General features: G+C 40.7%; 1 protein-coding gene across 6 annotated transcripts; it reads left to right on the forward strand.

The window, feature by feature from the left end:
• Positions 1 to 13,248: 13,248 nt before the first annotated feature.
• Atp6v1h (ATPase H+ transporting V1 subunit H) lies at positions 13,249 to 88,085 on the forward strand. Of its 6 annotated transcripts, none has more exons than XM_087897088.1 (14): positions 13,250 to 13,403; positions 14,443 to 14,586; positions 18,527 to 18,629; positions 19,430 to 19,519; positions 23,244 to 23,357; positions 25,737 to 25,841; positions 29,164 to 29,217; positions 36,139 to 36,236; positions 43,659 to 43,851; positions 48,604 to 48,782; positions 51,331 to 51,456; positions 59,344 to 59,445; positions 67,002 to 67,115; positions 87,741 to 88,085. In XM_087897088.1, exons 2-14 carry the CDS (start codon positions 14,474 to 14,476, stop codon positions 87,799 to 87,801), a joined length of 1,452 nt encoding a protein of 483 aa, XP_087753214.1. In that variant the 5' UTR covers positions 13,250 to 13,403; positions 14,443 to 14,473; the 3' UTR covers positions 87,802 to 88,085. The 6 variants fall into 6 exon arrangements, with proteins under 6 accessions (XP_087753219.1, XP_087753216.1, XP_087753214.1 ...); XM_087897091.1 differs by having other exon boundaries at positions 14,443 to 14,548; XM_087897089.1 differs by lacking the exon at positions 13,250 to 13,403 and adding an exon at positions 13,638 to 13,685.
• Positions 88,086 to 144,179: the final 56,094 nt, after the last annotated feature.

Here is a 144,179-nt window from a genome sequence, read left to right on the forward strand (position 1 = left end):
TCTGTCTGAGTGTATGCCTGCAGGCCAGAAGAGGGCACCAGATCTCATTACAGATGGTTGTGAGCCACCATGTGGTTGCTGGGAATTGAACTCAGGACCTTTGGAAGAGCAGGCAGTGCTCTTAACCTCTGAGCCACCTCTCCAGCCCCTGCCCTTTAGTTTTTTATCGATAGTGAAATGTGCACAAACAGTTAGCTTGGTGGCAATCATACACTTTCTTCTCCCTGTTCACTCTAATCTGAGTAGGTGGCATCATTTTCTTTTTATTAATGGATTTTATATAGACAATATGCCATCAGTGAAATGTGTAACACAGACAACAAAAATTTCCTTTTCTGAAACAGGAGCACCTTGGGATCTGTAACCTCTGAGAACTGACAGAAGAACATGATTTGCGCTCTTTGGTTTCAACCTCTGTCTGCAGATGTGGAGGAGTCGCGCCACTGTGCTCTGTAGTGGAGGGCTCCTCAGCCAGTCCTGGGCAGCAGAAACATCTGGAGCCCCTGACCTGAGGTACACAGAAGACCTATGGCTCTCCAGAGCCATGCCATTCGCTTGCCTTTTGTTAATGTGTGCTCACTTGAAGCAGTGCTACAGCCCAGTGTTCTAGAATGTGTTCCAAAGAGAGTTCTGTGGCGTAGAGGCCACTTCCTGTCCCATCTCTCCTTCTTGGCCCATTTCCTTCCCTTCTGCTGCACAAGTTATATCTTGCCTTATGGCATGAGACATGTAGACAAATCCTCAACTAGTATTTAAGTCTCAGTAGCAACATGAAAGTATAGAGAAGCATTGATGGTTGGGATTAGGAATCAACTAGACCAGAATTGCTGCCTGAGGATATATATTCTTGGAGAACAGCAAGCACAGAACTGACTGTATTCTGTCTGTGTCCAAAGAATTTGTGAGGCTGAATTATTTGGTCCAGGACCCCAGGCCTTGGTACAGTACCACCCACATCTAGGGTGAGTCTTTCTATCTCAATCAACCCATTTTAGAAACTCCCTCTCATACATCCCAAGATATTCTTCTTCTTTTAAAAAAGCATTTATTTTTATTTTATGTGCATTGATATTTTGCCACAGGTCCCTTGGAACTGGAGTTACAGACAGTTGTGAGTTGCCGTGTGGGTGCTGGACATTGAACCTGGATTCTCTGGAGGAGCTGTCAGTGCCCTTAACCACCGAGTCATCTCTTCAGGCACCGAGGTTCATCTTCTGTTCTAGATTGTGTCAAACTGACAATATTCACCATCAGACGGCTGCTTTTGAACTTCTCTTGCCTGCTACTCAGAAGACACTGGAGCTCTTTTCCTCACCAGACTGCCTCTTTCTCACATCCTTCGCTCTCCTTGCTACTTCTTCTCACCATAAACTTAGATAAGCTCAGTGAACAGTAATTCAGTGTTTGCTCAAATATACAATATTATATATAAAATGCTTTTATGTGATAGTCGTATAATAGGCTAAGGCCCGGATTCCAACTGGCTTATGAAAGAAATCCCATGTGGGTGGTAGAGAGGAACGTTTGGAGAGACAGACATCTCCTCTAATCTTGTTCTATTTCGGCCTCACCCACAGTCAACCCACAGGCCCTAGTGCTAAGTTATTAAAGGAAGCTGGAGGAAGGAAGGAGTTTCACATTTGGCTTCTCAGGTGCTTGCTTCAAATCTCCACCCTCTCTTCTCAGGTCATCTTGGCATCTGATAGTTTTATTAGGATGCACACATTTTGGGCCTCTTCATCTGTTCTTTGTTGTCCAGGCGCCCACTATGACATGGACTCCAACAGTAGAAGTAGCCAGAGTGTTAGAATCTCAGTTTTCTTGTTAAGTGTGGGGTACAAATGATGCTCGAAAATGCGGGACACCAATTAAGGGCGGAAGGGTGATGTTCAGAGAACGAAGATAGGGAATATATCTAGATGAAAAAAATCTAACTTTTCAGTTGTTTCTTTGACTGGAAATAAAACTGTCAGGTTGAGAGCGTAGGCCCCGCCCCTCACATCTATCCCAGCCCCCAGGCCTGGTCTGGACTCCAAATCCCCAGCAGGCCAGGTCCTGACCTCTCTCTGGGAGTGGGGTCTGGACCACTTCCCCAGGGTGTTTAAGTGATCCCCGCCCCAAAAGAGGAACACGTAGTCTCCCTTTTTTCCTGGGGTGGGGGGGTGTTTCGCATTTCTGTGGGTTCCCGGTTCCCTTTCCGGGCCACCTGAGAGTGCAGAACTTCCATTAAACCTGGATATTTCTTAATTTGGTTTGTTTTGATTTGGCTTGATTGGGAATTTTGCATCGGCAGGGAGCTAATAGTAAGAAATATTCCTAACAAAAACAAAACACACATTTTTTTTTTCTGGCCTCATTTATTTATTTGGTTTTTTTCTCATGCCCTGGGTGGCCTTGAATTTACTATATAGCCTAGGCTCACTTTGGACTCTGGCTTCTCCTGCCTCCACCTCCAGAGCACTGAGATTATAAACATGTATCCCTACAACAGGCTTCTTTTCTTGACTCTTTATAAAGTTAACTCTGTTTTATTTTTTTTTCTGGTGGGAGGGGAGATTCATTACTAGTACACAATCACTTTCTGCTTCTCTTACACAAAACCTTTTCTCTTAGTTTTTTTTTTGTCAAAAAGAATACACAGATTTCTACTGCTAGTCAAGATGAAATGATAGTGGCCCAATTTACTCTTCCCACAGAAACAAACAAAAGACTTAATGATACCTATAAAAACAAACAAACAAACAAACACCAATGGTACCCGGATATTGGGCATCAGTACTGAGGGGTGGAGATTCCCAGATGACAGAAAAAATACACTGAGGTCCATTTGTCCTGTCGCTTCATGCTGGGAGGAAGGGTTTAGGCTTGGGTTCAGGGAAGGGACTTGCTGCGGCAGGTGAAGAGCTGAGCAGGGGTTCTGGATGATGCTTGGGCATCAGGAGCTCCGAAGGCTGAGAGCTACACAGAGTAGAGAATGGAAACCTTCTGAGGTTTCTGAGGGGCTCAGTGGACCACTATTGTAGTGTGAGGAGACGAGCTGAGGTCAGGGATGGAACCATCCAGAAACAGAGGAAGCCATTCCGAGAGCTCAGGAAGGTCGGGGAATATCGTGCAGCACTTCTCAAAGGCCTTATACTCCATATCTCACTGGGTACGCAGAACTCAGATGAGTTTTGTCTCATTATTGGGGAAATCAAACATAGAATACATACCACCCTGGCCTCCCCTAACAAAGCTTACAGTGAGATGCAAAAGATCATACCCTTGGTAATGGAAGTATGTCCTGGACCAAAGCTCAATATTATGTAGAGCGATAACAGTCATTTCAACACCCAAGGAAACAACATTCAACAGATATGGTGTCTAATAAGTTCCAGGTCTGCCAGGAAGCAGTACCATATATGACCCATAATCAGAGATGAGCCACTCAGCTGAAATTCATGCCCAATGTACAGATAATAGAAATCAGTAGACGGGTAATGAAAACAGTGTTTTACAATGTATTCCACAAGCTCAAAAAGCTAAAGGGGGAAAAAGAATGCATGAAGCAGTGACAAGAGAGATACAAATGTGATTCAAATTAAAATTCTGGGGCTAAAAAATTCACTTGATGAGAATGCAGGATTAACAGTGAATTTGGAGACTATCCAAGGCAAAATACTGAAATAAAAAGAAATGGAAAAATCAACAGAGGGTTAGTGAACTATGGGATACTTTCAAACCATCTAATATATTGCATTCAGTGGAGAGGAGTGTAGGGCCTATAGATCTACCCCTCCTCCTGGGGTTCATATATCGCTTGCAGTTTCTGGCCAAACATTCTGTTTGTTCCTGTGCTCCCTCTGCCCCCACTGGTGGTTGGTTAGCTTAGGGGTTTTGTTTACTCTTGAGCCTGGTAGTTTCCCACCTGCCTGGGGGGATTTCCACTGTGCAGCAGCTAGGTGTATAAGGTCTTTCCTAAGCTTGAATAAATGAAGACCCACGCCTCTTGAGTTCAACCTCCAGGCCCTTGCCTTGGGGCTCACTGGTCAAGCTAGTATAGCAGAATCAGGGAGCCCCAGGTCATAGTGAACAAAAAGGAACATCCAAGGTGGATGTCTCTTGAGGAATTACACCCAAGGTTTATGTGTACACACACCCAAGCACATGTGTGCATGTACTGGTGTGTAAACACACACACATACCACGTACACTAGTAAAGTAATGGCATGGATGTTGTACAGGGAACCATGTTTTGACTGAATTTGAGGCTCATCCCATCACAGGGAATTTATAGCTGACTGGGCAAAAGCCGATGATCACGGAGGTCATATGTGTTTGTTAAATGGACATGCTGTCAAACTGTTTTCCAAATGTTTATGTTTATACACATAGATTCATGATACTCTCAACCTTGGTCGGAGAAGCTTTGGTGGGAGTGGGCAGTGGTTACTGCACAGACTCATAACAGGCCAAAGTACTGAGAGTAAGTGACGGCTGAGTGCTCAGTGCTAAATGGGACGTAAGTCAACAGTCCCTTCTCATCCAAGGCTTAGAGGATATTATGGAAGAGGGAGGTCAAAAAGAAAATAAGACCCAGAGGATAGATGGAGTGTTGTGAAATGCTAGTTTCTGTATAGGACATGGCTGTTGGATTCATGAAATCATAGCGGCTGTGCTTTCCTGTAAAGACCTACATGAGATGAATTCTTTTGTTCTTAAAAAATATAATGCTAGGGTGACCGCAGCTGCTAGTCCAGGCAGAGATGGATAGAGCGGTGCAGGTTCCCCGGGGCAGAGCGGCCCAGACAGGCTGATACCAGCCATGTGGCCGGGAGAGTCAGGCGGGCGGGTGAGCAGATGGTGGAGTAAATAAACATAAGGCTGAACATAAAGCTAAACATTTATTACTTAAAGAAGAGGCAGAGAGACACAGAGACATAGAGACAGAGGAGACACATGCGCACACACCGAGAGAGGGGACAGAAGGAAGGGGACAGAAGGAAGGGGTTAAGATGACCACGAGGGGGTCAGAAGTGGCTGGGAGTGGGCGTGGCTTGCCCTTAAAGGGACCAGAGCAAAAGAATAACAAGTTCTTTCAACATTCCAGGATGGATGGGGATGGACACAGGAGGCCCTCCACTTCTAGCTGGGAAACTCTCGGCAGTTATTGGCTGCCGGGGATCTTGGCTGCTGGGGATATGTAATTACAATATTGCTGCTGATAAGTTGCTTATGATTCACTAAATAACCCCATACGCATATACATGTCCATGCAAACAACCCTAATTAAACTCTGGATTTTGTGGCTAGTGAGGTCACGGCTCTTAGTGAAGAGCCCACTACTGCCATTTTCCTAAACCAGTATAAATTCTTAGCTGTGCCATAAGCGCTTCTCCTCACACCCACAGGTAAGTGCTGCTTTCATCAAAGGAGCATCTTTTTGCAGCACACAGAGACCATTACAGAAAGCCATAATTGGTCACAATGGAGAGAAAGCCGGTCTGGGGCGCCCAGCTCCAGCTGATACATTTACAACCTGGCTTCCGAACCCAAGGCTCAGAGAACATCTTGGTAGAAAGTTTGTAAAAGCCCGAGGACCAGAAAGTTTGCTGCGAGATTGTGCCTGCTAGATGTGGTTGGGAAGGTAGACCTATGAACTCTGAACAAAATGACTGCTAAAGCAAGACCTGAACAATAACAGCAACAGTTGACATGCCAATGTGAAGAGCAGCAATTAAAAACCACAGAAAGGGGAGGATTCACCAGGGATGAGCTCCCGAGTTGATAATTCAATACCAAGTGGTCAGCCATAAAACATAGACATACAAACTATACTATGTGAATCCAACAGGTTGTATTTATATTATTATCACATATATGAATTTGTTAACATAAATATATATAACTTATAACTAAAGAAAAAGAGGACAGAAATTTAAGAAGAAGATGAGGTACATGGAAAGGAAGGGGCGAGATGATGCAGTCATAGTTTAATTAAAAATACACAAAATTTAAGAAAGAATAAAAATTCACTGTGTTATAAAAAGTAAGAAAACATGAAAGTAGGATGGACATGTAGGGGAAAACCTTCCTGAGGTTGTGAAAGGGGTATAGAAGGGGGAATAGGGGATGGGTACGATCAGAATAATATACATCAAAGAAAAAATAAAGACCACAGAAAACGAGAGTAATCCTTGCTTATGAAAATGCATGAAATTACATAAAGTATTTAAGGTAAAAAGTGAGAATTAATAGATTACATATTAGTACCCCGAGTTAATTCACATGAAGAAACACTCCGAAAGGCTAGAGATGAAGCTCAATGGTGGCTCTACTTTTCAGAGTATAGTACTGTAAAAAGAAGTAAAAATTTCAATGGATATTATTCTGTATTTTATAGTAGTGTGCACACATAAATACCCATATTAAGCATTGTGATTATATACCTAGTGCACGAGCCTGCTTGGCTCATTTACCGCAGCCCTTCTGTGTGCGGCTTCAGCATTAATTTAAGTTGGCTTTGAGTACCTGCTGTTGGTTGTCAGTGTGTGCCACTGTGCTACTTTCTCTCTTCCTCAAGCCCCGTGTTGAATCCCCATCCCCTAATGTGAGTGCTTTTAGGCCCTTGTGCATGTCATTAAGCTTAAAGGATTTTTTTTTAAAAAGGTGAAGACTCGATCCAGAAGAATAACAAGTTCTCATCATAAAAGACAAGAGGGAGCTGCTCTCTCCTCACCTTGTAGGGCACAGAGAGAAGTCAGAGCTGGGAACTTAATATAATTTTGAATTTACAGTTTCTAGATCTTTGAGAAATTAACATACTTCCTCCCCCTTCCTTAAAAAAAAAACAAACAAAATAAAGCAAAAGTACAAACCCAGCTTGACTCTCCCTGTGTGGTTCAGGGTAGTCTGGGATTGGAGAGCCCCCTGCCTCAGTTTCCCAATCAATGGAAATATACATTAGCAATATACAGTGTTTATATAGCCTAGCAATATACATGCTAGGCTAGCTTGAGAAACATATTTTTGCTTGTTGATTACTCTGCCTAGTTCAGTACTTTGTCATGACAACTAAAGGTTACTGTTGCAGTTTGTCTTCTATTTTTGCTTTGCTGTTATAAAAAAAAAAACAATAATATAGTGAAAACGGCCAACCTACTGAAAGAAATCTTCAGATTCAATGCAATTCCCATCAAAATTCTAACAGAAATTGAAAGGACAATTTTTAACTTCATATGGAAATGCAAAAACCCAGGACAGTTTAAAAAGATTCTGGGTAATAAAAGAGCTGCAGGAGGTATCACCATCCCCAATCTCGAATTGTAGTGCAGAATTATAATAAACAACAGCATTGCCATAAAACAGATAGAATTGAATTGAACTGAAGACCCAGAAATTAATCCAAAGACTTATGAATACCTAATTTTTGATAAAGAAGCCAGAAATAAACACTGAAAAAATAGTCAGCATCTTCAGCAAATGGTGCTGGTCAGACAGTATGCCTGGATGTAGAATACAAATAGATCCATACTTACCACCTTGCACAAAACTTAAGCTCCAAATAAGTCAAAGATCTCAACATAAAGCCTGGAATACTGAACCTGATAGAAGAGAAAGCGAGAAATAGCCTTGAACTCATTGGCCCAGGAGAAGATTTCCTGAACAGAATACCAACAGTGCAGGCACTAAAATCAACAGTTAATAAAAGGGACCTCATGAAACTGAAAAACTTCTGTAAGGCAAAGGACACCAGACAAAGTAGCAGGCTACAGAATGGGAAAAAATTTTCAACAACTACATGTCCGAAAGAGAACTAATATCTCAAACTTACAAAGAACTAAAAATAAAACGAAACCAACAAAAGCTAGACATTAAGAAAACACATAACCCAATTAAAAATATAGTACAGTGGGTTGCCTTGCCCAGCCTTGATACTAGCCAAGGTGCTTAGTCTTATGACAACTTGATATGTCATGCTTTGTTGATACACATGGAAGGCCTGTCTTTTTCTGAATAGAAACAGAAGAGGAGTGGATGGGATGGGGGAGGCAGAAAGAAGGTAGGGGAAGGGACTGGAAAAGAGGAGGAAATGGGAAACTGTGCTAGGGATGTTAAATAAATAAATGCATAAGTTAAAAAATGTGATACAGATCTAAACAGAATTCTCAAGAGGGGAAAGTTAAATGACTGAGAAATACTTTAAAAATGTTCAACATTTTTTCATCAACAGGGAACTGCAAATCAAAACTATTTTAAAATTTCATCTTACATTCATCAGAATGGCCAATACCAAGAAAACAAATGACAGTTCACGTTGACAACGATGTGGGCTAGGGAGCACTCGTCTACTACTGGCAGAAGTGCAGAACAGTCACTATGGAAATCAGAGTGTTCCTCAAGAAGCTGGGATAGATCTACATCAAGATCCAGTTATACCAGTCTTGCACATATAAACAAAGGACTCTATATCCTACTACAGAGAAACTTGCTCAACCATGTTACTGCTGCTCTATTCATAATAGACAGAAATTGTAAACAACCTAGGTGCCCCTCAACAGATGAAAGGTTAAAGAAAATGCACTCAGCTATTAAAAAAAGTTTTCAAGAAGTTTTCAAGAAAATGGATGGCGCCAGAAAAAAAATTGTCCAGTATGAGGTAACCCACACCCAAAAGATAAATATGGTATGCATGCACTTATATGTGGATGTTAACTTTAAAGTTTTCAATAAGCAGGCTGCAATCCATATAACCAAAGAGGTTAAGTTTACTGTAAGGGACTAGAGGGAAGGAAAGGTTCTCCCTAGGAAGGTGAAATAAAATATATAGTTATGGCTGGGGGTGGGGGAGACTTGAATTGAAGGATCAAATGTCAAATGGGGTTGGGGGAAGGGAGAGATAAGAGAGTGTGGTGGTTGGATAGGAATGGCCCCCACAGATTCCTGTGTGTGAATGCTTGGCCCATAGGGAGTGATACTACTAGGAGGTGTGGCTTTGTGGAGTAGGTGTGACCTTGGAGGAAATGTGTCACGGTGGAGGAGGCAGGCTTTGAGGTTTTATGTGCTCAATCTAGGTCTGGTGCGGCAGTTTTCTTCTGCTGCCTGTGGTTCAAGATGTAGAACTCTCAGCTCCTCTCCAGCATTGTGTCTGCCTGGATGCTGCCGTACTTCTCTCCGTGAAGACAGTGGTCTAAACCTTTGAAAAGAAACTGTAAGTCAACCCCAATTAAATTAGTTTCCTTTATAAGATTTGGAGGTCATAGTGCCTCTTCTTAGCAATAGAAACCTTAACTAAGACAGGGAGGGAATACAGAGAGGGACAGCTAACTCTAAGGGCCATTTGAGAGGTAGTATGGAAACCTACTACAGTAGAAGCTTCTTAAAAATACATACAAATAAAAAATAAATCTAAATGGAATCACAAAATAATTGGAGAGCAAAAGTCACAACTAGACACCTTTCATCCCTAAATGACACCTCAAGTGCTAAGGTTACATCTAATTGACTTGTTGGTCAAAGGGCTCCATAAGCCCCCAAGAACCCAGGCTATTGCCAGCTATTGGCTGCTCTACAAATTGATGATAAGGCCCTATTGCTGAAGACAGCACCTACATACCTCATTGAATACAGAGAAATTGAGCTGGTTGCTACCTAGAGCCTTCACCCGTACTGACTAATGTTCATGGTGCTGGAAGATGCTCTGCACACTACCAGAGGAGAAAGGTAAACATCAACACAGCTACAAACCCTTAGATCTATAATGATGTCCTATTAGTTAGTGTGTAACAGTTTCCTCTGAGATTGAAATATTACATACTGTAGGAAAAGCTCCTTAAACGTGAAGGTAAACTCAAGATAGCTTCAGGAAGCCCCTGAAACTGACCAGATTCACTAGGCCCCTCCCTGCCAAAGTAAGAAATAAAAGCCGAGAGTCTCCCTTGGAGGAACAGAGCTAAAAAGGACTCAGAGAAGAAGCCAAGCTGCAAAGAAGACTGAGACCACCCCAGCTACCTCTAACAGATTTAGACCAGAATCACTTGAAAAGGATACTCTCTTAACTGCTGAGCTACCTCCAGGCTGTGCAGTGTGCTCCCAATCCCCAAATTTTGTGATCTGTCATCTATATTGGGGTGGGCTTGGTGATACAGGTGTTTGTGAGTCATTTCTGCTCTTATAAGTAACCCCTCACCCACATTCCTTAAGTAACCCTGGTAAAACCCATTGGTTCATGAAGTTGGACTTTGGTGCTATTCATGCTTTGGTCTGTCATGGGCTCCATATCTGAGATGAGCAGACATGTGTGTAGTGTCTCTCTCCTCCCAAAGTTTTGTAACACAACAGCTGTATGCTAGATACGCTGCTACAATAGTGGCATACAGGCTGTAGAAGTAATCAGCCAGTCTCTGATTGGATTCAAGGCCCACTCCATGAGGTGGAACCCATAGCTGACACTATCTGAGTGTCCTAGACTCAAAGAAACCCGAGACTTGATAGGCCATGGACCTAGGGGAAAATCACTTACTATTTTTCTGCTAAAGTAACCTAACAAGAAATTTACCCCTAATGACATTCATCTATACTCATAGATCAGTGTCTGGCTCAGTGATCATCAGAGAAGTTTCAAAGACTATACTGACTGGTTTTGCATCAACTTGGCACAAGCTAGAGTCATCAGAGAGAAAGGCACATCAATTGAAAAAAATGCCTCGGTAAGATCCAACTGTAAAGCATTTGTTTTCTCAGTGCCTCAATGGTGGAGGTCCCAGACCATTGTGGTGCTATCCCTGGGCTGGTGTTCCTGGGTTCTATAAGAAAGCCCATTGAGCAAGCCAGGGGGAGCAAGTCAGTAAGCAGCAGTCCTTCATGGCCTTTGCATCAGCTCCTGCCTCCAGGATCCTGCCCTATTTGAGTTCCTGTCCTGATTTCTTTCATAATGAATAGCAATGTGGAAGTGTAAGCTGAATAAACCCTTTCCTCCTCAACTTGTTTTGGTCATAGGGTTTTTACCAAAGCAATAGAAACCCCAAGACAGAGACCCACAACTGGGCAAAGTGCAGAGCGTGAAAGACCTTGAAACATTCAGTCCTACATCAAATCCCTCCCCTCGGGGCTCAGTGAACTCTGCAGAAAAGGAGGCAGAAATATTGCAAGACCCAGTGTGAATGTAAGACACCACAGAAAAAAAGGCCAACTAGACTCAACAGGGCTGATGCACATTTGAACTCACAGAGACTGTGGCAGTGTGCACAGGTCTGAGCCAGATGGGCTTCCAGTGATAAGAGAGGAAGTGGACAGAAGACCCCATCTCTAACCCAGAAACTATCTCCAGTTCATAACCACCCACAAAGGAAAACTTAATTTTCTTCAGTAGAGTCCCACTGGGTCCACAAACCACACTCCAGGGCAGGCCCCATATCCAGCAGCTGATGGCCAACACAGAAAGAACTCAATGCTAGTTTTGGACTCTATTTCCCTCATAATGCTTCATAATGCTTTATCTGCATATTTTCCCCTACAGGTCTTTTGCTTACATATTATGGTCTCCAGTTTTTCTTTTTTAAATCCTTATTGGATTTCTTTTTTTCTTGTGCTTTTCCTTTGGCTCCTTTCTTTTTTTTTCTCTGTTGATTTGTTTTGTCTTATCAGGTTGGTTTTTATTTTGTTGTATTTTATTATTAATAGATTGTTATTATTACTACTGTATTCCTTTAGTTTCCTAATGAGATAGAGCAAGAAAGGATGTAGATTTGTATGAGTGGGGAGGATCTGGGAGAGGGGAAGCAATCAGAACATATTTAATGAAAAAAAAACCCCTATATTCACTAAAACAAAATAAAACAAAAAATTGTACTGAAATGTCTATACATTCATCTTCACACACTGATGCTAATGGTTCCGTAGAAGGGAATCCTGAAGGTCTGACTGTTGGGTTACAAAGTGCATACACTAAAAATTTGGGTAGATACTTTTGGAAGTGCTAGGCTTCACTTCATAACGATGCTCTTTTGTAATAGCTAGGCCGTGTCTCCTGTACAGCTTGGAAGCTGCTTTCCTATTTGTCATAACAGATACAGAGAGTTCCTTGACAGGCTTACTGCTGACATCTGAGGCCAGGAATCATCTTCTGTGTGGAGGTGGTGTGCTGTTGACATGCTTTCTGCACGTCATCTCAGTGACTCCTGGGTATCAACAAAAATCAGCAGCACTCTCTCACTACTGCGGTAGGGACACCGAAGTCCCAGTTTCCACCTTGAGGATTGGTTTCCCCACTCCTAGGACCTCTAAAACATGCATTGCATTTCCAAGACAGTTTATGCAAACTGCTTTGAAACCTGTAGGTTTGCTACCAGTGAGTTATTTTACTCAGTGGTTATTGGGTCAATTCTAGTGTTTTCTTGGTAAGCAAATCTTCAACAAAGGCTATAGATTTTGTAGCTCCTTTGGGCTGGGGTAGCAGAGCAGGCTTTTCCAAGGCTGTAGCATACATTCATTCCAGCCTGAAGCTGTTCATCTGGGAGAGCACTATTCTAGACTTTTGACCCACACATTAGAAGATAATGACTTTATGCTTGATTTAAGCCACCAAAATGGTGATAATTTGTTGCAGTATTGATAGAAAATCAATAATAATCTACACAATGTATGTATCTTTATAGCAATGTATGAATTTGGTTTTTGATGGTTTTTTATAAACTTGACCTGATTTTTTTTCTTAGTAGAAATATACTGGTTATTTCTATACATTCCCTTGTATGCTTTTACGCCCCTCCAAACGCTATTATATAGACTTCCGTGTAACCCGAAGACAAGGGCAGCTGAGACCTTCCTAGGAGAAAATCTGGATTTAGGATAGGTTGGGAGATGAAACAACACAAGCCGAGAGAAACTGAAGTTAGATACAAAATGAATAATGTTTTTCTGAAACATACATTATCGGTTAAGTCTGGAACCTTGGGTCTATGACTCATTTCACAGCCTCAGTTTTTCACCTCAATTCTGAGAATGAGTGCCAGGTTCACTGAGATGGTCAACTCAACAAACCCACAACGCTCAAAGCTCGTAAAGCAAACTTCTCCGAAGACTGATGTTAGGAGTTTTGGTTTCTTTGGCACTGATGGCTTGTGGGGTCGCGAACTCCGGGAGACCCAAACACCCAGGGAGGTGACTTGCGCAAGGCAGCCTCAGGCGCGCGCTCACACTAGTCTTGGGCCCTCTCGGCTTCCGCCCTCCGCAGCGGTCACGTGCCCGCGCTCACGTGCCTGACGCCGCTGTCACTGTGCAGTTGTTCCGGCTTCCTGCGTCTGAGCGCCTAACGTCTGCCGCCTAGTCGCCTCCGCTCTGCTCCGGCTCTGCTGTGGCCGCAGAGCCTCGGAGCTCGACCGCAGCCCGCCCGCCCACTCCTTCGCGTCCCCGCCGCTGTCCAGGTGAGGCCGCCCGGGGCCACTGCTTTCCTTGGGGCCCCGTAGGTTTGCTGGACCGCAAGGCCTTCCCGGCAGGACAGACTGGAGAGCTCGAGGGGGGCGGGCAGGCGGGGGCGTTGGGAAGGCCGCTCTGTGCACCCGGGTTCCAGCCACGCCCGGAGCGAGCCGGTTCTGCCTGGGTCTGGCGGTCTGCGCCGACCTCGCTTGTTTAGGCTGCAAGTTCCCACCTAGAGAAATGCAGTTCCGCACTGACTAAGCACAGTGCGAACGCGGAATAGAATCGGGGTATGCTTGTTTGCTTTCTTCTGGTCGTGGGCAAGAACATAACGTTTTGGGAATGGGAAGCCAGGATTTTGTGTCGTGATAAAATGAGGTGTAAGCTTTTATCTGCAAATTGTACATTTTTCTTGTTAGACTAAACTCCCGTTGTTGGGTGGACCCAATTTGTTCGAGAAATTATCCTCAGTATTTATTTTGAAAATGTTGCCAATCTTTATTGGAAAGGAAGGCACTGGTTTCTGAAAATCTACCATGCCGCTTGGTATATTTCGAACCAGTAATTTTAAAGGAAGGAATTAACATGGCTTTTCAAAATGAAGTATAATAGATGCCAATGAAATACATAATTGACCTTTTCCTGTATTTAATAGTATTTTCTGTACAGGAGATTGGAATGTGATTTAATAGATTTAAAGTAGTGCATTTTTGCGTTGTTGATAGCATGTTCAAAGTACTGGGTATGATTGCACCAGAGGTGGTCTTATTTGATATTCTATTTAATTCCAGTTTTGCTATCAGTCTCTTAAATGATCATTTAAAAAGTCTGTATATTAAGGCTAATAGTTAAAAGCTCTTCCCTGAAAAAGAAACCTAGAAAGTTCTTTTATAGGGGGCCGTGGACAAGATTTGAAATATGTCAATGCTGTTTATTTTTAGGATGTTTGATATTTAAGTTAAATGAAATTAATATGGCTACATTATGCTAGTAGTTTAGAAAATATAATGCCTGCTATTCTGTTTTTGTCTTGACCCTACATTGAAGATCTGTGTAGAAGCATACACTATCATATTAGATGACCAAAATGGACATCCGAGGTGCTGTGGATGCTGCCGTCCCAACTAACATCATCGCGGCCAAGGCTGCCGAGGTCCGTGCCAACAAAGTGAACTGGCAGTCTTATCTTCAGTAAGTCCGCTTTGCTGTGAATCATGGCCGTCATGTGCTTTTGCATCCGGCTTTTTCATGGTCATGCTTCTGTGAGAGAAATACTGGAAAAATACTAACTGTGGAAGATCCTCTCCTGGCTGTCTTAGGGAGCCTCCTGCTGTGGTAGGAACAGCTTGGGGAAGTAGAGCAGTACATGGTGATTATTTTATTTTATTTTGTGTGCATGACTGTTTTGCCTGCATGTTCGTATGTGTACCACATACATGCTGGTGCCTTCAGATCGCAGAAGAAGGTCTCAGATACCCTGGAACAGATGGCTGTAAAACAACATGTGTGTGCCGACCTTTGCAGGTCAGAGGATAGCTGTGGGAGAGCTGGTCCTCTCCTGCCCTTTGGTGCTGGGATCAAACTCAGGTTGCCGGACTTGAGTGGCAGGTGCCTTCTCACTGGCCCTCATGCTTTCTTGATTATTATTCATCACTGCCTTTTATTTTGTGTAGGTTTTATTTCGACATATTTATAACTGAATTTCTGAGGGTCAGATTTGGATATGCACATTGAAAAACCAATTGAGTAATCTTGCTAATTTATTTTCCTTGCCTACACAAAGGTTATATAGTATAGTGTCTCAAGAAGGAACTCAGAGTATTAGAACAGACCTTTACTTGATTGTTAGCTGTGATGATAGGAAACTATCTGTATACAGAAAAAAAAAAGGATAGCTAATTCTACCATCAGAAGTCTCCTGAAGCAATGAGCCTTCAGTTTAGTCTTCAAGGATGAATGCATGGCAGAAAAGAGGACCTGTCGAGATACAACCAGCGATTGTACTGGAAGTTATTTATTGTTTGAAGGCAAGCAGAGGTGAGAGCAAGCTCACAGCAAGGCTGGGGTGCATAGGTGCCCTTGGGAGGAGTTGGCCTGTCCCTGCCACTTGGTGCTCTTCAAGATGATTCCTAAGTCATGAAACCCACAATATATTTGAAGTCTAAGAAGGTCAATTTGTACAACTCATGAAAGTGATAGGTGATTGTAGGTGGCAGTTTGTGTCCCAGAGTTACCTTTTTCAGAACAGTCACTGTCCTCGTGGGGATACAAGGAACAGAGTTTACCATTTACTCTTGAAGCTGGAGGAGCTCAGATGTAGAGGGCTTGTACAGTGAGTGTGAGTGTGGGCTGCACTGTCCTGTCACAAGAATCCACGTGCCCCTTCTCCTGAAAGTCACTGCTGAGGCTGCTGAGGTTCTTGGTGGGGAAGTAGCTTAGACATAGGGAGAATCTGTCGGGGTAGTGGTAAGGTTGTTAGAGTGGTCAGAATTGCACGGTTAGTGCTCAGTTTAATGTGCATGGGCAAAAGCTGTCTAAGATGACGTCTAGATTCCTATTTTAAGGACCTGGGTTATCATGGGAGCCAGTCGCCCAAGGATTCATGGAGGAAAGACTTGATCAATGTGTAATTGTTTAAATCCTCTGAGCTCTTGACTTCTTCTGTTCAGAAAGTTTTCAGATTAGAGGACAAGGAGTTGCATGTTTGTAGAGCCTGACTCTGTTTGTAATGCAAACAAAGGACTGTTGATCAGAAAGCACTAGCAGAACGTTCTCTGACTTGGTTTTGCAGTGTTTTTAGTTACATGGAGGTTTTTCAGTTGTGTACTTTTCCAGTCCTGAGGCCTTAGTGCTACATACATCCTATTTTCCTTTTTCCTAGTTTGGGCCTTTATTTTGTTGTCTGTGTTATAGATTCCTTTTTTAAGTCCCCTCTGCTCTCTATGTTCATGTGCAAATGTTCATCTTACATAACCAGATGTCTGTTCTTGAGCCTTCTGATGTGGAACACTAGTGGGAATAAAATGTCTTTCCTGAAAGAACAGTTACAGGCTGCACGTGACATACATAATCAGTGGATCTGACCAGTGGGTTAGACTTCTACTGATGACATAGAAACCTATGGGAGCATTTCCTTGTAACAGAAGTTCAATCAATATGCATTTGTCCTCATGCGTTAACATGCTATGAAAATACAATATTCAAAATGTATTTGTATTTGATTAAGCTTTTACTTAAGTAGGCAGTACAAAAAGCAAGTGGGAATGAGTTTGTGCTAGTCAAAAAGGAATCTACCAAAAGTATATGTTGAGGATACAAGAATCACAATACTCTAACCTTACTTTTGAACTTCTAATGAAGAAACAGACTCTAATGAAGAAACAGACCTTTGATGAATTAAATAATAAATTGTGATAACTATTAAATGAAGAAATGTTTCACATATATGCACACATACATAGACATAAAGCAAAAGAAGGTTAACAAAGAAGAAACAGCTGTCCGGAAACATTGGGGAAGTCTTCACAGAGCACATGAAGAATCTCACAGTCATTAACTAAGTGGGAGGAAGGGGACTGCAGTGCAGGGAGCCCTGCTTGGAGAGCTCAGCCTTGAATATGTGGTGCTTGGAGGCTTCAAGTAGCTTGTGGTTCTGTTTCTTTTAGGAGTTGTATGTGTCCTGAAGTGAGTCATATGGAGACTTGAAGGGCAGTTCTGCTGTCATGTCTTACCAAGGGGGGTCTGGATTTAGACTTTAGGGTTTGAGGGTGGTGGCGGTTATTGTGCCTTAACCGAGTCCTTGTTGATGGAGCAGCTGGAAGGGTAAGCCAGATGGAATTGACAGGTTCAGTGGTGATGTTGCTGAATCTGTTTCTGCTTGGAAATAAGAGATGGCCATAGATGATTTGCTGGAGAGAGGAAGATTGGATTCTCTTGTAAATCCCTGGAAGAAAAGAGTTGTGAAGGAACTCCCCTGGGAGGAAAATAGGAAGTGGGATGACTTTGGGGAGGATAGAGGTCAGAGTGGAGAGGTTATCTTTCTTTCCTCTCTTCCTCCCTCCCTTGTTTTCCTTTCCTTTCCTTTCCTTTCCTTTCCTTTCCTTTCCTTTTTTTTTTTTTTTTTTTTTTTTTTGTCTCTTGGTTATTTTTCAAGGTAGGGTCTCACTGTGGAGTTCTGGCTGCCCTGAAACTGATTATATTGACTAGCCTGCCTCTGCCTCCCAGTGCTGGGATTAAAGGCATATGCCACTATGCCTGGCTAAGGAGAGGTTACTTTTCAGAGAGGGAGCATGACTGTATTCTTAGTTGGAAGACAAAAGTGTCAGGAAATGACTATAGAGTGAAACTGTACAGTGGCTTTGTGTATAATGGATTTGAAGGCCAAGTAAATATGTTGGGCTTGTGGTACGAGGAATTAAGGAGACTTTGAATAAAAGTAAGAGGTGACACTATTGAATCCTTACACTGGGTAAGGTGCTGTATTAACTGTGCCTTAGATTATGTAGTTCGTCCTCTGTACAAGGTCTTTGAAAGTCGTGTGGTTCTTGTTCCTATTTTGCATAGGTAAGATAGTGGTAGTGCTAAACTTTTAATGATGACAAGGCCCTTAGCACTACTGTTTATAATTATCAAAGGATAATTTCAACAAATTAAAAAATATTAGTTCCCTTTGTGTTTCTACAGTCAGGCAATCCTATCCCACAAAATGGAGAGTTTTCTGTTAGGCTGACCAGAGGAGGCTAGTTTAATAGAAAGGCAAGGAAAGCAGAAACTAAGGTCAGACAGTTCAGCCCTCATTGTGGGCTCTTGTCCTAAGACGGGGATGGAGAGCAAAATAGCTATGGTTAGGTTGGCCAGGTGTGACTTTTTGGTTAGAATTTCAGCACAGGATGCTCCTTATTATGCCCATTGAATCTATGCTGTTGGGGGAAATTCGTCTGCTGTCTTTTCTGGTTATGTTAGACTCTTTAGTTAGTTCTTCAGGGCCCATGTGCAGGAACCTAATACAAAATAGTGGCTTGTAATTTTCTTGAACTTACTAAGGAGAAAGGAAAAGCATTAAGAATCTCTGTGTCACTCACAGTGGCTGCTCAGTACTTACTGAACAGAAGAATTTGTCCTTGCTTTCTAGGGGGCAGATGATTTCTGCTGAAGACTGTGAATTTATTCAAAGATTTGAAATGAAAAGAAGTTCTGAGGAGAAACAAGAGATGCTTCAGACTGAAGGCAGCCAGGTGATCCTTCCATTTGTTTTATAATGAGCACTTATTCCCTGTCATTACAGAGTCTGGGATGGACTGGGGTGTAGCTCACTGGTAGAGTACCTAGTTAGCGTGCATAAGGAGGACCATGGAGTCAACCTCTAGCCTCAAACTGCAACGTAGAAAACCTTTAATGACTATGTCGTATACTGTACATATGTTATTCACATTAATATTAGTAATAACAATGCTTTTTGCCATGGTAGGGGTAAGGTCCATGGGTTTTTGCTTGCTAGGCAAGTGCTCCACCAGTGAGTTCTATCCAAGTTAGTCTAAACAATAATGAATAAAATAATATTTAAAAGTCATTTTTAGTTTTTAATTGTCCACGAGGTGTTACGCTGTCCTTAGATCAAGAGTAACAATTGCTAGGTGTGTGTATTTTAAAATAGTAACTATTTAAAGTTTATCACTAGATATAGTCAGAAATCTGATAGAAGTCATGGCAAAGTTCTTAGATCTCATCATGATGATGTTTATGAAAAGTATACCTTTACTTTGTTATCTACTAATATTTCTATCTTGTTCTATGAAAGAGAAATAATATCTTATAGAAGTTCCATTAAAATTATGAACAAATGGGAATAATGTGCTGGTGTGGTGGTATATGCCTCTAATCCCAGTACTTGGGAGGCAGAGGCAGGGGATTCTCCATGAGCTCGTGGCAGTCTGTCCTACACAGTGATTACCAGGACAGCGAGGGCTACATGGTGAAACTCTTTCAAAATTTTAAAAAAAGAAGAGAGCAATAAAATTAATTTTGTGTTTTGCAGTGTGCTAAAACATTTATAAATCTGATGACACACATCTCCAAAGAACAGACAGTGCAGTACATACTAACCATGGTTGATGATATGCTGCAGGTAGGTATAGTCCTCGTACCTTGGGGGACTTTGCAGTTTTATATACAGTATAATCGCTTAGTGATTCTCTTCTAGAGCTTGATACATTTTCTTCCTTTACTAGTAATACTAACAGTACTTACATGAAGCTGATTTCCATTTTTGCAATACCAAGTAATTATGCTTGATTTTCCTGAAATTGGCTCAAAGTTGTTTTTTCTTTCTTTTTGCTTGGACTGGGGATTGAACCTAGGGCCTCATGCATGCGAGGCAAGTCCTCCCCTTATTTACATATAGCCCAGGCCTTCCTCCTAATTTAATATCATCACAACCTATGAAACCTCCAGACTCCTCTGTCTCATAACCAGCTTTTGATGCTGTTTGTTCTAGGCCAGGAACAGATAGAGTACTTTAGCTCTTTTGATGCAGTTTGATGTATAATGTGAACTTTCAGTTGCCTAAAATTCTGCTTACTCCTTTAATTGCCTGTGAATTCAGAGAGGCCTAGTAATAATTTTGTATTTTAAACTACAGTATAATCTTGGCTTAATTTATAGAGCAGGATTTATGAGATGGGTCCTTCAGCTGTTTAAACTAGTGCCTGTCTGTTTCTCAAGAGCCATGAAGAGGCTGGGGGATTTAGCCCACTTGTAAAGGCTTCTTTAGCCTGTGAAAGGACCTAGGTTCAGCTCTCTGTGCCCAGTACTGGGGGAGGAGAAGAGACACTGGGAGAAAAGTGCTAGTTTGGGTCCTTAAAGAGTACTCTTGTGTAAGTTTATAAGGAAAAAACCCCAACATATTCATGGCCTAGTTCCTGACATGTATAGTGGCCATTATTAGGGATATATAAATGAGGAAGAATGACTCAGTTGTTGGGGCCCCTCAGGTTTTTAGGGAGATAATTATAGTCACAATCCTTGGTTGATTAAGGCTTGTCTGATAATGGTCTCATCTTTCCACACACTTAGTCTTTTAAAACAGGAAGGTTAAGGAAAGCAGGAATGCTGTGATCTGCCTTGGTTATCATGTGGGTCTGGATATGTGAGTTATGATAAGCATGTGAGTTAGTGTGGAGACTGTAGTGTTAGGTACATGTATTGTATGTAGGAAACACATGTGTCTTTAGTTCTTAGACAAATACCAGTATGAACTCACAGTTTGTCATTTATAGATGCCTCTTATTTTCACCTCAACACTAGACTTTTGGTCCTTTATTGCTATGGTTGGAGGGGTGAAGCACGATTAATAAAAACTCAGAGAGAGAAGGAAACATCATGCCTCTTGTACTAAGATATATGTAATTATCATATTTTGAAAGTATGCTTCTCTCTGAAACTTACTAATGCTTTCTATGTTAGTGTTCCATAGTTGTTTGTGTATAAAGTTTGATATACCTACAATATACTTTCATGATGCTTTTGCAATGATTAGTTTTAATAGTCAATCTGATACAATCTCTAATTACCTGGAAGGGAGTCTTAATGAGGGGTTATCTTAATCAGGTTTGCCTGTGGCATGTCTGTAGGGAATTATCCTGATTATGTTAACTGAGACAGGCAGGGAATCCTGAGCTCTCTGAGTGAAGTAAGCCGAGCGAGGAGTGGCGCTCACACTGTAACCCTTTCTCTCAGCCCTTGATTCTGGATGTGTGACCAGTGGCTTCAAGTTTTTGCCTCTGACTTTCCTGCCACGATGAACTGTAATCTGGAACTGTAAATAAGCCCTTTCTCGTTTTAGTTGCCTTTGCCAGAGTATTTTCTCACAGCAGCAGAAGGGAGCCTGAGTTTCTAAGATACAGGTGTTCTATATGCTAATTTTATGTGTTCTATTCCTTCAACATGTGCTGAGAATGAAATTTAAAATCTCCTTTCAGCCGGGCGGTGGTAGCACACGCCTTTAATCCCAGCACTCAGGGAGGCAGAGGCAGGTGGATCTCTGAGTTTGAGGCTAGCCTGGTCTACAAGAGCTAGTTCAAGACAGGCTCCAAAGCTACAGAGAAACCCTGTCTCGAAAAACCAAAAAAAAAAAAAAAAAAAAAACTTCATGAGTGTTTTTCTGACTTTTCTGTTGTTGCTTCTTCTGACATAGATTATAAAGGTGAATAAAACATTATTTGACTTATATATTCATTTCTGTTACATTTTTTTTACTGTTTTGGGACATTTAATAGTAGAAAGTTCTTGCCATAAAATGAATTGAAGCCAAATGCATTAATATTGGGATAGCAAATTGTGGTAATGGTGTGGAACCACACCCCCTCCTCCTTTTTCCTGTCCCTTCTCTTTTGTGTACACCCCCTTTCCTTTCTCTCTTTCAACTCAAGATTTGCCTCTGTAGTCCAGGCTGACCTCAAACTGAAAATCTTCTTACCTGAGGCTCCCTGGTGCAGGGATAATATTGTTGTGTCACCATTCCCAAACCTGTGGTTTCTTTATGTGTGCATGAGGTTTTTTTTTTTTTTTTTTACCTGCTTGTACCACTTTCTGTGTACCACTTTTCATGCCTATTGCCCACAGAGCTTGCGAACTGAGGGAGCATTGTATATCCTAGAACTGGAGATATGATTGTGACCATGTTGGTGCTGAGAATTGAACCTAGGTCCTCTGCGAACCATCTCTAGTCACCCCTTCCTGCCCTGCATGCTGTGGTTTATTGTTTGTTTCTACTTGCCTGTCACTGCTTCAGGTGAATGATTTTATTTTAGGTTCATCTCTTATTTCCATTATGGACTTGGGTGTTGCTTTGTAAATTGAACATGTTTTTCTTTTCCCTTCTTCAGATCTCATACATGTTAAGTAACTACTCTACCCTTGAACTATTGAGCTATGTATACTCAGTTTATATCTATTTCTTTTAGAAGGTGTATTAAGCAATCTTCATTTATAACTGTTACTAATAAGTTTCATCTAGACTCTGATAAGCACCCTATAACTTGTTTTTATTTTTTATGTGGCGGGAGCTTGAACCCAGCACTTCATGCATGCTAAGCAAGGTCTCTGCAGTGGATCTGTGCTCTCAGTCCTTTTTTCCTTTTCTTTACCTCCTCTTCTCCCTTCTTCTTCCCCTTTCTCATTTTCTTTTTTCCTTCCTTCTCTCCCACTCTACCTCTTTTTCTTTCTTTCTTCTTTCTTCCCTTCCATCGGGACTTTGCTATTGGAGGCCAAAGTGGCCTCCAACCTAATCTCCCCAGGGGGTTATAGGTGTCTACCATCAGGTGTGGCTTCTGTTTTTAGATAGCATCTTAGACTGTTTTGCCCAAGCTGGTCTTGAATTTCTGAGTCTGTCCTTAAATTAAATTTGGCTGTTTTATTCTCTTTCCACTTCCTATTTCTTTTAACAGCTTTACTGTTCATGCTTTGATGGAGGTAGAAATGTCAACACAGTGTTGAGAGCTGAGAAAAAAATATAAATTACAGTCCTTGTGATCCTGTTAATCCTATTGAGTGAGAGTATGACCATTACCCAAATTCTTTGATCAAATTATACAAGCTTTATTTTCTGTTAGATAGCTATCTCCCTAAAGTGGGGTTTGAGAAAATAGCACGGAACATAAAAGACAGTGGTGTTTATATAGCCCACCCCACCCCCCACAAATATTTGCAAGACTAGGGGATTTTCAAAGGTGGGGGGATTTCCGGAGGAATTTTGGTTATGTAGGAATTTGGGTGACCGTGTATCCTAATGGGATATGCAATAAGCAGGTGAGAAACAGTATATGATTATTTTGCTCTTGTTTTTCTTTTAGGAAAATCACCAGCGTGTCAGCATTTTCTTTGACTATGCAAAACGAAGCAAGAGCACTGCCTGGCCATATTTTCTGCCAATGTTGAATCGCCAGGATCCCTTTACTGTTCATATGGTAAATTTTGGGTTGATCACATTGCTTTAAGTATATTTTATTCTTTTCTTGTTACTGTGATACAACTGACAAGAAGCAGCGTCAACTCGGAGTTCTGAGGAATTGTAATCCATCAGAGTGGTCAAGGCAAGTGACTTGCCTTGAAAGTAGGAAGAGGAAGCAGGGTCAGGTTGTGAAACTTGAAGCCCACCATCAATGACTTACTCCCCCTCCCAGTGGGACGCCTAAAGGATTTAGAATTTCCCCAATGCTACAACCAGCTGGGACTAGGTGCTCAACACACGAGCCTGTCAGGCACATTTCATATTTAATCCACAATACACATGCACCGTGTAAGAAGGGAGTTTATTTTTTTACATTGGCATACAGAAGAAGCAAGCCTGGGTTGGTTGTGACATGATAACTTACTTGATGGTGCTGAGTAAAGAGGCTGCTGGAGTGAAGAAGCTATGATGGCCTGCTGTAGTTATAAATTTATAGATGAATGTGTTTATTAGCTTCAGTATACATGGTGAGTGTACATGTGCAGCAGCTCAAGATTGCCTATAGCAGGAAAATCACATTGTACTATGTAGAAATTAAATTTGGTTTTGAAATAACTGTTTTATTTTAATTGTTTATTTTTAATATCTTGAAACTCTTGCTTAAAACTTAGCCCAAAGAGCTATAGTTGGAACCCCAACACTGAAAAATTTTTCATGGTGTCAGTGAAAAAATGAGGAAGAGAATGGGTTTCTGCACAAGCAAGCCTCTTGTCTCCAGCAGAGTGGGCTGCTGGAGCCTTAGTAAACGCCTTCTGTCCTAAAGTCAAACATTTCTGTGCAAGTGTGCTCCTTCCCCACCCGCCTCTTCCCCACGCAGCTAGGTTTAAGTGTTTCTCTACTCATACTTTATAAGTTATAGACATCTGTAAGAAAGTTCCAAAAAGCAGAGTCACAAGAAAGCTACAATTTTTAGGAATGTTGTTTAAAATACCAAATTAATATAGTTTCCTCCTTCCAGTTGTAGAGGTTTGTTTCCTTTGCTTTGTTACTGAGTTTAAATATCCTCATAGTGTTGTAAGTTGATGTAGATCTAGTTAGAGCATCACTATTAGTAATAAAGACATAACCAGATCAACATTTTTGATGTTGGATTTCTGGGGCCTGGCACATATTAGGCAAGTGCTCTACAACTGAACTTTGTTCCCAGACTCCAGACCCCAGATAATGGTTTTTTGTTTTTTGTATTTTTTTAAGACTTGTATCTGGGGGCTGGAGAGTTGGCTCGGAGGTTGAGAGCATTGCCTGCTCTTCCAAAGGTCCTGAGTTCAATTCCCAGCAACCACATGGTGGCTCACAGCCATCTGGAATGGGGTCTGATGCCCTCTTCTGGCCTGCGGGCATACACACAGACAGAGTGTTGTATACATAAAAAAAAAAAAAAAAGATTTGTATCTCCTGTAGCCCAGGTTGGTCTCTAAGTATCTAAATAGCTGCAAATGATCTTGCTTGAACAGCGAATCCTCCTGGCCTCATCTCCCGGAGTAGGAGTCTGCTCCTACACCCATTCATGATGCCGGACACCGGCAAGTTCTCAACTGAACTGAACTGTATTCCTGGAGTCCCTAAATTATGTTCTTAATTTAAATTGCTTTTGATTAAGTTTTCAAACAGAGGGTCTGACTGTTGTTGGATTATTCACTGTTTGTTGGATTATTCACAGTTTATGCTGGGATATAAATGTCAGGTGTGATATATTTTCAGCCCCTGGGTTCCAAATAGGAATATTCTAAGTCAGTTGACTTTGATTTTATTTATTTATTGTATGGCTCATGTGCCACAGTACAAAGGAAAGTCTGAGGATAACTTCTGGCAGTTGGTTCTTTCTTGGCACATGAATTCTGGGGATTGGCTTCAGATTGTAAGGATTGTTAGTAAGCACCATTACCTTCTAAGCTATCTTGCCAGCCTTCAGCTGTGTTTTATGAAAGTTGTGCTGTATCTAAATGAATCCCCACTCTTATTATTATTTTTTCTTTTAAATGACAGGTTCTTAACTATGTAACCCATGCTGGTCTCAGACTTTGCAGTACTAAAGTGCTAGATTATAAATGCATGTTACCTCCTTGGCTCCAACTCTTAATTTGAAATGTAAAATAATTTAGGGAATGCTATGTAGCATCTTAAAGCATAGTTAATTTTTGTTCATTTTAAAGAAAATATTTTAAAATACAGTTTGAATGTTTTTGTCTTAAAATAAGTTTTAAGAAATGAATCCCCCCTCTCCCGGAATTGAATATTAGGAAAACAACTCAGCAAAGTCATGGGGTGGAGGGCGGGCGGTTCTTTAGGTAAAGGATGCAAGTGGCATTCAGATATATTTCTTATTCATTTTCAGGCAGCAAGAATTATTGCCAAGTTAGCAGCTTGGGGGAAAGAATTGATGGAAGGCAGTGACTTAAATTACTATTTCAATTGGATAAAAACTCAACTGAGTTCACAGGTAACACATTTCTTTTAGTATCCAAAAGAAGTGTAATATTAGTATCCATGTTCTCCTATGTTATTTATGGTAAATATGTTAAATTATAAAAGATGTTTTGTGAAAGGAACTCCGCTCTGTGCTTGTTAAGTAATCTTAACTACTGCTGATGTGATGGCATGCTTCTCTGTTTGTTCTTCAACTGCTGCAACTCAAACCTCTGTCTTCTCTGCCGCTTGTGGTTTCCTTGCCCTTGCTTTTGAGCAGTCAGGGACTTTGCTTCCTTCTAGGCAACTACCAGGATTACACAGTTTGGAGAACTGGAAGACCTGCAGGAAGCAGTTCAGTGAGTGATGACAGAAAGCTTCCATGTAGGAAATAAGTGCTACACTGGAGACACCATCTGAACAGGCTCTGGGGTCAGAGACTTGCAGGCATAGCTTCTGCCTTGGCCTGTATATTTGAATCACCAACAATTGTATGAGAAATATTGGTTTGGGGGAAGAGATCTCTGAAGATTTTCTAGTGAGGTTTCTTTTGCCTTTATGGTTACATAACTAGGCTAGCTTGTTTAACTGATTATTAATAAACAAATGGTCTTGGGTGCTACCTGGGAAATTTCAAACTGCAAGCAATGTATTATAGACCATTAGTCAATCTGATTGTCTTTTTCTCAGTCAAGAGTTTGTACCAAGCTTCCAGCTGTCCTTGGACAAGTTGGGGGCTGCCCAATCCAACTGTCTTACAGTTTGGTCTTATACAGTGGCTCATTCCCACATCATATGAAACCATGGGATTAAGCATTGGGTTTAAATTGAGACGTCCTGCTTACTGGTCATCTGGATTGCTTTCAGGTTTCTCTAGCTCTGTGTCTCCATGGAGAAGAGAGCTTGCTGATGCAATGTCTTGGAAAATGACCATTATTTCCATGCATCTTTAGTTGGGGGCAAAAATAGAATATTTAGGATGGCTCTTTGAAATGTTTCATTCAGACTTCCAGTGACTGTTAGACGGTCAGTTGGAAGTTTGGTATGACTGATGCTCAAAAGAATGAAAGAGAGGTTGACTGGGGAAGAGTGTTCTGAAGAAGAAAAGGCAGAGCTTAGTCTAAGGGTGGGCAACATGCAGGGACTAAACCAGGCAAATAATATTGATAGTCACTGTATTGTCAACTTTCAGTTACAAATAAATGTTAATTTAACAGATTTTAGCTTAAGGTATGAGAGATGCCTGAAATTCTGCTTAGATTGATGTTTTTGTCTTACTGCCTGCCTTTGGGGACTGATTGCCTTTTCTAGTTCTACAGAGAATGTTTTAAATGAAATTATTCTTTATGTCAACATTATCTGTAGGGTTTGCTGAGTTTGTAAGATACTTAAAAAGTATTTAAAACATGAGAATGGGTGTATGGGGACGAAATTTTAGGGTCCTAAATGTAGATCTTCTGAAATCAGAACACTTCATTTTTTAGATAGGAAACACTTCCTCTCCCATTTTTTTTTTTACAGTTTAAAACCATGTATCCTTTTAAATGAACCTCATTCTGCTTTAATTCTACCTTTTTCCCCCTACTAACTCTTCTCTCATATACTATTATATTCTGTCCGCAGTTTTCCCTGCGTCCACTCCTCCCAGTCCCTCTCCTCTACCTCCTTGTCCCTCCCCACTTCTCTCCTCCAGATCCACGCCTCCTGTTTTTTCTCAGAAGAGAACAGGCCTCTCATAAATATCACCCAAATATGGCATAACAACTTACAATAAGACTAGGTACATCCCCTCATATCAAGGCTAGATGAGGCCACCCAGTAGGTGGAAAAGGGCTCCAAAAGCAGGCAGAATTAAGAGAGTCCTTCCTTCCACTGTTAGGAGTCCCACAAGAACACCAAGCTACATGACCATAATGTATATGTAGAGAATCTAGGTCAGACCCATACAGGCTCCCTGATCATCGGTTCCATCTCTGTGAGCCCCTATGAGCTCTGGTTACTTGATTCTGTGGGCTGTGTTCTTGTGGTGTCCTTGACCCCTCTGGTTCCTACAGTTCTTCCTCCTCCTCTTCCACAGGATTCCCAAGCTCCATCTGATGTTTTGCTGTGGGTCTCTTTCTTGTAAAGCCCAGCTTTCTTCCAAGGTGCAGTTGTAGCTGAAAAAGTAGAAACTGATATGAAAGAACTGCACACTGCTGTAGTTTCCTAACCCTTGGGCAGTTTGTTCACCGCAGTGCATTTATATTGCGCCTGCGATGAATTGCCACTACTAAAATGATTGACACTGTTGTAACCATGCCTACAGCTGGGGAAGACAGTCTGAAGAACTTCAGAGACCAGAACAGTTTTCACTGGAGTTGTTCTTTTTACTGTTGAGTGGATGTTCTTCAAGATCTTTCTGTCTCTTTCCAGTGTGCTGTCGCTGCCATCATCTTTGGCTTTCTGATGTGGCTTGAGACCTATCCTCTGCTAGTCCTTCTTTAGGGAGCCTACTGAAGGTCGCAAGCACAGCCTGGCTTTGCTTCTCAGAGTCTGGACATTGCCTCTGCTTGGTTCTGATCACTCTTGGCTTTCTTGCTACAGGCAGAAAATTCTTCCATAGCCTTTTATCAGAATTAAATTGTAAATTTCTTGTTTAAAGAAAGGTAGGATTATTTTTATTTGATATTTTATTTGTTATCTTGCTCAAATGTCTTTAATAGTACTGTATGTGCAAAGTCTTTTCCCCACTGAAAGGATTTTCTCCTTCATAAAAGATTCATAGTTTCATGCTTCTAGTGAAAATAAACTTTCAAATGCCCAAGTCAGTTGCTAGGTTGCGTATTTGTTTTTTTTTTTAACTTTACAATGGCAATTTTTGCCTCATACTTAATAGGTATGAATAAAAAATTAGACCCCCATCTCGAAATTTGTTACCAGTTTTCTCTTGACTTGTTACATTATATTTTCTTCATTTCTATGTAACATTTGTGATATTGAATATTAAGATCATTTGATGGCATTGCTATCTTCCTATTATTAGGCACCCATTTTAAAAAGTGTTGCCAAAAATATTGGAAATGCAGGTTGTCATCTGATTGGAAACAGCATTCTGTTAGTAAATGCTGAATCAGAAACTTTTGCTAGCTTTACCTGTGAAGCTTATCTTGTCCTTATAGGACTTCTCTTCAGCCCTTGTTGGTAGTCAGTCGGTCCAGCTGGAGGAGAATAATAGCTTCTGTATCGTCTTCATGTTCTTTGTAAGGTAGGATTAGGGAAAATGGTGATAAAATTCATCCAATTCCTTTTGTAAGATGATTAAATCAGGATAAAATTAGAAAACAAAACTAAGTAATAAGTCATTTATTTTGTAATAGAAACTTCGTGGTAGCGGTGTTGCTGTTGAAACAGGAACAATCTCTTCAAGTGATGTAAGTATGTTCCTTCTTAATTGACTGGCTTCTTAACACCCTGAAAATCAATTGTTTTGACTCCTAGGCATTTTAAAAATGTGAAGATGTTTACTAGTTCTCCAAATGTAAATCCTTGGATCTGATGTGGCACCACCCAAAGTGAGGCTAATTCTATTGCCTTTTTTATGGGAGACACAAATTCTGCCCTTCTTTGTTGCTGTCTTGCAGGACATGCTTCTTGAGATCTCCAAATCAATGTAAGAGTTGGAATCACAGTACACAGCACAAGAGACTAAACATGTTGTTTGTGTCAAAGTTCAGTAGTTTGTGAGCTGTCTGATATCTGTCTAAACTAGGTGTAAATAATGTATCAGTTGACTCATGGCACAAAAATATTGTTGTGCTGCTCAAGCCTCCAAGGACTGTGTGGTGGCTCAGCATGGATCTTCTCACCACTTCTTCAGTCTTTTCCCACTTATAAGTGGTTAAAAGTCAGTACTAACTATGGACTGTAGGTTCTTAGCTAACATCATCTTTCCCTTTTGGGAATGGTTTAACTTTGCTGGATTTGAGTAGCTCAGGGACTGGCCATACATTTGGGGGAAAAAAAAGGATGGATGTGGTTGGAGCCATGGAACAGAAGCATCAGGGCAAAGGAGAGAAGTGGGAGGGGTATGCATCCTTATGTGATGGAAGTGCCTATGGGTGCTAGAAGGATGACAAAGATAGATGCACGTGAAGCTCTGTCTGAACCATGGAACAGCTGTAGTGATCATTGTAACTGCCATAATCTGAATGGAATGTGCCCATATGCTTGTCTAAGAATCTACATGAAAGTTAGCAGGCATGGATTAAAAAATGTGATGGATATTGTGTGAAGCTACAAAAGGAACTCGGAAGTGTAATCAGAACAAGGTATAGAGTTAAATGAGCACTGTTTGGGCCAGAGTGAAGAAAGAAAGCAGTGATCAGGTAGAAGGTTTAGTTGTTAAGTTGAACAAATATGTAAATTGGCATCTTTATTTCTCCTTAAAATTTAATTTTATTTCATTATGTGTATGGCAGTTTTGCCAGCATGTGTGACCCTATACCCTGTCTATGCAGGTGAGGTCAGCATGTGTGACCCTATACCCTGTCTATGCAGGTGAGGTCAGCATGTGTGACCCTATACCCTGTCTATGCAGGTGAGGTCAGCATGTGTGACCCTATACCCTGTCTATGCAGGTGAAGCCAAAAGAAGGCATCAAATTCTCTAGGATTGGGGTTACAAACTCTTGTTAGCCACTATGTGGATACTGGGAATTGAACCCCAGTATTCTGGAAGAGTAGCCAGTGCTCTTAACTGCTGAGCCATTTACCACCAGCACCCTCATATGACATCTTTCTTTCTTGTGGGGTTTCTACTAGTATGAAGTTTGGAAGAGTTCATTGTGTTATAGTTTAGGTATTTTTAGAATAATTTGTCTTGTAAACTTATTTTAGTGATTGTAATTCTTTAAACCCTGTATAAGGAGAGGTAAGTTGAGCTGTGTGAGATTCAAGTTTGATCATTTTTGTCCATTGATTAGAAAGACAGAATTGGTTGAGCTGGTATTGGTTAGTGTAAATTGCTTATCTGGTAGATCCATATACACATACCCTAAGTAGTAATTGTAAGATCTCACACCATGTTTTTAGTGTTCCTCAGGGCTGGGCATACTCTCATGACTTTTCTTGAGGACTTTTCTTTTCTGATAGATACTGATTTGAAAACAGACCTCAAGTGGAGAACATCGCCGTCCTTTGATTCTATTTTTAATGGGCAAATCTCAGCTAGTATTTATTGAGCACTTGCTGTGTAACTGCCACTGTTACTCGTTTTACTTTACATTGCCGTGTTGTGTGTGTGTATACATATATGTATTTGATGTAAATTATAAATTAGTCATTTATTATGCAAAAGTAATTGAGGCTGAACAGGAAAGCACACAATCTTGCTAAAGGTCATATAGCTGATGAGTGTCAGAAACATTAATGCAATAAATTGTTTATTGAGGGATTTTTTCTAGGGACACTTTTTCCTGAGCTGAAATTGAATATTTATATTTTGCTTCAACCTGTTCTATACGGTGACTTTTGTTATGTCTGTATTATGCCTTTGAATAAATAGCTTTTAAATTAGTAGGAAAAAGCTGTTGTAAGCTGCAGTATGTAATGTTGCCACTTGAGGGCAGTATAAAGCAGCAGCTGAGCTCCATGATGATGGTCTTTTAGAGGCTTCACAGAATCATTACCGTATGTTAGGAGTTTATTGTTATGTATATTTTCACTTTGCAATGCATAAGAGAAGTTCACTTAAAATGTGCGGCATTGTTTTCACACAGTCATGAAGTAACCTGAAACATCTGATTATATTTCTTTACCTGCTTTGTTAAATTCTTTGCTGGTTTTTAATGTAATAATAGATCCTTGGAAATGGACTTCTGGGCTGAAGTCCTGACCAAGGAGTGTTGTGATCTTTCCAAGCTTTGAAGACTGAGAAAGACAGGAAATTTCTGTTTTTTTGTTTTTTGTTTTTTTTCTTCCTCTTTTTCCTTGCCCTTTCACTGATACCTGAGTGTAGAAGACGATTCCTTACATCTGTGTTTGTTTTGGACCCAATCTACCATTAGTTCCAAGATGCACGTTGTTTCTTGGGTAGAGGTGCTAGATTTTCTTTCCTGCTTGTTCTGACTTGTTTCTCCATGTTCTGGAGCAGTTCTGTCTAACAGGACTAATTGTAATGTGAGCCTTTTGTGTATCTGTCTGCCCATGGAGGTGACCACTAACCACGTGACTAGTGTGACTAAGGAAACCTTCCTGAGATAGACTCTTTGTACTGTAAAAATCATGCATTTGCAGTTCAGTGGTTTACATTTATGGATTGTGCAGCCATTACTACAATCTAAGTTTCTAGTGTTTCAGCACTCCAGAAACCAAGAACTACCCTGTACCCATGGTTTTCTCCGTACCCACTCTCTTCTTTGAACCTCTGGCAGCCACTAATCTAGTTTCTGGTTCTGCAGTCACCTCTTCTGGATTGTGATGGGAATAAAACTCTGTGACTTGTTTTATGTATGTCAGACCCCCTTCATCTAGCATAATATGTTTAAGGTTCATTCATGTTTGAGGCTGCATCATTTTAGAATGAGAAACAGGAAACCCATAAAGTTGTGTTTCCTTGTTATTCAGTGGCAGTTCTGATATCCTTGCTCCTGGCCAATTTTGCTGCTTTGGCTTTGTTTTTGATTGAATGCTGTGGTCCCTGTAGTCTTGCAGAGAGGTGGAGTGCTTTGATTGTAGTACTTTATCAGAAGTTCTGCTCATGCACAGATGAGTGAGCTGCCTCAGTCGTTCACACAGCACAGGCTTGCTCTTAATTGTAGGCTGCCCTTGCTGGTGGCCTGTTGGAACCCAGAGCAACTTACAGCCAACAGTCATTGGAGATGACTGTAGTCTAAACATATTAAATGGAAAATTCAGAAAATAAACAACTCTTAAGTTTTAAATAACTTCTATTCTGTTGTCATAATTGTTCTGTTGCATTTGTGTTAACTGCTTTCTATGCCTGAATTACAAATGAAATTATCACAGGTATCTATAGAAGAAGAAATAAAACTGTGTGCTCTGTCAGGGGTCTGGGAGCGTGGTAGAATAGGGACTATTATACTTGCCTGACAGTGTAGGCAGAAAGAACATTGTTCTTACCCAGGGCAATTATGAATGACTTTTCATTCCTTTTAAGTTCTTATCACCAAGTTAACACTTTGACGCATTAGGATTATTAAAATTGTGTGTGTGTATGTATGTTTGGTGTGTGTGTATGTGTATTGAATACAGACATAGTGTTTCAGTTTTATTTTTCTGATCAGGTTTTTGGAAGGGTTGCCTTCCAAAACAATGTGGCAGTATAAAAGAAAATGAAATAATGTATTTGAGTAGTATAAGACTTCCTCTCCTGTGCCTTTGAAAGTGTAGCACCAGTAACAATAGTAAAGTAACCTATTACTATATGTTAAATATGCTTTTGGAATTGTATGTAAAACATTAATTTATAAAGCAAATCTTGCTTTCTTAGTTGCAGCACCAGTATTTTTTCTTGTACTAGAGATCCCCAGTATTTATATAAGTACATTGTATGATTAAGTATATTATATTGTAAGCATTTTATGAAAACCTTAAATAGTGAATAATAGTGAAATTATTCCCGAGTGCTGGATTAAAGGTGTGTGCCACCGTTTCCCACTGTACAGAGCATTTTTATGATGAATTTGTGGAGTACAGATTTGTTTTCTGTAGAGGTTACAACAAAATGTAGATGAATGTCATCAGCTTTGACTCCTTTAGAAGTGTAGCATGCACATAAGTCATAGCGTTATCAAAGTGAGAATTCAACATTAGTGTTTATCCCATTAATAAATTTATCTTTATACTTGTATATTTGTTCCTTAATTCTTGAATTACTTTGAAACTCTTCAGAAAGTGAAAGTATAAAGAAGAAGAGGGTAAGACTGTAGCAAAGGATTCTGAATGGTGGAGCATAATGGGGCAAAAAGGTGTGTGCGTGCGTGTGTATGTGTGTGTGTGTGTGTGTGTGTGTGTGTGTGACAAATCTTGCTGAAGGTGTGAGCTGTTCTCTTAGGTAAAGGACAGGAAGAAGGGCTATAACTATGGATCAGCTTAGGGACTGAGGTATTTGTAGTGAAACCATTCCTAAGGCATAGTCTTATAAGTCATTGTTCTTTGATCTGCTGAGAGGAAGAGAAGGACAGGAGGAGCGCTCCTGTGGAGAACGGCAGAGAGAAGAGACTTGATTGCTTATGCTTTTTCATGGTTGTGTGATTTTTCTCTAGTAGTATTTATTGAATTGCTTTTCTGTAGGATTAAAGGTAAAAGTGAATGAGTTGATTTAACTAAGGCTAATTATTTTCTTTTAAGCAATCATTACATTGTTTATACCAGACACTACTAGTCAGCAGTTAAGGGAAATAAAGAAACAGATGCTATCCATTTCAGTTGAAGGCAAGTGTGTAAATGGATGTAGTGCTGTACACTCAGAGACCAGACTAGTCTACAGAGCCAGTCCTGGGGTGGCCAGGGCTACAGAGAGAGGCACTATATCAAAACAAAACACAGCAAAACAAACAGAAAATAGTTTAGTCATTTGCTATACTGTCTGTCAGCACTGGCATGGGTTGGATCCTGTGATAGCAATCAGTAGGAAAGAGTCCTGTGAGCTGTAGGACCAGTTGTAACTGACAGCGCGGAGCCCATTCTTGCTTTGTACTGTGTGTGCTAGCTATTTAGCATCTCATGATTCAGCAAAGGTGCTTTTGTTGCTCTTTTACTATTTGTATCTAGAAATCTCTCCCAGGTTTTCTGTAAACAAGAAAGGTGGGGTTTATATTCTCCTTTATTTATATTAGAAACTTCTAACTTCTGAAATAATTGGAAAAAAAAATAAACGTATTTTTTTCCATTGCAGAAAAGTTTGAGATGAAATGATTTTGTCATTGTAAGTTCTGCTAATATAATTTTGCTTGTGTTTGGCTTTTGTGACAAGGACTCATTCTGTAGCCCAGGTTGACCTGGAATGAAATATATAGTCCAGGCTAGTTTAGACTTGTAGAAATCCTCTTGCTTCAGCCTTCCAAGTGCTGGGCTTATGGGCATGAGCCGTCATGTTCAGCTTGTTAATGTGGGATGTTAAACTTTATCTGTGCATATTATATGTCACCACTATCTAGGTAGAAATAAAGTCCTTTTTCTTTATAATATTTGGCTGTTTCTTTCAAACTACTCACTTCATTGTAATTTTGTATTTGAATGCTATAAATTTCTTTGTAGTACTCCAGCTCATGTATTATTTAAATTAAAACACTAAGCTTAATAATATCAAATTTTAGGTTTTATGAATTTTTATGACATCTGTTGACATCTATGATTCTTTTTACATTTTTTAATTTGTTCATTATGAAGGCTAGAGCTTAAATTTTCTTTTTGTTCCTCAACTTTTTAAAGACATATCTCTTATGGAAATATTTAGACAAGAGCTTAGAACAGAGGTTTTTATTAGCTGTGGAAAAATGGGTTTATGATTTCTAAGAGTTGATTTTCATTTATTTCAAGTTACAGATTTAAACACAGTTTCTATGACATGCAGCTATTGAACTAAGTTTTAAAACTCTGTGTTATCTTTAACAAATGTTGACTACATTTTTTTTCAAGATAGGATTTTTCTGTGTAGCCCTGGCTGTCCTGCATCTTGCTCTGTAGATCAGGCTAGCTTCTACATTCTGAGTGCAGGGATTAAAGGCAGGCACCACCTTGACCAGTTCTCATTAGATATTTTATAAGACAACCAAAGGCTGAGTTCCTGTATGGTTGTAGTTGTGTGCTGAGTGGATCACTGCCTTCAACCATGGCAGTACACTTGCGGGTGTTCTCTTGGTGGTATTCTCACCAGGAGTGAAGAAACCAAGAATTAAGGTAAAGGTTTACATTGTGTTGGAATTGCACCAGTATAAGCATATCTTCCTTTGTTTTTTAATTTTTTCATATTTGTATAATTATGTAGAGCTTCATTTTCTGTTTGTAGAGCCTTTGTCCAAGATACAGAAATGGCAAGGTGAACTATTTATGTATCAAACTGTATCAAAGGTATAGTTACTTTGTTAATTAATTTCTCTAAATGTGTTATGTCATCCTGAATTGTGTAGATTTAATTTGGTAGACAATAATCACCTTAATTTCTAAAAGGCAAAGTTAACAACAGACACAAGGATAGGCTGTCAGGAGACTCTGGGTGCTCCAAAGCTAACAAACGTAGTAAAAAGATAGACTTTTCCTATAGGAGTGTATGTGCTTGGTCTCATGACTTAGAGTGCCTTTCAGTCTAACCCTGTGCACTTTTCCTGTTAGAGTTCTCAGTATGTGCAGTGTGTTGCTGGCTGTCTGCAGCTGATGCTCCGGGTCAATGAGTACCGTTTTGCCTGGGTGGAAGCAGATGGGGTGAACTGGTGAGTGAGTGTCCTTTACTTTTATTGTAGAATGACATTTAAAAACATTTCTCCTTGACATTTTAAAATAAATTAATATTTATTAAATATTAAAGTAAATTTATTTATTAAATGATTAAACTAGAAGTTTAATCATTTACAAGAAGCATTTTATTATTTTCATGTTTCCTTAAGAGTGGATATATTAACCTTCTTAGAAATCAATATCTATAAAACTAAACTTCTCTTGCTTGGCCCATGTTTTTTTTTTTTTTGTTTGTTTGTTTATAAAAATTTCCACTTCCTCCCCTCCTCCCCATACCCTCCTATTTCTCCCACTCCCTCTCCTTCCCCCCCCCACCCCTCTCTCTCCTCCTCCCTCTCCAGTCCAAAGAGCAGTCAGGGTTTCCTGCCCTGTGGGAAGTTCAAGTTCCTCCCCCCTCCTTCCAGGCCTAGGAAGGTGAGCATCCAAACAGACTAGGATCCCAAACAGCCAGTACATGCAGACGAAACAAGACCCAGTGCCATTGTCAATGGCTTCTCAGTCAGTCCCCATGTCAGCCACATTCAGAGAATCCGGTTTGATCACATGCTCGTTCAGTCCCAGTTCAGCTGGCCTTGGTGAGGTCTCATTCGATCAGTCCCCTTGTATCAGTGGGTGAACGCACCCCTCACAGTCCTGATTTCCTTTTTCATGTTCTTCCTCCTTCTGCTCCTCATCTGGACCTTGGGGGGCTCAGTCCGGTGCTCCAATGTGGGTCTCCGTCTCTATCTCCATCCATCGTCGGATGAAGGTTCCCTCTGGTCCTGCCTATCTTGCTCACGTTTTCCCTCTTTCTGCTTTTCATTTGGATCTAGGGAGTTAAGTCCAGTGTTCCAATATGTGTCTCTGTCTTTATCTCCATCCATCGCCAGATGAAGGTTCTATGGTGATATGCAAAATATTCATCAGTATGGTTATGGGCTTGGCCCATGTTTTATGAGCCTCTTAAGAACCTAATGCTGGTCTTCTTGTCAGAAAGGGAGCAGAGTCTGTCTCTGACTCTTGCTGACTTTTGGGACCCTACTTCTCATACTTGGTTGCCTTGTCCAGCAAGGCAAGGTGCTTAGTCTTATTACAGCTCGATATGCCATGCTTTGTTGATATCCATGGGAGACTTGTCCTTTCCTGAACAGAAATGGAGGAGTGGATTGGGGGATGGAGACAAAGGGGCGTGGGGGGGAAGGGACTGGGAAGAGAGGAGGAAGGGGAAACTGCGACCAGTATGTAAAATAACAACAAAACTAAAAACCCTAATGCTGGACACAACAAACTCTGGCACTGAGAGTATAAGATAATTATAAAAGTATTTTGTGGCAAATGCAGGTAGAAATCAATAAGGTAAATAAAATCTCCAAAGAATGGAGATTCTTTGTCACCATCAGAAAGCCTGTTAATTTCATACTAAATGAGGGTCTAAGTGCATTTAAGACAGTTACTCCTCAACTAGGAGAAGAGCAATGTTTCTCCTGTAAAGTTTACGTGGGATGCTCAGCACCCACAGTCGAGTTTGGTAAGTGAGGATTTAAAGGGAGAGCTGACTGAACGGTGCGCTATCAGACTCTTACTCTGAGCCTCAGCAGACGGCACGCAGTTTCTTAGAGCGCTACTTCCACAAATTACTGGGTCTCCATTGATTAGCTGAATAAACTAGAACACTTATTCCTGTACTGATTCACAAAATTTTAATCTATTGAGCTGGCATGGTGCCATACACTGATTTCAACACTCAGTAGGCAGAGGCAGGCAGATCTCTGAATTCAAGGCCAGTCACAGATACAGGAAGACCCTGTTTCAGTTTATTTTCTTCCTATTTATTTTTGTTTAGTCCCTTTTCTTCTGGGAAGACCAGAGGTGGTGAAGAACTTCAAGGAAATAGTGTTTTCTAGACCCAGTAGGGTAGTTGTACTATTAGCTCACAGCAATTGTGACAGTGTGGACAAAGACCTGTTTCAGCTCGAGACAAATATAATCTCAGCATGGAGTGGGGAGGTGGGTGTGAAGTCTCATCACTAACTGAGGCACTATTGGTATTTGATAGCTAGTGGGAGAGGTAGAGTCAGTTTTTTTCAATGGTGTGCCCCCTGGTAGATTGACCACTTTTGAGGGCAGTCCCTACTCCCAAGAATTGTTGGGCAAAGCCAAGCAAATTGGACTTGATTTTTTTTTTTTGTTTTTATGGAAACTTAAATTTAGGTGGCTAGGGAGCTGAGAGTGAATCTGGATATGATCAACGTCTCATTGTTTGTGTTTCTCAAGGAATTAATAAAATATTATTTGCAATTTTATCACATTTAAACTTTATTGTGTGTGTGTATGTTCATGTTCATCACAGAACATGTACAAAGATCAGAGGATAACTTATGGAAGTTGGTTCTTTCCTTCGGGGTTTGAACTCAGGGGGACTTGGGCACCAGTGTTTTATGTGATGAGCCCCATCTTCCTGGCCCTAGATTCTTGCTGAATTATATTACCTAGAAATCTTTCATGGTGACAGTCGACTGAGTGAGGATACTGTGTTTCCTTTTTTTTCTTAGATAAATTTTACTTGTTTAGTTTATCAGAGTGGGGGGAGGGAGAATGTTTCTCTTTAGGGCGTAACATTCTGTAACCTCTTATTACCTTTATTTTGGCCAATTGAAGGTCTCTGTGTTAATTACTATATATTGCAAATAGACGCTTCTCAGATGAGGGTTGAGATGCATTAATCTGTGGATTTAACAATAAACCATTAGGAGCGCTTTAATAATATAATACTGTGTCCATTTTGCAGAATAATAGTAGGTTTTCTCCTAGGACCTATGTCCTGTCTAGTCTCATGTTGGTGCTAAGTATGGATTTCATTTTGTGGAGTGGGATTTAAATAAGTCCAATTGTTCACTTTCATAATATTCATACCACCATGGCACCAGTGGGCGTATCTTGCAAGGTCAGTAATCGTAGTTCACAGCTGGGTATGGTTGATGATTCTCTGGTAGCCTGCATAGCACATTTCAGTACTATGAAAACTAGCCAATGTGGATAAAGCTTCCAGGTTTATACCAGCTTGATGTTACTATGTTGTATGATTAGGTATGTGGTATCTTCATTAATAGGATCTTACTATCAAGTTTTGGAGAATCCCACCAAGACTATCAATAATATCCTATAATGTTTGAGAGTTCATGGGACCTCACTGGCTTACAACTCCAAACAAAGAAACCCATTCTTACACTGGGTTTTTATTTGTTAGCTGTTTGTGTGTGCTAGGGACATTGTTGCCCTGTTATAGGGTAACTCCATTTAAACTCTTTATGTTTTTGAGTTTGGGAAAATTAATTTATGATGAAAACACCTATATTCTCATAGTTTTTAGAGTGTGCTTATTAGTCAGTTCCGTCATTATTAGAGAATAAGATAGTCTTACTCTCTTTGCTTTCTTCTGTTCACTGATTGAAATGCCTTTCCTGTTAGTTGCTATTGTGAATGGAAAGGTTAAAAGAGTGAGTTCTCAGGTAAGGCCACACTGTGTTGGGGGATTCGTTAGAGTGATATTGGTACTCATAGCTAAGATTTATTACAGGGATTGCTAAAGATACGCAACTGGATCATGAAGCACAAGGATATGGCTGAGTTTTGAGGAATCCATGTGTATCTTTCTCATGTCTTCCCTCTTCCATGAGATCACTTAGATTGCATCTTCCTCAGCAGTGAACATTGTGTTTCTGTTCGGGAAGACTATTACAGACTAGTTCCTAAGTGTTTCTCTAGAAGTTAGCTATAGGCACTCTGTGCTGATAACACAGAGTTATCTTAGTTACTTCTATTGCTGTGATAAAACTCTTCTATGATCAAAGAAAGGGCTTTGTTAGAAGGAGGGGCTGCTTGTTCATCCCAGCCACCCAGAACCAAAATAACCACACAGAAACTATATTAATTAAAACATTGCTTGGCCCATTAGCTCTAACTTCTTATTGGATAACTCTTATATTAATTTAACCCATTTCTATTAATCTGTATATTGCCACATGGAAGTGGCTTACCGGCAGAGATTTGGCATGTCTGACTCTGGTAGCTTCATGGCTTCTCACTCCACCTTCTCCGACATTCAGTCCAGTTTTCTCTGCCTACTTAAGTTCTGCCCTATCAACAGGCCAAGGTAGTTTTTTTACTCATTAATGGTAATCATAGCACACAGAGGGGATTCCCATTTCACCAGGTTTATTTGGGGCTTACAATTCTAGAGGGATGAGTTCATCACTGTTAAGGTAGGAAACATAACAGCAGACATGGCTCTGTAGCAACGATTGAAAACATACATCTGGAACAGCAAGCAGGAAGCAGAGAGAATACACTTGACAATGGATGTCAAGAGACTTCTAAAATCTTAAAACTGCCCCAAGTAGACCTTCTGCAAGAGGGCCACACCACTTAATCCTTTGCAAGCAGCCACTAACTGAGAACCAAGTTCTACTGAGGAGGGTTCCTTCAAAGGATAGCAGCACAGGAAGCATTCCAGACTTCTAACAGCAAAGTCTTTACCTAAACCAAAATGCTGAGGGTTGAGTGACTTATAAACAATGGAAATTTGTTTTTCACAGTTCTGGGGACTGAGAAGTCCAAGACTGGGAGATTGGATGTATGTATGGTGAGCTGTAACCTCGGAAAACAGAAGGGCAGAAGGTCTCTCTTAGTCTCTTTTATTTGGTACTTATGAAGTCTTTCCCTGTGTGACCTAATTTCCCCAAAGCTCCATGTCACCACACTGTCAATTTGGGGCTTATTATTTTAACTTACGAATTTTGGAGGGAACACAGACTTTCAAACCATAGTTGTGGTTGCCTAGCATAAACGATATAACCCAGTTTGGTAGGTACTGTGAGCTGTCTTTATCTAAGACTAGCAGTTTCATGGGTCTGATGTTTTCTGTGCAGAAACCCAAAGGTAGATGTCATTCCATCTTTTACTCTCCTAAAAAATGCTTCAGTATTTGGAGTAGTATAATTAGAAAAGGTAATGACTTCATTTTATTTTCCTAAGGAATTTCATATGACCGCAGCTTGTTGTGTAATGGCAAATTAATTAATAAAATCATTAATTAAAATTTTATTGTTAATAATTAATAAAATAGCAAATATAATTAGTGAAATAATATTTAATAAGGTGAAATAGCACAGGATCACTCTAATCCCATAGTATGTTATAGGTATATAACAGGTGTAGTTAGCTCATATGGTTATTGAAAGATACAATAAATTTTATTTTACTAAGCCAAAAGCAGATACCTTTTACCCCAAATCAGGGAACCTGTAAGTATGAATTAACATTACAAAATAGCAATCTGTCTACAGATGATATATATGTATATTCCAAAAATTTAATTATTTAAATTAAATTATGGAATTAATTTAATTAAATTAATTAAATTTAATTCCAAAAAATAAAATACTCGTTGTTTTAGATCCTCTTGGTATATATAGGTAGATCAAATCTTGATACTGTCATTACTACTATTAAACAACTTTGAAGGACAATTGACAGTGTTAAGTATCTCAGAAAGGAAACAAACTTTTTAATTTTAATTTTTCTATTGCAATCAAATTTTCTGTTTCTTTTTGATGCTTTTCAAATCATAACTAGGAAGGATGTGAGGAAAAAGAATTTCAAGTGTTCCCTATTTGAAGAACTGGCCACTGATTGCTAAAAACTACTCTACATTTTAATCAGCTTATTGAGCTATTTGGTTAAAGACCTATTATCTATATGATACAGTATTTTCCAGGTATTCATATTGGAGAACTACCTTTTTCATTGCGTTGTATATTGTATTGACTGTACTCACTGTCAACTTTAAGCTCTTGCCAGCTTCTCTGAAGGAGCCATCATTGTTGATGCCTGCCATCTTGGAAACTTGTACTTTGGTTTCAGCAGCTGTGTTCTTTCCCTATGCTCCCCACAACTTCTGTGGCGTCAAAAAATTTTTAGAGGCTAATTGGTTGAAGAATTAACTAGATACATATTTGCTAACTTTTTTTCCCCCTGAAACTAAAGCAAATGATGATACCATCTCTAGATCTGGGGTTAGGATCATAGAAATTCACATGCTTGGAGGACTGAGTAAAGCTGAAATTTAGACCTCTGAGGAGGAGGTTGTCTTCTGATGTTGGTGTCTGATTTCTGAGAAAGAACTTTATGTCGGGCCTCTTGGGTGGGGGCACCGATGACTAGTGATGATGTCTCTGAGGCGTATTCTGTTAGACCCAGAATAACTGTATTTGAGTTGGCTATTGCCATAGGAAAGTTGTATTACCCTGTGAGAAAGGATTTGACTGGGTGAAGCTCACAGCAAGTACCTTTTGTCTGCCCTTATAGTCAGCCTCTAGCTTCCCATACTGGGACCTAATCTAACCCAGCTGGTGTCTAGGGCATCAGCAAAGCAAAGTATAGAAAGCTTGCCTTAGTTACTGGAAGAGAGCAAAGGAATCAAGCGTTAGGATGTTGATACTATAAAAACACATAATTTCGTAGCAGTTGGGATACTGATAGCATTGAATAAAAGCAAGTTTTTTTTTCTAACAGCCTAGTCTGAAAAGAAACATGCACAGAACATTAGGCATCGTGTGGTAAACACAAAGAATGTAGAGCTGAGACAGATGTCTACCTGAACAACTTTTAGATTAACAGAAAGTTCAAAGTACAGATGTCTTCCGCTTCTTACCATTTTTCCATGTTAATATCTTGGGTTAGTATGATACACTTTTCAAACTGATGAACAGTATTGGTGTTTGCCAAAAGCTGTAGCTTATATTCTAGGACAGTTTGGTGGGCGTTCCGTGGATTTTGTGCCTCCTTAGTTCCGCTGTCCTTTTTAGTTGTCTTATTTGGTGGTTCTGCCAGTTGTTGGATGTAGACAGTCCCCAGGGATACACATTCTCTCCTTCAGTACAATGAGAATACTGCCTTCACTTCAAGGGAATATTCTCAGTTTCCTAGTTTTCTAGAAGCTTCTGACATTTTTCTGATTCCCAAATTCTGAGACGTATTTATTTCACAGGCTATATTTCTTTCCACAAAGTCACCGCGTCATTTTTCTGGGTTTCTTACCTATTTAAAAAGTCTTTTCTTGGTTGTGTAAACTAAAAAAATGACCTGAAAGGTGGACATTCACTTTGTCAGCACGCCCTGTTGGTTTTGTCTGTATCCCTCTCTCTTCAGACCCTGGCTCCCTTTCTCACTGTTTCCTTGCAGAGGTGCTCCTTGGTCCTAGTGAGTTATAGTCTGGCTGTGAGTTAGCTGAGTGCTGTGACTGCTAGAGAGGAAGCTGAAGACAGTTCAAAGACTTGCTCCTTCAGTGTAAGCATATTTCATTTTTTTGATGTGCTGGTATGAAATATTTTTTTCCCTCCCCCTCTGTTCTTTTTCAGCATAATGGGCGTTTTGAGTAACAAGTGTGGCTTTCAACTCCAATATCAAATGATTTTTTCAATATGGCTCCTGGCATTCAGTCCTCAGATGTGTGAACACCTTCGCCGGTACAATATCATTCCTGTTCTATCAGACATCCTTCAGGAATCTGTCAAAGAGAAAGTGACAAGAATCATTCTTGCAGCATTCCGTGTAAGTCCTCAGAGGGAGATTGGTATTGTTGTTGGCGTGTGTATGTGTGCAGCTTTTTTTTTTTTTTTTACTGTGATCATCTTTGAAAGGTGAGAAGTAAGGTATGTAACTGAATGGAATGTATGACCTGGAGAAGAAGTGTACTTTGGTTATATTCAGATGGAGGAAGTCCCTTTCTGTTGCAGTGCCTGCTGCAGGACTATTACAGGAGTTTTTTCTCAGGTCCTGTATTTTAGTCTGGAAGTGTGTTTCAGATCCTGGGTCTCCTGACTAGGAACATGCTTCTGAGTCATCTGTAAAGACTTCCAATATATAAACATTGCAATTACGTTGTCAGGATATTAGAATTTTTGTCAGTTATAAAAATGAGCTTATAGATGAGGAAGCTTGAGGAAAGAGAGTCACTTTGTTATATCACAAAGTAATGTTAAGTGTTTCCTTAAAGCCATTGTCAACATCCTGTCAATCCATTGTCTGGTCATTTTGTTGGTTGCCTTAGGATTCAGATGAGTTTCTGGGAGATGTCTACCCAAGTGATAGTACTGAACATGTTTCATGTGCTGCTTATTACTCCGTGACAGGTATCCTTCTCAGGGATTCCATTTGTTAACTGGTGGTCTCCAGAGCCCTATTATAAGTGTCTGTTGTTACTGTTAATATATGAGGGCCTTGGTATTTGAATTGGTCTTTGCTTTGAAATGAAATGTTGAAGACAGACATTCCCAGGAAGCTTCTGATTTGCAAATCCAGTTTGCTTCAGAATTTGCTTTGAACCATTTCCTTTTGTGTTTACTTAAAATAAACAACAAGAAGTCATGAACAAAACAAAGTATACAGTTGTGTTTTGAAATTTTAAGTAGTGTTATCAGATTTGTCAAAAAGAATAGTCACTAATATCTTTTAGACATTTCTAGACATGTAGATATAATATGTAAATAGGTATATGATTTTGATTTAAACTTACAGATATAGATGACATATTATAGGGTTCTACAACTTTATTATTTTTTTAACTTTGTTCTTTTAAAAATAAAAAGATTAAGTATAATTATGCGCATATGTGAGAAGGGTTGAACGTGTCTGGGTACCCTGAGAGACCAGAAGTGGGCATTGGATTCCCTGGAGCTAGGGTTACAGGCTGTCAGCTGTCGAGTGTTAATTATCAGAACTGAACTTCGGTCTTCTAGAAGAGCAGCAAGTATTCTTAACCTCTGAGCCATCTCTGCAGCCCCTACGATTTTAATCCTAACAATATGGATTATGTGTGCTTTAATTTCTTTCTATGTAGATCTTCAGTATTCCTTTAGTTATGTTATAGTACACTGGGTTACTCTAAGTATTAACCATTGCTCTATCAGTGGGGGCATGAGATATCTGCAGTTTATTTTATATGCCCTTGAATAATAATTGCTGAACCAAAGGTATACACTTTCTTTTTAAAACATTCTTATAGTTAATGCCAAATAATCCTTCAAAAATGTGCCAGCTGACATTTTCATCTGCTGTGTACTGAGTCTGTTATTCTTTGTCTTCTCACACTTACCATCTTCACTCTTACACTTACCATCACCACTCTTACTCACACTCACCATCTTCACTCTTACACTTACTATCTCCACTCTTTCTCTCACTTACCATCTTCACTCTTTCTCACACTTACCATCATCACTCTTGGTTTCTATGGAGTCTGTTGTAAAGAGTAAGTCCAGTGCTTTAAATAATAAAGTGAAACATCTTTTTTGTTTATTTTCTTGTTGGTTCTTTGAGAATTACGTACAAGTGTTTTGATCATATTCACCTCCATTCAACTCTTCCCTTCCCAACTAATTTTGTGTCCTTTTGGGGGGTTTCTTTCCAATTTGTGTTAACCAAATAGTATTAGATGTTTGGCTTTCCACTGGAGCATGGTCAACTTATCAGGAGCTACACTGTTGAGGAAATTGGTCCCTTCTCTCCCCAGCCTTGTATTAACATCAGTAAGAATAGAGTGGTGTTGTGATTTGTAAGAAGTGACACAACTATTTTACTAATATCTTTTAAAATGTAAACATGCTATTTAAGCTGGGTGATTTTGGCTCACATGTATAAGCACAGAATGTCAGAAGCAGAGGCAGGAGCAGCAGAAGTTTGAGGTCAATTTGATTCTAGTGAATTTGTGGCTAACCTAGTGTGATAGCTATTCCTAGTTGTCAATTTGACTACATCTGGAATTAATTAAAACCCTTGGCTGGGTATGCCTGTGGAAGTTTTATGATTAAATCATTTGGAGTGGGAAGATCTACCTTTAATAATCTGGGCTACACCTTCTTGTGGCAGCCTATCATCTATAGGACAACGAAGAAGGAAGCTTTTGTTCTTTACCTGTTTGCCCTTGTTCTTACTGGCATGTTCATTCCTTCACTGGCATTAGTGCGTACTTTAGGATTCTTGCATATATTGAAGACCAGCTAAGACTTCCAGACCCATGGACTGAACAAGTACTGGACTCTTGGCCTTTCTGTTGATAGACAGCCACTGGTCTCCTTTGTATATTCATTCTGTTCCTCTAGAAAGCTCTGATTAATATGCCTGGGTTGCATGAGACCCTACCTCAAAACAACAACACAACCACCTACCTCCAAATCTTATTTGAACATTGAAGCCATGTTTGTGATCCCAGCACTTAGTAGGCAGAGATAGGAGAATTCTGAGATACATTCCAAGTTCCTGCTTCAAACAAAACAATGCATGTAATTTATTATAATTTTGGATGTTTATTATTTTTGCATATCAGATTATTTAAAATAAACCCATACCATTGAAAGAAATACTATTTTTTGACTTTCTCTGCTAAATGTGGGTTAATGCAATAATTTCTGTGAATTTCTGTGAAACTGAGGGCCAAACTTCAAAGAATGTTTTTAGACATCCATGTTCTCAGGTCTGACTCTGGTGGATCCATACATGAGGATATGGTAAAGCCATCTGATTTATATCATCAAATAGTTGAAAAATGTAAACTCATCCTCAAATTACCTTCAGAACTTTTAACTGAAGAGTAGTCTGTTCATGATCCAGTCATGTTTACTCCCATGTCTTTAAACTCAGAAGGACTCGTTTGTGCTGATTGCCCAGGGAAGCTTACCAAACTGTTATGGACTAAACAAGTGTACCTTTTTTTTTCTGTTTAATTGAATGAATTTTAGTTTTGAAAATGGCAGTTCCAGTTATTCATAGTAGGTGCTGAACTTATAATTGCATTTTTAATTTTCAGTTCCTCAGGTTAATTAGCATGTTTGAAGACAGTGACTAAAGCAGATGCTGTCAGCTTTGCTGTCTAAGGTTTTCTTCTCTTGTTTTATCCCACTTTGGATTCACTTAGTCAAGAGCCTGCATTTTATGTTAGATTATAAAGCAAATTATATATTTTTTACAATTTTTATCAGGAAAGCATAACAAAAATTACCAAATTTTTAGATAAAAATTCTCAGGTCTATTTCCATCCCCCCCCCCCCCAAACTCTCCCAGTGTTTCTCTCATGAAATTTTTGGCTTGCTTATTAGAGTACCGGGTGTGAAAGAGGTCAAGGAAAGACCATTTTCATTTTGGGATGAGTCCTTTGATTGGTGCTTCTGAAAGTGGTCTGCCTCCATGCCAGCAGTGGATGTTTATAGAAAGCAAAATGAGCGTGGAGAGCATCAGGAACTTGACAGATAGTCTGTCTATTGAATTTTATAATACATATTATTGATAGTTTTAGAGTGGTCTGTGCATGTGGACCTCTTTTGTTAGTTCTAAATGCGGGAGAATTGTCTGTATTCTGTCAATCATGTTTTAAATAAACGCTGATTGGCCAGGCAGGAGGTATAGGCGGGAAAACCAGACAGGAAGTGGAAATGATGTAAGGAGAGCAGGAGAATTCTGGGGAGGAGGAAGTTGATTCCTCCCCCTCCTGCCCAGACCACCGAAGCAGCAGGATGTGAGTTAAATATTTGGGGTTAAATAGCTGGGGAAACTGGGCAGGACAAAAACCCAACAAGCCGGCCCCCCTCATGTTACATCTAAATCTCTTATGTACAGAGCAGGTTGGGACAGAAGGAGATTCTGGTGGATTGTGTCTAGGGGTTAGACATGGATTGGGTGGATGAAGTTAGGTGACACGAGGATACGGGGCTGGTGTATGGCATGTGCTTCCTGCCTAGAGCTCCTTTGCTATGCAGGCAAGGGAGGAGGAATGAGAAATCTGACGACTGAGTGTGATGGTTGGAGGTGATGCAGAAGGGATCTGTGGGTGGGTACAAGTAGGGTGCAACATGGTGGAAGCCTACTGGTTGGCTGTGGTAAAGGCTGGGGACATGAGACTAGCCTGGTACACAGGTTGTTAGATTTGGGTAGATCTAGCTGGTTGAAGAAAAGGCGTGTTTGGGGAGGTCAAGGGGGACTGACTAGAGTGGACCTGGAAGAGGACATGGGAACTCGGGGGTAGTGGATACAGTGACTTCTTGCATTTCTTGAAAGTTCCACTATGTCACAAAAGCGCTGTAGGCTAGCAGCTAAACTTCTATAGTACTGACCTGTGGAAGACGTTTCAAATTTAAACTAGAGGTATTTCATACTCAGAAATTGGCTTCTGATTAGAATTGAGGAAAGAAGGAATCTAGATAGAGTCACCTCTAAAAAGTATTGATTAAATGGGGAACAGAAGGAAGATGTAAAGAGGTGTGGATGTCTGTAGACGTCATATACTTTATCAATGTCTCTGTCCCAACCCAGAATTTCTTAGAAAAATCAACTGAAAGAGAAACTCGCCAAGAATATGCTCTGGCTATGATTCAGTGCAAAGTTCTGAAACAGTTGGAGAATTTGGAACAGCAGAAGTATGATGATGAAGATATCAGTGAAGACATCAAATTTCTTTTGGAAAAACTTGGTGAGAGTGTCCAGGACCTTAGGTGTGTTATCATCATTATTATCATCATCATTTGAGATAGGGTCCAGGCTGTCCTGGAACTCACTGTGTATTCCAGACTGGCCTCAAACTCAACAGATCTTCCCACCTCTGCTGGGATTAAAGGTGTGTACCACCATGCCTGTCGTCACTATTCTTTTAGAAATTGAATCTGTTGAGATGCGTTTGACCTTGGAAAGAAGGGGTCCTGCCTTAGTCTCCTGAAAGCTGCCTTTATAGATGTGCACAGTGGGTCATATAACTTTTGAAGGAAATTTAAATTGATTGTAAAGTATTAAAATCACATTTTTCTACAATATGCTGTGTTTTCTACTGAAACATTCTACATCGTTAACCATAGGTTAGAACATTTGGTTGTCCTTATTTGGAGAGATTCCCACCATTTTCTTTACATAACACTAGCTGGGTGGTGAATATAGTTGGCTTATATCCATTTTTATTATTATGTTTAGGATGAATATGAAAAATGCTAGTTTACGTATACTCACTTGTCTGTATTAAGTATTCAAACAGGCATTCTCGCCAACTTACCTGCTGTATTCTGATAATGTCAACATTAATGGTTATATCTTTTAAAGCTGTATTTGAAAGTAAGTTCAAGCATGTATTGATACTGTCTGTTTAGTGGTTCTATTAGTTATTTTTCACATTCTGTTAATCACTGAATTAAAGTGTTAATCCGACCAAATGAGATTAAAGACCATTACCCCAAATTCTTTGGTCAAATGAAGCAGGCTTTGTTTTCTGTCAGACACAGTTATTTCCCTAAAGCAGAATTTGAAAAAATAGCTCTGAACATAGGAAAAAGTGTGGCCTATATAACACAACAACAACTAAACAGAACAAGCAAGCAAACCAACCAACCAAGAAGGCTAGGGGGTTTTCAAGGGCTGGGGGATTTTGGTTACATAGGAACTTGTCTGGATATTTCAGAATTATCTGGCAGAAAATCTTATCAAGGTGCGTTCAAGGTGTGAATCAAACTCCGTAGGGTGGGGAACATGTCAACTTCTAGAAAGAGTAAAGTATGGTCAGCTTGAATCTTGGAGCAAACAGAAAGGAACTTCTTCTGACCTTTCTGTTAAGATGCAGTCAGGCTGGTCCATCAGCGCCTGTGATAAAGAAATAAAGTTCCCTGACAGGTAACTTAGGGGAGAAAGGCTTAAGTTTATGTTCCAGAGTATATGCATTCTATTCTGGGATGGGGGCATGGTGGCAGGAGTTTTGACAGCTGTCACACTGCACCTGCAGTCAGGAAATAGGGAGGGATGAGTGCTTGTGCCCAGGTTACTTTCTTACACAATCCAGGATCCCAGCCTAGAGATTAGAGACATCGAAAACAGGCAAGTCTTTGTGCCTTGTCGTCATTGCTTCTTGTTACTGTGATAAAGTAATAAAATACCCTGATTGTAGCAACTTAAGGGAGAAAGTATGTTAGCATCCAGCTCTCAAGGAATGTAGTCTATAATGAGGAAGGCATGGTAACAGATAGAGGAGGTGTGGTGGCAGCAGCAGGAATCTGGCTGGTCACATTGCATCTGCCCTCAGAAAGCAGAGACGGAACAAGAAACTGAATGTGAAAAGCCACAGGACCCACTTCCAACAAGACATACCACTTCCTAAACATTCCACAATCATCTCAGACAGCACCATCATTTAGGGACCAAGTTTTAAAAGATGAACCTCCCTGGGCTATTTCACGTTCAAACCACAAACTTCCTTTAACCCAATTAAGATAAGCCCCACAGTTGTGCCCAGAGATGTGTCTCAGTTTATTCTAGATCTCAAGTTGACAGATCAATTCACAGTACCTAAAATCACATTTAAAACAACCAGACTACTGTACATATACTACTGATTTTTGAGTTCTAATATATTGAGTTTGTTAAAGAGATTATTTCAACAGATCATGTTTATATTATTAGTAGTCATCCTTAAAATTTATACGGATACACATGATTTTTGTTTTTGTGATATAGTAGGTTATGTTATTTTATTTTAATAGTTTCTGCTTTTTACATATGTTCACAATAATATATCTACTGACCTGGCAAATTACACCCCTTTGACTATCATAGTAGAGATTATCATTTTTTCCCATGAATACATAGTCATATATTTATTGGAAGTAAAGATTTTGGGAACAAATAATGATTTTAATATTTCACACTATTCAGTTTTGGCACTGTAGGATCTTAGTTCTTATGATTTGTTAGAGATTAAACTGTTTAAACTTACAGTAGTGGTTAATCATAGAGGGCAGTAACTCTTTGTAGTTGTTATTTTAGTTCCTTTATTTTTTGAGACAGAGTCTCACTATGTAGTCTTTGTTGTCCTAGAACTGGATATGTAGATCAGGTTGGCCTTGAACTAAAAGAAATCTGTCTCCTACTTTCCAAGTATTGGGATTAGAGGTGTGTGTCTAATCAAGACTGGCTTCGGTCTTTGAAATTAAGTCATATTTTAATTTGCTTAATTTTGGGGTGCTTCTCAGATTCTTGTAACTGGAATTTATTCTTATGATTTTATAGCTCATTTGATGAATACAGTTCAGAGCTTAAATCTGGAAGGTTGGAATGGAGTCCTGTGCACAAGTCTGAGAAGTTCTGGAGAGAGAATGCTGTGAGGCTGAACGAGAAGAACTATGAACTCTTGAAGTAAGTTGGGATCACATGCTGTACTCGTTAGTTATTCAGATCCTCCCTCATCAGCATGTGGCTGTGGTGTTCCCCTGTGGTTTTAGTTTATGTTTTCTTGCTGAATTATGTGTTGAATGCCTTTAGGCTTTTGATCAGCTAGATACCATCTTCTCTTGGAGAAATACATGCTCAATTTGATGATTTTTTAAAATTTTATAGGAATTTGATATTTTGAACATGATTGTTTGCCATGTATACATTTAGAATATTCTCATTTTGTTTCATTACATTTTATTCTTTATCTGTGTCCTTGATAAACACAAGCTTTTAACTTTAAGAGACTCAGTCTACTAATATTTCTATATATGGCTAGTGCTTTTCTATGTGTTGGTTAAGATTTTGCCTATCAAGGTCACAGAATATCCTTGTATTTTTTATTTTGACCTTTTTCTGTGGAACTGAGATTGAACCTTAGTCTAGACTTACTGGGCAAGTGCCGTACTCACTGTATTCCATCTTTTCCCTTAAGATTTTCTCTTTCTTTTCTTCATTTTCTTTCATCTCCCCCCCCCCCCCACCCCGCTTTTCTTTTTGATGTGGAGACTCACTTTGTAGCCCAGGCTTGACCTGGAACTCCTGGCACTCCTCCAGACTCAGCCCACCCCCCTCATGCTGGTATTACAGGTGTGTGTTATTGATCTTTGCCTGCCTGCCCTTCTTTTCTGTTTTGGAAGAGCCTTACTAAATAGTGTTTCCAAGTCAGTTGTGGCAATTAATAAATCTCAAGTATGTAACAGTTTCAACATTGAAATAATCTATTAATGCTATCTACACTATGAAGCTATCTTATTCTGTTTATAGAGACTTTGTTGTTTAACCTTATATTTAGATCTCTAGTCTTATCAGGAGTTGAATTGTGGTTGTGAAGCAGGAGTCAAAATTCACTCTTCCGCCCTTGTATGACATCTGATTGAAAACAGTACTTCCTAGGTTGGGGATGTGGCTCATTGGTGAGAGTGATGCTTGCCGCACAGTCATTAGGGTCCCTGGCTGTTGTAGGAGGTCGCTTTCTTCGCTCCTGGCTTCTCAGCCCCTAGATAATCACTCAGAAACTATCTTATTTAAATCACTGTTTGACCAATCACTTAAGCATATTGCTAGCTAGCTCTTACATCTAGAATTAACCCATTTCCATTATTTTCTATTTTACCATGAGGCTTGTGGCCTATCCACAAGCTTTCGGCTGGTGCTCACGTCTTTTTCCTTTGGTGGCTTCATGGTGTCTCTTTGACTTCGCCTTCTTTGTCCCAGTATTCAGTTTAGTTTTCCCTGCCTAGCTCTACCCTGCCCTATCACAGGCCAAGGTAGATTCTTTATTCATTAACCAATAAAAGCAACACATATACAAAAGGACCTCCCATACCACCTAGCACTTACTGGGTGTGATGTCATGGACCTGTAACTTCAGTGTGGTATGATTAGGGTGGGAGGGTGGACAGAGATAGGAGGCTCCCCAGGACTTCCTCCAGCTAACCTAACCAGAGAAACTGGCAAATTTCACCTTCATTGAAAGACTGAGTGATAAAGACACCCATGTTCTTCTCTGGCCTCTGTGCATGTTTGCACACAAAATTAAAAAAAAAAACAAAAATAGTATTTCCCTTTGGTTCTGCAGCTCTGTCCTTGTCATGATAAGATGACTAAATGTGTACACCTTTCTTTTATAGTGAGATATTTATATACCACATACTTAATCTATTTAAAACATATACTTCAGTGATTTTTAGTGTATTTATAGTTGTGTACAACTGTACAGTACTGTTAATTTTGGAACATTTCATCACTTCAAAAAAGAAATTCTGCCAGGTGGTCATGGCACATGCCTTTAATCCTAGCAGTTGGGAGGCAGAGGCTGGCAGATCTCTGTGAGATTGAGGTCATCCTAGTTTACAAGAGCTAGTTCTAGGACAGGCTCCAAAGCTACAAAGAAACCCTGCCTTGAAAAACCCCAAAATAAATAAATAAATAAATAAATAAATAAATAAATAAATAAATAAATAAATCCCAATGCTTCTTAGCTGTTACCTCTTTATACAACTCATTTGTTTGACCTTCAACAACCTTTCATCTGCTTTATGTTTCTATGAATTTGCCTGTTACAAAATTTTATAAATAAATGTAATTATCTATTTGTCTTAAAAATGTTTTATTAGTAGGGTGGTAGTTACGCACACCTTTAATCCCAGCACCTGGGCGGCAGAGGCAGGTGGATCTCTGTCTCTGTGTGTTCGAGACCAGCCTAGTCTGTGAAGGAAGTTCCAGGATATCCAGGGCTACACAGAGAACCCTCTATTGAAAATAAAGCAGTTTTTTTTATTAATTTATGACAAATTTTGTACGTATATAGTGCATTGTGATTGTTGTCACCCTCACCCTTTCTTTTCTTCCTCCACCTCCTTTATATATTCTCTGTCCCTCATTCACATTGCTTTTGTCCTTTTGACACTGGGGTCTCTCCCTTACCGTGTATTCAGAGCTCATCCATATTGCAGTGTTTACCAGTATTTTATTCATTTCTCCATATGGATCAACAGTACTCCAGTGTACACATAAACCCACGTGCTGTTATAACTCACTAGTTCATGGACAGTTGAATTCTTTCTCCCTTTGACTTTGAGCAGTGATCCCACCAGTAATGTTTTCTGTACAAGTTGATGTTCAAGCCTTTTCTCTTCCTGCCTGTCCTTCCTTTTGCCTGAGGCAACTTAACTAGTCACACTGCCTCTGCAGTCAAGGAGTCGGGGGAGGGACTGGGAACTTGGAGATGGCTCAGTGGTTCAGAGCGCTAGCTGCTCTTCCAGAGGACCCAGATTTGATTCCCAGCACCCATATAGCAGCATCATCAGTAACTCCAGTTCAGGAGGATTATGTGCTCTCTTCTGACTTCTGCAGGCACCTGGAATTCATATAGACAAAACAGGCAAAGAAGCAGAGAGGCATGAGTTCTGGGTTCACACCACTTTCTCCTTTTATGTAATCTGTATTCCGGCCTAGTATTAGGATGCTGAGTAATATGGTAAATAGGCTTAACTCTTTGTGGGAACTGCCAGACTGGTTTTCAAAGTGGCTGTGCAGATTGTATGATTCTCATTTCTGTGCCTGTCAACCAAGATTGATGATTGAACCAGGGCTTCATCCATACTAGGCAAGCTCTGTACTACTGTACACTAGCCTAAGACTTATAATTATTTGGATTTCGCCTTTTGACTTTGTCTTAAAGTATGTAATGATATTCCACTGACATCCCCCTCCCCCGGGTTTTGTTGTTGTTGTATTTCGTGATGGTTAATTATCTCAAGTAGCCTGCCTGCCTTCCTTCCTTTTTTCTTTTTTTGGTTTTTCAAGACAGGGTTTCTTTGTAGTTTTGAAGTCTGTCCTGGAACTGGCTCTTGTAGACCAGGCTGACCTTGAACACACAAGAGATCTGCCTGCCTCTGCCTCCTGGGATTAAAGGTGTGTACCACCACTACCTGGCTTTAAGTATCTTTTCTTATTCTTACTGATCTTTTGTCTGTCTTTTAAGGAAAAGCATTTATTTAGATCTTGTTTTTTTTTCTTTTGTTGTTTGTGTTGCTTTTTGATATTTAGTTGTAAGAGTTCTTTATACAGGTTCTCTGTTACTTTTATTGGGGTTACATATTGACAAATACATTGTATGCTGAAAATTCATTTAATACACTTAACCCACCCAGAATCATAGCTTAGTGTACTATTGACTGTTGGTTGTTTACCCTTCCTCATCTGAAAGCTGTGCCCCTGTCCGCTCACTGGAGAAACTGTAGTGCAAGCTGATAGCCTGACAAAGACTGTAATTAAAAGTTCAAATGATAAATTAACCCTTGTTGGAGCATCTGTAGTCTGTGAATGCAAATATGCATCATATTGGACTAATTGTCTAATTTTATATGCTGCCTTCTTATAATCTTGATAGTGTCCTTTTAAAGTTTTAAAGTCAAGTCCACTTTTAACTTTTCTTTGATTTCCTCTACTTTTGGTATCTTAACAAAACAATTTATTGTCAAACTCAGGTTATGAAGATGTACCAAAGAGTTTCCCTTTCCTTCTACTTCTCCCTTTCCCTTCTCTCTTTCTCTCTCTGTAGGATACACACACACACACACACACACACACACACACACACACACTCACGTGTATATAGTTCTGAGTAGTCTTGAACTTGAGAGCCTCTTTTAGCCTCACAAATGCTAGGATACAGGTATATGCCATCTTATCCAGCTAATTTCCTATTTTACATTAATGTGGTATGTTCATTATGGTCAGTGAACCTTTGTCTCAGGGAAGGGTGAGTAGTTACAATGCTTATTTTCTCTGCTTTCACAGTACACATATGAAAGCTGTCGTTTGTTCCCGTGTCCCATAGTCTCACTACCTAGACTCAGGTTCTGTCCATTCTTGCTTCACAGACTTTGCCAAATTAAGCACTTCAGGCAAAGCTCTTCTGTATCATGGTTTCCTGCACAGGGCCATTGTTCAGATTTTCACCAGCACACAGAATCCTGGATTTCCCCTCTTCCCTGTAAAGGTTATACCTGAAGACCCTCCTTTGCACTTCTACTTGTTTCCTTCCCTTCTCTATTCGCTTCTTCCAATGGGATCCTAGCCTGGGAGTTCTTCACCACAGATCTAATGGGTACCCTTTCCTTTTTGGTCCCCCCAGTATTCTTCAGTTATAGGAAATGGTAAGCTAGTACCTCTGTTTCTTCCTCCTTTTGATCCAGTTTACCCACCAAGTCAGAGACTGACGTGAGGATGATAGCATATGTCTTTTCTCGTTTTTAATTCCTTCCTTACTCAAGTGAGTTTCTGCTGGGTAGCCATGCCAGCCTCAGTTGCATGTTTTATTAGGCATAGCAGCAGCTGTGCATCTGCCATAGTTAACTGCTTGTTGGGAGTTTTGTCCCATGTGTGCTATTTTCAATGAATGTAAGGTGTGCTCTAGACCTAGAACAGCTGTTAGGATGTCCCCTCCTCATAGGACAGACTCTACTCATCAAGCAGGCACACTACTCCATATTATGTAAAAGATAGCATCTCGGACTCCCACAGTAGACACTCTAACTTCAGATGGCTCAGTTATATATGTCTTGCTTCCCATAGCAAGGCCCATGTAATTCTACTGTAACAAGAATATACCACATACTACACGGGGAGATACTACTACCCAAACTGAGACTACTCTCATGGATGATCTACCCTCAGATTGCTGTCCAAAACAAGGGCCATGCAATTGCTCCTCCCAAACTCACCTTTAGTTTTTTATTACACCCTGTGTTGAGTGCAGAGTTGTTGTGCTGACTTTTCCTGGTGAGACACAAACAAACATCTATTCACCTCCATCAAGGCTCCAGTTACAGAGCACAGTACAGTCTACCGAAGTCTAGCTTAGTGAACTGAGGAGTGTGGGTGACTCTGAAACAGCTACATTGTTGTGAGTTCTCACCGTGGAAACAGTGTCACGGAGTCTTTTAGTCAGCAGCTACCAACTGTCCAGGTCCAGGGCTTCTGAGGTCCTCTTAGAGCCTCCACAGCACTGTATGCACAAGGTACTGAATACATGGAGGCAAAACACATAAAATGAAAATAAAATAATTTAAAAAATAACACGGACAATTTGGAGTACTCAAAATATAAATATTTGGAAAACAGTGTATATTTTGTTATTTTCTAGATTTTTCATTTGCTTACATTGAAGGAGTTTTTGTCAAGGTCTCTTCTGTGTAATATATGGAGACAGACAGCAGATACTTATTTGATTAATTTTAAACATGTATTATGAAGCAGTTACTTCTGAGTCTCATTTAATCATAAATGGGCTGTGAAGAATGTGTTTATATCAGTATGAAAATGAGTATTTGTAATAGATTCTCATTCTTTTTTTTCTTGGTGATTTTGGAATCTCAATTTCAGTTAATCCAGAAGATAGAAGGTGTGAATTACAACTTAATGATCCTCTGATTGACAGTGTCCTCATTTTTGCTTCCTGTCATTTAGAGATTTCAGGGAGATGACAGGTTGAGATGGTGGCAGAAGAAGAGCTGTGGTGAGACTTGCAGTTTCAATATTAGGAAATTTCAGACAAATTCCATCTAGAAATGAAACAGTGTTTATAGGTTTGGACATGTTTGGGCTATTTGTTTTTAAATAGGCTGCCTTACAGTTCTTGAATTCCTAATCTTGGCCTCCTCCTCCAAGTGCTAGGATTATAGGGTTGGCACCACACCTAGTGTAGAGTCATACAAAATTTTAGCAAACTTAAGAGTTTTATTACAAGTAAGCATTTATTTTAGTGTATATAACATAAGCAAAGATAGTGTAATCACAATTTCCTAGTAAACATTTTTAGAAGGCTTATATTTTGTGAACAAGTGGTTTATATGTGATCAAAAAACTAAATGATTTTAATTGGTTTCTATTAAATATTTTATTTTTTAAAATGTTTATTCATTTTATTTGTATGTTTATGTGCATGATTGTATGCTTGTGTAACCATGTGCATGCAGGAAGCTGTGGAGGTTAGGTGTCAGATGAAACTAGAGTTACTTGTGAGCCACTGTGTGTGTGGGTGCTGGGAACCAAGCCCCAGTCCTCTGCAAAAACAGTAAGTGCTATTAACCCCTGATTCATCTCTTTTTTTAAAAAAGTTATTTTATTTATTTTTTTGAGATTGTGATATGAATACATCCCTCTACTCCCTCCTCCAAATCCTCCAATATACTCATTCAAATTCATGGCTTCTTTTAAACCAATTGTTATGCATGCATGTAAGTATATAGATATATATTCCTAAGTATAACCTGTTCATTCTTTATAATGTTACTTGCAGGTTTGTTTTCAGGGCTGACTGTTTGGCACTGAACAATCAATTGGTGTGCTCTTCCCTGGGGAGAATCATCTCTCCCATCAAATCATTTCTTGAGCCCTCCTTTAAATGACACTTGAGCATCTTTAAAAAAAAAATGAGAAGACTTTAAAAATCTCTCTGTCTCTGTCTGTCTGTCTGTCTGTCTCTGTCTCTCTTTCTCTCTCTCTCTCTCTCTCTGTGTGTGTGTGTGTGTGTGTGTGTGTATGTCTTAGGTTCTATTACTGTGATAAAGACCTTGACCTAGAACTTGTTGGGGAGAACACTGATTTTCCCTTTTCCAGGAGATAACAGTTGCAGATAGCTTCTTGGTTAGGGGTAGAACTCCTTGTCTGCACTCACCTCTCATTGCTGGTACCTTATCTGGCTTGTACCTGTGCAGGTCTTAAGTAACTATAATCTTTCAGTCCTGCTGTGTCTGGAGGACACTGTTTTCCTTGTAGTTATATCACCTGTTTCTTTTCATCTTTCCATCTCCTCTTCCTCATAGATTCCTGAGTCTTGAGGGGAGGGGTTTGTTAAAGAGATCCCACTTAGGACTGAATCCTCCAAAATCTCTCAATCTCTGCACACTGTCCAGTTGTGGGTCTCTGTATTAATTTCTGTCTACCGCTACAAGAAACTTCTCTGATGTGAGTTGAGCAAGGCACTGATTTATGAGTATAGCAGTATGTTATTAGGAATGATTTTATTACCATGCTCTCTTAGCAAAGTTAATAGTAGTAGGTTTCCCCTAGGCCTGTGACCTATCTGGTCTCATGTTATGTTTGGTGGCTTGTAAATGGTATTGCTTATAAGCTGTGGGTAGCCTGCATACATATACAAAGGTTTGAAAATAGCTAATATAGACATTATGGTGAAATCCTAGAATCTGCTTTGAGTGAAGTATCAGTAGTATACCTGTGTTATATTGTACTCTGTAGAAAAATACACAGCTTGATATTTCTGGATTAAATTTATTTCAGAATCTTGACAAAGCTTTTGGAGGTATCAGATGATCCACAAGTCTTAGCTGTTGCTGCTCATGATGTTGGAGAATATGTTCGGCATTATCCTCGGGGCAAACGGTAAAGAAGAAAGACAAACCTATGTTTCCTTTTGGTTTGTTGAAGCAATCCAAAGTTCTTTTCTAAGTTAGAGTAGATCAGTAGAGAAACTAATGACGTAAACGAACTCAGTTAAAACTGAGCTCTATAAAAATATAAATACACTTGCAGTAATACTTCTGTGTGATTGTCAGTGAAGAGTATTAGAAATTTCTCATTAAAAGTTTCCTTTGTTTGCAAATGTTAATTCTATAGCCATTTTATGAACATTGTTTTTCCCTACTACTCATAATTATGGAAATGAATTAGAGGTTGTTACTGACTAGTTCTAAAACATAAAAGTAAAATACAGAGTCTGTAAGGAAAAGTTATAAATGTATAATAATATAATTTGAATTTCAAAATGTTGAGATGTGGTTATACAATTAAATGTACTTAGACACACTGACAGCAAAACAATGGATATGCTGATTTGACAAAGTAGTCTGAAAGCTTTCAGTACCTTGTTAGGCACATAGTCGACCAGCATGCTCCCTGAACAGAACAGAGCAGAAGCATGGGATGCCCCTGGTACAGAATGTCAGCAGGAAGTTCTCCAGCTTTCTATTTGCATTCAGCAATACAGAGCAATCACTTCCTTATGTCAGATGCAGCTTCTGTATCTTTTCTCTCTTGTCCTCACTGTTTTCCTAGCAAATAATCTAAGATGTTTCATATTCTGTCCATTTCACTGCAATCTTAGAAAATTGCTTTGCTATCTCACATTTGATTATAACATTTGGATGATAGACTTAATTTATTAAGGTAATCACAACTGCTAAGATAAGGCATCTCATAAAATGACAGGAGTCATTACCAAAGATAATGCTTTCTCATGTATTTGATACTCATAAAAGGCAAGCAGTGGGCATTTTCTGCTGGCTCAGTGAAAAAAATCCCAGAAAAGATCTTGAATTTTTGAGAGTCCCAATTCAGAAATAAACAAAAGGAAGGAGAGAGGGAGGGAATCATTCTAATGTCCCAAACCTTCAAACAGCCTTCCCTGTTTCAGGTGCCAACATGGAGTGTGCTATTTACTCCTGTTTTATAGTTGATATTTTCTTTCTTTAAGATTTTTCCATTTTATTGAAAATTGATTATTTTTTCGCAAAATACACCTGATAACAGTTTCCTGTGCCTGCATTTCTTCCAGTCCTTCCTCGCTTTTCCTCCCATCTGGATCCACTCCTTTTCTCTCATTAGGAAGCTAACAGACTTCTAAAGGATAATAATAAACTATAATAAAATAAAATAAGATAAAGCAGAAACTAACTTGTTGGAATTGGACAGCACAAGCAAACAGAAAGAAGAAAGCCCAAGAGAAGGTACAGGAATGAGACTCACTCATTGGCACACTCAGGAATCCCATAAAAACACTAAACTGAAGCCATCATATGTACACAAAGGACCTCGTGCAGACCCATGCAGGCCCTGTGCTTGCTTCCTTGGTCTTGTGAGTTCATATGAGCTTTGATCATGTTGATTTAGAGGTCCTTGTTTTCTTGGTAGCCTCGGTATGTTGTATGTTTGTTATTTTCAGAGCTGCTTTTGTGGTTAAAGATACACTTTTAAATCAGTAGCCTGTTTTGTGAATTTATATAGAAAGCATAGCAGACAGTTGTTGCTCCTAAACTGCAAATTTAATAAATCGTCATTGGACTGTGGGGTTTACTGGCAGAGCATGTGCCTAGCAGAGCCCTGGTTTCTGTCTCTAGCTCCAAACCTACAAAATTACATCAAGAAATTAAAATAGTAGATTGATTATGTTTATGCTTCTGACAGTTTCAGTACTAGGAACCCTTGATCCACACAGCAGTGACTGCTGCATGCAACTAGTCCTCCGCTCATAGTGACCCAGGGAGTATTGTACAAGGGTAGTGTAAGCCAGGCAGAGGTGGCACACATCTTTAATCCCAGCACTTGGGACGCAGAGGTAGGCAGAGCTCTGAGTTCGAGGCCATCCTGGTCTATAAAGTGAGTTCCAGGACAGCCTGAAACCCTATCTCAGAAAACAAACAAATGCAACAAAAATAAGTAGTTAGTGTAACTTCAAAACCTAAATGCCAACAAGAGGCTTTTAATTTTATTTTTCTTAAAGCAATCCATTATCAAAAATCACCTTCTTAAAGTTGAAGCAATCACCTAAGAGAGTATATGTTCTGTCTCCGTACTGTAGTTGTTCAAAATGGTAGCAACTCCCTTTCCAGAATTCTTTTTTTCTAACATAATATTTTTATTGATTGAGAATTTCAAACACAATGCACCCCAAACACACTCTCTTCCCCTTCTACGAGGTTCACCATTTCACTCTTGTACCCCTCCCCAAAAAAAGAAAATTAAGAAAAAAATACCAAGTACAATTTGTTTTTCCCATATACTCCAGAGCATGGCCAGACTCCTAGTGGCATGCTCCTTAAAGATAATTGAGTCTTTCTTGTCCCCTTGTTAGGGGCCATCAGCTGTGCAGAGCTTCACTTCAGCTTTTGTATCACAATTTTTTTTTCAGGGTTGTCTTCTAGACTGTTTTGGGGGTAGAGGGGGATGTTGTTGCAGAAGCTGTCAGTACCACTGCAGCAGATGCTTCCTTGTCCATGACAGCAGGTGGCAGCACAGACCATAGTACCATGGCCTCCAGTGTGCCCATGGATCGTGTCTGTCCCCATGGCCGCAGCGTGGAAGATGGACCCTAGCATAGGTTCCTGTGGCATCATGGACAACAGACTCATCAAGGCCTCCAGTTGCAGCATAGACCTCAGACATCAGCATGGATCATAGACATCAGTATGGCCTCTGGCGGCTGCACAGACCGTGGATATCCACGTGGCCTCCAGCAAGAACAAAACCACAGACATTAGCATAGTCCCCGGACAAGGGACACCAATTTGACTTCAGATATTAACATGGCCTCCTGCAGGAGCACAAACCACAGGCATCATCCTGGACCCTGGTGATAGCACAGTCCGCAGATAATGACATGGCCTCTGGTGGGACCATGAACCCTGAATATTAACATGACTCCTGGCAGGAAAATGGAGACCATGGACATCACCATGGCCTTCATTAGCAGCATGGATTATGAACTCTAACACGGCCTCTAGCATGTAGCACCAACCATGGACCTTTGATAGCAACATGGTCCATGGCATCAATACAGCCTGCAGCAGACCACCGACATTAACATGGTCCTGGCTATAGCATGGACTATGTACAGCAACATGGCCTCTGGCGGCAGCGTGGACCATAAACATTTTTCAAGGAGACCCAATCCAGAAAAAACATTCTCTGTCTCGGACATCCTGCCATTGCTCAGAGCCAGAGCAACTAGAAATACTTGTGGACATAGAAGATTATTTTTAAAAATCGGGTAAACCACTCTACACTGCCTGGAAACTGAAACACTAATGACCAAGTCTCTGGTGTGTATCTTCATTCTAGAAGAGTGATGACCTGGTTCTCTTCCTTATGGGAATAGACTATAAACTTCTGAAGATGAATAGTTGATGAGGAAGAGTGTTCACTAGTAAGCAGGCCATAATCAATCCGAGAGCGTTAGCCAGAGAACTCGTGCTTGCCCTCTTGAGAACAGAGTTTTATGTCAGGTAAACATCAGGTAAACGGTTCTTCACACAAAGCTTAGCATAGCACATGCAAATAAATTGTTTCTGTGGTGGCACACATGTTTTTATACAGCAAACACAATTTCTATCCTAAATTATAGCTTTGGCCATTACAGATGCAGAGTCGAGAAGCAGCAGCACCTTAGCACCATAGATGCAGTGACGTCCTCACAGGCTGTACACCTTTGGAAACCGGGCATGTCATAGCTCATGCTTTATCACGCTCTTCTCTTTTTTTTTTTTAAACTGACATTTTTTTGGATTTTGAGTTTTCATTGTTGTGAAAACAGAATAAATAAACCACTGCGCATTTTGATTACTTTCTGCTATCCTCTGAAATAGACACAAGGATATAAAATGTGAGAATATTTATGAGGTTTTAAAAGCGTTATTACAATACAGACTAATTTACTCACGTACCAGTAGTATGTGAGAATATCATTTTCATATCTCCTTTTCTGCAGCCAACAGCAAGAAGTGTCACTTGTAGACCAGGCTGGCTTCCAACTCACAGACATCTGCCTGCCTCTGCCTCCCTAGTGCTGGGATTAAAGGTGTGCACTGCCACCACCCAGCTTTGTTTCTGCATTAATCTTGTGTAGCTCAGGGTAGCCTTGATTTCACAGAGTTCCATCTGCCTCTGTTTCCTAAATCATGGGATTAAAGGTGTATGCCACCATTACCTGACTTCTAGTGGCTTTAGTTTTGCCTCTGGTCTTCAGGCAAGATTTATTTATTAAAACATAAATAAAATTTCACTATAGTCACTATTTCTTTTTAATCTATGTAGGAAGGAAAATATGGCATCTGTTGTCTTTAACTTCTAATTTGGTTGCTTAACATAATTTAGCAATGCCTGCTGTTACATTGAAAATAAACATTGTTAAAGCTTTCTGTTTACATTATTCCAAACATTACAATTGCTATATTAAATTAAACTTAACATTAAATTACTCTCTATACTTTTTATCATCCATAAGTCAGTAATAGTGAAAGCTGTTGGGTACTCTTGAGTGCTGGCTTTGTCCTGGGCAGTGCTCTGAGCCTTGTTCCATGGAGCCCTTCCCTGAAACCTGCATGAAGTGCTTTCTTCAGTTACTTTTGTGTTTGAAAAAGGCTTTCTAGTAAGAGACTTGTTAAAATCTTTAAAGTAATTTTTTTAAATGTAATGATGTGTTTCCTAATTGTAAAAGAAACAGACTAATCCTCAAAAGTGTATTTTTTGTGAGGATTATAGAAGATAAAATCAGGGGGCTGGAGAGATGGCTCAGCCATTAAGAGCACTGCCCGCTCTTCCAAAGTTCCCAAATTCAATTCCTAGCAAACACATAGTGGCTCACAACCATCTGTAATGAGATCTGGTGCCCCCTTCTGGCCTGCAGGCATACATACAGACAGAATACTGAGAATACTGTACACATAATAAATAAATAAATAAATAAATCTTTAAAAAAAAGATAAAATCAGTAGGTAGTGCAGTGCCCTTTGTAAAAGAAGTGCCCGTGTTAGTATTATGCTCATCAGTTATATTACACGTATAATATGGCAGCTTTCTGAAGTATATGCTTCATGGATTCCAAACCAGTGAATTTGCTTCCTTGCTAAAATTACATGATTTTAAAGCTCATGTAGATAATTGTGGCATTTCTTCAGTCATTCATGAACATGCTTAGTCAAGGAAAACATTGAGTCCTTGATGGAAACATTTGCAGCTGAGGTAGACCATGGCTGAGTTCTGCCTTCCTGTGCTCACTCTTTTACTACAAAGAAGTGTTGTTTACATGGTCTGTTTGGTGCTACGCTTGCATTTTGTGTCTCCTTTTTTTGTTTTTGAATTTTGCTGTTTAAAATGGCTCACTAGGAGGGTGCTGAAGTGCTGTGTAGGATTCCAAGTTTAAGGGGCTATGACACTTGAAGAAAATGTGTGTGTCAGGTAAGCTGTTTTCAGGCTGGACTAATTGTACGTACTGTAGATTGCTGTAGAATATTATTTTAAGTGTTACTTTTGTTTATGCTCTGGAACATTTGTTTCATGATGCAAAGAGATGTTTGATTAAGTAAAATTCACCTGTGGTCCGGAGGCTGTGTCAGCAAGTGGCTGACAGGAAGTTGTAGGGAGGAGCCAAGTGGAGAAGGGTTTATAAGGAGGGTCGAGGAGAAGCATGAGAACTTCTTGGGAGATGCAAGGAGGTGAGCTAGGTGAGCTGCTTGCTATTCAGTCTCTCTGGGAAGCGGGATTCTACCTCATACTTTGAATTTTGAGTTCCTTAGCGGGACAGAGCTTTAGATAAGTTCTCTTAGTAGTTTTGAAAGAGTCGGCGCCTGAGTGAGCAGAGCTTCCTCAGACTGCAGCTCCTGCTGCTTAGCCACTGCTGGTGGTTGTGAGATTGTAGTTGTGACTAGGATAGAAAAAGAGAACAACAACTATCATGAGCGCAGGGCCCAGAGTACCTTTAATAAAGAGTGGAGTCATTGAACTGGTTTAAATGGGGAAAATGATAGTCAGAGTTTAGCAAAGATTGCTTTGATGGCAGGGAAGAGAGTGGACTGAGCAGGAACAGCCCTACCATTATTGGCCAGGCAGCAGGTCTTAGTGTATCAAAGGGCATGGACTTGTATCTTTGGATCATCTCAGTGGCTCCCTAGTGGATTTATGCTTGTTCTCCATGTTTGACAATTACTGTAATTGACCTGCTGAATGTGTTCTGTCTGGCTAATAGTGGAGCTGAGCTGACATATTATAGGCACTTGATGTTTAAGGTTTTGTTGTACTTCGACACTTCCATTCCTGACTGGTCTAAGAAGCCTGTGAGTTTGTTTTAAAGTACCACATGTCTATGCGTTAGGATGTCATGTGATGTCGACAGGTAACAGGCACAGCCCACTGGACAGCACTGATGGATGACGAATGGTCGGGAAATCCATACTCCTGGGCTGGAGTAAGAGTGCAAAGCTCTGTTTGTGATGGTGGTGTTGTAGAGAGCAGATTCATGTAACGTATGTGTTTGTATTAAGTGGACTTTAGGTTGTTGGGGATATAGTGTTAGAGAAAGCAGTGTGGTTGTCAGCCGTCTTCATGCTCCTGAAGTTGGACTTTCTCTCCTTTATAGCATGTGACATATTCTGTCAAAGTGAGAAAAGAGCAGCTTTTTAAAAATTAGGTTTTCCAGGAAATTACCATGAGTGCTCTTTATCCTCTGTCCTTTGCTGTCTGAATCTAAACCTGTGTCTTTGAGATATTGTAATTAATCACGAGTGGACTTGATATTGATCTTATGAAAATTAATTGGAATTCAGTACTGATTACATGCCAGAAGTTCTGGTTGTAACTTAATACTCAGCTACCTAGAATTGAGTGATGTACCCAGGTAGATGATAGATTCAGAAACGAGTTATCAGTTGGGCTGAATACTAGAAATTTAAAGAAAACATATTCTAATGTTTTATGTCTGTGTATTTGTTACTTGTCTACTGTGATAAAACACCATGACCTTCTATAGGAAAGCATTTAGTTGGACTCACTGTTTTGGAAAATCAGAGGCCATGGGGGCATAAGGGAAGGCATGACCGCAGGAACAGGGGAGACCTCACATCCCCAAACCACAAATTGGACGCAGGGAGAGCACGCTGGGAATGGCACAAGTCTTTTGAAACCTCAGTCTTGCCCCTAGTGACACATTTCTTAATCTTTCCCAAATAGTTTTATCAGCTGCCTATTCATGAACCTGTACTGACTGTCTTCATTCAACCAGCACAGTCTGTAACTCATTGAGAGTGATGTGAGATCTATTGCTAGCTCTCTGCAGGTAGCTATTCCTTTGGTTTTGGATAGCCTTTGGGCCTTTGGTATTTGGACTTTTCACTTGTGACCAGCATAAATTTGAAAGAAACGACATCTTCACGGTCTTTTCTGTTTTACAGGGTTATTGAGCAGCTTGGTGGGAAGCAGCTGGTGATGAACCACATGCACCATGAAGACCAGCAGGTCCGCTACAATGCTCTGCTGGCCGTGCAGAAGCTCATGGTGCACAACTGGTATGCCTTGGCATCTGTCTCATGTGGGCGTTGCTCCGCTAGCTCTCACATTTATTCTAAGAACTTTTATGCAATTATGCCAGCGAATTATTGGTGATTTTAGATAAAACTTTTTGCACATATTGCTAATATAAAGACTCAATAATTTTAAAGAGATGAACTGCATTAAGGAAGATTCAAACTACTGGTACCAAAAATTGCCACAGGTGAAACTGAAATGGTCCTTGTGACAAAAGCAAGTGTAGGATCCATGGTGTTGAGTGGATACAGCTAGACTGCAGATTCCTGTTCAGCTCTGCAAGGTATCTGAAGTGTAAGGTTAGCCAGACTTCATTGTACCAGTTCATAGGAAGACACTGGAAGCTTATTGATTGACTCAAGTTCCATAGTCACAGTTCATTCATTACAGTGTTTTGTTTTTGAAGTAGACAGTCATATTTTTCCTGTTTTTTTATTTTTAAAACTGAGATTATTGATCTTTTTGTAGTCCCTCTAAAGACTGAACATAATGGTGAGCCCTTGGTGTACTAGCTAGAACAAGTGATGGTTCCCTTTTGGAACAGCTAGTTTTAGCTGTTTGTTGGCTGTTTGATACTTGTAATAGATCATGTAGTTAAATCATACTGAAGAGTATTCTAGGTTGAGACTATTTTTGTTAAATGTATAGGTAATAAATATAAATCTTCTATAACTGACAGAAATGAGATCAGTATTTCCAATGGAAAGAATTAATGGTACATTAGGACAGGTCAGTCACATACTGTAAAATAGAATATCTAGTTGTTCTGCTATGACTTCATATATTAAATTTGACAGTCCTGCCAGTAAGCAGCTTTCTCATAAACACGGACACCTGTGCACGTTTACAGTGTGTCTGTTTGAGTGTTTGTGTTGTCCCTGTTACGTGCTGGGCTGAAGATAGACTAGAAGTGGGTGCAGTTAGGTATGCTTCTTTGAATAGGCCAGGTAGTTATGCTGAGTTAATAGTGGGTAAGGAGCCAGGTATGCAACCTAATTATTGCAGTTAATTAGTGTTTCAGGTATAAGGAACAAGACAGGAAGTACAGGAAGCAGCACTAGGCCTTGCTTGTTTAAAGTAATGCATGGGGAAAGGTTTCAGGACCTGGGTGGTACTGAGGTATTGCAGGCAGAGACTCGGTGTTGGAAGTACTCTTTAGGGCACAGGCAGCTCCCACAATAGAAAACAGGTTCTTAGAAGTTTTCACTAAGACTAAAAATGTAACTTGAAGTGAGAGGATACCTTTGGGGTACAGTTGCAGGGTATCTTGTATTGTATGCTGATGTTTGAGGCACAGAAGAATTTAAAACCATGGAAAAGATTTTTCTGAAAGATTTATATTTATTTTTATTTTATGTATATGAGTTTTTCCTGCATATATGTGTGTGCAGTGCCCACAGAGGGTGTCAGATCCCTCGAACTGGAGCTACCGTGGGTTGTGAGCTGCCACGTGGGTCCTACAAACCCATCTTGGGTCCTTTGGAAGAGGAACCAGTACTCTTCCACTGGGGAGCCTTCTCTCCAGCCTGCTTGGGTTTTGAGGTAGGTCTCATTAAGTATCCCTGACTGACCCGATACTCATTTTGTAAATCAGGGTGGCTTTGAATTTAGAGAGATCTACCTCCCTCTGCCACACAAGTGCCTGGGTTAATGGCATGTTTTACCACACCTGGCCTCATTTAAAGTTTTTTGTGTTTTGTTTTAATTGTGGAATGGCAAGGTTGAGTTTGTATTTCAAAAAAGAAAAAAATCTTACTGGCTCCGTTTTGCAGAATGGATCTCATTGGATTAAGTCTGAAAACAAGAAGGTTGTTTGGGTTAGTTATTAGACTACTGATAGCAGTATGTGGTGGACTGAAATGTTTCTCTTCTTCCTGTCTGTTGTGCAAGAAGAACATGAGCCAAGTAGAGAGCCTTCCAGAGTAGCTTCAGATCAACTCAGTGGGTAGAGTGTCTGTGACTGCGTGTCACGGGGTTCCTCTCCTTGTGTCACTGTTTTGTGAGTTAGGTTTTTCAACATAAGTCAGTAATTTGGGAATTTAATATTTTGTGGCTAGTGTATGTGTCATTAGTTTGATGAATGTTCACATTTAATACAGTTGGAGGCTATTGTAACTTATATTTATTTCCTAGCTGTTTTTCTAAAGTTTTTGTAAAAATGAATTTTAAATTCTCCCCTAAAAAAACCAAAAAAGCAAAAACAAAACCAAACTATAGATGACCTAGTATAATTCTTGTTTTAGTAATTAAAAAATTACTTTAATTGTCCTCTTATTAAATATCCTCAGGCATAGTGTTTTTCTTTTCTTGTTGTTCTTTGGGGGAGGGGTGCTGTTTGTTTAAATGTTTATTCTTGACATGAGAAAAAGTATATGCAACAGAATGCTGACTTTATCCTTTGCCAGTAGAGAGAATTTTTTGCATGAGGAGTTTAGTTAAATCACCATACATTGAAATTTTTTCCCCTTGATATAGGATGTACTTTTGTATATGTGTTGCTTTTATTAGTTAATGAATAAAGCTGTTTTGGCCAGTGGCTTAGCAGAGTAAAGCCAGGTGGGAAATACAAATATACATATACATACACATACACACATACACTCACACACACACATATGAGGGAGAAAAAGAGAGAGTAGGTAGAGTCAAAGAGACGCCATGTATCTGCTATAGGAGAAATAGGCCGGAACATTACTGATAAGCCACAGCCTCATGGCGATACATATTTTAATAGAAATGGGTTAATTTGAGATGTAGGAGCTAGCTAGGAAGACATCTGAGCTATCAGCCAAACAGTGTTTGAATTAATATAGTTTCTGTGTAATTATTTGGGTCTGGGTGGCAGGGAAATGAACGAGCAGTCTCCGTCTACATTCCTCCGTGCGCATAGTATGTTGTTCATGTCTGATTTATGTTTGTGACTCTGTATGTAGACAGCGTTTTGTGTCTTATTCACTAGCTGGTTAGAATAGCCTGTCTGTTTTCATACTGATGACTTGTGCGTTCTGTGCTTTCTTTATAAAAAGATTTTTTTATAGGAAGATTAGAATTCAATTGTGACCTTTATATTTTTATGCAGCTTTTACTTTTTTGTTTTGTTTTCATTTGTTTCCAAGACAGGGTTTTTCTGTGTAACAGTCCTGACTGACCTGGTACTCATTCTGTAGACCAGGCTGTCCTTGGACTTGTAGAGATCCACCTGCCTCTGCCTCCCAAATGCAGGAATTAAAGGTGCCGCCATTGCTCGGCTGAGCTTTTACATTTTCGTGGATGTCTGTACCGAAGAATAAAAATTACTTAAGTAATGGCAGTTTATTTCTTTGTCAAATTAATGTAGTCTAGAGGGTCATATGGAAAGTAAGCCTTCTGCAAAGACTTTCTCCAGTGGAAGAGCAGTCTGGATGCATGTCTTGGTTTAGTGTTCATAGGCAGCGTGGTTATAATTGCTGGTACAGACTGCCTTTCTATTTACCTAAGATGGGGGTGGGGTTGGGGAGGTTTCTTCGTTTTGCTTTTGCAGACAGAATTTCACTCTGTTACCTCGGATAGGGTCCTGACTGGCCATGAGCTTAGTGCTATCTGGTTCCACTCTCAAGTGCTGGGGTTGTAGGTTTTTTTTTTTGGAGTGTTTTGTTTGTGTCTGACTGCCTGTCTTTCATCCTTTTTTGTTTTCTTTCTTTCTTCCTTTTTCTTTTTTTAAGCTAAAATAGGCTCTGGCATTTTACATATGTTTATTAATGGCAGATTGTAAAGTTCTCTGGAAATTGTTTCCATTTACATCAAGTAGAAACTTTGCTTCTGGAATAAATTAAAAATTTTTAAGTATCATTTCAAACTTGTTTTTAATGTGTAAATTAGATACTTATAAAATCATGGGCTAGAACAGCTATAAATCTTGATTTAGAGTCCATTTTAAGAAGTTAAATATTTTAAGTTTCTTATTAATGTAGTTTCAGATTTGATTGCATATATCATGGAATATAGAATGTGAAAAACTTATTTTTTTCAATGTTTTGATTGATTTTGAAATTACCTCTTTGAAAGTTTTAGAAAAGCTAATTTTCTCCCTTCCATTTGGCATTTCTGTGGAGTGGAATGATGTATCACAAGATACCCAAGTGTGCATGGGGAGTAGGGAGGAAAATGTCCTTGGCTGAGGGAAGGAGATAAGATACACAAGGGAGCCCCTCAGCACAGGAGGTTTGGTGCAGGCGGTCCTTTCCTGGCCCCAGCCCTCAGAACCTCCTCCACAGTCGCTTTCTTGATCCACACTCGGCTCTTTTCAGTAGTGGTGAGTCACATAGAGTGGAAAAGTATGTAAAGAATGAACACTGATTCTAGAGAACTTTAGTATGTACTGTTGTTCATACTTCCAGTTTAACATCATAAAATGTCATCGTTTTTCTCCTACAGAACGATTTTAAATGTAACCCTCTAACTCAGAAGCAACTGTGTGCGTATGGACAGCTCAGGACTTCAGAAAAGACACTGAATTTTGTAGGTAGAGGATCGCCTGGAGAATTTTGTTTGTATTCCTAGATTATCTTCTAGCCTTTTCTCAAGCAGAATAAATTCTGAGTGTTTCCCTCTTTAGATCTCTTATATATATTTAGGAAAATTAATATAGCAAATTTACAAAGCCAAGTGCTTTGTTCTCCTGTGGCCATTTGACCTAGCATATTTTAGTTATTATGTGAGTGGATAACCATAAAGATGGTGACTAAAATGTTTATGAACTGAAAGGGGGAAAGCCCTTGGATATATAAACATTAATAATCACATTGCCAAAGGATTCCTTAGGATATTTTTAGAAATAAATTTTTATTTTTTGACAATTTGATCTATGTATATAATGTATTTTGATCATATTCATCCTTGCATTCTCCCTTCTTACCTCCCTTCCACTTCTGAAAACTTTCTTTTTCCCAACACATCCATATGGCTTATTGAAACACTTATTTTTTAGAATTAATTTAAAAACTTTGGTCTCAGCCGGGGGGAAATTATACATACCTTTAATCCCAGCACTTGAGGCAGAGGCAGGCGGATCTCTGAGTTCGAGGCCAGCCTGATCTACAAGAGCTAGTTCCCGGACAGGCTCCAAAACTGCAGACAATTCCTGTCTTGAAAAACCAAAAAATAAAAATTAAAAACAAAACAAAACAAAAAAAACCAAACAAACAAAAGAACCCTACTATGGTCTCGTTTGGGGTCCCTAGAATTTTTTATGTGATCTTTATGGCATTTTCATTGGTAGAACCTTTGAAATGTCTTGAGTATCATATATTTTGTGATTTTAAAAATGCATACCTAGCCGGGCAGTGGCAGCACAAACCTTTAATTCCAGCACTCAGGAGGCAGAGGCAGGTGGATCTCTGTGAGTTCAAAGCCAGCCTGGCCTACAAGAGCTACAGACAAACCTGGTCCCAAAATAACAAAAACAAAACAAACAAAACGCATGCCTATATTTAAAGTAAATATAGGACTAGAGAGATGGTTTAATTGGTAGTGCTTGTCACATATACATAAGGACCTAGGTTTATAATTAAACACAAATTTGAATATGGATTTTGCTTATTGGTCCTTGCAACTAAGGAGTGTAAGGTCTGGCTCATGTTTTGATTAAGATTAACTTCTTAGTAGATTTTGGATCTGTGTTTGGAAGAAGCAGTAAAATGTAGACAAAAGGCTTGTCATGTATGAAGAAGGAGAGAGAAGCAGCTTGTTTTGCTTTTCAGTGCTGTTTGTTCCTTCATGGGTATAGTAGTATATCTGTGGTCACGTGACATAGTTCATTCATGAATGTTGTATGTGTATATACACGCATGCTTTAAATAATGTCCAGTTGAAGAATTAGCTAAATAGCAAACCTACATTTAGAATTGTTTTCTTATATGTCACATAGATATTATTACATATTGAGGGGCTAAAAGATAACATAAAACAACAGAATTTTTTTTTTGCAACCATTTAAAATCTGGATTGGCCAAAATATAGATACAAATGAGCCATCATAAGGAAGGTACCTTCTTGTTGTAAATATTTTATGTAATTTTTTAAATTATATTTTAAAGAAATTATGCAGTGATATAGTAATCTGTTTTAGTATCTAAAAATCTCCACATTTACTTATTTGAGATAGTTTAAAACGATGCAAATGTTACCATGAGGACCAGAGACTTTCATGAAATAAAATCCAGCTTACCCAGATTGTACCAGCTGTACCAGAGCTTGGGATGTAGTGCAGGAGCGGAGCACCTGTGGTGCACAAGCAGAGTCCTGGGTTCCATACCCAGAACTGGAAAAGGAGAGTAAACTTGGGTGGGAATGATCGCTGCTGGCATTTCCTGCTTGGGCCATTGGAAATCACATGTGTCTCACTTTCTGTATAGGCTTAAACAAAGAGAAGCACATGTCAGAAATGCCAACTATTGAATGACAGCCCCCTCCTTTGCTAAATATCCTGTAAATGTCTTATGAAACAACATTTTAGTGTTTAGTTTGCATACCATTTGTATTCAGTTCCTTTCTCAGTTAAAGAACTGAGGGAGAATTTACTTTTACCTCTGATTGGTTCTTTATTTTAGACATGGGCAGAAATGTTTGTTAGGTAATGCAGCAAATGCAGAGAAATATGCAGTAGAACATAAAAAGGCACACAAGGCAGTACCATGATGCTGTGACAGATGTCCAGGTTTCATAGGAGCATTAGAATCAAGCTGAAGGAGGCAGTGCTTGGGTCAAGTCCTGTGGGTTAGGGCATGAATGGGAGGGGTGAGGGGGAGTATAAGTAAGCTGTCAGGCAGAGGACCTCTCTGAGTCTGTGGTACATAAGTCACCACAGCAAAACTCGGAGAATGGGAGCAGCTGACTCCCAACTAAGGGCCACATATGACATCAGAAAGATTAAATGTAATTACAGTCATCTGAATGTCACTGTATTTTTAAAGACATTTTTAATAAGTGAGAGATTTCCTTTTTCCATGTGATGAACTTGGGGTGTCAGATCTTGAGCTCCTGCAGTTGGTGCAGTGAGTTCAGTGAGCTCAGGGTCGGTCCTTCGGCATGCCTGCTCTCAGCAGCATGGGGGAGTTCCATGCTCTTAATTACAATGGCAAGGAAAGTATAATGGAGAAAAGCTTCCTTATGAGACCATGTCTTCTTAACTGGAAATAATTTCAGTGGGAATAGTCCTTTCATCTAGAGCCCCCAGTTGTAGCTATTTGAATATATTTGTGCGTCCTTTTTCTTCCGAAAGTATTTGAGAGTAGCACACCTCAAATGTGATCACATCTCAGGATGATCTGCCAGCCCTAAACACTTAAGGTTGGAATACTTAGTCTCTTTCATGCTGTGATGTGGTGATGTAACATGTAGATTACATTAAAATTCCCTGGTTTGCTATGTGCTGGAAATACTGCATTTTGTTGGCATGTTTTTTTTACTTGGTTTCCTTTGTTCTTTTTTCCTTGTGTTTTAAGACAGATTCTTATGTATCCCAGGCTGGTCTTGAGCTTAGTATATAGCAAGGATGGCTTTGAACTCCTGATCCTCCTGTCTCCAACAGCAGATGTTGGGATTACAGGTGTGTGTGTACCTTTAGCCTAATTCATAGAGCCCTGGCAGTGAAACCAGGACTTCGTATGTGCCACCTAATCTGTTCCCGTAGCCTAAGTTCTTAGGTGTGCTCTACATTAAAGCAAGACTAGAGAGCAGCCGCATTATTGAAGGCTCCCAATGTGAATTCTTCAATGTTTCCTCTCTACTAGATTCTGGTTATGACATTTTGACATGAACCCCATTGGAGGGGTTTGCAGGGAGAAGGCCTGCCTCACTTTGCCTGGTTGCTGGAGATGTTTACTTTAGTCATGTGCTAATGGTGGTATCTTTTAGATTTGTCTCCTTGCAATGAGGAAGTGACCTTTTAGAAGCTGCTTTAAGATTGACAGCAGTAGGTTCTTGCTCATTTATTTTGGCATACATTGATTTTTTTTACCTGAGGGAATTTTTTATTTAAAGGTTGGAAATACACATCGGGATTTTAGTTTTTATTAATCGTTTGAGTCAGCAATTTGTATTCAATACACAGGACACTAAATTCTAGCAGAAACTTTGTGATGGCTCAGTAAGAATCTCATTTGGGGAGGCAGCAGGAATGACTAGGCAGTTGACATTCATAGCCAGGAGAATTTTATCTTACTTCCCTTTCTACTGCCTAGTAAATGGAGTGTCATGTTAGAAGGAAGGGGGGGGATAAAAATAAGATAAAATTCTTGTTTTGTTCATTTTCCATACTTATATTGAGAAAAATGTCACTTAATGTCCGCTTCCTATCACAGCTATGATTTCTCTGAAAATTATGTTGATCTTTACAGGCTGATCATGATAAAGCTGTTAGAAAAGTTCTCTTTATTAACCTTTTCAACAGAAGTTAGAGATTATTTTCCCATGAGAATATAGTTTAATGAAAGCAAATTGTAAGATGTTTAGATTACTGTGTACTTTTTTGTGTGTTCTGTTCATTAGAGTGAATGGCTTAGTTTTAGTTTGGCTTGGTAGTTTTGAAGTCGAAATCCAGTGCTTTAGGTATCTAGGTGAGTGCTCTGTCTTTCAGCCCTACCCCCACACAGGTCTTTGCTTTCTTTAATTTTTAGACACAAAGAAACAAATTATTATAAAGGTCCATGTTCATGACCAACAGTAATGTTAGGAAAGCAGTTAGCAAGATAACTTACAGAATCTCTTAGGTGTTAGGTGAAGTCATGGCACTAACTGGGTACCAGAAAGCTGGCAGGAAGCAAAGCGACAACTTCCTCTTCCTCTTCCCTCTGGACCACTGATTTCTCCCGTTTATAGCCATTAGCTTCCTTCCATTCTGTAGATGCAGATTGCCATTTCTACTGCAGACCTACTTAGTTTACAGGGCAGCAGGCTAACAGGTCCCAGTCAGAGTCTTCATTATTTTCTGGCTTAGCTGTTCACGTTGAGTTGGCTCCATTTGCACGTGCCTCTCAAAATTCCTGGAGAAGAGCCTTTGCTTCCAGCCTGGGCTGGTCAGTGGTCAGTGTCAGATAGAGGGGAGCTATATCCTGGCTCCTTCAGCTGTGATACAAGTAAGACACATGCTCTTGAGACTTCCCAGACAGCCTTCCTGAGCCTCGGAGATGTTTGTTGCAAATTCTAGGCTTCTGTTGTTTCTTCTTGTCTGTGAGTAATAAACCTGCTTCATGTAATTCTGGAAACGTGCAAGTTCCCATTACCCTCCACTAAGTTGGTGCCTAGTGCTCAGTGGACTGGTCACAAGTTTCTTCTTCTGTTTCCTGAAACATTCATGTGCCTCTCTATTTGTAATCATGTTAAAGATACAAACTATAAACTTAAATTGTCTGTGCCTGCTTTGTGTGGGGAGAAGTTTGAAGAAAGCACCTGCTCTGTCCAAAGGGTTTTCAGCCCCTGCTCTCAAAGTTCTAATTGTTCACAATGAAAGTAGAACCATAGCTACTACCAAAGAACTTGAATTGTTAGCAGGGCATCGAACACTTGTTATGCCAGCTTCCTTCTGTAGACCACAGCTTCTTAAACTGCCCACTGATGACACTGTTTTGCTCGAGCAGCTTATGAAGTAGGTATACAATCAAATATTTACTGATAATAAACCATAAAGAAGTTTATTTTAAAATAATTCTTTGGTGTTGGCGGAGACTGCTTATACATTGCCCAGCTGCCCAGACTCGAAATAACCACACAGAAACTGTATTAATTGCAATACTGTTTGGCTAGTAGCCTAAGCACATTTCTGGCTAACTCCTTTATCTTAAATTAACCCATTTACATTATTTTATATTTTGCCACGAGGCTCGTGGTTTACCAGCAAGGTTCTGGCATGTCTGTCTCCCGTGGTGGCTACATGGCGTCTCGTTGACTCTGCCTACTCTCTTCTCTTCTATCTGCTTAGAATTCCCGCCTTGCCCTACTCTGCACTGCAATGGGCCCAAAGCAACTTCTTTATTAACCAACGGTTTTCACAGCATACAGAGGGGACTCCTACATCACTTTGATATGCATACAGTCTTACCATTTATTAAGATGAAACATTTACATACTGAGGGGATGGAGATGCTTTTAAATTTTTACATAAAAATGATTAAATCCTGGCTGAATATTTGGTACTGTAGAACATGGATATTGTTCAACATTTTTCAGAATTGATGATTATTTTGATTTTATAAGCCTCAATGCTGAGATTACCACATCCCATAAATATATACACAAAATGGCAGAGGAATATGTTTAGGATGACTTCAGGAACTGTTGGAAGTTCTGTTTTAATTACAAACCACAATTCGTTTTAATTATTATTTATTTACTTTTGTGTGAAACTCAAGTCAGCAACCAAATAGCAGTTTCAGCTTTCCTGACTTCGGAGACATGTGGCCTGGTTCTTTGGTATCAAGCCTCGCTCTAGATCAGGGCTTCTTAAACACTTCTATTTATTAGTGTTCTTTTTTTCCCCTAGAGTATAGTCAAAGATTCACTAATTTGATAATTGCATATTGAGGAATGATGATTAGAAAATATTAAAAAACCCTTTGTGCTTCATAATTAAGCTGTTATATTTCTATAAGAACAGAAAACTTTCTTTGTACAGTGAAACCCCACAGTTCAGAATGTACAGCAGTCTGACATTTGAGCTGCGGTGTTTCTTGTTTTCGGTGGTGACAGCCTGATGCAGTGCAGTGTGATGCTCTGTGTGCAGAACCAGGCTGCAGGAAAGTGCCTGTTGCAGCACTGCCAGAAACACTGGCACATCATGCCTTTGATTTTGATTTCTGATATTTGGGCATTCAGAATCCTCTTACTGTTACCAAATTTTTTATGACCTCAACCCGCTTTCTGCATCATGATCCCATCCACAGTTTAAGACGCTGTATTTTCTAGACTGTTGCTACACATTTCTGCCCTGAGAGGCCTTAGAGACTTGGGGAGAATTGACAGGCATACAAATTATACTGCAGTGTTAGGTGTTAAAACGGCACTGCACTTTACAGGACAAAATTCCTGAGGAAACATGTCTATGCAAAACCTTAAGCAACAGCTAACATATGAAGAGTGGAGAAACCACAAGGAAAGGCTGCTTGAGCTGGGTCTGCATGCTTTCCTGCCTGCTTCTAGCTCATGGGCCGTATCTGGTGCAATGTAGATATAAGAGGAGCAGAGCAGGAAGAAATGTCTTGTACTATGTGGTTTAGAGAAGAGGTGAAATTGGGCCACCAGTACAAACCACAAGAGGAATTCACAGCTTCTGAAAAACCACATTTAAACAGATACGAATAGTGAAATGAATATATTTTATTCAGCCTAATATTTACAGTATTCTATCAAGAGGTAATCTGTGTGTGCCAGCTTTTCCCTGCTGTGACGGAACACCTGAAACAACTTAAAGGAAAAGGCTGATTTAGTTTTGAAGGTCTTTAGTCCATGTTTATTTGGTCTTATTTGGGCCTTAGAGTGACTCAGAACACAGTTCACAGTTAAGGAAATTGCTTACTTTCTGGGGATCAGGAAGCAAGCTCAGGGCTGTGAAGTTGGGGAGAGGGGAGACAAACTTCAGCCGACATTGCAGTGTCTCCTGCGAGGCAGGTCTACGCCAGGAATTGAACCAAGTAATGGTCATCCACCTTGGTGAACCAGTTAGGTTTTGGGGGACTGCCTTCTAATGCTTTGAGTAAATACCATGACCAAAAGCAATTTTGGGAGGAGAGAGGTCTTAAGAGAAGCTTAAGCTTACACATCACTGTTCTTCATGGAAGCAACTCAGGGCAGGAACCTGGAGGCAGGAGCTGATGCAGCAGCCATGGAGGTGTGCTATTTAACTGGTTTGATCCTTATGGCTTGCTTAGCCTGCTTTCTTATGGAACCCAGAATCATCAGCTTAGGGATGGTACCACCCACAATGGACTGGGCCCTCCTTACATAAAAAGTGCCTTGAAAAGAAATGTGCATCCCATTGTCGCCCCTCCTGACATAAGGAAACCAGGTGGAGTGCTAGAGATAAGTGTATTGTATCTGATTGAACAGTAATGGTGATGACAAAAGACAGAGAGAATACTAGCTGGTGTGTGTGTGTATGTGTGTGTGTGTGTGTGTGTGTGTGTGTGTGTGTGTGTGTGTTTGTTTTAAGATAGAGAAGTAATGGGGCTGGAGAGATGGTTCAGTGGTTAAGAGCACTGACTGCTCTTCCAGAGGTCCTGAGTTCAATTCCCAGCAACCACATGATGGCTCACAACCATCCATAAGTGCCCTCTTCTGGCCTGCAGGCACACATGGAGACAGGACACTGTACACTAAATATATATATTTATATAATTTATATATTTATATAAATATTTATATATAATTATATATTATATATTTATATAGCATATATAAATATATATTTAAAGTTTAAAATAAAGAAAAAGATAGAGAAGTAAAAAGTGATTTAATTTAATTAGGGAATGGATCATGTGGGGAATGAGCCAAATCCAGAATTCTGTTTTCATTACTGTTGTAGGAATTTGAATGAAGACTAGAATTTGAGTGTCAGTGAAATGCTCATTTTTGGAGTCATACTGAATTTAGTTTACATTCAATGGGAAATCTCAGAGATGGACACACAGACTTGAAGTTAAGAACAAAAACAGGGAGTAGGAAAGTAGGAGCTGAAGTCGTGGTGGTGGTAAGATTACCCATACAGAGTATGGCTCATTACCTAGGAGGTCTGGGGATAAATTCTTTGAAATTGTCTGCAGGGAAGAAAGGGGCCATGCTGACGCTCATGTTGTCTATGAGGGATGTGTGATCTACAGAAGGTTAATATAACTATTAGAGAAAAATAAAAACATTTGCAGGGCAGATGGAAGGGTAGGTATTTTTCTTAGTTAGGGTTTTGATTGCTGTGATAAAAATCATGGGCCAAATCAACTTTGGAAGAAAAAGGTTTTCATCTTAGTTGTAGTCCTGTCATGAAGGGAAATTAAAGAAGGAGCTCAGGGCAGGAACCTGAAAGCAGGAAGTGAAGCAGAAGCTATGGAGGAACACTGCTTACTTGCTCTGTATGGTGTGCTTAACCTTATATAATCCAGGACTATCTGCCTGTGGATGCACCACCTACAGTGAGCTGGGCCCCATACACCAGTCATTAGTCAAGAAAATGTCCTATGGGTTTCCCTACGGGCCAAAATGAAAGAGGCATTTTTGCAATTAAGGTTCCTTTTTTCCAGATACTATAGCTTGGAGTTGACAATTCATCTAAACAATTGACCACATATTAACTCAACACATATCGCTATTGAACTTTAACCTTTCCCTTCTTGTTTATTCACAAGATTACATTTCAACATTAATATCACAACACAGAACATAAATAACTCTAAAAGTCTTCAAAAAATTGCAACACTTAAAATTTGGTCTCCTTAAAATATCCAGAGTTTCTTAACTGGGTGCCTGTAAAATTAGAAATAGTTACATGCTTTCTTACTCCAAGAAGGAAGAACCAGGATATAATCACATGACTAAAATCAAGTCCAAAAGTGTAAAAACTCAGTGTCAGACTCTGGACGCACAGTCTTCTGTTGACAAAGGATGTGAGCAGCTGCTGCTCTCTGGCTCTGCCGTAGAAAGCAGACATAGTGTATCTAATAGGCTCAGGCCGGCTCCACTCCACGGTGCAGCTGCTCTGCTGCCGTTCTTGGTGATCATCCATCCCATAGTGTTGGTATCTCCAAAGTCCTGGGGTCTTCATTGCAACTGGGCTGCACTTTAGCCAGTAGTATCTTCTGGAGTCTCTCTGCCATATGGTACCAAGCCTCATCCTCTCTCCATGACCTCTTTAGTCCTCAGCTTCTCCTTCAATGGAGTCTGTACCTTCACAATGACCTGTCCTGGCGTTCTCTTTGTGTCAGAGCTTCAGCTGCTCTCCAAGACCCCTTCATGCCTTCAAAACCAGTTCCACCTGGGGGACTTACACAGCTAAGTTTGGCTAATACAAAGTGCAATGTTGGCCCCTTCTCGATCACAGTTTCTTTGTGTTGACCATGGGGAAACACTTCTCAGAAGATTTTTGCCTCATAGGTGCTGGTGGTTTCTTCTTCTCCCCCCCCCCCCCCCCCGCTTTTTTCCCCTTCATTTTTACAGAGTCTCTCTGTGTAACTGGTTCTAGACTAGGCTGGCCTTAAACTCACAGAGATCCACCTGCCTTTGCCTCTCAAGTGCTGGGATTAAAGGTGTGTGACACTACTGTCTGGTGCTGACCTCTTAATTACAGCTGATCTTCAGCTCTAGTTTACCATATTGTTTGTCCCAGCAAAACAAAGGTTTATTGGTTGTGGTCTCCTGTTAATCGCAGGCACATCTTCAGCTCCAGCCAACCAGAATCACAGGTTCTTATTCCAAAATATTAAATAGCCCCAAGACTCTCAAACTTCCCCTGAAACTTCACATGCTGGTTTCCATCATCTTCACTGCGCTCAGCGTTGCATCCCAAGTTCCCACAACAGCCCGTTAAGCTCTGATCACTCAGTACCTGGCCCAGAGTTTTAGTGTCCTCTCACAGTCCTCCCCCAAACAACACGGTCAGGTCTGTCACTGTGGAACCCCACTCCGCTACCAGTTTCTGTTTTAGTTAGGTTTTTTAATTGTTGTGGCAAAACAGCATGACTCAAAGCAACTTTGGGAGGGAAGCGTTTATTTTATAACTCTCAGGTCATTCATGCTGTGAAGTCAGGGCAGGAATCTTAAGGCAGGTACTAAACCAGAGGCCATGGGAGCATGAGTGCTGCTGGTGACTTAGATCAGGGCCCTTGGGAATCATGATTGCAGTGTGTTGGGTTAGTGTCAAACTCAAGAAAGTCCTGGTGGGATCTCTTTGTAAGAGTTAAATGGAGGTAGAGGTGGGAGGGCTCTTCTGGTAGATAGTGGACACTTGTGTTGTCTTCTGTCTTAAGATAGAAGTTTAAGTGTTGGAGTTGGGAGGGCTCTTCCGGTCGATACTTGACACTTGTGTTATTGTTTCTCTTAAGATCGAAGTTTAAGTGTTGCAGAAGTGATTTAGAATGGGAGAAATGGATGAGTTCGAGGGTAGGTAATTCATAGAAGAAAGTCTAGGTGGGATTCTTAGATAGGAAGGGCAACCAACAGAAGATTCTCTACCAATAAATGAGCAGTTTCTTTCCCAGTAATTGCAATATATGAAATATCTGCTGTCTGGAGTAAGTTTTAGAAAATACATATGTATTAAAATGTATTCATAAATTTTGGTTGGTTAGATGGACTGTCCAAGTCATACTGAATATTGTTTTCTTCATAACTGAACATTTTAACTTTTTGTGTTCAAACTTGCAATTTGAGTATTGGAAATGATACCAAATAATGGATAGTAAGCAACAACTCTTCATGGATACACAGAGCGTTCCTCAGTCCTTGTCACTGTGAGGATGGAGTGGCAGACCTATTCTGGGCATTGGAAGGGCAAGACACACCTGCCTTGGGCATCCTTTATCCTCACACTTCCTTCTCACAATCATTGACAGGAAGCCCGGGCATAAGGATAGTTATACAATTACCTGCATTCTCTGACTTATGTTGGCAGGTCTGTGCCCCAAATTTGGATGTGCTGTCACATTAGTAGGGCATTCCTGGAATAGCATGTGAATGGTTGCTTGTATCCACCCAACCCAAGTTTTCCCGATGAGGTGCTTTATGTGCAGGAGGTGTGGCTGTGGAGCTGGCCTTGTCTACATCTCTCATGTTGTCATCACCTGCCATTCCCTTGCTCAAATTCTTGCTTTTTAAATTTCTGTTGCATCTACTATGACTGCATTTTCTGAGTGATTTTTGTCATCCTCTTTATTATTATTATGTTGTTATTTTGTTCCCTCCCTCTATTTGTTCTTCCAATGCCCTGGTATTTGTGCAGAAGGTTGGCTGTGTGCAGGTCTTACTCGGTAATCAGAGCTGCTTTCTCAAAGCTGGGGACTAATGGGTGAGCCCCAGTAGGTTGATTGCCTGGCCTTCTCTTCCTTGTGCCTCCTTTTAATCACTGCCTGCTGCACTTGGCTCTTTGTTGATAGAAAGAGATGCCTTTCCATCCCATTTTCTGGAACGACTTTAGCTTTAGGGTAATAATTCTGTCACCTCCAAAATGGAAAGTAACTTAGCCTTCTCTGATAAACAAATGACTTCTTGGGAAATCTGAACTCTGAAGGACTCCCTTCAGCTAAGTACTTTCCTAGATTTTTTTAGAAGTAAAGCAGGATATGAATTGTGAGTACATTAATCAGGTAAAATAGCTGTTAGTCTAGTCCTCAAACTTTGAAGATTAAATTAATGATGTTTACTTTGGGGGCATCTTGGCTTTTCAAACATGAGAGTGATTTCTGGCTCATTAACTCACTTTACTTATTATGTCACTTAACTATAGTTATAAAAACTAATTATACAGCTTTATTTAACATAGATAAAGTATCTTTTTAGAATACCAAACCTATCTTAGCAGTCCATTCCATAAAATCACACAAATAGTGAATTTTATGTAAATTAATTTATTTGCAGCACTAGGAATGGATTTTCAAGCCTCCAACATGCCAGACAAGCACCTTACCACTAAGCCTCATCATCAGTCCTATAAGTAGTGATTTTAACTTTTAATTCTTCCAAGTACCTGAAATTATTTGCATTATTTATTATAATGCACTTTAAAGAACCATCTTTTTGCCACTGACAGTATCTTTGAGGTAGTGTTTCTGTGCTTCTCGTACAGTTTGCCCTGTTGGGATTTATAGTATCCTGCATGCAGAAGTGATTTGCTGATGGTAGAATATTTTACTTGTTTGTGACTCTGATTCATTGATAACACAATAAGATCAAAAAACAGCAACTTTTCCCTGGATTATTTTAACCAACAGTGAAACCAAGTTTGAATTCTTTGGCTCTTTCCCTATGTCTTGTATGTGTGTAGTCTGTTGTCAGTGTCTGATCTATCTGCCCTACTGCCTGTGAGTTGTGCCTATGTCTGATGTATGAATTTGTACCTGATTCTGATATGTGTGTGTGTCTGAAGTTTGTTATTCTGTCCCTAATGAAGGGCTTTTGAACATCACAAAAACAAACAAATGAAACAAAACAAAACAAAAAAACCTCTATGGGAAACGGATGAGAGATTCTTTACAGGAATTTAATCAGAGTTTTACAAGGGAAGAGGTTATTTGACTGACCCACCTGACCCAGAATACAATTTAAAAATGTAAACAGGTGTTGTCAACATATACCCACATGTTGCTTCCAACATTTTTGAGATACTTCACCTTGATATACCATGCTCTGTTGATACCCATGGAAGGCCTACCCCATTCTGAACAGAAAAAGAAGAGGAGTGGATTGGCGGGCAGGTGGGAGATGAAGGAAGGAAATATGAGGAGGGAGGGGATGTAACATAAATTAAATATATAAAAAATATAGGCCTGTCTACTCACAGAGCACTGTGGTTCAGTGTTGTAACATAATATTAAGAAAATAAACATTAAGCATTTCAAATCAAAATTGACTGCTTTTTTCTTTTTCCCTTCACCAAACCATTTATTTATTTATTTATTTATTTATTCATTCATTCATTCATCTGTCTGTCTTACTCTTTAGCTTGGTCTGTCCTGGAATTCATTATCTAATACAGACCACTGTATGGCCTTAAATTCCTGGCCTGCTCATACTGCAGGCTCCTTAATGTTGGGATCATAGGCTCAATCGCCAGTACTCTATAGAGCCATTTGCTCATATGTTATGCTTTTACAAATTTTAACTATTCTACTTGAAACCTAAATGTTACATAACTATATTACATTCCCATTTGGAGTCTTTATTATATATAACTATAAAGTCATAATTTATTTTAACCTTTCTGACCATTTTCTAGGGAACACAAGATTTTTTATATTACTGTGAGTGAATGTTATTTTGGTGGTCTGACCTGTCAGATATCAAGGTAACCCTGCTCACCAGTGTGGGTAAAAATTAGAATACTCACTGATATTTACCAGGAGAGACTGAATTCTAATCTGTTTCATGTTAAAGTAGGCGTCCAAGTGGAGTTTCAGATTTTAAATATCAGGAAAAAAAATCAGAAATCTCTTACTGTTTGTCTGGATTTGTTTGCTTGCAGGCAAACTGTTAACTCAGTCTATTTTATCCCCAGGCTGACTGACGTATATACTTTCCAGTGTGGATCTAACAAATACTTACAGTATAGTTCAGAGAAGATATAAATGATAGGCTCAGTGATGTGGGATTCCCCCCTGTATGCTGTGATACCATTGGTTAGTGAAGTTGTTTTGGGCCTGTGATCGGGTCAGAGCTGGGGGGTGGGAAGTAAGCTGAGTGCTGAAAGAAAAGAGGGAAATCAAGAGAAGCCATGGAGCAGCCACCACCCGAGACAGATACGCTGAAACCTTGCCTGTAGGCCACGAGCCTTATAAATAACGGAGATGGGTTAATCCTAGATGTAAGAGCTAGCTAGCAATAAGCTTAAGTAATTGGCCAAGCAGTGATTTAATTAATACAGTTTCTGTGTGGTTATTTTGGGAGTCTGGGTGGCCGGAAAATGAACAAGCGGGTACAATAGCTCATCTGTTGATATAGTAGACACCCAGAAAAAGCTTTATTTATTTATTATTTCTTATTTTGAGGCAGGGTCTTGCTATAGCCTTTGTGGCCTGCAATTAACTATGTAGGTGAAGCTATCCTCATATAAATCTGCCTGCCTCTTGCCACCTGAATGCTGAGACCAAAGTGTGCACAACCATGCCTGGCCCAAGAACCGTAACTTAAACATGTTGGATCCTAATGTCTTTCTCACACTCCTTACACAAAAATTTGTGGGACTGGGCAGCCCTGAATTAGAAGTACTCAGGGGTCCAGTATTGTGACAGCTAAACTTCATACTGTCCCTAGTTAGGTTTGGAGAGGGAAGCTTCGTTTTGCATCCTGTGGTGGACAAGGAAACACACATCTGCTTCTTTAGTGTGGGAAAGGGCATGTGCCCTTGGTGATAACATGTTAAATGTAGTTGTTTTGGTTAATCTTCCTTATCCAGTCTTGTCTCCTTGCTCCCCCTCTTGTTGCTCTACATATGTTTGTCATATGTGTTCTATTCCCCCCCCTCCCACCACACACACTTCCTCAGCATCCCATCTCCTCTTCTGGGCACCTTTCTAATGTCTGACCTACATGTTTACACAAATTGAAAGCTAGCATCCACATATGGGAGAGCACATGTAGTATTTCTCTTTCTGAGTTACTTTACTTAATATAATAGTTTCCAGATGCATCTATTTTTTTCTGAAAATTTTAATTTCTTTACTAATAAAATAATTTTGTATACATTTACCACAATTGAGTTATCATCCTTGCTATTGTGAACAGAGCAGCAATAATCTCCGGTAGAAGATCGAAAATTATGAATATATCTTTAGGAGTATGCTGAGTCTTAAGGCAGTTCTGCATTTGAAAAGCTTTTATACTGAGTTCTGTAGTGGTTCTACCTGTTTGACACTCTGTACCTGTTTTTCTAGGTGTGGCATTAGATTATTTATGTATGGACTGTCTGAGTTCGTAGTTTAGATTGTATAGCTGTTAATTCTCTGCTTAGAACTGCCTTAGTTATGTTCTAAGGGTTAATTTTGTTTCTGAATGACTTGCCATTTATGTATCTATGGGCTACATAAATGTGTTCAGATCATTTTTGTATTGGATGATGATAAAGTCACTATATTTAGTTTATTAATAATTTTTTTTCTTTTTCTGGTGCAAACATTTTGAAATTCTGTCTTCTGACTTTTAAGGTGCACAATTTTGCCTGTTACGATTTCTAGCGACTATAGTTGGTATAATTAGGCTCTTTTCAGAATCGCTGACTTTTTAGTTCTCTGACTTAACCTTTTGGGAATTCTGCTAATCCTTTAATCTTTGAAGTTAGAGCTGAAGAAAGAAGTGATTGAGTGACCAATTGATGCAGTAGGAGTTAGGGAGGATGTCTCTGACACTGACTCTGGGCTCCCTTGCTGGGATCTGAGCTTTACACAGGTGTCTGCCTTAGTCCTTGCAGAAGGATGTGCCCTCTGGTCTCACAGTGACTGTGGTAGCAGGGAGATCAAGTGCTAACCCATCTCCTGATTCTAAACTCAAGCTGTTTTCTATTATTTTTTTTTAAGTAAAAATTTAGGGGTCGTTTAAAATAGTTTATTTTCCTTTTTAGTTGATTATTAAAAAAAAAGTTGGGCAGTTTGTGTGTGTGTGTGTGTGTGTGTGTGTGTGTGTGTGTGTGTGTGTGTATGTGTGTGTATGTGTGTGGGAAGTAAAGAACAGACCCACACACCCTGCCTCACTGGTTTCTATGTGTGATTTTATGCAAAAGATACTCATATTGCAGGTACATGTTGAATTTCTTTCTCACATATAACCTAAAAATGACTTATGTAGCTCAAGCTGGTTTTGAACTCACAATCTTTTTGCCTCAGCCCACTGATTCTCTGTATTGAAGTCCTAATTTCTCATACCACCATGTTCTTGTTTTCTAGGGAATATCTTGGCAAACAACTCCAGTCAGAGCAGCCTCAGACTGCTGCTGCCCGGAGCTGAGCTGACCTCTTAAGCTTTTCTGCACCTCTGATGGACCACTGGAGTGAGAACCTCAGTCCTTAGGTTCAAAAATGAATAGTTTTTAACTTAATGGTAATTTCTTTTTTGTTGTATAGCTTTTCCCAGGGGTAATTCCTTGGGGGAAAAAGGTGTTTGCTTGTTAAGTTGTATAAAAGTAGATGCTGTCTGTTTCTAGGGAAATATTACTGTTACTTACATTGCTTATAATTTCTGTATTTATTGTTCTATGGAAATAAATATAATTAAAGCATTCTCACTCCAAACATGTTCTTTTGTTTTAATTATTCCTTATATGGACTTTGAATAAAAATCTTATTTCACTCAAATAACTTCACTTCAAATCAAAATTGGGAGAATTATCCTAGTAATGATGGAAATAAATGTTTTGAAATGACCACTGACCTCTCTTACTGGAATAGGGCTGCTTGTTAGTTCCTGGTTGCTTAGCCCTAAAATAATCACACAGAAACTGTATTATTTAAAACACTGCTTGGTCCATTAGCTCTAGCTTCTTATTGTCTAACTCTTACATCTTAATTTAACCCATCTCCATTAATCTGTGTATTGCCACAAGGCTGTGGTTTACCGGCTAAAATTCCAGCATCCATCTCAGGTGGGGTTACATGCTTTCTCTCTGACTACCTCCTTTTTTCTTTCAGCATTCAGTTTAGTTTTCCCTGCCTACCCTATCAACGGGCCAAGGCAGTTTCTTTATTCATTAGCCAATAAAAGCAACACATAGAAGGACCTCCCACATCACTCTTTCTCTCTCTTATACATATCACACACACACACACACACACACACACACACACACACACACACTTTCCCTCTACCTGTATGGCATTACATCACCTAATAAAATGTATGTCCTAAGAAGTATATCGTTAGGCAATTTAGTCATTGTGCAAGCATCACAGAGTACATGTACATAAACTTGCAGGGTCAAAATCAGTCTCTTGATTTGGCTTCTTGTTGCAATGAAGACAGTAGAAGGTGGTGATAAGCAGAAGGAGTACACACTTTAATATTGTGACAAAAATAGTAAATAGAGACCATGGTTGACTGTTACCACTGTCAGTGTTATGTATGTATATAGTTGTGTTGTAGTCTTACACTACTATGAGTCAGTACTTCACTCTTGTTATCAGGGGCATCACAGGTGAGCAAGGCCATGTGCTGTAGTCTTAAGACCATTATAACATCACTCTGTGTAGGACATTTTACCTCCAGTGTGATTTTATGGGATTTTCATGTAGATACAGTCTGTTTGTTACACAATGAATGACTAACTATAATTAGAAAAATTTTAAAACCCTGAATGAATTTTTGCTACATTTTATATATTTTATTTCTTTTACACTATAAGGAAGATTTTTTTTTAAACAAGCTAAAACGTAATAAGATAAACCCCATCACACTGAAGTTAGTTGGACAAGGTAAACCAGCAGATAGAAAAGGGCTAAGAAGAAAGCACAAGACTCCGAGACCCACTCCTTCGCATACAGGAGTCCCATAAAAAGCCCTAAACTGAAAGCTATGAAGACCTGGTGCACACCAGACACAGGCCCTGTGCCTGCTGCTTCAGTCTCCATGGGTTCAAATGATCTGTGCTTAATGGACTCACAGGGCCTATTCTCTTAGTGTTCTCCGTCCCCTCTAGCTCTTACACTCTTTCTACCTCTTCTTCCTCGGGGTGCTTTGAGCTCCAAGGGAGAGATTTGAAAACAAGGAAAAAGCTGACTTAGCAAAATGGGAAGGAACAAAAGTCCTTACACCCATGCCAGAGCAGCTTCAAAGATTCTCTTTGTAGTTATGCCTTTAAAAGCTTACCCCACAGAGGAGATACAACTCCTCTCTACCTCACTACAATGGGGATGGAGATGAGTTCCAAACATGTTTGTATTATGCTGATTAAACCTTGCTTATTACAGTCTGGGCCTCTCTGGTGGTCTCTCTCTGGGGGGTCATAATCTGGGCACAACAGATACTCCCATTTAGTACTGACTGTTCCAAGATGTCTGTTTCTGTGCATGCATGCGTGCGTGCGTGCGTGAGAGACAGAGAGAGAGAGAGAGAGAGAGAGAGAGAGAGAGAGAGGGGTCTAGCTATGGGTCTCTGTGTTTGTTCCCATCTTGCAGGAGGAAGCTTCCGTGATGATGACTAAATAAGGCACTGATCTTACTATAGCCTTATTAAAGTATAGGAATACTTTATTATTATTTTATGATTTACTTTTTTGAGACCAGCAGTGTTAGGTTTTATCCAAGGTCCCTGGGCTATCTAGTTACTGGTTCTTGGTCACCCCAGCAGTGTCAGTATTAGATTCTATCTCATGGACTATGTGTCAAATCAGGATATTGACTTACAAGCTTTACACCACCATTACCCTGGCTTATTTTGCAGGCAGGATAGCATTGTAGATCAAAGGGTTTGTGGCTGGGTTGTTTCTCTTTTGGTAGCTTACTGATTAAATACCAAAGATGTTAGAACATAGGCTGAAGGTTCTGTGTAGGGGTCAGCTTGACATCCCTATGTTCAATGACTTGTATGGATATACTCTTCAGCAGTGGGGCCTTGTCAGTTTGTGGAGAGTAGCCTATTTTGTTTGGGGATTTCCATGGCACCCCTTTGGCCAACAACTCAATTGAATGTAACCCAGTACTGGTACTGGAAGCTTTCTTTGGAAACAAGAGACAGCCAGTTGGGACTTTCTCTCCCCCATTATTTAAAAACTTCATTAGGATTGCCCTCATATATTTTAGGAAGTTTTCACTTCACTAGGTTTCCATATCAACCCTCAAATTCTCCTCAGTTCTGTCTCTCCCTGCATTCCCTTCTCCTTTTCACAGGATCCTCCCATTTTTCCAGTTTCCCTTACCCCAATCCACCCAGAAACTCTTCTTCCCCTCCCCAGGGAGATCTCTAATCTCTGCTCCTCAGTCCCTTCCTCTGTATCTAACCTCTCTGGTTCTACAGGTTATAGCTTGGTTATCATTTGCTTAATGAGCAATATCCACATACAAGTGAGTATATACCGTATCTCTGGGTATGGATTACTTCACTTAGGATTTTTTTCTAGTTCCACCTATTTGCCCAAATTTCATGCTGCCTTTTTTTGTGACAACTGAATAATACTTCATTGTGTGAATAAATGTACCATGTTTTCTTTTTTTTCCCCTCAACATAATATTTTTACTGATTATTTGTGAGTTTCACATAAGATGTCCCAATTACATTCCCTTTCCAGTCTTCCCAGGTTTATTCCTCCACCCTTGTGACCCCACCCTAAGAAAATAAATACCAAGTCCAATTTGTGTTGCCCATGTACTCACTGGAGCACGGTCAGACTCCCAGGTACCACATTTTCTTTATCTATTGTGGGACATGTGGGTTGTTTCCAATTCCTGGCTGTTATGAACAAAAGAGCAGTGAACATAATGTGTCCTTGTGGGAAGGGGAAGCACCCTTTGGGTGTATGTCCAAGACTGGTATAGTTGATCTTGAGGTAGATTGATTACCACATTTCTGAGGAACCACTGCACTGATTCCCATAGTGGCTATGTCAGTTTGCACTCCCACCAGCAATGGGTGAGTGTTCCCCTTATTCTTCATCCTCACCACCGTGAGCTGTCACTTGTGTTATTAACTTTAGCCATTCCGACAGGTGTAAGATGAAACCTCAAAAGTAGTTTGATTTGCATTTCCCTAATGGCTAAGAATGTTGAACATTTCTTTGTTTCTCAGCCATTTGCATTTTCTTTGTAGAGAATTCTCTATTTAGACCTGTACTCCATTTTTAAATTTGATTGTTTTGTTTTTTGAATTTATTTATATTTTGAATCTTAGTCCTCTATCTGATGTGAAGTGGGGAAAAAATAGTTTCCTATTCTGTAGGCTGCTGCTTTGTCCAAATGATAGTGTCCTTTGCCTTACAGAAGCTTTTCAGTTTCATGAGGTCTCATTTCTGTTCAAAAAGTCTTGTGTCTGTGTGTATGTGTGTGTGCATGCATGCACCAATGAATTCAAGGCTATTCCCCACTTTTCTACCAAGTTCAGTGTATCTGATTTTTAGTTGAGGTCTTTGATCCATTTGGAATTGAGTTTTGTGCAGGGTGATAGCTATGGATCTATTTACTTTCTTCTATATGCCAACGTTCAGTTAGACCAGCACCATTGGTTGAAGATGTTGTCTTTTTTCCATCGTGTATTTATGGATTCTTTATCAAAAATCAAGTGTCCATAGATTTAAGTCTGGGTGTTTCATTAAATTACATTGATCAACATGTATTGTTTTTATGACAATTCCATACAGTGTTTTTTATTAATATAACTCTGTAGTACAGCTCAAAGAGGTATCAGGGCTGGTGATAACTGCATTTTTTTTTAAATTGTAGAGGATTGTTTTAGCCATTCTGTTTTTGTTGTTTTTTCATATGTTCTCCCAAGGTATGTAAAGAATTGTTGGAAATTTGATGGGGATTGCATTGGATCTGTGTATTACTTTCGGTAAGATGGGCATTTGTTAGTTCTACTGATTTATGAGCATGGGAGATTTTTCCATCTTCTGATATCATCTTTAATTTCTTTCTTCAAGGACTTAAAGTTTTTTTTATCACACAAGTCTTTCACTTGCTTGGTTAGAATTACTCTATTATATTGTCTGTTATTTAGGGAAACTGCGAAATGTGTTGTTTCCCTGATTTCTTCCTCAGTCTATTTGTCGTATGTAGGGGGACTACTGATATTTGTGAGTTAATTTTGTATCCAGCCACTTTGCTGAAGGTGTTTGTCAGCTGTAGGAGTTCTATTGGGGACCAGAATTTTTAGAATCATTTACGTATCCTATATTTCATCTGCAAGTAAAGATATTTTGACTTCTTTTTAATATGTATCCCCTTGGTTTTCCTCACTTATTGTTGTAGCTAAGATTTCAAGTATTATGTTGAATAGGTACGAAAAAAGTAGACAGCCTTGTCTTGCTCCTGATTTTAGAACTGTAACTCCAAGGTCACTGTACTCACAAGCACTTACCATACACATAGACACATAACTAAAAATAAAATGTTTGCAAAAATATGCCTCTAGGATAGGGAATTCAGCATTACAATAAGCAGGATCTGAGTGGCTTTGGCTGGTTTAAGCTGGTTCCTTTTGGTCCTCTCTGGAGAACCTGTCTGAAATAACTGAAACTGAACTTGAAGGATAGTAGCAGCTCTCACCTTCCAAACAAGTGTGTTTAATCCTGTCAGTTCCTGTGGAGCAGCTGAAACATTTCTGTTTCCACCCCATTTCCTGAACATGCATCTAACTAGCAGAACCAGGTCCCTAGCATTTCAGGTTAGCGCAAGTCAGGAGAGGAACATTCTTGAGACTGTGAATGAATGCCTGGGGCCAAACTGTGTAAACATAAACATGGACTCAGAAGTCTTGTGTTGGTGGTGATAATTCAGCCACTGACAGGATACATTTCTTTCCACGACAAGACTTCTTTTGTGTGTAAATGAGATTTTATTTTTGTTTTGAATGTTTTTTAAAGTTTTTGAGAATTTGATAAATACAGACAGTGTATTTTGGTCATGTTTACTTCCCAAATCTTTCCACTACCAACTTCTGAATCCTACCTGCCATGCCACCCTCTCAACTCTTTAAACAAACAAACACACAAAACAGTCCCAGTTAGTGTTGCCCATATACATATAATGTGGAGCCATATAACTGAATATGGTCAATCTATCTGGGCCACACCCTAAATAAAATTGACTTTCCTTTAGTGGCCATCAACTGCCAGTAGTTCCTCAGCTATGGGTGGGGGACTGGGGGCTAATGCACCCCTCCCCATCAATGCTGGAATGTTGACTGGCTTGGTTTTGTGCAGGCAGCCACAATTGCTGAGTTCATGAGTTTAGAGGTCTTGTTATGTTCAGAAGACACTGTTTTGCCCTAGTTCTTCCCAACTTTCGGCCCTTAAAATTGCGTTTTAAAATTCATGCTTTATAGTTTGGTTCTAATCAGAACCTCAGTTTCCCCCCTTTACAACCTAGTCTATAAAGGCTTTTTCAAGTTTTTAGAAATCTATCTCCATTTTATTTAACCCTGGATTTGGTACTGTATGCCCATGTTTACTAGGAGACATTTTCCTCTTTATAGTCTAAAATCCTTTTGTGTTTCTGACCATAACTGGAAAGCAAACAAACAAAGTCAAGTATGGAATTAGGTGTTTGGAGGCTGGAGAAATGGTGGGGTGGATAAAGTGTTTTCTGTGCAGAAGGGCTTGAGTCTCTATCTCTCGAGCTAAGTGCTGTGCCTGGCCTGTAGTTGTTTCAGTTTGGAGAGGAAGGTGGGGAAGAGATGGTTCTGAGCTTGCTGAACAGCCAGTCTAGCTGAAACAGTTAAACCTCAAGTTCAGAAAGAGAGATCTTGTTAGAAAAAAGCTGGAGACCATTGTAATAAAATGATACAAAAAGTAGGATGGATTGTGATAGAGGTCTAAGATACTTAATGTCAGCCTCTGGCCTTGGCACACCTACACCATATACATAGAAGAATTTAGACATTTTTTTGTTTTTTGTTGAAGACATAATAGGTTCTCTAAAGTCTGACAGGAAACCCAAGTCAAGCCAGTTTCTAAAATGTCATCCATCATTTATAATGAAATTTTCCTGAGCAGGGATCATTTTGTAGGAAGAAAACTTCAGAGTTTAAGAGTTTGAGAGACATTCACATAGAAGGGAAAGTGAAATCATGTCTTGCTCCCGTGGCCCTGCTGGAGCTTGTTAACCTTCCTATTGTGAAAGATGCACGAAGTGGCCTTTCCACCCCACATTGTACCTGGTTAGTCATGAATGTTAGATCACAGAAGGTCTCCACTTAAAACTGTCTCCTTTCCTTCCTATTTATCTATTACTGAGTTATTGGTGTGAACTGTCATATAATTAAAATCTCAATAATTTTGTTACCTCCAGCTGTCAAATCTTGGAAAGCACAGTTCCAATTATTAATGCATTTGATCTGTGTGAAAATTACTTAAAATGCTCTCTGTTCTCACCATTTGCCTTTGATAATAGAGAATATTTAAATCTAAAATTTAAAATCACTGTTAATAGGTGGCAAAGTTGCTTGAACTGTGATGAAATCTTTTTAGTTTGAAATTTCACTCATTTTACTGCATAAGATGTTCTGATCTGATTAAGAGGTCTTCTTTAACTTCCCAGATCAGCTACCAGTGGCAACGTCAGTTAACAAGATGAAAGACCTCTGAAGACTTTTGTGTTCTTCAGCCTTCTATGAAAACATGACAACAGGTTCACATTGTCTTCCCCTCTTCAAAGAGTGCTGGTTATTCTTTCAAAAACAGAATAAAAGTGGGTGTTAGATCTCAGGCAGTCTCTATCCAAAATTAGCTTAAGATGGACTATAAGATTTCTGACAGTTAGATCAAAGCCAACATTCCTCAGGAACTTGAGAAAAATGATTTACATCTGCCAAAAAGAGTCATTTCTCTTACCTCTGGCAGAAGGGACATATGGCAGCTACCTGTGGCACTGGTCAGCATATCAAAGCCCAAGCTGGCCTCCAGGCTCCCTCAGTCCCTATTCACAAGTACTTGGCATACATCTCAAGGTCAAAAGTCCATGCCCACCTGACCCCCAGGTACTCATTCTCTTTCTGTTAACCCAGTTATTCTTTGTGATCGCCATGATTTTCTCCAGCTCTCCCATTTCTCTAGTCCTGGCCATGTCTGTGCTTTCTCTCTCTCTCTCTCTCTCTCTCTCTCTCTCTCTCTCTCTCTCTCTCTCTCTCTCTCCACATCCCCGGACACATCCAGATGTTTCTGAATATTTTCTCTCTTATTCACAATATCACCACCGCCCCCCCCCCCCCGCAATAATGGAGTGGTTTTGTTGACAGGTTCTCACGGCACCCTCTCACAGTGGGGGAAATCCCTTCTTGGATGGAAGCGATAACCTACCAAACTGCTGTACTTTACAATCATGTCTTGTCCCTCCAAGGAAGAAGTTTATTAGAAGGACCTTGAGGTAACAGAAACTAAAGCAAAGGAGGAGCTTCTCTTAAAAACTTGGAAAGGAGCTTCATTGAGGGCAAGAATAAGATGAAAGGAAGAACAGCAAGTGAGTGATGGGGAGCACAGAGTAGCGTCAGATAAGTCTCCCCAACAGAAGAAGTGTCTGATCTTTCAGCAGGTGGTAAAAACTTACATTTTGTGATTGGGTTCTATCTATCTATCTGTCTGTCTGTCTTTCTGTCTGTCTGTCTGTCTATCTAGAACAAAGAGTGTGGATGAGCCAGGTACTGCTTAGGACAGTGCTATAGGAGGCTACTTGATCTAAACTTTGTTTTATAGCGTCTAGAATTCCTTTCCAAGCCCTGTCAGGTTTTAAGTGGATTTAGTCAACCACATTGGCATGCCCATTTGCCTCCATACAACAAGACAGTATTTAGGAGCTGCTAGATATGGCACAGCTTCTTAATTTTGTCTCAGGGAAGGAGCTTCAGGGGTGTATCCTGATTTCTTCAGGCTGTAGGGTCTGTCTTTCTAAAAGTCACCACTGTCTTAAAGTGACCATCCTGTGTTTATCAGAAGTGGCATTATTGTGTGATATTTTGCTTGTGTTCTAACAAAGCTTGCTTGGAGTCACTAGCTGACTGAAATTAGCCACAGAGGTTTTGGAGGACGAACAAGAGATATGACAGAAAGTAGTAAGGCAGGATGGAGAGGAATCTCAGGAGTACTGATATATATTGTTTAAATCTATGTTTGTTATGGAATATTCTGTTTTCTTCATCGATGGTGATTGAAAGCTTAGCTGGGTATAGTAGTTTGGGCTTGCATCCATGGTATCTTAGTGTCTGCAGCATATCTACCCAGGACCTTCTTGCTTTCATGGTTGAGAAGTCGGGTGTAATTCTGATAGGTCTACCTTTATAAGTTACTTGACCTTTTTCCTTTGCAGTTCTTAATATTCTTTCTTTATTCTGTATGTTTTGCATTTTGATTATCATATGGTGAGGGATATCATATCATATCATTTTTTGATCCTGTCTATTTGCTTTTCTGTAAGCTTCTTGTACCTTCATAGGGATATCCTTCTTTAGGTTGGGAAAGTTTTCTTCTATGATTTTGTTGAATATATTTTCTGTTCCTTTGAGCTGAAGTTCTTCTCCTTAGTCTATCCCTATTATTCTTAGGTTTGGTCTTTTCATGGTGTCCCAGATTTTCTGGATTTTTGTGTTAAGAATTTTTTGAATTTAATATTTTCTTTGATCAATGAATCTATTTCCTCAATCTTTGACACCTAAGATTCTTTCTTCTATCTCTTGTATTTTGTTGATTATACTTGCCTCTGTAGTTCCTGTTCATTTACCCAGATTTTCCATTTCCAGAATTCCCTCAATTTGTGTTATCTTTATTACCTCTATTTCAGTCTTTAAGTTAAACTGTTCACTTCACCTTTTTGATTGTTTTTCCTTGGTTCTCTTGAATTTCTTTGAGGGATTTATTAATTTCTTCCAATTTTTTGTTTGTCTTTTAGGGAGTTTTTCATTTGCTCTTTAAGGGTCTCCATCATCTTCATTAAGTTACATTTAAAGTCGTTTTCTTCTGCTTCTTCTGGGTTAGGATGATCTAATATTTCTGCTGTGTGACCACTGGGTTCTGGTCTTACCATGCTGCTTTTTAGGTTGTTGGGTAAATTCTCGCGTGGCACCTACCCATCCCTTACTTCAATTGATGCCAGCAGTGTCTTTCTATCTTGGTCCAATCCTTGCAGTGACTGTCTGAATCTTTGGGAATTATTCTTGGTCTGCTCTGTACTGCCAATGTCTGTGTCTCAGGGAGCCACTGAGGTTTCTTTCAGCCTGCTCTTTTGGTCTTCCCTCCTGGTTTGCTCTCTTGGTCCATGCTGTGCAGTCACAGCTTGTGCTTTAGAGTTGCTCTTGGTCCTCTCAGCAAGAAACTCTCATGCTGGCTGGCTAGATAAGCTAAGGCAGGTGGGGAGGCATCCCAGGTTTTACCCCACTATGGAAGGCCTAGAGAGTGTGGTGTCCTGCAAGGTGGCTGGTCACTCACCTCTTGGTCCTTTCAGTATTGTAGCAAGCTGTGTTTCAGACTTTTACTGAGGTTACTGGAGGATAGGCGTGTTTGGGGGCAGAATGGGGTTTGTAACTTGCAGAGGGAGGAATTCAGTAGATGGGGGTGGGTATTGGGGCAGCCTACCTGCAAAAACTCTCTTGCTGGCTGGCTAGAGAAGCTATTTCCTCAATTTCTTTAAGAAATATATTAATTTCTTCTTTATGACCTCAATCATCTTCATAAAATGTTTTTTGTTGTTGTTTTGAGACAGGGTTTCCCTGTAGCTTTAGAGCCTGTCCTGGAACTAGCTCTTGCAGACCAGGCTACCCTCAGATTCACAGATATCAGCCTGCCTTCGCCTCATGAGTGCTGGGATTAAAGGTGTGTACCATTACTGCTTGACCATAAAGCTTTTTTTCGAAAGGTCTTTTTCTTTCTTTCTTTTTTTTTCATTTTATTTGAAAAAAAAAAACAACAACAACCTATCTTTTTTTTCACTTTACGTACCAATCCCAGTTCCCACTCCCTCGCCTTCTCCCATTCCCTTCACCTTTACCCCATCCTCCATTCACTCCTCAGGGCACATTGCTTTAAGGAAGGACCAAGGCCCTCTCTACTATATCTCCAAAGAGAATGGGTTCCAAAAAGTCAGTACAAGCAGTGAGGATAAAATCTGGTGCCACTGCAAGTGGCCCCACAGTCTGCCCCAGTCATACAACTGTCACCCTTATTCTGAGGGCCTAGATTGGTCCTATGCTGGTTCTTTTCCTGCCTGGCCAGTTTCGGTGAGCTCCAAAGGTCTTTTTCTTTTGCTTTAGTTGTTTTGGTATTTTCAGGGCTTACTATATTAGGATAGCTGGGTTCTACTGAGAACTAATTGCCAGGACTGATGTTCTTGTGTTCTTATGCTAATGTCTAGCCATTTGGGTTCCGGGTGTTTATAGTTCTCATTGCCAATTTCTGAGTTTGTTTTTGTGGTGTGGTTGCTTTGTTCCTTGGTTTCTTTATCCTCTCTGGTTTTCTGGCAAGTGTGTCCTGAGCTTCAGTTGGGACCAGGCCATGGTGATTTGAGTGGGGTGGGTGTTGGGTACACTGACTTGTGGCACTGAGAGAGTGGAAGCAGTCTTCAGGCAGATGGCCGTCCTGAACTTCTAGAAGGCAGTGTGGCTTCTGGTAGAGCAGGGAATTTCCACCCAAATTGCAGGCTTGGACATGGCTGAGGGGTGCTGGGAAAAGAGTGGAGAGCAGTGAGGGAGTGGGGGATATCAGTGGGCAGGCAGCCTACTTGGACTTCTTCCTCTTTATGCAAAGGGAGACTCTGCTTGAGTTGGGGATTGGGGCACACTGATTCAGGTGGGGATTGGGGTAGGGAGCACTGAAAGAGTGAGGACAGTCTAAGGGTAGGTGGCCTACCTTGACTTCTGGTGGTCATCATGCTCTCTGGTAGAGCATTGTTGCATGGAGCAGGCTGCTTGTTCATCCTGGCTGCCCAGCTAGCTTGGCCCCAAAATAACCACACAGAAACTGTATTAATTAAATCACTGCTTGGCCCATTAGCTCTAGTTTCTTATTGACTAATTCTTACATCTTAATTTAACCCATTTTCATTAATCTGTATATCACCATGTGGCAGTGGCTTACCAGGTAAAATTCAGCACATCTATCTCTGGTGGAAGATCCATGGCGTTTCTCTGACTCCACCCTTCTTTTTCCCAGAATTCAGTTCTGTCTTCCCTGTCTACCTAAGTTCTGCCCTATCAAGCCAAGGCAGTTTCTTTATTCATTAACCAATACAAGCAACACTTAGGAAGAAGGACCTCCTACACCAGAGCAGGTAGTCTGCCCAAATTGGGGCCTCAGAATTCACTTTCTGTTCATCATAAAAACTCCTTATAAATTATAGACACAAGGTACTGTTCAATGTCATGAAGAACACCTAACTGAGAGCGTAGACATTTGACTAAATGGTGGAAAGTCTGATTTTTTGGAGATGAGTCAGTGGCATTTGTTATATTCAGCATTGCAGTATGAATGAATCCTAGGTGATATTGAGAATGGAAGCTTGTAGAATAGAAAGAAAAATGTGAACGTTCATTCATTCACATATGTAGAGAATCTGAAATATGTAAATACTTTCAGACTAGTAAATGAGTTAATGGAGAGAAACACATGCATTCATCCACTAAATAGGAATTAAAATTTACCATAACATATGAAATGTTTGACAAAATTGAAGAAAATATATGGTATGCAGTGAAACCTCAAAGTCCTAGTAGAACACATTAAAGAAAAAATACAGTAGAGTTACATCATACCCGTGGGTCAGATTCCTATCAGATCATTCATTGCAATCCCACCAGAAAGGCCATTTGGATATTTATTTGGAGCAAACTGGGAAAGACAAATTAAAAATGGACATGTCAAAACGTAGAAGAACCAAAGCCATGTTGAAAGAGTGAAAGGTGTTGGATGACTGTTGGAGTCTGGACTGAGGTAGAGAAGCCCAGTACAGGAAGGGCAGGCATAAGGCTCAACACAGAAGCCAGCACTCAGAATGTCAGAAGCTGAACTTCATGGAGTAAACCTAGTCAATGCCATAAATCAAGGATGAAGAGCTAGTTAGAAACCAAGAGAACAGAAAGAAAGAACTCATTCTCCCAGTTATGATTCCCATTTTCTCTCTGACAGACAGTCTGGAATTTCAACAACTGACTACACTACCTGCAAAAGTACTCTCTTCCCAACTCTGAGAAGCATGGCAAACAAGATTGCTCAAATGGCCAGATGAGTGCAGCTCAAGTCCAGTCTCACCATGACCTATGTATGGGAGAGAACCCTTTGACCAATGTTTTCTTCTTCATTATCACTTCCTTCCCTATCAATAAACTAAATAACATACCTCAAAACTTCCTCTTTGGGGACAAAATTGTCTGGATAAAAACTTAAGTAATGAGCCCATACTTTCCTTACTATTTGAGCCTACTTTCTATTAAGTAGCATCAGATCCACTCACTTGGGTGTATCTCTCTTTTCAGGCTTGAGCCCGACTGCTTTGACAGCTTTGTCTTCCTGCTTCATCAGCACACATGCTGATTTTATCCCAATCTGACTCCTTTTTCTCAGTGGTTGGAATCGGTTACCCCCTAAGCAAAGCTCCGTATGGCCCTGAGCAGGACACCCCAGGCTCTTCCACAGCTGTATTTATTTGAACTTCCTTCAGCAGGTGACATCACTTAATTTAAGATATAAAAGCAAGAAAGAACAGTTGTTGACTATAGCTGGGTCCTTATGGCTCCCGTTGGGTTGAGTTGTTTGGAGATGAGAAGGCTCAGAGTCAGCAGCATAGACTCCTGGACTCGGGTAAGTGGCAAAGTAGACTCATTTATTCAGCAATGGGAAGAGCCTTATAGACCCTCCTCCCAGCACCCAGGATGTGTTTTGATCCATCAGCATTGTGTGATCCCCCTCTTGGCTAGGCGCTATCAGGACCTCTGACAGCGCTAATCTGCAGGCTCCCAGGTAGACTCCAGGTTGGCTCATCTCTTGACCTTGCAGGCCGTGTCTTCATAAAGTTTACAGCAATTTGAGTGTGATCTTTGGGTCTACAATCGGAGTTGATATTTTTAGGTCTTCATTTTACTAAAAGGAGGGGGAAAGTGTCACTTAGTTTTAGAGGTTTTTTTTTTTTTTGGTTTTGTTTTTGAGATGGGGATTTACTAAGAAGGACTGGTGAGTGCTCATTGTGTAGTTCACCCTGGCCTCAAACTTGTGGCAGTGTTCTTGTCTCAGCTGCCTGAGTGCTGCTGTTGTGAGAGTTTACTGTCATCGCTCCTGGCCAATGTTAGAGCTTCATAGTTAAATGTGCAGGGTGAAATATTTAGATACTTCTCAAAATAAAAATTAAAAAAACCCAAAAAGCTAAGCCATGGCTGTGGAAGTGAGAGAAGCTAAGACCCTTGCTTTTCAGCTTGGTTTCCAGGAGGCTGATGATTAGCAAAACAAAATTGTTCTTGTCAAAATCAGACAAAACTGGAGCTGAGAAATAAAAGGGGCAGGTTCAAGTCTACTTGTCTGAGATAAGTACTTTCTCAAGGGTTTCTCAATGACTCCAAGGACATTTCTCCTTGTTCTGTGTGAAACCCAGATTCTGTATACCTTCCACCCATGCAAGGTTTCTGTAATTTGTTTTTTTCATCCTTTAAGATTGTGATAATTCAGGGGGATGCTCTGACAGAATTCCTGCCTGAGTAGGGTCGCCTTTGCCCAGGACGTGATGCAAATTCCCATTTCATGTTCCTAAAACCAGTGAATTTATGCCCTAGTAGATTAAATAAATCTCTTTTTGTGTGCCTAAAAGCATCCCCCGCCTCAGTCTCCTTGAGGTGCCATAGTTAACTATGACATGCAAGTTCCCATTGAAGTGATCAACATTCTGTGGAAAATCTCTGATTGTTGTTTGTGTTGACCATGACTTTATTTATCCCTTTGTTACACTGATGCTTACTTCTTAGGCTGTTTGCAGAATTGGATGAGATCAGCAGAGAGGAAGAGTTAACCCAGAGCCTGGATATAGTCAGACCTTTGAACTGCCAGCTCTCAAATAATGATGCAGAGACTTATTAATTATGAAAGATTGACCTTAGCTTAGGCTTGTTCCCAAATGGTTCTTAACACTTAAATTAACCTGTTTATATTAATCTATGTTTTACCTTGTAACTTGTTATCTCTCCTCTGTACTGTATGTCCAACTTCCTCCCCATCTGACTGCTGAAACTCTTGCACCAGATTCTATTTCCAAGTGTCTATCTCTGCGAGGAAGTCCCGCCTATCCTCTCCTGGTGTGGGAGAATTATCTGTATTCTGTCAATCATGTATTTTAATAAAACGCTGATTGGCCAGGCAGGAAGTATAGGTGGGTCAACCAGACAGGAAGTAGAGGCGGGGCGATGAGAACAGGAGTATTCTGGGAAGCAGGAAGCTCCCTCCGCCATTCCTGCCCAGATCATTGAAGAAGCAACATGTGAGCTGCCACGCTGAGAAAGGTACTGAGCTGTGTGGCTAACATAGATAAGAATAATGGGTTAATACAAGCTATAAGAGTTAACAAGAAGCCTGAGCTAATGGGTCAATCAGTTTATAATCTTATGGAGTACTGTGTGTGATTTTCCTTGGGAGTTGCCGGTTGTGGGGTACCAGGCGGAACAGAAACCCCAACAAGCAGGCCCCTTCATGTTACACTCTCCTACCTAGTTATTGGCCACTCAGCTCTTTAGTAAACCAATTAGAAGCTGCTCAATTGGGCAGGTGAGGAAGGACAGAACCATATCTTCAAATAGTGTGATCAAATATCCCACAACACTTGAGTCACATACATGTGCAGGGATTAGCTGGCCCCCTACCAATCCTTGACTCCAGCAGCAGTGTTTCCTGAAGAAGCCCAAGGCTGCTTTCAGAGCTGCTCAGGTCTTTCCAAGATTCTTTGGTAAATGAAGGACAGTGATGATTCTCCAATCCTTATAAAAGTTTACTCTTTGATAGTGTATTTGTGTCTGGATGTACTTATGTGTTTATTCACCCACCCCTGCTCCTACAAGTCTAGTGACTGCAGCCATGGAGCAGACAGTCTGAGCAGATCACCCCCAAGCAAACACATCCCAGACTGAGAGTCCTCCTGCTCCCTGAAATTAATGTGGGCTCTTATCTTCAGTAATCTCTGTGTAAACAATGGTTTGGATGAAATGTGAATCAACCCTTGAGAAGGATTTTGGAGGATTTGAACATTAAAAATTATGAAAAAAAAAAGAAGTGCAGAAAATAGTTCTATTTAAATGGATTTCAAAAAGGAAAACCTGACTTTGTCTTTGATATAGTCAGGGCAGGTGCTTTAGTTGCTTAGTAACCTTGCCATGGATCTGTTTTTGGAGGTATTTTTACAGGCGCTGGTGGTGGTTCCATTCAGTCAGTCTCTGTATAATGCAGAAAATGTTACAGGAGTGTGAGTGTGCTTCGTGTGAAAGACTTAACTGAGACAAAGGCTGCTTTAGTTAAGAGGTAATTAATGTTTTCCCTTAATTTCTGTTTTGAAATGACTTCAAGTTTGTAAAAACTTGAAAAAATAAAAATAGTAGGAAAATTTACACATAAATTTGTTTTAATTTTTTTTGAGATTTCTTCTTATTGTGTAGCACAGAGTCCACATAAGCTCAGAACTTGCTCTATAGCCCAGAGTGGCCTTGAATTGATGATCTTCCTGTCCCAACTTTGCAAGTGTTAGGATAATAGGCCTGAGCCATGTGGTCATTTGAAAGGTATGGCCCCCTCAGACTCTTGTGCTTGAATGCTTGCCTTATAGGGAGTGGTACTATTAGGAGGTATGGCCTTGTTGGAGTAAGTGTAGCCTTGTTAGAGGAAGTGTGTCATTATGAGGGCAGGCTCTTATATGCTTAAGATATGTGTGGGCCAGAGCTCACTTCCTGTTGCCTGTGGATCAGTTCCTTCTCCAGCACCATGTCTGCCTGCATGCAATCACGTTCCCTGCCACGATGATAATGGACTAGCCTTCTGGAACTGTAAGTTAGTCTCAATCAAATGTTTTCCTTCATAGAGTTGCTGTAGTTATGGTGTCTCTTCATAGCAATAAAAACCCTAACTGAGACAAGCCATCACACCCAACTTCCTCCCACCCTATATTTCCCCTGAGACATATGATGGTGAATTATATATATCATGATTTTTAGATTTATTTTTACTTTTGAGATTGAAAGATAATTATAATATTTTTTTCCTTCCCATTCTTCTCTCCAAACCTTTCCATATATCCCTCTTCACTCATCTTAAAATTTATAATCTCTTTTTGCCCTACTATTTTATGCATATACATATACATATTTATTCCTCAAAAAAGTTTTTCAGCCTGGATAATGTTATTTGTATGTATATTTTCAGGGCTGACCAGTTGGCACGGGACAACCAATTAGTGTGCTCTTTCTGAAGGAAGACAGCTTCCCCAGGCTTTACTCAGTTGCCTGTAATTCTTTGTGTAGGGTTGATGTCTTGTTAGTTTTTCCCTGTCCAGTTTGGCAAGGCTGTTGGTGTCAGACTAAACTGAAGACTTTTGAATTAATTCCACCGGCATAGGAAAATCTCAAAACAGCCTAGTATTGACACTCTCATATGGTTATTAGTGGTTACTCTTATACAGATCTGTTGGGGAATACTATGTTAATATGTGTTCCTTTTGTTTACGTTGCATTTGTTAACTCTGCGAAGCTGTGATACTTTGCCTATATATAACACCTGATGGTCTCATGAAGATCTGAATGGCCAATAGTGAGGCAGGAGAAAGGATAGGTGGGGCTGGCATGTGGAGAGAATAAATAAGAGGAGAAATCTGGGAGGAGAAGTAGTTAGAGAAGGAGGAGGACATGAGGGGCCAGTCATCCAGCTATACAGCAATTCGTGGAGTAAGCTTTACAGAAGTAAGAGAATGGCTAAAGCCCAGAGGCCAAAGGTAAATAGGATAATATGAATTAAGGAAAGATGATGAGAAACAAGCTAAGCTAAGGCCAGACCTTTATAAGTAAGAATAAGACTCCCTGTGATTCATTTGGGAGCTGGGTGGTGGTCTCTCCAAAAGAAGCGAAAAGAGTAAAAAACATCATACTACTGTTACACTGATCTATAATAAAACCCAGCAAACTGAGCAAGGAAAAATGCAAAATGTACAATTTGAGGAGAAAAGGGACACCTTGAAGTGGAATGGAACTAAGTTCTGTGTTCAAGAAGATAAATAGATTGAGAAATGGAATAAAGGGAATGCTGACTTTATGTAAGACTCCACCCAACTAAGCTTCCAACCTATGAAACAGAAGTAAAGAAAAGTGAATAGGAGTTAAAGAAAAGTTTAGAGCTGGGTATGGTGGTACACACCCCTAACTCCATCACTCAGAAGGCAGAGGGTGATAGATCTCTGAGTTGGAGGTTAGCCTAGTCTATAAACCCAGTTTCAGGACAGCCAAGCTTACTTAAGTCAGTGAAGGAAACAATTGAAAACAGAAAACTGATGAAGATGTAATTAAGCAAGGGACCAAGTTCCAGCCCCAGTGAGCAGCAGAACTTGGCAGTTTTGATCACATGATTCTGACTTTAAAGTCAAGGGTTGAAGAAAGGGGTTATGGAACCTTCCTCTGCAACTAAGGAAAGCCACTGAGACCAAGCGTGTGTCATTCAGTGGTGTGACTGAATGGAGGCCCAGAGATGCCATTGTATGAAGCTGTGAATGTGACGCTTGGATTGCCTTGAAGACCCCAAGATGTTAGAGATACCAGCAGCATGGGATTCCTGCTGAGATGAACAGTTAACAGGGAGTGGAACCAGTCCAAGAGAAAGAAGTGTGTTGCAGTCAACAAAGCTGAAAGGAGTTAAAGATCTGTAGAGTGCTTTGACAAAGGGCATGGAGATGCAGAGTTTGGAGTTTGCCCAACTGGTTTTGGTTTTGCTTTGGTCCAGTATTTCCTCATTACCTCCCCTTTCCTCTGTTTTGGAACAATAATGTATATTCTGTGCCATAATATGTTGGAAGCATGTGGTCTGTTTTTTTAAAATTTTGATTTATAGGGGATTATAGTTAAGGGATTTCATGAATCTCAGAAGAGACTGCAATTTAGACTTTTAAACTTTATTGACATTGTTACAGACTATAGGGACATTTGAAGTTGGACTTCAATGCATTTTGCATTGTACTATGGCTACAAGCCTATAGGGGCCAGGGAGTGGAGTGTAGTAGTTTGAATATGTATGCCCCCACAGACTTATGTGTTTGAATCCTTCGCCTACAGAGTGTAGCACTATTAGGAGGTATGACCTTGTTGGAGAAAGTGTGTCACCGGAGGGAAGAGCTTTGAGGTTTTATATGCTGGAGTTATGCCCAGTGTGATACATAGTTCACTTTCTGTTGCCCGAAGATCAATATGTGTAACGCTCAGCTCCTCCAGCACCATGTCTGTCTGCATGCCACCTGCCATGATGATAATGGGCTAAACCTCTGAAACTGCAAGCCAGCCTCAATTAAATGTTTCCTTTGCAAGACTTGCTGTGGTCAATGTATCTCTTCACAGCAATAGAAACTTTAACTAACTAAGACAATATGTGATGAAAAAACAGCAAGATTGAGTCTTTATGGTTTGGTGAATATTATGGTTATTTCTAAATGATTTTTTTGTGGGACAATGGTCTTTTATCCTGTCACTTGTATTATTTTTAATGAAATGCTGATTGGCCAGTAGTCAGGCAGGAACAGAGGTGAGGCAATGAGATCAGGAGAATTCTGGGAAGAGGAAAAGCTCAGTCTACAGTCGTCACCCAGATGCAGAGGAAGCAAGATGAGAATGCCTTGCTGATGAAGGTACTAAGCCACGTGGCTAACACAGACAAGAAAAATGGACTAATTTAAAATGTAAGAATTAATTAATAAGAAGCCTGAGCTACTAGGCCAACCAGTTTATATTTAATGTAGACCTTGTGTGTTTTTTGGGTACTGAATAGCTGCAGAACTAGGCAGGACAGAAATCTCAGTCAACAATTTCTGTACTTTTTAAACTAGCATCCTGGGTACCATTCTCTGAAAGTTGGACTTAGTAAATCTAGTGGTGAGGTTTATCCCAGAGCATTTGCTGCTAAATTAACTACCAACTTTCCCTCCAAAGTTTTAGAAAGTGGTAAGTAGATAGGAGAAAAGGACCCTAGATGTCCCAAGTCCTGGACACTGGAAGGCAAGGCAGTCTAAAAGTCTGCTCGTCTGTAGGGCTTTTGACAGTCTTAGCCCCAAATCCTTTTATTAGTGATTTCTTCTTGTCCTTTAGCAGTGCTAAAAAGGAACTTCATGGATTCCAAGACTCAATGAGGAACTGGTGATCCTGTTGTTCTTCCCAATGAATCAACTTAGGCTTTGTGCATTGTATCACTTTTGGATACTCTGATTTGACTTATTGCTCTGATCTTTTGCTATTCAGCCTATTGGCTCTACATCCAGTTTTCCTCCTATTTCAGCTCTACCTAGTCCTCTAAGGTGAAGAGTTACCTTGCTGATCTAGTGACTTAGGCTCTTTAATGTATATCTTCATAGTTGTAAATTTCTCTGTGAACACTATGCTTGTGTCAGGCCTCCCCTAAAGTCACCTAAGTATTTGTGCATTTATTTTTAGTCTTCTTTAAATATTTTCCATTTGTTTGTTTGTTTATTTATTGTTTATTTGAGCCCCCACCTCTCTCTCCCTGTCTCTCCATGTGTGTGTGTGTGTGTGTGTGTGTGTGTGTGTGTGCGTGTGTGTCATTGTGGAGGTCAGAGGACAATTTGAGAGACGTTCTTTCCACTCTGTGGATTCTGAGAATTGAACCTGTGTGATAAGCTTAGCAGCAAGCACCCTTTTGTCCTAAGTCACCTCACCAGCCTCTAAATATTTTCCAAATCCCCATGGGATTTAGACTATTTATTTATGAGTGTGTTGCTTGATTTCCACACATCTGTGAAATTTTCAGTTTTCTTTTGTTAATTTTTGCTTTAGTGAATTGTGGCCAGAGAAAACGCTTGCATGATTTTGGTCTTTTGAAATGGCTTCTCCTTGGACACACTCCCTGTGTGCTTTAGAGGAATGTTTATCCTGTTTGTGGTGGGCGGAGTGCGGCACAGAGACCTGATAAGCCTGGCTGGCTTGCACCATTGTCCTCTATTTCCTAAGTGGTTCTCTGTGGAGATGTTCTGTCCAGTTATTGAAAGTGAAGCACTTAAGTTGGAAATTATTATGTTAGAATGGTTTATTCTTATGATGGTTTGAATAACAATGGCCCTCACAGGCTCATAGGGAGTGGCAATATTAAGAGGTATATCCTTGTCTGTATTGGTTTAGGCCTTGTGAATTACTAGGAGTGGATTTTGAGGTTTCAAATGCAGCATTTGAAAATTTGAGCATTTGAAATCAGGGTCAGAAGATCCAGATGTAGAACTCTTGGCTTTTCTCCAGCATCATGTTTGCCTATGTGACACCATGCTTCCCACCATGGCGAGAATGGACTAACTTCTGAAGTATAAACCGGTCCCACTTAAATACTTCTCTTTATAACACCTGCCATGGTCATGGTGTCTCTTCACAGCAAGGAAAACTTTAACTAAGACAGCCTCCTTTGGTTCTGTTAATGTTTACTCCATGTACTTCGAACTCTGTGGTCTGATGTGTGTGCAGTTATCCATGCCTCTTGTCTGTCTTTGTATCTTGCAACAACTTGTGACGTTTAGTCTCTTGTCTGACATTAGCATGGCCATCCGGACTCTGTCCTTTATACTGTTTGCTTGGGGAATGCTGTTCTATCCTTTGTCTTTCAACTTATGGAGAGAATGTGATCTCATAGAATTGGATAATTTTTTTTCCTATTCTGGCAGCTTATCTATTTAAACGGAAGAGTCTGAATGGACATTTATAATTCTTGGGAAGGCCCTTCTGCTGTTTATTCTTTGTCTTCTACCTTGCGCCTTTTCTGTTCCTCAGTTTCTCCCTGTGACTTTTATTTGCACTTGATTTCTTTCTAGTATGCTATTTCCATTCTTTCCTCATTATCTTTTATATCTATCTCTGGGGTTGTTTTTTGAGTACTTATCCTAGGAATAGCAGTTAATAACTGAAAATTGTAGCCCTCTAGTTTGAATGAAAATGAACTCTTTTTCAATAATATAATGTTTTTGTTCCTTTTTAGCCCATAAATCCCTTCTTTATGTTTTTGTTGTCACAGTTATACCACTTATGTTGTATGTTGATGCTATGTATACATTATATGCATATGTGTTTTCAGGTCTAGGAATAGAACACGGGGCCTTGTGCAGTATAGGCAAGCACTGAATGAGCTAATATATATTCACAGGTATTGTTCATATATCTGTGTTTTAAATAATATAAGAAATACATGGAGAAGTTTAAATCAAAAAATGTTACAAAACTATCTCTTCTTTGTTCAGCTTCCTTCTCTTCCTCCTTTTCTTCCTCCTCCTCCTGCTCTTCCTCCTTCTTCTTTTTGACAGAGTGTCACTATATATACCTGAGTGGCCTGGAACATCCTATGTAGATTAGGCCAGTTTTTCACTCACAATACTTGACTTGCCTCTGCCCCCCTCATCCTGGGATTAATACTGCCATGTCTGCCCAGTGTTGGTTTTGTCTTTGCCTGTGTAGAAATGCCTTTACTGCTGTTCTTCATTTTTTTTCATATAGATTCAGGTAACTGTATATTGTTATGTCATTTCATTCTATTAGCTTCTTTTTGGTGCTATGATAAACCATCAAGAACAAAAGTGACTTATCGAATAATGGGTTTACTTTGGCCTATACTTCCAGAAGGGGGTCTATCATGGTGAGGGAGGCATGGCAGTGAGCAGCTGAAGCAGGAAGCTGAGAGATCACCTCAACTGCAGACATGAAGCAGAAAGGGAAGTGGGAGTAGGTCAAGGCTGCAGATTCTCAAGGTTTGCTCTGATGATGCCCTTCCTCTTAAAGTTCCCATACTCCCCCCGCCCCCCACCGACAGTACCAGCCTGGGACCAGGTGTTCAAATGCATGAACCTGTCAGGGGCATTTCTCATTCCAGCCATGACAGGAACATTTCGGTGGTGTTTGTAGGGACTTCTAGTAATAAACTCCCTCAAATTTTGTTGGAAATTTAAATTTATTGTTTATTTTTTTGGCTAACATGTTATTTTTATATTTACTATTATAGCTCAGCTGACTTTGAACTCACAGTTCTGCCCCATAGCCTCTTTAGTGTGGGTGCTACACAACTTCCCACCCCACCCAACGTGTCCTTCAGCTTTAAAGGTAAACTTCACCCGATTCAGAATTTTTAGCTGACAGTTTCCTCCCCCCAACATTTTAAACACATCAGTGCATACACTTTGTATTCCTGGTTTTGAAAGAGAAATTGCCCACAATCCCATTGAACATCCTTGAATGGGAGGAGCCACTTCTGTCTTGCAGCTTTGAAGGTTTTTGCCTTACCTTTTGTAATTATGAAAAAAATTTTAAATGATTTTTTAAGTGTGTATTACTGGGGGTGGGTGTTGACATTTTAAGACAAAAGCCTCACTAATAACTCTCTCTTTTTCTATTTTTCGTTTGTGGATCATATATAAGTGGGTGCTGTCAGCTTCCTTGTGTTCGAGTTTTCCTTCCAGTACTTTCAGTAGGACTGGATTTGTGAATAGTTATTGTTTAAATCTGGTTTCGCCATGGAATATCTTGCTTTCTCCATTGATGGTGATTGAAAGCTTTGCTGGGTATAGTAGCCTGGGCTTGCATTCTATGGTCTCTTAGTTACTGCAGCACATCTGTCTAGGACCTTGTGGCTTTCATTATTTCCATTGAGAAGTCGGGTGTAATTCTGATAGGTCTGCCTTTGTATGTTACTTGGCCTTTTTACTTTGCAGCTCTTAATATTCTTTCTTTATTCTGTATGGTTTGAGTTTTGATTATTATATGGTGAAGGTTTTTTTTCTTTTTTGGTCCAGTCTATTTGGTATTCTGTAAGCTTCTTATACCCTCATAGGGATTTCCTTCTTTAGGTTGGGAAAGTTTTCTTCTATGATTTTGTTGAATACATTGTCTATGCTTTTAAGCTGAAGTTCTTCTATTTCTGTTATTCTTAGGTTTTTTCTTTTCATGGTGTTCCAGATTTTCTGGATGTTTTGTGTTAAGAATTTGTTGGATTTATTAGAAAGAATTACAGGCTTCAGTTTATTAGATTTATTAGAAAGAAAATATGTTCATTCATATATATACATATACATATATATATATGTATTTATTCATTCAGCACACACACACAGACACACACACATTCTTTAAGTTCTGGTACTCTAGAGAACCATGACTAATATAAAACCTATGTGGGACTTGTTGGCTAATCATCAAGCTCTATGATGTAAACAAACACACAAACATACCAACAAAACCCCTCACCACACTTGGTCTTTTTTATTCAATTTGAGTTGTTGATCATTTAAAATTTTTTACCTTTAATAATTTATTTATTTATTTCCCGTGTGATTATATGTATATGCATGTGACAATGTGTCTTCCTCAATCAGGTCTTCTCTTTCTTTAAACTCACAGGAGTCTGGGTCCCTTCTCTCACAGGGCTTTTTAACAAACATTAGTGGTCCCTTCTCCCAGCTACTGCTCTGGTTCTAAGGACCCACACAAGTGCTCTGAGTCTTCCTGGAGGTACTGAAGCCTGGCAGAAGGCCTTGCACTGAGCAGGTTCAGCAGCCTCTCTTGTCTCCCACAACTGCCTGCTAGTGTGTCTTCTTCATTTGTCAAAGGCTGAAAAGCTAAATTTCTCCTTCTCAGGCTCCCCACTGTACTGACCAGCTCTTATTTTCTGTTTTCTGATGAAAAATGTCTGGAGCATCTCTGACCGACTTCACTGCTGTTTCTGGGGCCAACTAATTCCTAGAAGGAGTGAACAGCTTGCTTATGTGCAAACTTTCCAGCTAACTAACCCATAGCCCACTGAACAGCTTCCTTTGCTAGGACTTTGTACCCTGGGCCACTGTTTCCTTGACCTGGTTGCCCCAGACAATGAGGAGCTATCTTCTATGTCAGCTGAATCTACCTTAAAGCATCAGTCTTTGAAGCTTTACCCTGTCTCACACAAAAGACCCAATGGAAGCCTTCTCTGAGGCGTGATCCCATGCCTGACTGTGTTCACTGTTTCCTGCCCCTTACATGGCATGGCTGTGTCAACAAACTGTTCTTTCAAAGGCAACCATTTTCAGATCTGTTCGCCATACTCTATCGCAATTTTTCTTAGCAATATTATCTTCAGTCACCTGCTGCTAAAGTAGTACACAAGAATGACCTTTGACCCTCAGATGAGACCTGGGAGGAGGAGGTGGGGCACACCATCTCATGTCCTGCTTCCCTAGTGTTAGGTGTCCTAGTTTTCTTTCTGTTGCGGTGATGACCACCATGACCAGTGTTGGCATTGTCCACAGTGGTCTTGGCCATTCCATATCAACCAACAATCAAGAAAATGCCAAGTGACCTGATAATAGGCAATTTTTCAATTAAGGTTTCCTCTTCCCAGGTGACTCTAGTTCCTGTTAAGCTGATAAAGCTATGCAGCTCACTAGGAGGTGCGGACCTTTCTGCAGTAGACTGTGTCTAGTCAAAATGTGTGGGGCCGACAGCTGATAGCTGTGATAGCAACTGTGGCTTTTCCATCCCTGGGTTGTAGCTGTGGTATGTGCTAGGATGTCTTATTGCTTAGTTCAACAACCTTGCCCTGTTAGACTTCCGAGACTTTGTCATACGAAGCTGTTTTCTTTGGAGAGCGATCCATTTTCCAGTTTGGCTCTGGTTTCCCCAGGATGAAGCTTTCTCCCATCCAAGCAGAAGAGAAATTGCTACTTAGTGAAAGTTACTCTGTCGGAGCTTCATCCAGTCATTCTTGGGATCCCCAAGCAAGTATGTAGCTATTCAAAATGGCATCATAATATTCAAACAAAAATGTGCACTCTGTAGAATAGACTGCTTGGTGTGGTGATCCCGTGGGAACCATCCGAGCTAGCCTATAGGACAACCAATTAAAGGGTTCTAGGACCAGTGGTGACAGGAGGCAGAAACCAAAGCCAGAATCCAGCATCTAGCTGTGCCACATACCACAGCATCCTGCACATGGGGACACACTTTGGAGGAGGTCATGGCTGCTTTTCTTTTCCCCTTTTATGACTTCCTTCCCATTTTCTGATACAAGGAAGGAGTCTGAAATGGTGCTATAAATGGCAAAGTTCTTGTTGACAACACTGCAGAAACCCGCCCTGCCATTTCTTGTCCTCTTACCTGTTTGTGCCAAGAGTGGAGAGAACAGCTGCCATGGCTGTGGTCAGCATCGCCTGCTCTAAGTTTGGAGACATTGCAGAGTGAGGAAGGATGGCACTGTCACCAGGTTTCCCCACTCAGGTCCTGTTCATTGCGAGGCAGTGCATTGTTTTAAGGAGTGTCTCTTGAGAGCAAAGCTTAGGATTCCATAGCAGCTGCCTCCGAATTGAAGCGTTTCTTCCAGTTACGGGTAGGGAGCTCAAGAGACTCAGGAGATAAAGAAACGGCATATGTGTAGGAACGTGGAAACAAGATCAACACGGTCTTCTTTTCAATACTCTGGAAACCGTAGCGAACTGCTGATCGGGACACTGTCTTGGACCTGCCCAGCTGCCTGAGATTGTGCAGAGCGTTATGAAATGGCACGAGCAGGACCCTTGTGGGAAACATCACGATGGGTGAGGGACAAACCTAGCCAGGCAGATAGATCTTAAGTGGGGAGTTTTATTGGGGGAAGGGAGAGGAGCGGGGAACTGGAAGGGAGAAAAGGAAAGAAAAGAGAAAGACACAGAGAGAGACACAGACACACACACACACACACAGACACACACACACACACACACACACACACACACACACACAGAGAGAGAGAGAGAGAGAGAGAGAGAGAGGAAAAGTCCTGACTGCCCTTTCAAAGGTACAGCAGGAAAGAGAGAGTGGGAATGGGTGGAGCTTGTCTCTTGAAGGGAACTTTGCACCTGCAAAATGACACAGCAGCCATAGGGCATTGGATTAGCTAGGGTACTGCCTGGGTTCATCCTGCCAGGTGACAGGGGCCAGCATAATTCCTGAATCCTAACGCAGAGACCCTCCTGTGTTACAGCTTTTCTGAGCTGTCATTTGTACGAGGGTGGGCTTTCTAGTGATGCAGCTGTTATTTTAAAAATGTATTTATTTAATGTGTTTATGTTTGTGTTGGGAGTTTATGTATATGCACCATGTACACGTAAGTGCCTGAAGAGGCCAGATCCCCTGGAACTGGAGTTATGCATGGTTGCTGGTCATTTGATTTGGATATGGGAACTCAACCTGAGTACCCTGCAAGCGAAGCAAGCATCTGTGATGACTGAGCCATCACTATTGCTCGAAACACCTGCTTCTGGGTAGGCCCTGCTCCTTTAAGGAATTTCGCTTGTTCTCTTGTTAGCAACCCCAACTAAAACCTACTGGCTCACTAAGTTGGACTTTGGTATAATTGTTACTTTGTTGTGCCTTGATTTCCCTATTGTGGGTCATTAGAAGTGTGTGTGTGTGTGTGTGTGTGTGTGTGTGTGTGTGTGTGAGCTATCCCTAGGAAAAATCTCTCAGCCAGTACTTGGAGAGTAACAGCAGCAGCAGAATTGAATGCTGTGAGGGCAAGAGTAAGGCACTTATCAACCCACAGCGACACTCAGGGAAGGGCAGAGCTCCACACCTTCTGTTCCCGACACAATGGGTTTGCATCTTGATGAAGACAAAACAAGCACAGTCAAGGTCTAAGACAGAGCGTGGGAGTCTTTTCTACACAGTACTCTTCTTGAGTGGTTTCATTTAGGGAGTTTGTATATATTCATATAAGGGTTGGCCTGTTCTTCAACCTGTTTAGTTTAAGGCCATGGGGATTAAAGAGATGGATAGAACTGCATCTGGGCACACTCAGCTTGCACAATAAAGTTTTGTCTGAAAATAAAAGGTATGATGACAGTACATTAACACAGGTGTCTGCTCTTGCTGGCTAATGCTTTTTTGAAATGTCCATGGAACTCAATAGTAAAGACTGATTAAAAAAAAATCTTGGCAAGCACCATTCAGCTCTGAGCCATGTCCTCTAAATTTCTCTACCTCCAAGAAAGAGAAAAAGATCTCTTATTGGTCTAGTTTTCATTGTCTTGTGGTTTCCAGAAGAAGATAGTTCAGGATGGTAACAGTTGTCATTTTGAAGAAGTCACGTAGTCTTTTTATATTTACACAAAGCTTAATTCTAACCTAAAGGAAAAATTAATAGCAATTAGTAATAAATGCGTTGTGTATGCTGTACTTACTAGACAACAGAAGTTTCTTTTTCTGTTGTGAACTTCATGGACAAGTTTAAATTGTGTTAAGACAAAGAACCTCCTATGTGAATAGAGACAAAACATCCTCTACATTCAATGCAGTGCACAGTGCCTTCAACTTTAAATACACCGACTACAGAGCAACACTGCAATCTCTGATACAAAGTCCTGAGATGCTGTTGTTATTCTGCAGCATTCCTTATTCTGTTAAAGTCATTGGGTTGATAATTGTCTGTAGCTGTTTCCTTTTCTCTCTACATTCAACCTGAACCACAATCCTTGCTGAATAGCCACAACCTCCTGTCAGGCTTAAAGTTGTAAACAGGGATCTGCAGCCCTGAAGCTTGTCCCCGGACCCAGCTGGATGTATGTCTCCTAGACTCCACAGCTGGATGAGGGGTGGGGATGGGCTCATTTTGCAGACAGAGAAGCACCTTTAGAAAGTGTTGCATATGAGGGAAAGACTATCCACTCAGGAGGACACCTTGCAGCAGATAGGGAAGGCGTGGTGGATACTTGAAGGAATGTGGACCCCAGTCTCAGAGAAGCCGGGCTTGACAGCCGAGGCACTTGGGAATTTGGAATGGCCTGAGCTCTTGGAGAATGAACAATGTTCAGCTATGGCAAGGCAGAAGAAGGAATTTAGTCTTCCTCTTTTCTGAAAAAATCCAGAGGAAGGTCTGGGAGGCTACGCAAGGTCTGGGGTTTGGATGGAATGTCTTTCTAATGGTAGCACTTGGCAGTGGAGCTGGGGTTTAAAGCACACAATACTCTTTGGAGGCCCAGTTCTTCCAGAAATAATAATGCCTATTTGGTGGTGTTGTTATAAAGATGAAATGAGATCATGGACTTTAGTTTGGGGCTTATAGGTGCTGATTTGTCATTGGTCCTTGGTCATTTCAATGACCAGGAGCAAGCATGGGATTACTTCCTTATCAAAGAGAGTTTCTGAGTTCGTATGGCACTGCATAAATATCCTGGATCTGGGTTAGAATCATATTTGGGTGCCATAATCACAAAGTACTTCCTGGTCTGTAGCTGTCCTTAATTTCTCATGACCTAAATTTCTAAACAGAGGGGTTATTTTCCTAGTCACCTGCCAATATCTGCTTTGCGAATGCCACTTGGTAATTGTCATTGCTGAGTTAATTTAGGTGAACAAAACAAAGCTCCCTTTAAAAATTGTCGCGGATGTTGCTGAGTTTCTGGAGAGAAGAAGCATGGCCTTGCTTTAGCCACTAGCTCGTGGGTGGATGTCGTGAAATACCAGGCACAATGGCAGGCTTGTTTTCTCTTGTAGTACCTTGATCCACAAATGGAGACTTTCCTCCCTTCTGTCAAGGTGACAGTGGCCTTGGGGACCGTGCCTCCCTTCTCTGCTCATCTGCACAAATTGAGAAGCCAAGCACAGTGCCACACTGCTCAGCTTCTGAAGGTGCGCTAAGAAGAAACATCCTCTGAGGTGTCAGGAGTCTGCACTGTGGAGGAAGAAAAGTGCAAGCCCAAAACTGAGGCAAGCCAATGAGAAAGCCGGTGTGGCTGAGTCACGTTCCTGCTCCCTTCAGATTCTCAGGTGAAAGTGGATGGGCTGGGGTGGGGAAGGCGTGAGGTTCTCCAGGGAATCGCTCGTTCCGACTTGGAATTCTTCCCAAATGCTCTTATAACTCCCGGGACATCAATTTCACAAGCAAGAAAACTATCCAGCTTTGTTAAAATATTTATAATGCCAAAATAAAACTGAGCCCATCACTCCCATCTGTGGAACTGTGCTGGGTATCTGTGGAGAATCTCTGGTGTGGCCCTCTTCTCTTATTTGTTCTTTAGTGGGTCTCAATAGCTCCAGTCACCCAAGGGAAGAACCAGAGGCAAGGTCGGACAAAGTGTGTTCCATCCAGTTTTTCCCATTGAAATAAATGGATTAAGTAAAGGTATATGGGTATGGGGAGGGGCATTTGGGAGCAGGAAGAGGCTTGCCTGAGATCACAGAAACTAAGAAATGGAGCCCAAATGGACCTTTATAATGAAAGGTCAGGACTATGTATGGAAATTTTAAAAGCATGCAGGATACATGAAGCAGGGCACTGGTTTTGATGGCTACCATGGGCTCCAAGCTGGAAAGTGGATGAATGGGTGGCTGTGCTCAAAAGGCTAGGATGGGACTGAGGCCCTTCCCAGTTTATAGCAACTGCAAGCAAGGATGAAAACAATTCAGTGAGGTTGGGATCAATGTGCTTATCCTGTGTTCTGCTTTGTAAGCACTCGAATGCATTCTCATTGAGGTGTGGGATCAAGGGCATTTCGACAGTATCTCACTGCCCAGTAACTCCTGGACTTACAGGTGGTCAGCATCTGCTTTTGTATCAGTGCATCCTCCACAAAAGCTGCACAGGAAAGCCATGCTTCTACCTGCCATCAACTGTGCATCTTTTGCTGGAGTTATGCATTGAGAGGCTGGGCATAAACCCTAACTCTGTCACTTACTCTGTGTCCATGGGCAAATAACTTCTCTGTGCCATGGTTTGGACTTCTATACAATGGTAGTATCAAGAGCATTTAACTCATTAGGCTATTCTTCAGACTATGTGACATAATACATGCCCTTAGAACAATAATAATAACCCGCAGAGGTGTAAATAAATGCCACATATTAGTGCCTGATGGCCCCGCCAGTGTTTGGATTGCTCTAAGTAGACTCACACCCTCATTAACAATCACAGCTACCTGTTCCAGAATAGAGGAATTTTTAGCAGCCAGGACTGTTTTGGTTTTTATCCATCCCCAGAACCCAGGACTGCTTTTCATTCCTAATTTTCATGTCCCGATTTTCAATCCCATCTGCCTGCAGCCATTTCAGATCAGTAATTTGTCTGGTTGGTCTTGAGGGAGTGATCTTTGCTTCCTCCCATGATAATTTATTCTAATTGCCTTGGCTTGTTTTGAATCATGCTGCTAAGCAACACTGACTTCTGGTTTCCTTTTTTGTTCTTTTTCCTTTGCTCTTCATAGCTCAAAAGAAGCTCCCTTCAAGCCAGGCAAAGCAGCCAACAAAGACAAATGACAAAGGAGTTGAAGGCAAACAGAAGGCTCTCAGGCTGGGGAGTCCCCAGGGCTCCTGCGGCCAGCAGCTCCTGATGAGGACCAAGAGGCAGCTTAGTTTCTCGGACCCCAGAGGACTGAGATGTGATTTGGAGACCAACCGTGACAGCAGCCTATCATTCTGTCTTTTCTGTGCTCATCCTTGTCTTTCGCATGTCTTGGTGTACATGGAGAGATGGGTCTAGAAGACTTTAGTTCCCCTGGGCCTTGAGGTTGAAAATTTTTTTGGGTAAAATGTGAAGTTAAAGTCTTAGATGAGTTTCTGGAAAGGATTTTTGGTTCAGTGACTTTAGTGACTTCAACTAAAAAAAAAATCGAACCAAGCAATCACCTTTTAAAAATAATTTTTGACAGTTTCAGATGTGTACATAATATATTATGTCTATACTCATTCCTCAATTTCCCTTTCTTATTTCCCTCTCATTCCTGTTTCTTCCTGCTTAGTCTGCCATTTTTATGTCTTTTGCATAAAGACCTGCATTTATACATACTTGTATATGTGCCTGTGTGTGTTGTAGGAGGCTGCTTGTTTATTTCCTGGCCACCCAGACTCCTGAAATAATCACACAGAAACTGTATTAATTAAACCACTGCTTGGCCTATTAGCTCTAGCTTCTTATTGACTAGCTCTTACATGTTAATTTAGCCCATTTCTATTAATCTGTGTATTGCCATAAGGCTGCGGCTTACTGGGTAAAGTTATGGTGCCCGTCTCTAGTGGGGCTACATGGCTTCTCTCTGACTTCACCTTCTTTATCCCAGCATTCAGCTTAGTTTTTCCCCTGTCTGCCTCTGTTCTGCCCTGCTATAGGTCCAAAGCAGTCTATTTATTTATTAATAGTAATCACAACATATAGAGGGGAATCCCATATCACCTTTCCTCTTCTGTCTAAATGAAAAGGAAGATTTTAATTTTAACATAGTAAAATTACATATAACAAAAAAATGCGACTAAACTTTTTTTTTTTTTTGTGCATGCCTAGAATTTCTTTCCAAGCCCTCTCAGATTTTATGTGAATTTAGTCAGTCTCACCTTGGTCTGCCATGTGTTTATACATACATAAACTTATGCATATATGTATGCAGGCAGTTTAAACTATCATGTGGGTATATTTGAAATAGCCATGTCATGTCTAGATGACAATGTTTCATAGCATTCCTCACCATCCTCTGACTCATAAATTCTTTTAATCTCTTCTGTGATGTTCCTTTAGCCCCATAGGGGGTGATATAAACATCTTGTTTTGGGCTAAACACTCAAAAGTCCCTTTGCAATTGGATGTTTCTTTCCTGCCTGCCTGTTCAAAAATATGTGGTGGCCACTTCTGAAATAATTGACTTGTAGGTTTAATATTACCTATAAATGCTTGGCTAATAGTTCAGGCCAATTACTGGCTAACTCTTACATTTAAATTAACTCATATATTTATTTATGATCTGCCACATGGCTCATTTTCTAAATTTCCAGTTTATTTGGTTGCTGGTTGGTATATTTCCCGACTCCCCCCTCCTTCCCAGCATTCTCTGTTTCTGGCTATCTTACCTATCTGTATCCTGTTCAACAATTGGCTAGTCAGCTTGTTTATTAAACCAATCACAGTGACATATATTCACACAGTGTAAAGATATATTCCACGGCATTTATCTCTTTTTTTCTAAATATAGGAAGGCTTTAACTTTAATATAGTAAAATTATGTACAACAAAATAGTTATCAAGTAAGAATTACAGTTACAACATCTGTCCATTTGTATTTTGCAAAATTAGTTGTTATTGTAGCGTGCATTGTTTATAGCTGGGTATGACTGCTGATACATTCATTCCTCTAACATCTTGCATAGCATCTTCTGGTACTGAGGGCATTAAGAAATGCTCTTATTGAGCACAGACTTTGTCCCAACTGAGCCAGATACTTCCGACTGTAGTGGACTCAATACAACCCCACACAGTGCCAGGCCTGTAGGGCAGCCCTCAGGCTGCCTCCTGAGGCAACCACAGAGCTCTCCTTTTTTTTTTTTTTTGAAAGTAATTTTATTGAATTATAAAAGTTTCCATTTCTGCCCCTCCTCCCAACACCCTCCCACTTCCCCCACTCCCTCTCCTTCTCCCTCTCCATCCCTAAGAGCAGTCAGGGTTTCCTGCCTGTGGGAAGTTCAAGTTCCTCCCCCGTCCCTCCAGGTCCAGGAAGGTGAGTGTCCAGACAGACTGGATCCACAAAATCCAGTATATGCAGAGGAAACAAGTCCCAGTGTCACTGTCAATGCCTTTTCAGAAAGACTCCGGGCCAGCCACATTCAGAGAATCCAGCCACATTCAGAGTATCTGGTTGGATCGCGTCCTGGTTCAGTCCCAGTCCAACTGGCCTTGGTAAACTCTCATTAGATCCGTCCCCTTGTATCAGTGGGTGATAGCATCCCTCGCAGTCCTTATTTCCTTTTTCATTTTCTTCATCCTTCTAGAGCTCTCCTTTTTTAAAATTCATTTTATTGAGCTCTACATTTTCTTTGCTCCCCTCCCTGTCTATCCTCTCCCTTTCCATCCTCTCCCATGGTCCCCATGCTCCCAATTTACTCGGGAGATCTCATCTTTTTCTACTTCCCATGTAGATTAGATCTATGTATGTCTCTCTTAGGGTTTTCATGGTTGTCTAGGTTCTGTGGGATTGTGAGTTGTAGGCTGGTTTTCTTTGTTTTATGTTTAAAAATCCACTTATGAGTGAGTACATATGATAATTGTCTTTTTGGGTCTGGGTTACCTCACTCAATATGATGTTTTCTAGCTCCATCCATTTGCCTGCAAATTTCAAAATGTCGTTTTTTTTTTTCTGCTGTGTAGTACTTCATTGTGTAAATGTACCACATTTTCTTTTTCCATTCTTAGGTCAAGTGGCATTTAGGTTGTTTCCAGGTTCATAGCAGCACTGTTTTTCATAGCTCTCCTCTGTTGAACTGGGTTAACAGGGGCTTATGATTGTTTGAACTGCTTTCTTGAAAGCACGAGTAGGCTGGCATCCCAAGTGTGCAGCAGTGTGCTTCCTAGGCTGAACTTACAGATAGGGCTTAAGATCACCCACTTTTGTTTTGTACTGTAAAACAAGAAGCTAATTCAGGCAAAAAGATTGTAAGAGTCAGAGGAAGTAGATATCTGTAGTAAATGAGTATTTGCTGGACATGACAGAGCCATTGAGCTCATGAACTCACAGAGTCTGCATTTATATGCATGAGATTTGCAGATCAAACCAGCTAAAAACTAGCATGGATGAGAAGGGGCTCATGAGTTCACACTCTTATCTAAGGAGTAAGAGTTACAATTATAATATCCAGTCCATCTGTATAGGAAAATTCAGTGAAAATACTCCAAACACTTCGTTATCTCTTCTATCATGGTGTGTTCAAAGTTGTGCACCTAATTTACTTTCTATCCTAGCTTATATTACCAGCCCCAAATTATCTTTTTAGACCTCAAAACATTTTGTTAGATACATAACTTAAACTTTTATGTTTCTCAACCTTATAAAATTTACATCCCTTATGTAAATTTCTTTTCTGGCATCTCCCTATAATCTTCTTTTCTTTCTCCTTTTTCAAGCCTCCTTTTACTTATTCTCCCTGCCTAGAAGTTCTGCCTATAAACATGTGTATGGGTGGTTTCTCAAAAGCTGCCACTTTTCTTCTAAGTATAGTGATACTTTATAAGGAAGCAGTGAGTTCAGTTTACAGAAGCGCTCAACCACACAGAGAATCACGCGATGTAAGCACAGGGCATAGCACAAATGAGCATCCAACTTAGTCACACTGCACACTGAAAAGACATGCACTCTGAGGTCAGCATAAAACAAATGATCTCATTGCTTCTTCAGTGCATCAGAGTGGCTAAGTGAAACTGTTTCAATCATCAGCTGTGAACACTCGCAGGCCATGAACCTGGTGACTGGGACGGAGGTTTGGAACTCTGACCTCCATCTAGTGCATGTCAGAAGTTTTACCCCATGTCTTATTTCTACTGTTGTAATAAATCACCATGACGAATAGCATCTTGGAGGAAAGCATTTATTTTAATTTACAACTCTCAGGTCAAACTCAATCATGGAGAGAAGTAAAGCCACAATGGGGCTGGGCCCTCCCCATCAATCACTAATTGAGAAAATTCCTCACAGGCTTGCCCATAGGCCAATGTTATGGAGGCATTGTCTCAATTGTGGTTCCCTCTTCTCAGATAACTCTAGGTTGAGATAAGTTGACAAGAAAATCAATCAGGAAACACTCTCGTAAAGACAGACGGCAGCATACTGTAACGACAAACAGTGTCTTAGTATTGCATGAAAGTAGTGTTTAAGTGTAGACTAGAGTCATTGTATAAACAAGGAAATGGAATTGTTGAGCTGTGGAGTATATTTATGCCCAACTCCACAACTTGCAGACAAGTTGTTTTTCAAAATATATGTGCCAATTTATACTTTAATTAGTCACGAGTGGATTCTCCCTCTCTCTCTCTCTCTCTCTCTCTGATGTACATGTTAGTTTTGGACATGTGTGTTGCTCTTAACCTTTAATTTCTGAAGTAGCTTACTGAAGCTGAATTTCAGTTTTTGCCTAGGGTGGCCTGGCCAATGAGCTTCAGTGATACCTCTGTGTCTAAGATCCCCAGAAGCTGGGTTACAGCTACACCTTGCCAACTTCTGTGATCTGAATTCAGGTCCTCATTCTTACACAGCGGGTCATTTCCTCGGCACTGAACATTGGCTTTTATAAACCCACCTTAAACTTGGCACAGGTACATGTATCTCTTAAATCTGTGACATTCATATGAGTATGCTGCATAATAGATTCACTATTATATTGATAAAAATTAAAAACTTTATTGAAATATATGATAAAAGACCTCAAGAAATGCGGAAATAATATTAATTGCCTAATTTTACAGTTAGATAGGAATGAGCTCACAAAACACCAGAATATCATATGTAAAATTTTATGTTTAATCTTTATAACAATTCCATGAGGCAGTTAATACCTGAAGGTTAGTGAGTCACATGGTCAGTGATGACAGTGAACAAACCAATATTCTATATCACCCCTTGAGCTATACTTAATTGAGCTGCCCTGTGGAGGTTTAGGAAGAAGGGACAGGCAGATCAGAAGACATATTTGTTTTTCACAACAGACTCATTACCAGTTTTTTAAAGGCCTATAGACTGGTATTTATGCATGTGGGCTTCTAAATTATTATCATACTCCTGACTTATTTAAAGCCAACAGTTTTTTTTCCACCAGCTAAGCTTTATGAAGACTGATTTTCTCATCGAGTAGGTGGCGATTTCAAATTGTTTCCAACTGTGTTTTTAGTAACATAGTAGTATAACTTGGTAGCAGACTTGTTCTCTTTTGTGTTGACTGTTGGGTATTGGTAGCACGTGGTGATCACTCAGGTACCCTAACTGGCAGGCTAGCCTAGAAAAGCACAGACCCATTTTAACAATCTAGGCATGTGGCTCATTTAATCAATTGAAATCACAATTAGAATCAACAGAGAAGAGAAGGGCAAACCAACACAGGTAGGGTGAATGGAATGGAAGAGCCATTTATAAATTCTTAGGTGCTCAATGTTGACATCACCTGAGACCACATAGGTGTCATCAATGGATGACTAAATAGGGTCCTCATGAGAGTTAAATACTTGCTTATGCTTTGTAAATCCTGTGTCTTTGGTATCTCTTATGTATTCATTTAAAAAGGTTTATTTATTATATTTTTGTTGTATGATTATTTTGCCTGCAGGTATGCATACAGGTATGTGCTCTGTCTATATGCCTGGGACCTACAGAGGCCAGAAAAGAGTATCAGATTTTCTGTAATTGGAATTATGGATAGTTGTGAGCTGCTATGTCGGTGCTAGAACTGAACCCTGGTCGTTTGCAAGAGCAGCAGGTGCTCTCTAACCACAGAGCCATCTTCCCATCTCCTCTCTTGTATATTGATATTCTGAATGTTTTAACATAAGTGTCCCAAGAATACTGCATATACTTTAAAGGTCATTCTTTAAATATTATGAATTCTGCTTATTTTCAATAAGATTTTTTTTACTGTTGCCTTATCTATTTAAAATTCCTCAAAATATCCTAATATCCTGTCAGTGTTTGATAAACTAAAAACTATTTTTCTGATTGAGTTGAATACTCTCTAAGCAAAGGTATTCTATAGTTTGGAAAATGGCAATTTTAGGAAACATTGTTTCTGTCTATTTCATAGAAAAGCAGTTTATCATTGTCATCCAGATACTTATTAGGTCAACTAAGAGTTGAATTCTTATAGAATCTACATAATCACATTGAATATATTTTTCATTTGTGTTTTGAGACAGAGTTTCTCTGGGTAGCTGTAGCTGTCCTGGAATAGACCAGGCTGGTCTTGAACTCACAGAGATCCACCTGCCTCTGCCTCAAGAGTGCTGGGATTTTAGAGGTGTGTGCCACCCGGCCATTCTGAATATTTTCATTATCTGGACTGTGCTGTAGCCTCTGGTCCCAGGAAGCTGCTGAGCACCGAAACTAGGGTGGTCCAAAATGAGCTGCCTTGTAAATTTCAGCAGTGAGTCTGAGAAAAGACAGCGAAAAGTCTAACTCATAATTTTTATGTTGACAACTGCTGAAATAGTGTTTTGATTTCCATGATTAAAGGCCACCAAAGTCATTTGTTTCATTTTCCTTAAAAAATGTAACTAATGGGGAATTTAGGCTAACATATGTAGTTTGATTTCTATTGGAAAGTGCACTACCATTTCATTTCTTCTTTAGTCTTGACATTCCCATGAAATTGATAAAAATCTTTCTGGTTTGCAGTTTAAGTCAGCATTAGCTTACTGAAAAACATTTAAATTAAGTTTCTTGGCTCAGAGATGATCATTCTTGAGTAAGAAATCAGTTGCCTATTTTAAGTTTCTGAGATAATGTATTAGTTCCTTTTCTGCTGCTGTGATTAAACACTGTGACCAAGGCAGCGCATAGGAGGAAGAATTTATTTGATCTTATGCCAGAGGACTGGTAGTTCGTCATGGTGAAGGGTATGACAGCAGACAAGCATGGTAAACAGAGGAGGAAGACCAGGATCACATCTTCAAATGTAAACGCAAAACAGAAGGAGTGAACTGGAAGGGAGACAAGACTTTAAATGTTGAAAGCATGCCTGTAGTGAGGAACTTCCTCCATCAAAGCGGCACCTCTCCACACCCTCTTGAATAAGCACCAGCTGGGGACTAAGTATTCAAGTGTCTGAGCCTCTGAGTGACATTTTTCACTCTTCAGACAGTGAGATCTCTTTGTAAGATGGAAATCTCTATGCTCTAGAATATTCAAAATCCATCCATTTTTTTTTTTTGTGGTCATTCTTCTTCTCTTTAATTTTGCCAAAGCAGACTTATTCTATACAGGTCGTTGTAAATACTTCCTTTAGTGGTGGTTAATTATGTATATGACTGAACTGTCCCCCCCCACCCCCCCGCAACTTAGATTATCTTCCACAAAGAAAATGAGAAAAGAAAAAATCATGACTTGACTATTACCTGTTGCCTGCAGGCCCATGCATTGGAAGAACAGTGGGTCACCAATTGGTCAGGATGTTTTGGGAAGTTGTGAAACCTTTTTGTCGTGAGGTTTGCCCAGCAGACATGGAGTTAGAGGGGTGGGACTGGCCGGCTCTAGCTGATCCAGCTCTGGCCAGAGTTCTCTGCTCCCTGGGGAGCATGCCATCCTGCGAGCTCTCATCATAAAACGAGCGTCTCCTATTTCATCATGGCTACTTCACCTGAACTGTGATGAAAACAAATTTCTTCTCTCTTAAGCTTCTTCTTGCCAGGTTCTTAATACCAGTGAGAAGAAATACAAACTATTTTTACATTTGGACACCAGGCTTTCTGCTATTGTTTTGTGGCTCTAGGGATGAAATCCAGGGTCTTACACACACCAGGCAAAGGTTACTGTTGCTCTTTATCCCTAGCCTAGTCCAGGCTTCTTTTTTGTTGTTTGCAGTTGCCTTTTGTTCTTCACAAGGATTATCTTGAGAAGGACAAACAGAAATAAAATCTCCCAAGGGATGAGTACATTTAGACATTCATAACTAAAGCAAGAGGGTATTCGCAAGGTGTCTGCCAACATAACTTGATATGGGGCTTTGTTTTTCTTGGACATCCATAATGAACATTGCCTGCAAAAATGTATAAGCCTATTTTAAACTTGATGAATAATACAGTATGAATGAGATCAGTGTTTTAAATGTACTTTTACACACACACCTTTATACAAGATGAACTAAAATTATGACAGGGATATCCAATTCTTAAAATGATGACTTTCAACAAAATTTTTTAAAAAACTAATTGTAAAGGACTAAAATTTTGTTTTATCAAAATAATTACATGTGTTTTCTGTCAGTTTTGTAGAACTTTTGACAGGATTGGAATTCATTTTCATATCATTTTGAGCTGGAATCTTACCTGAGCACTCCGTATCTCTGGTTAAATGGGGCTGTTAGATAAGTGAGATGCACTTAGGCGTCCTGCAGCAGGCCCTGTTTCCCTTCACTGCTGCTGTCTTCTAACCTTGTAAGAGGTGCAAGACTTTAAAGATCCCAAAGTCACTTTAAAAGTAAATTCTGAGCTAGTGTTAAGCACAACTCTGATGTTAGTGACTGCTGGCTTCTCTTTATGATTATGATTCCCCCAGGTCACAAGTTGTTTTTAAAACAAAGCTTAAAATAAGGATTGATTGCGGGTGCTAGAGAGATGATGCTGCATTTAAGAGCACATATCGCTCTTGCAGAGGAACTTCTCTTCCCCACATCCACATCGGGCGGCTCATGACCACTTGAACCGTCAGCTCTGGGGGATCTGATGCCTTCCTCTGGACCTGACTCATGTGCAGATTCCACACAGACATGGTTGAAAATAAAAATAAATCTTAAACACGTGCTTTCTCAAATGGGCACTGTCTAAATGAAATTGTTCACAATGGGGATCTTTTATGTATGCTCCTAATTCTTTTATGATCCAAATTTCTGAGTACCAACAATTAGATGGTCTCAAACGTTCTTAGAAGTGCTATTGTAATATTTAAAAGATTTTACAATGGTCACATAGTCATATTTATAAATTATTAATTAAAAATTAAAAATAATGGTCACTATGATTTTATAAATTATTAAGCATTTGGTTTTGTTTTATAATTTCCTTCAAAAACTTCCTGTTGTCTGCTGACATTGCATAGGAGCATAGCTTTAGCAATATACTAAGAAATTAAAAACGAATGCCAGGGAAATAAATCCTAAACGCCCTTCTTAAAACTCTCTATTGTGACGTTGTTGACTCCCCGTGGAAGGCCTTACCTTTTCTGAGGAGAGGATGGAGGGTTGAATGGGAGAAAGGTAGGGGAAGGTTGGGGGGAGGGAAGAAGGGAGGAACTGTGGTTGGTATGTAAAATGAAAAAACCACTTTTAAATAAAAAAATAAAAAAACAGAAGAAGAAACAAAATCAAAGAAAAAAGAAAAAATTCCCTGTTGCTTAAATTTGGCCACAGAAGTGGGTTTGAGGGTGGGGAAGAGGAATGTTGACTTTCTGATGGTTAGAATGGGCAAACCAAGAAAAACAATACTACTCTAACATATCAAGACAAGTAAAACCCACCACAGGGTAGTTAGTCGGTAATGTCTTCTAGACAGAGACAAAGCAGGAGCCTGTCAGAACCATGGTCAGTTGTGCTGAGGTCTTGGGGCCTTGCTCCAGGACTGCATAGGAAGAGCAGGAAAACACGGGTTTACTTATGCTAGTACTTTGGTGAGTAATTAAAGCCCAGAAGTTATGAAGAAAAAATTATTTCTTATCCACATTTACCTGACACCAGCAACATAAAACTACAAACCTCTCAAGACAGAGGATGGACAAGAAGGGAGATGGCAACTGTATTAGTTAATGTTTCTGTTGCTAGGATAAAAGAACATGACAAAGGGGACAGGTATAAGGGAGAGTTCATTTGGCATTATGGTTCCAGAGGGAGCAGAGTCCATCATGGTGAAGAGGCATGGCAGCAGGCAGAAGGAATAGTAGCTTGAACAGGAAGCTTACACCCTCAGCCTCCAGCATGACACAGAGAGTGAACTGGATATAGCACGAGGATTTTGACCTCAAATTCCTCTCCTGGAGACGTACTTCCTCAAGCAAAGCCACACCTTCTGAACCAACATACCAGCGTACCTCTAATAGGGAACCTAGTGTTCAAATATCCAAGCCTATGGAGAGAGATTTCTTATTCAAACCACTACAGCCAGTATTAGCAAGAGTTGTAAAGGAATTGTCTCAAGAGAATTAAAATTTCCCAGGACATCTCCTGATAGAAACAATAACTTAGGGCCATGGGGTAGGAGAGGACTCCTCTCCAAGACTCCAAGAAAGAGACTCAGAGCTCTGATAAATTATGACATAGCCAGCCAAACAGATGTATATTTTCCTGAATTTGTTTCTTTCTTTTTTCTTTTCTTTTCTTTTCTTTTCTTTTCTTTTCTTTTCTTTTCTTTTCTTTCCTTTCCTTTCCTTTCCTTTCCTTTCCTTTCCTTTCCTTTCTCTCTCTCTCTCTCTCTCTCTCTCTCTCTCTCTCTCTCTCTCTCTCTCTTTCTTTCTTTCTCTTGTTCTGTAAAGTTGAAACCTTGATGTAGGAAAGGAGAGAACTTTTCTACCCCAGTTCTGATCCAAACTGTAAATAAATCTATTTTCCTTCACAATCCCTGTCCTGGGTTCTCTTTCTTCCCTGTCTGGGCAACTTATGTACAGATGTCAGATTCTGGTCTCTGATCACATTCCGAGGGTTGGTGGAATGCAGGGAGTTGAGACACAGACAGTGGTAGACCAGCTCATTAGATGGCTCCAGTCTGCCTCTCGATTTTCAGTACTGTATGATTCAATAATATACAGCAATTTCCAATCAGCGGAGGTGAGAGAAGTATATTTATCCTCGTTAAAGAAATCATAGGTTTAAAAATTTTGAAACACATCCGCAAGGAAGCCCTGATGAGAAATGCCAGGCTCTATGGTTTCTGCCTTGTGTTAGAGTTAGAGGAATCATGTCAAAACTATGTTGACTCTATTATGGAGCAATTTGTGTGTAGCAACCATGACTGGTGGCTTATAAAAACCACCAGACACTCTGAAGAGCCATTTTGTGTGGTGTCACCTCTTGCTCCTGTCCCTACTCTTAACTTCCATACTGGGGAAGTGGGATATTAAACAAAGACGGTCTGGTGACTTTAGATACTTGAATTGGAGACATTTTTGAACCGGAACTTGGACATAGGGCATAGGACCATGGTTACTTTAAAAAACCAGGCGCCCAAGTGGCAGAGAGATGAAGGCTTCAGCGGGGAACTAATACAGAAAACTGTAGCCTTTCCTAATTAGTACCCTTGTACGTCTTCATTTGAAAGAGCCGCCTTACAAGCAAAGATCACCCCATTTGAAGAAGCCCCATAAACTTTCCAGACAACTGACTGTACAGCAGCAGCGTGGTGGACTTTGTCTATCTACGCTAGTGCCCGTGTTGCCTCTGAAAATGAGTTTTCTCCTGATCATTTATCTTCCCCTTCCTGCTTTAGAAACTGCTGTGTTTCTTGTTTTCAAAGGACACTGGGTGAAGTGCCCGTTATTTAAATCTTCCTCCTCAGGCCAAAGACCCTGTGTCTTGGGTGGTTCTGAGTTAAGATAAAAGGTCAATAATTTCCTTATTTGCATACGATGTCTTGGCATGGTAATAAAACAATGGAGAGTGACATAATTCTTTCAAGTTATGAAGTATATATTTCACAGCTTTTGTCATTAATGCTAAATTAAAATGAGGGCCAAATAGGGGTTTTAGCTGTAATCCCATTGTAGAGGTCCCTAAGCATCTATATTGTATTTTAATGAAGCAATAACTTAGGGGAATTCTGTTAGGGCAGTGATTGGGGCATGGTATTATTGCTTTAGAGAAATTTAGTTCTAGAAGTCTCATTCCTCTCTCATATATCCAGAAGTCGATTTAACACTTCACCTTCAAGAGTTAGTTATTAACTTTTAATTATTTCCATCATTGGCTCCTTTTCTAGAACTTTATTCTTCATGTGTTCCCAAGAGTCTATTCTTGAATTTTAATACCCCTATGGACCACCATCCCTTCGATTTCTAAAATACCATGGAGCATCTCCACTATTTGACGGTGGCATTCTGGTTTCCATCTCAAACACACTCTGATGATACTAGTTGGTATTTTTCCTAGTTGTTGCTTCTATGTACAGGGAGAAGTGAGGAGAAGAGGGGGAGGAGGGAGTGGGTTGGAATTGCTAGACATCATTGGAAGTTAATGGGTATGGATATGAAGCTATAGGCTGCAAATTCAAGTGAGAGGCGAGTTTGCAGCTCTGAGTGTGAAGGGAGGGGGTGAGGCAGATTTTCTGTATTGCGCTGTGTAGGTAAAATGCCTACTCGTTCTGGGAATCTTTTGTTTATACAGTGTGTTTACTCGGTTGACCGGAGGAGGCCCAACCACATGATGGAGGGGAACCTGTTTCCTGACTTCATGTTAAACACATCTGAGGGCCTCAGAGCCATATGAACTTAATCATGTTGCTGTAGAACATCAATAGTAGCAGTTGCCTGAGTCTCCTCTGTCAGAAGCACCCAGGGGTGCTTTGCAGGGGCTGTCCCAAAGAAGAGACTGCAGGGACTTCCACCTCCTCTTTAGAGTGAGCACAGCAGTAGGAGCAGTGCTCTCATAGGTACAGTTTTCTAGCAATGGATGCTGAGCCCAGGGGCGGGGACAGCACCTGAAAGTTAGTGGCTCTCGGGAGGTCTCCATAGGGCAGCTTGTGGAGCCTGGTGACCTAAGTTCAACTCCAGGTACTCTGGGAAGGTTTGAGGAGGGACCTGCCTCTATAACGTTGTCCTCTGACTGTCACATGCATGCTCTGGTGCTGCCCCTACTCACCCTTTTGCTGAGTACTTGAATGCTATATGCCCCCGGAACTCCCATCAGTTCATATGCTTAAACTCAATCTTCGAGTTTACATGGGACTTAAAGGTGGGATTTTGAGGAGATAATTAGGACTGGATGAAGCCCTCAGGTTCAGATCCCCATGATGGCACCGGTGGCTTCATATAAGGAGGAAAAGTTTGCAGATCAAAACTGGCTGTGCACTCTGGCTGAACAACACCCCCCACCACATTATGATGCAGCAGAAAAACCCTCACTAGATGTGGAACAGATGCTAAATTTACATGCTTGAGCTGCCTAGCTTACAGGACTAAGCTTTTTAAGTTGCCTATTCTCAGGTATCTTGCCATAGCAACCAAAAATAGATTAATATACGGAATAAAAGCAGTATCAGTACCAGAATAGACACAGCATATGAAGCTCTTGTTTGATCAAAGAACTTTTGATCACAGTCTCCCTGGGAAGATGATGGGACCATTGGGAGCAGGTGTCTTTCAAACCTGGGGATGCCAGCACATGCCACAATACTGGAGCATGAAGAATCTCTGCCTACGTCCTCATTAGGATAGTTAAATAATTAAATGTGTATAATGTTACAGGTCCCCAGATGCTGTTGGACCTGTTGAGGAGTACTTTCAAGAAGGTATCTCTGGACGAAAGAGGCAGAGGCAGAGGCAGATTTTACCTGTTCCCTGTTCTGACTTCTTACTCATTCCTGAAAAAGAAGTTAGCTATTGGAAAAATGCCCCAAATGCTCAGGGGAATTAAACCTGTCACTAATTAACAAATAACTAATGCTAGCATTCCAGTAATAAACTGAGCTGGCAGCAGAGTGCTCAGGCTCAGAGCCTAAACAGATGTGTGATGTTGCATGTCCAGCTGGAAGCGGAATCAGAGCTGACGAATTTGTCCAGGGAGTGTAGAACCTGAGGAGGCAGCCATCTAAAAACGCAAGATCTGATTTAGTCAAGAGAAGATTACTGAAACCGTTCTCTCTGTCTGTGAAGTGGAGGCAATAATACTTATTCCAAAGGGAGCTTGTGAAGACTTGAAGTGTTGTTCACATGAGTTCAGTGCATCATTTTTTTCTCCAGGCTACAGAATTCAGTGAAATAATGGTTGAAAGTGTTTCAGCATGTATATTGCCTTCAGCTGACACCTGGTACAAGTGAAAACCAAGACTGGATTTCAGTTGTGGTTGGAATACCTATTTGGTTGGATTGACAAGTTTTTAAAGACTTTATGAGGAGAAAGCTGGAAAGAGAATATAGCGACAGAAATGCATCAATGTAAACCTCACATCTTTATCAGTTCTTGGAAAGGAGCCAAATCTGTGAGAATCCTGGCATATGGTTTATCCTTCTGTGCTTGGAATTCTGGGGTGGGTCTGGAGATGCTGACCCAAAGGGTTCATGGGCAGAAAGATGCTCTGCTTTGGGATTTTTTTTTTTCCCTCTGGAGCCACAAGAGTCACTTCCTGGAGCTATGGAAGGGCACAGCACTCTACCACTGAAGAAAGTCTCCAGCTAGCAAACTTTCTCTCTGGGTTGACATCTGGATTGGGTATCTGCTGAAATCTTTTTCTCCAAGCCATTCCTTTATTTTTGGTTCACAAGGGTGAATAGTGTAGTGGTTTGAAAGAAAATGGCCCCTAAATGGAGTGGCACTATTAGGAGGTGTGACCTTGTTGGAATGGGTATGGTCCTGTTGGAGGGAGTGTGCCACTTCAGAGATGAGAGTTCATATATGCTCAGGCCACACCCAGTGTCTCAGACTGCTTTCCTGTTGCCTTGAGTCAAGATGTAGGACTCTCAGCTCCTTCTCCAGTACCATGTCTGTCTGCTCACCATGATGTCACACCACGATGACAATGGATTAAACCTCTGAAAATGTAAGCCACCCCAATTAAATGTTTTTTCTTTGTAAGAGTTACTGTGGTCATAGTGTCTCTTTACAGCAATAGAAACCCTAGCTAAGACAGATATTTTGTTCTGAAAGACTCCACAGTTTCTTCTGATACAATTACTGCTTTTGAGTCTCTTCTGCATCTTGATCCAAGGCACATAATTGCTGTGGGACAATGGTCTTTTAAAATCCTGCCGCTTGTATTATTTTTTAACAAAATGCTGATTGTCCAGTAGCCAGGCAGGAAGTATAGGTGGGGTGATGAGAACAGAAGAATTCGGGGAAGAGGAAAAATTCAATCTGCAGTTGAACTCAGTCTTCACCTAGACACAGAGGAAGGCAGACACAGAGTAAGCAGGATGTGACTGCCTCACGAAAAAAGGCACCAAGCCACGTGACTAATACAGACAAGAATTATGGGCTAATATAAACTGTAAGAGTTAATAAGAAGCCTGAGCTAATAAGTCAGTCAGTTTATAATTAGTAGATCTCTGAGTATTTCTTTGGGACTAAACGACTGCAGGACTGGGTAGGACAGAGAACTCAGTCAACACCTGAGGTACTGGACTGTGTTGGGACCATTCTCCTGGAGGCAAGGTGTAGGGGTGTGTGTGTGTGTGTGTGTGTGTGTGTGTGTGTGTCTGTTTGGTGGGGCAGATCTATTTGCAGTATGAATCCTTAGATTCTTTAGTGAGGCCTACTTACTACTGGATTTTCAAGAGCCCTAAGCCTTCATGTAAGAAAATCCACTGCCAGTCACATATAATCGTGAGAAGATATAATTCCGTTGCTTACTGTGGGGACCGTTAGTCATGTGGTAATGAGCTGGAAATGAAGGACATGCACATCCAACTCATGATGTGCATTTCATCTGCATGATGTGTGAATGAGGGTTCACTCCCAAGTAGGGCCTAATAATGTGCAGAGGTTGATCTGAGGGTCAGTTAGTTTCCCTCATTCCTATTGGACTGGAGAAGAGTTCACACCTGCTCATCCACCACAGAAACCTCTGATCTGTTTGATCTGCCATTCACAACTACTTTGGGTAGCTTGTCCTGGAGTCATGACCTGACACGGAACTCTTCAGTGTTGTCATGGAGACTGAGAGCGTTGCTAGGAGTAGTGCAGACTACCTTTCAAATCCACCCTAAATTCCAGGCCTCCTGTCCTTGAATTTTCTCAGATCTCTTTACCTGTTGAAAGTGTCACTGAGATGGTGGTACTGTCAGCCATGGAATCATGTCAGCATGATTCTTACGTTACACATTCTTCCGCTGCAGGTGCAGACCGTTGGGTGGTTCAGCCTGTGAGTACTGTGTATTGCATGAGCAAGTCCCTGTGGGCTTTAGAGCAAGAACATGAATGCATACTCTTCTATACCCGTATCAGTGGTCTGCTCCACTTTAGAGATGGGGGCTGAGAAGAACACATTCATCACAAAGAGTTGGGTGTAGTGATATTTCATCTGTATTTTCATAAATAAAGCTTGTCTGAGGATCAGAGAGTAAAACAGCCCCCATGGTCAGCCTTACAGACCAAGCAGTTAACATACACCTTTAATCCCAGTAGTCACACTAGTTTGCCCTAGAAACCGAGCAGTAGTGGTGTTCACCTTTAACCCCAGCTCTAGAGAGGAATATAAAATGAGAGGAGCCAGCTATTATATACAGTCTCATTCTGAGACTCCTGGAGGCAGGATGGCCATTTCAGACTGAGGTAGAGGTAAGAGCCAGTGGTTGGCTTTTTTGCTTTTCTGACCTTCAGGTTGAACTCAAGTATCTGTCTCTGGGTTTTTATTAATCATGCTGCAGTTGGGTGCCAGCTGCCACAGGCCATGTTATTTACTGGAGTAAACTGTGAAGTTTTCACAATTTTCAATTCTATCTAGAATTGTACCAGCCTTCCCTAGAAATAGCTGTAGCTTATGGTGACTACGGCTTTGACACCCGTACAGTATGTAAGTCCACCATAACTACTGGGGAATAGATCCTGTTTCTTGGCCTTTCTCTGTCAAGACTCCATCCATGCTGATACTAGCTAACATATCCTCACACAAGTTTTGCATTACGGAGGCCCAGAGAGTCTCAAGTATCAATTGGAGGTGATGGTAACTAGGAAACGAGGCTTTGTACGAAGATGGTGTTCATGAGGGCATGTCCTGGACAGACGGACTTTGTCCCCACTCTCTTCCTCTCTCTCTTTGTTTCCTTGCCACAGTGATGTGAGCAGTCTCTTCAGTCACAGTGCCCTTCCTGCCATGGTGATGATTTGCACCCTCTTCCCATGACAGGCCCATTGCGGGGTCTGCTGGATGCAAACTTCTAAAACTGTGAGTCAGGGGTAATCTTTCCTCCTTTGTTTTCTCAGCACTTGTCAAGGGGCAAACTCAAAAACGGAACATAAAGTAGCTTCCTTGGCTGGCTCCTCTCTTCCAGCATCCCTGGTTAGCCTTCTACAGCCTCCCTGGTCAGGCCTCCCCTCATAAGGGTTTTCTAGGTGAAGGAGGCTGTGTCTTTTGTGCCCTCCGAGGATCAGAACAGGAAGCAGGTTCTCCAAGCTTTGACTTCTTCCTCAAGGCTCTATCAAAGCTGGCCTGGATTTTTCAGGATAATCACCCTAGGGCATGGTGAGGCTTTGGCCTGGAGGAGTCTTCCTGTCAGTCCCCTGGGAACAACCCCAGTCATCCCTGCTATAATATTAAATTCCCAGTCGTCCCTGCTATAATATTAGATTCTAAACCCACAGGGGCTGGTACCCATGTATTCAGTCTCATCTCTTCCCCTCCACACCCATACCTGGTCCTGCAGCCTAATGAGACTGGGCACATTATGGGGAAGTTTCTCTTTTCTGTGCTGAGACTTGCTGCTCATTATTTAGGAGGCAATCAGGGAACCAGAGACTTTATACAGCTGCTTCCTGGGATCTAAGACAGACTGTGTCTGGGCTCTCCAGCAAGGGGAACGGCAGCCTCAGCTCCTCTGGAGGCCTCTGGGGCTTCGACTTCACAGTCCCCAGAAGCATCTCAGTCCGCTGAGGTTTGAATGTCTCCAGCAGGACTCAAGTTGAAATTTAAGCCCCCTTCCTTGTGAGGTATTAAGATTAGAACCAGATGAGGCTTTTGAAAGGCCTGATTAAGGCCTGTTCTTGTGGATGGATGAATCTGCTCGTAGACTCATGGGTTAATGAGGTAAAGGCCAATAGGCTCTCTCAAGGGTGAGCTGTTAAGAGCATTAGTTTGGCTCTGTCTTGGATGTGCCCTTCTTACCACAAAAGATACCTTGTACCACTTGGGCCCTAAAGAGTCTCTACTAGCAAGATGTGTTTCTCCCAGATGTAGTAGCTTAACTTCCCAGGCTCTGGAACTGGAATCTGAATAAACCCTTTCCCTGAGAAAAATCCAGACTGTAGAATTCACTGAACAGCATCACAATGCAGACTCAGTCACCATGTTAGGACTGAAAATTTCACATTAAAAAAGTGAGGGTCCAACTTTAAGCTTGGAGGCTTGTAGACAGCGTTGCTTCCCCTGGCAGCTCCTCAAGCCCCTGGACCAAATTCTATACCAGATTTTAAGCCTGAGCCACCATGGAGCCTGGTGCACAGCCTTGAGGCTGGGGTAGGCAGGACTTAACCAAGTGCCAAATATGAACTAACTGTGAGCTCACCAGGTGTCAGGGTCCATTATGGTGAGTGAGTACAGGGTGGGAAAATAGAAGGGAGAGGCAGAATGGTCCATGGCTGGACAGAGAGGTGGAGCTGAAGAGGTAAGGGTGTTTAGGAGCAGGAGGACAACAATGGCCTGCTTGCCACCTGGGTCCAGGTTGATGTCCCAGCTTGGGCTACTAGCGGGGACAGGTCTTGGTCCTCGTCCCTGAAGCAGTGGAGGGGACTTTGTTGATGTCTGTGGCTCATGTCACCAGTGACAGCAATGCAGAGGTTGCGGTCTGGGTTGCCACCTGGGCCCATGATGGTGTCCAAGGGTCACACTGTCGCAGGGTCCATGCCAGTCAGGGTGACCTGTGCTGCCACCGGGGACCATGGTGATGTCTGGACCCGGGTTGCTGCTGAGGACCATGTCTGGGTCTGAGGTCCTACCACAGCTGAGTCTGTGTCTATGTTGATGTCTGGTGGGCCATATTGTCACCAGAGGCCATGAGGAAGCCCTGAGTCTAGGCCACAACCTGTGGCCATGTTGGTGTCCTAGGACTGTGCCACTGCTGGGGCAATGTGGGTTTGGGTTGCCAGCTCTGTCACCTGAGGCCATAGTGTGGTCCGTGCCAGGGCTGCTGCTCAGGGCCATGTCTGGGTCCATGCCCCTGCAGTGGCCAAGGTTTGCGGCGATGTCAGTGGGTTCTGTTACCACTGAGGGCTCTGTGGATGCCCATGTGGTCTGGTCAGTCACATGAGACCATGTTGGTTTCTGAGGGCTTCCACCAGGGCCATCCTCTTCTGGGTGGCTTGTGCTGCACTGGGGCCATGGAAATATCTGGGCCTGAGCTGCTGCTAAGGCCGTGTCTGAGTCTGTGGTCCTGTTGCAGCTGGGATCTGTGGAACTCCAGTTGCACATGGGGTCATAGGAACCACACATGTGGAAATTTAAGGACTCTGCTGAGCCAGCCTGTCATTCACTGGCCCTGGGAGAGCTGGCTCTGCCCCTTGCAGCAGGAGAGCAGACCCTACCTCTCAGGAGAAAGCTGGCCCCTGCACTCAAGAAAGATGGCCCTACCCCTCACCTGGGCAGCTCACTAGAGCTTGCTGTTCAGGATATAGGTAAGCTGGCCTTGAGGACCCCCCCTCATCTTCATCTGCCATGTGGTGGCCTGGGTGAGTGAAAGATGCCCTCCTCTCTCCACCCCTTGCTACCTGTGGCAGGCAAGACAGTCGGGTGAGAGAACTAGCCTGGCTCTTCACCAGCTGCAGCACACAGGAGAGTGGATCCTGTGCCCTGTATGAACAGCGCACAAGAGCTGACCCTGTCTGTTGTCAGGGGTGCAGGTAAACCAGCCTTGAAGATGTGAGAGCAGGAAAGATGAACTTTGCCCCTCCTTGTATGCCATCTATAGCAGTTGGGAGAGAGGGCCCTGCACTTTGCCTGGGCAAAACAGTAAAGCTGGCCCTGGTGGCGGAAGTGTGAGTGAGCCTGATCTGAGGCCCTGAGAGTAAGAGAAGTGGCCTAGCTCCTGGTGCAGGCTGCATTGGGTGAGCTAGCCCAGGCAGTACTGGAGAGCTCATTTGGGTAGTGATGATGAGGACCAATCCAGCTACCAGCCAGACCCAGATCCAGGACTGTGTTAGGTCACCCTGACATCCACCCCATCTATGAACTATTGAAGCATGGGAAGGGATGAACCTACAGATCCAATGCTGCAGGATCTCAGTGCCATAAGACAACAGGATATACAAGAGGAGCCCCAGAGAAAGCCCATAATTGTTAGTGTAGCAGAAGCCAGAGGCCTCGAACCAGCAATGAACAATTAACAAGTAATGATGAATGGACTAAAGTGTAAACTGTGTGACCCACAGGGCCACACTACAGCTTCCAAGACACACACACACACACTCTCTCTCTCGTTCTTTTTTTGTTTGATTTTGGTTTTTCTTTTAAAGTTTGCTTTGTCTTTGGGGGAGGTTGCGTGGGCAGAGGATAGAACTTAGGGTACGGGGAGATAAGTGGGATTGGGATGCATAACGTGAAATCCACAGAGAATAAGAGTTAAGAAAAAAAATCACAGCCATGGCCCACCCCTATTGGCCAGAGTAATCCTATCACAGGAAGCAGGATTTGAACTGCCTGTAGGACTCCCTTCTGCTCGCTCCCCAGTTCATCTCCACTCCAATAGTGTACTCTGTAACGTGTTATACGTGGGGTATGTATATGTTTGTTGTGTGGGGCATATTGTTGGTGTGTGTTTGGATATATATGTGGTGTGTATTGACACTGAATGTATTAGTGTTCCATGTATGTAATATGCTGTGTCTACGGTTTGGTTCACATAGACATGCATGTTTCTCCAAACTTCTCTACTTGCGAGACAAAAGTAAAAGCAAGCTGTATTTATTCTCTGTGCTTGTCTGAAAAAACTTTAACTGAGTTTTAAATTCTACCGCTAATCAGAGTTTGCCACAGAACCCGGCCTCTCACAGCTTTCTGGCTTCCCTTCCTGTATAGTAATGAGCAGAGACCCAGGGGCTGGAATACTTGGGATTGAATTGTGGCTCTGAGATTTCTTAGCTCTTCCTTCTCTCACAGTCTGATTGCTCTCTGGGTCTTAATGTACTCATCTACCGAAGAAGGACACTTAAAAGAAATCCCACACTAGCTCAGAACTGAGTATAATAGAGGGTTATTTATTTAGGAGTAGACTCACAGATCACAATCCTCTACTGGAACAGGGAACAGGAACTGAATCCCGCAGCCGAAACAGAGGCCAGATAAGGGTTTACATCGGCATATACAGTATAAGACGCCACGCCCAAGTGGGCGGGTAACTTACAGGCTACTAGCGGTAGGAATTCCTACAGCAATCTACAAAATTGGCATTCTCATTACATTTACTTTCCTGAGTTTCTGCAAGGATTAAATAAATGAGTTATAGCAAATGAAGTGTTTGTGCTTAAACTGGGCACAGGCTGATGATTGTTCTGTATCTGGACCCTCGTGTCGTGGTCATGTGCTTTCTGGTCATGGATGTCTCCAATCCTTCTCTGTGTGTCCCAGGTGCTATTCGGGAGTCACAAGAGCGTCTCTGCCCTCTGCATTTCACTCGTTAGACTTTCTCCTTTGAGGTTACCTTTGTCTTCTTGGCAACCGATTGGTATTTATTGAGTGGATTCAATACATGCTGGAAATGCTCTCCTAAGAGAGCTTATCTTTTAAGGGAAAGATAGGCTGTTAAACGGTGACACCTGACCAAATTTTCTGAGCACTGTGTGTTTGCGGGGACTTAGGGAGAGGGGAGTGAATGAGAGTGGAAGTGGACATACATCTGGAAGAGGCAAGAGGTCAGGCGGCGATTTCTTTGAACCTAGAAGGGTGAATATAATTTGGCCAAGAAAAAAGAGGTGAGTGTTCCAGAAAGTAACAGTTTGGTGAACTTCCCAGACAAGGTATGGAGAATGTCTTAGCTGCTGGACAGGGTCCCATGTCCTTGCCCAGAGTTCAAGCTCAAATGTGGGCTCGGCTTGTGGAAGGAACTAAGACCCACTGGGGTTCAGCTTGTGGCCCAGTGACTTATTATTTTCTTGAAAGATATGTGTGTTGGCAAGTGTGGTGATATACACTGCAACCTGGGAGACTGAAGTTGTGAGTTTAAGGCCAACCCGAGCTACACAGTGATACCGTGTCAAAGAAATGGCACCTTAATTGAAGGGACATTAACTACTACTCTCTGGTAAACCCTTGAGTATCAACTGGAGAAAATATTAACTCTAAGGAAAGGTCCAGACTATTTGTGACATTTGGCTAGAGTGTGCAATGCCATCTGGCCCTCAATTCTATGTTTCTAAGGCTGATGTTTTTCTATCCTTTCTTTTCCACCATGAACTGCCCAAGAATTTTTCAGCTTGGAAGGAAAGAGGTGGAGCCTTTGACCCCTGTGTGCTGTCAGAGAACCCTGGAAACTGAATCTCCTGAAGGAGCTACCAATATCAATTATCTTGGCTCCTGGAATTTGAAGAGATCTTTCTTTCTTTCTTTCTTTCTTTCTTTCTTTCTTTCTTTCTTTCTTTCTTTCTTTCTTTCTTTCTTTCTTCCTTTCTGTCTGTCTTCCTTCCTTCCTTCCTTCCTTCCTTCCTTCCTTCCTTCCTTCCTTTCTTTCTTTCTTTCTTTCTTTCTTTCTTTCTTTCTTTCTTTCTCTTTTTGAGACAGTGTTTCTCTGTGTAGTTTTAGAACCTAGCCTAAACTCACTTTGTACACTTTGTAGACGAGACTGTCCTCGAACTCACAGAGAGCTGCCTGCCTCTGCCTCCCAAGTGCTGGGATTAAGGCATGCACCAGCACTGCCTGGCTGGTAATTTATTTCTAATTCACTCATGTGATCAGATCTTCTTCATTCTTCCAATGACTTCACTTTTATTTTGATTCTTATAAAATAACTTATTTGGTGTATTATCTTTATTCTACACTTTAATGACACAATCAAGGAAAATAGATCTTTTTCTGCTATTTTTATGATATATATTTGTGTGTATGTGTGTTTGTGTGTGTGTGAGAGAGAGAGACAGAGAGAGAGAGAGAGATATTTCATAGTGCTGAGTAAGGGAACTAATTCCTATCAAATGATACAGATTCTAGATGTCTTTGGAGCTGGGGCTGGGGCAAGGCTAGATGTGTACAGTGGTACCCAGAACTCAGCTTCCTTAATCCTGTAATCCACATAGTACTCCAAGGTTTTGAGACCACAATAAGAGTCTCAAATCTATTGTAAGAGCTTTGAACAACTGCAATATTCAAAGGCATGCAGCTTCATCCTGTCGCTATTCTCTTTGTTCCCATACCCACCCTGTTTGCTTTTTGTTCTCTTAGATGTAATCAGTCTGGCCTGAACTCACCATCCTCACAAGTGATTGGATTTCAGGTGTGAGGCATTCTGCCCAGGTCTCTCTTCTCATTGGGTGGGAAACACCTATGACCACAATAGTATATTGTCAGTCTCCATCTGCACCCTAATCATCCGGCTGCCTGCAGCCAGCCTTCTGCTTGCTCCCTTCTGAGACACTTGGCCCTCTTTGGGGTCTTTGTTCTAAGTCTTCCCATTTGTCCACTTCTGATTTCCCCAGCCAGGGCACACCACACACCCTAGGGTGACTTGGTGTGGAAAATCACCATTGGCTGTGTTTCCCAAGTGTTCTAAGTATTTACGGAAAAGTACCGTGACTTACTTGATGCCCTCACCTGTCTAGTGATGAAGGGTTGAGAGGGTGCTATAAAAGAGTGACTTCAGGAACGTGTAGACAGACAACAGGACCTGAAATGAAAAAGCCAAACCAGATGCCTCTTTCTGTCTCTTGGAATCTGTTCTGGTTTTGCTTTCTGACGGTTTGGATGACCTTGGCAATTAGTGTGTGGCCAGAATCTCTGCCGAGTTCTCCCTTTCTCCCAGATGTTAGCAGGCTGCTGCTGAGAGTTAGCACTGAGTTCTTCTGAAATAAACTGCCTCGACAGTGTATGTGTGTGTGTGTGTGTGTGTGTGTGTGTGTGTGTGTGTAGGGGGTGGCGGCAGGGAGGACAGAGTTGAGTTACAGCTTTGGTGATATTTTCTAATGACTCTGTGACCTTAGACAACTTCCTTAGCCATCTGGACTGCTTCCTTACCACTAGAAGGTAGCATTTTAATGGATGCTGCTTATATTCCTTCCCCATTGTCAAATGCTCAGATTTTCTGTTCTTGTTGCTACAGCACCCATGCTCTCTGAGGACTCCATGGGGGTTGAGGTCCCTGTGGAAACCTAAGCTGGGTGCTGGTTTAATAAACAAATGGCTTGGAGGAGATGAAGCAGAGAAGAGCGAGAATAAGAGACTCACACATTCTCTAGATGGCACTGCAAACGCCTCTGGCCCCTGCTCCTTCCCTCTCTTTCCCCACAATGTACAAAATGCAGAACTGTCACTTTGTGCAGGTAGTTTAACAGCTTTCCCCTTCAAGGTGTCCCGCCCTGCACAGATACCAGTAAAATACACAACAGCTATAAAGAAAGCAACATGGACAGAAAAAGCAACCCCATGTCCTGTGTTATCCAAGAAAAAGTCACAAATATTTTTATCATATTTATTTCCTTGTACATATATATGTGCACACACACAAAATACACACACAGACACACATGTACACGTGCTGTGATAAACTTCGTAAAATAATGCTAAAATATTGCCCCAGTGAGTTTTTTTTTTTTTTTTACCATGTAGCATCCTCCTAGTCTTCAGAAATGGCCTCTCCACACCATGTTTTGGATAACGCAGTGAAAAATGTTTCATATAGTATTTTTTCCTTCCAAACTGAGAACTTGTGGCAATGCAATATTATGGAAATATCTCCTGTATTCTAAGAGCCTGGAACTTTTGCTGGACCTCATCCCTTGAGGTAATTTCAGACTTTAGCCAACATACTTCTGCCCCTCAGTTCATTTGCTTAACCTTCTTTAAAGAGAGCAATATGGAAGGGTGGGAAGGTGGAGAGAAGCTGGGGAGAGCTGGGGGAGGGGAACCATGATCAGAATATGTTGTATGAAAAAAGTTTATTTTTAATAATAAATATTTTAAAAAGAGAGAACAATGGAACTATGAACCTTACTCGCCTTGTCTTTCCCAT

Source organism: Myodes glareolus, chromosome 16 (assembly GCF_982192425.1).
Source record: "Myodes glareolus chromosome 16, mMyoGla1.1, whole genome shotgun sequence".
Lineage (NCBI taxonomy): Eukaryota > Metazoa > Chordata > Mammalia > Rodentia > Cricetidae > Myodes > Myodes glareolus.

Bases quoted from the DNA above. Each gene is read 5' to 3' on its own strand.
- Atp6v1h (XM_087897088.1), top strand. From the start codon at position 14,474: ATGACCAAAATGGACATCCGAGGTGCTGTGGATGCTGCCGTCCCAACT. The intron at 14,587-18,526 runs GTAAGTCCGCTT...CTTGCTTTCTAG, and splicing joins AACTGGCAGTCTTATCTTCA to GGGGCAGATGATTTCTGCTG. The intron at 51,457-59,343 runs GTAAGTTGGGAT...AATTTATTTCAG, and splicing joins AAGAACTATGAACTCTTGAA to AATCTTGACAAAGCTTTTGG.